This window comes from Passer domesticus, chromosome 11 (assembly GCF_036417665.1).
Source record: "Passer domesticus isolate bPasDom1 chromosome 11, bPasDom1.hap1, whole genome shotgun sequence".
In the NCBI taxonomy this organism is placed as follows: Eukaryota; Metazoa; Chordata; class Aves; order Passeriformes; family Passeridae; genus Passer; species Passer domesticus.
The window spans coordinates 33239210-33365162 of record NC_087484.1 but is presented as its reverse complement, the minus strand read 5'-3'; the positions used below and the strand labels follow the sequence as shown (position 1 = coordinate 33365162).

Genomic DNA, 125953 nt, shown 5'->3' with positions numbered 1-125953 from the left:
ACTGGACCAGCACATCAAATATTCCCTGCTCACAACTGCCCAGCTTGGCAGGAATTCCACAGCTCCACCAGGCTTGCTGCTGCCTCAGGAGCCATCAGCATCCATCCCCAGCCCTGCTGCTCACCTCACAGACATGGGGGGTGTTGACAAAAATGTCCCCAAGCTCCAGAGTGTCACAGCTGAGCTCCACCAAGGGTCCTTGGCCTTCCCCTCTGAGCTGCAGGGGCAGCCTGCTCTCACAGCCTGGGGAGAGATGTCCATTTCAGAACAAGCATTCCCTCTGTCACACTGTCTTTTCCAGGCTGCCTCAGTGCTAGTCCCTGACTCTGAGCTGGATGCAACCAGCTCCTGATGCTGCAGGAGAAGATATGGACCCTTCTCTTCCCTCAGCAGATATCCCTTGGGGCTCACTTCTAATTTCTAACCCATTTCTCAGGCTGGTTTCCAATTTCAGCCACCAGTCTGCTGAGTTTAAAACACCTCTGCTGTCCTGTAGTGACAGGCCAAAGAGTAACAGGTATAAATTGAAAGGAAATTTAGGTTAGATATTAGGAAGACATTTTTTCCTGTGAGGGTGGTGAGACACTGGAGCAGGTTCCCCAGGGGCATTGTGGAGGTTCTAGTCCTGAAAGAGTTCAAAGCCAGGCTGGATGGGGCTTGCAGCTACCTGATCTAGTGGGAGGTGTCCCTGCCCAGAGGCCTTTAAGGTCCATTCCATCCTTAACATACTGTGATTCTGTGCTTTCCTTCCCATGCACCTAGAGGAGCTTGGAAATCCATTCAGTGAAGGCACAAAGCTCATCCAGAGCTGGGCAATTACCAAACTACCTGGCCCAGCAGCACAGGACTTTGTTGCCCAAGGCCTCACCTTCTGACCCTCAGCACTGGGCTCTGTTTCCACAGACTGAGAGCTGCAAGGTGACAGCTCCCACACAGGGAGAGAAGCAGCTGCTGGCCAAGGCTGCTCCTTCTACCAACAGCCTGGGCTCAGTGGGGCTCAGCCCCCTCTGCTCTGGTGCTGTCTGGCCAGTGGGAGCTGATCCAGGCTCAGGGAGCACATTTCTAACCCAGCTCCTGCCACCTGATGATGGATCCATGTCCAGTGGAGCCATCCTGGAGGCCAGGGGCCTGCAGGGGCTTAGTGCTTGTTCACTAAAGCTGCTCTGCTCTGCAGCTCTCTGGCCTTTGAGGAAATGCTGGCAAAGGCATGGCATGAAAACCTCTCCCTGCACTGCCTGGGCTGTGCTGGGATCAGGAACCCAGACACAGCACTCTGAGCCCTGGCCTTGCACGGGACATTCCCTGGGAGCTGCAGGGCCACTGGGGATGTGCCAGCACTGCCCTGCTGGCCAGGGACTCTTCCCAGCACTGCCAGGGCAGCCCAGTGGGCTCAGGCTTGCACCATGGCTGCACTGAGGGGGAGAGAAGCAGGGCAAAGGAGCTGCACCTGAGATGCTGCAGTAAGCCACACTTTGATACTCCACTGCTTCCAGGGGTTTGAAAGTCATCTTAATTTTGGCCAAACCATCCGGCTCGATTTCTCCCTCCTACAACAGAAACAGCAAAACATTTCTCTTCAAACTTCACATTTCTTGTTTTCAACCATAGTCCTGTCAGCCTTTGTTTAGAGCATCAGTGATGAGTGAACAACACAAGGAGCCCAAGGAAACCCTCCAAAGGCAGCTCAACACAGTGCTGGAAGCTCTCAATGCTGGGCAGGTCCCACTCTCCACAATTTCCTACTGCTCTGACACAAACTCTTGCTCACATCATGCTGCTGTCAGCTGCAGTGGGATGTAACTGCCAATGTGCACTGGTGGCTCTTCACAAGGAGAGATCATGATCCCCTCCCCCAGAAATAAAAATATTAGTTTAACCTGTTTTGAAAGAAAGCAGAGGTTGGGATTATTCTGGGCTTTACTCCAAGGGGAGAAGGGATTTTGCACTGTGCACACACCAGGCATTCATCATCTCTCACAATGCCAGTGCTCAGAATCAGGGCTCTGGCTGATGGCAGCACGTGGCAGTTGGCTTGCACAAACAGAAAAGGAAAAGGTTTTCTGTCCCTGTGTGCAGGAGAACTCAAAAGGCCCAGTGAAACCTTCCAGCCTTGTGTCCAGGCTCACAGATGACACTGGAAGGCAGACTCAGAAATAGTGCAAGGCGTGGTTACAGGAGGCCATTGGCATTTCTGGGATTAACCTTGGGCTGAGTTTGGCCTCCTTTTCCCAGCCAGCCATTGCCAGCTTCAGGTCAGTGTGTGAGCTGGCAGTGCTGCAACAGCCTCTGCTGAGCCCCACGTGTTGGGGCAGCCCCTCCCTACAAGAACTGCTCCCTGTGACACTGCAAGGACACGCACGGAGTGCCCTGAGCTCCAGCCCTGGCAGCAGAGCTCGGCTTTGTCAGGCTCCCAGCCCTGCCTTGACCCTCCAGGGCAGAAATGCTTTGAGCATTTTAGCATTTTTAGGTGAGCTCTGCAGCTGCACCAGAAACTCAATGCCCTCCCTCCCAGCATGTGGGACCAGCTGAGGATCTGCCCAGTGACCACAGCCAGGGTTGCAGTGGGTGGGAGGAAGAAGAGGGAGAGGAGGAAGAGGAGGAAAATGAGGTTCTCAGCTATCACTTACCATTGGCTCAATGACAGAAACGTCATCAGAGAACATGGGGTCCTGGCGCACCTTTGCCATCTCCCCTGGGGCTCTCAGGAGGGCAGCACGATCTTCACAAGAGCCCTTCTCCTTCCCTGTTTCTTTCTCCTCCATTAATTTTTCCAGCCACAGCTCTCTCTGTGACTGCCCAAAAAGACTCTGCCTGCAGCCAGAGGAGAGACAAAGCCAGCAGGTCGTTTAATAAGCCACAGATTTGCAGAGAGAAGTGCGAGTGCAGGAGAGCAAAGCACCTGGGGAGGAGCAGCAGTGTGACAGATGAGCAATGCCATGACTGACTCTCACCATTAACAGACAAATACCATGTCTATAGGTTAAGAAAAGGGTTTTTTACCCCCTGAGTTGTTATCAAGGGACAGCTGGGGTTGGGATATTTGGGAGGGTCAGCTTGTCACCATGGTGACATCTGATCTCCAATCAAGACTGGAGGAAGTGAACTCCACCACAGGACAGCGAAGAAGGGGTCGATGGTCAGAATTTTGGGAGAGGCTAAAGGGTTAAAAGGCAAAACCTCCATTGTGTGGGTGAGCACACCTGGGGAAAATCCTTCCGTAACATCTTCTCTATCCAGTCTTCTGTTGTATTTTTGATAAGGTTTAATCAACCTTTCTAAACTTAGGAAAAGTGAGTGGCTATTTCTCACAAGCAGCCGCTCCCCAGCAAGGGCTGACCCCAAGCCCTGGGGGTCTCAGAGGGATCACAGGATAACTTGCTGTTCACTGGCATAGCAGGTAGTTTTACTCCACACCTGCAGGCTCAGGAGAGCTTTCCAAAGCCAGAACCCCTCAAGGGAACCTCCTGGCTCAAAGCCTCTGCCAAAACTGAGGGACAATCCACCAGCCACTTCAAGTGGCTTTTCCTCCCACTGAGCTGCTGGGGGAGGCAGATAAAGATTATGGAGCAGGACTTCCCTGGGAAGGGGAGACAGAGCTGGGTTGCAGCTCTGTGTTACCAGCACTGTGAAAAATGCCTATTATATTATTGGCTTTTTGCAAATAGTAAAATGAATACTATATGTGTGATGTTGGAAAGTGATGTTGTATTAATCCTTTTTTACAGACCAAGGAATAATAACTGTTGAATTTGCAGTGTGGTTCTTTGGTGTGTTTTACCTTGAAAACATCCAGATTGAGCCTAAAAAGGGCACATTTTAGCAGTACTTCAATGAAAGGTACGCTAAGAAAGGGAGCAGTCAAAACTCTGAAAGAGTGCAAATGCACATTAGAGCAATACAGTGACATGGAAACCCAAAAGGAGGATGCCATTTACACTCTGAAGGATCCGATCCCAGCTCAATGAAGCACCATGAGCAGGAACACATCAAGGAAGCAGAACAGGAGGTTTCTCTGTATTTACCAGCAATGCAGTCTGGGACTGTGGGTTGTCACCCACGCTGGTAACTGTTTGCTTGGCCCAGCAGAGAAACTCTGTGCAATGTGTTGGAAATAATTATGCAGATGTGTTGGTGCACTTTGGATTTAACAGCAGCAATCAGGATTGGTGATCAGGTGAACAGCTCTTGCCTGACAAACACAAGACTCTCTGCTTTGATGCTCAGGGAGAGCTCAGGGGAAATGTGCTTCTGCCCAGCAGCTGCTGGCCTTTGTGCTTTTGTACAGCCCCACTGAGGAAACAAAAGTTCCTGGCCTTGGTGCTTTGCTGCTGCTCAATCTGTCACTTCCAAGTGTCTTCTGGGGACTTTGGTGATGAATGCATCACACACAAAAATAAAGAGAACATCTGCCAAGCTGAACTTTGTTCATGTCAGCAGTGATGAACTTGCTTCAGGTTCAGCTCATGAAGGACCTATTGCTGCAATGATGGGCCTGACCAGTTCCCATTACCACTGGTGAGAACATCCCTGCTGGCTGAGGGAGAAGCCTTAGGACAGCAGTGCTTATGTGCTGGATGTGAGGCTTTGGAGAGAGGGGAGGAAAGACAAGGCCCCAGCAGCCCCAGAGCTCCTGCATGTGCTCCAGGGCTGATGCCAGGGCTGCTGCAGCTCTCTGCTGGGGCTCGGGGATCAGTGCCTGCTCTGGGCAAGGCACAGCATTTTGTTCTTATTCTTCTGCCAAAAATTTCACTGGAACAGAGAAGCTGCCAGTTAAGGGAATCCCTGGCCACACTTCAGCACTACATTCCATCCCATTCCATCCCATTCCATTCCATTCCATTCCATTCCATTCCATTCCATTCCATTCCATTCCATTCCATTCCATTCCCACTGCTGCCCCATGTTACATGCTCCTGCCCTCAGATGGCAGGATGGCAATAACACTCCTGGGGGAGACTTCAGGGCTTGCCTGAGAAAGAAGGGATCTTCTTCTTTTCAAATTATCAGGAGAAGAGGATCCAGCCAAGTTCAGGACTCAGTTTTCAGGACTGAAAAACCAAGTGCAAATCAGCCCCTGCATCTCCTACATCCCAGCCCGGGCTGTACCCACCAGACTCCTCTGTTCCTGCTGGAGCAGTCATCTCTCACACAGACCTGGCTCCCCAAGACCCAAGGACACAAGCTCTACAGCTGAACTTAACTCCTCTGAATTTCAGCCAACATCCCTAAGCTGTTCCCTGAGCCCACAGATAGAAGAGCTGTGAAGGAGACATCCCTGACATTGGAATAACCAAATGAAAACACCAGTGCCAATAGATGGGGCTGGCAAGCTAAATTTTTGGCCTTTTATCTGTGAATTGTGAGCTGTTCCTTAAGATAGTTCTCATCCTGTTAGATCTACCCTTTCAATGAATCACTACTGCACCCTGACAGGCACTACCACACTACTGACAGGCAGAAAAGATAAGGTATGGAGAGGGTTTCAATAGGTTGTTTTCTTCTGCTTTTTAACTAGGGCCCTTTGTATGTTTGTTTCCTTGCATGGCATCTAAAGGCAGGTCCAGATCTCCCAATGGCACCTGGCAATCCCCAGACACTGCTCTTGCTTTGAGCAGTGTGTCTGCTCAGATGATTGCCAGAGCTCCCGTCCAAAAGTTATTCAATACTTTTCTCTTCTAAATCAGCCCAATTGCTTTTCAAATATTCACTAAATGTCTCATATTTCCTACACACCTGTGCAAGTACCCATGGGCATGTGGTATATTGATAGGCATTAGAGGAGCTCGACCTTCATGAAAGTTCCCAAGGAAGAATTCATGATCTTTTGGCAAACACTTAAACCAAAATGAAAAAAAACAGCAGAAACACAGGAACTTCAGAGCATTCAAAAAGAAATCTCAATGAAAAGAGGGCACAACCTTATTCAGAGATTTAAATCATCTGTTTGAAATTTTAAACTGGCTTTCAAAGGTTCATCATGGAACACAAGAGGTGACTGATGCCCTCAGCTGACAAGGGAAAGCAGATCAGCCTCAGGAACAGGACTGCACTGGCTGCCTGCAGCACAGCTCATGTTGGGCATCTGATGCTGGGACCCCTGCAAAGCCACGTGCCTGTGGCCTCCCAGAGAATGGCTCTGTTTAGCTGACAGTGCTGAGAAAGCATTTCAGGAGCTGCTTGTGCTCAGCAGGGTGCAAGCCAGCTGCCAACATGTTGCAGCAGCCTCCAGGAAAGCTGGGACAGAGAAAGCTCAAAGGCTGCATCCTGCTCAGAAGACCGAAAGCAAGAGCAGCTGCCATCCATCCTGCTCCCTTCCAGCCAGGGCTGCAGGGATGCTCAGGCTCCTTTTGTTGCTCTTTCCCAGCCCTGTTATCACCCAAAGGTGTTTTGCACAAGGACAGATCCTCACCTCTGGGTGCTCAGCTGGAAACGAGCTTCCAGGTTCCCGGTGTTGCAGAGCAGCAGAGTCTTCTGGGTGCTGCACTTCACTGGACACCTGGAGAAGTCCAGCTGGTCAGGGAAGTCCAGGATAGCTCGGGCAGCAATGGCCCGAATTGGCACCACTATCCTTTCCCTTTCAGTGACACAGAGCAGCTGGTGGGAATAATCCTGCAGGAAAAGAAACTGCCTCAGCACAGGGCATTTAGTGCCGTCCCCATGGCAGAAGAAAAACCATTTCCTATAACCCTTCAAGGGCATCAAGTTACCTATCCCACCCTAAATGAACACTAAGCTCTACTGATATGTCACATTTTAGAGGCACTAGCGCACTTTGCAAAACCTGTCTCAGTGGCATTAAGCTCTTCTGTCACTTGGTCATCCAGAGAACTGCCCTAGGCCACCATCATTTTTACTCTACATTTTAATGATGTTAAAGAATTCCTAAGTCCCTTCTAAGGAACATGGAGCTAGGGAACACAGGACATTCCTCTTTAGCTTTCTATATTCCCACTGTTTGAGAATAGGACAAAGTGTTCAACTTACTCGAAGCAGCAAAAAAAAGATGAGAAAACAGCTTCACCCAAAGAGCTCCTGCACCTCTGGCTTGGTGTAGAAACATAGTTGGCTCAGAACTCCCCTCCAACTTTGCCTCTCCAACCAAGTCAGGAGGAGAACAGTGGTAACAGTGCTAACATTGCTTTCTAGCATGCTGTTGGAAAGAGCCTCTCTTTGTTTCCCTGCAAGGCTTCCTCCCTTCCATGCCATGTCCTCAACCCTTCTGTATGAACAAGCCCCCAGATCACAACACTGACCCCCCAGATCCCAGCACTGAGATCAGACTTGCCAGGGCCTCAGCACTGCTGTTCAAACCTGCACACAAAAGCACCTTTGGCACGCAATGGGTGCCAGCTGACAGAGCAAGCACAGGGACAGGCATGAAGACAGAGGCACAGCAGCGTCACTGCCATGGGCTCTGGGCTCACAGCTCTGCCTGCAGCTTGCACCTGCCCTACACCAGCTCCTGCAGGCAGGTGTCCAAGTCCCCTGCAGCTCAGCAACCTCCTGCTGACCAAGGGCACCCAGCAAAAAAAAAACCTGGCAAAAACCTACTAAAAACTTGGCAAAATATTCAGAAAACCTGCCAAAAACCTTCTAAAAACCAACCAAAAACCTTCTAAAAACCCGCCAAAAACCTTCTACAAACCTGCCAAAAACCTTCTAAAAACCTGGCAACAGTGTGCCTGTGCCTGTGCCAGGCCGGGCTCACGGGCACAGCACATCCTCTGCCCTGGCCCTGCAGCTGCACCATGCTCACTTGCGCTCTGGCACAGCACAGCTGCAAGGCTGCAGAGCAGAGGCTGGGAAAAAGCACCGTCCTTGCTCCAGCCCAGGGGGAGGCAGGGAAGCTCTTGCCAGCCGGGAAGGAGGAAAGCTCTCTGACCTCTTTGTTCCTCATCATCATGAACCCCCTTCCGCTGTACCTAGAGATGGCCCAACATCTATCAACAGCCCTCTGTCATTTTCATCCTGTTCCCTGTGCATCTTCCCTTGGCAATGCTCAGGGATGTGCAGGGAGGGGAAGCAGAGCCTGTCAGGCCTGGCTGCAGTGCCTGGCAGCCCGTGCCAAGCTGGGACTGGCTGCAGGCTGCCTGCCCACGGCCTGGAGCCAAGCTCCCAGCATGGAATGGGCTGCACCCAGAGTGCAGGGAAAACAATGGCTTTGCAGAGAATTCTATGCTCGGGCTCCTCCAGGCTCACCTTGTTCTCCTAGGGGCTGAAGTGGATGCGCACGGGGCAGAGGCGCCTGCTGGCACCGTGTGGTACACACCCCTGGGGCACGCCAGCTGGAAATAAGGGCAGCTCTCCATGCACACCTTCACCAGCCGAGGAATCTGCAGCAAAGACATCAAATGATGATTTTGACACTTGTGCAAACAGGACGACAGGAGACCTGTCCCTGCCCTGCTGACATCCCTCCTTGACCCCTTTTCCAAAGCCCTTGCAGCTGAGCAGGTGCAGGCACATCATTCACAAGGGTCAGCTGGAGTCCCTTCTCTCTGGCTCCAGCATTTTGGCCAGGGCCAGCGGGGCAGGGCCTGGTGGCAAGGAAGGGCCAAGCAGGTCAGCACCAGCAGGATGGAGACAGAGCACCTGAACCAAGTCATCTGTACATTCAACAAGGCCAAAAAACCTGCTGGCTCCTGCCTGCACTCAGCCATGCAGTCATGTTCCAGAGGGGGAATGTGCTCCCTGAAAGCAAACCAGCACATTCTCCTGGGGGAAGGAAGAAATTCCCTTCTAGCAGATCACGTTTGGGTAGGCACATTCTGGGGATACAGTCATGCAGGCACACCAGCAAGAGAGGAGACCAAACACTGTGGCCTTACTGGGAATAAAAGCAAACCTGAAAAGCCAAAGGAACAACAAGACAATCCCTAAAACAAGGAGATGGCAAAGAGAATTTAAATGGGCAGTAAAGCAGCAAGGAAGAGTCATAAAACCATGAGAGCAATCATCTTGTCAAAAGTGACAGAAACACAGACAGGCTGTGCCTATGGACTGTGGGCTTCAAAGGCATTTTCTGCCTGGAGAAACATGACCAGCACTGACTGACACTGTGCTTCCAGTATGAAAAGCCAATCTTGGCTCTCCAGGGCTTCTTGCTGCCTGTGCAGGCAAGCTGGGCTGCTGGGCATTGCTGCCTGCAGCCACAGGCCAGGGTCTGCCCTCTGGCATTCACAGACACAGCAAACATGCATTTTCTAGCACACTGAGCACCAAAATAATCTCAACAAGTCTAAACCAGATGATTTGGACTCCCTCCTTTCTGTTCCCACCAGCCTACCCTTGGCACAAGGCTTATCTAAGAAAAAGTTGCCCTGACTGAAATTCCAATGGTCTCTGTTTTCCTCGTTACACTGGAACACAACTGCTGACATTTTTCAACTTTTCCCCTCTCAACTCTCTTGGGAAATTGCAAAACCATCACAATTTCTTCAAGTGAAGGTGGAAACCTCCAGGAGCACATGGCTTTGCATGTGCTGTGGCTCTCCAAAGGGAAAGCAGAGCACCGTGTTGCTCTTGGAAAAGCTGAGCAGAGCGGGATGAAGCTTAGCAGGAGCTTCAAGTGGCACCTAAAGGGCTCCCACTGCTTCTGCTACATCACTCTGATTCCAGGGCTGTTCCAGAACACGTTTCCTGCAGTGCCAATGCCCTTAATGAGAAGTGATTCCAGCATCAAGTGGAGCAGACTCAGCCCCTGAGCTCTGACTGTGAGCTGCACAAAGGGAGCCCAACAGGCTGAGAGCAGCAGAGATTCCTACCAGGAGCCAAGATTAACCAAGGAGACACAGGAGGTGCTATAGACTCAAGGCAAAGCTTGAGAGCAGGTCAGAACTGTACAGGCCTCAACATTCCTATCAATCCACAGCTTTCAAAAGAAGGAAACTCCTTTGGGATAGACACCATCAATGCATGGACAAAATCAGGGCACAATTCCCAGCACTCGAAGATTTCCATCATCTTGCAGAACAAGGGGCTGAGACATTTTCTCCTGCATGTGCTACAGCAGATAACTTGCTTTGCTGCCCACTCGGGCAATGACAGCACTCTCCTCTTCTAGCACAGGATTCAAGCTCCAGGTGCCAGCACTTACCTTGTCCTTATTCGTCACAGACAGCACCATTTCAGAGACCTCCCGAGCCACGAAGTTCTGAAACACCATCTCTGGTGGGGAAACCTGAAACAAGCTCTGTTTCGGGGCAGCTGACGGCAGCTGGAGAGGCGAGAGAGAGCAGGGACAGCTTCAGCTGCTGGGAGGAAGGCTCATGAAGGACAATCTTACACTGACCCCCAGTGAAGTGCAGACTCTGGGGGAGCACATCTGCCCAGGACACACTGGGCAAACAGTGGCTCACCCACCTCTGCTCGGAGCTGATCAAGAACTGCTTGGTCAGCTTCCAGCAGGTTCAAGCCAAGCTACTCTTTTGATTTCTCCAGCTTTCCTTCTCCACAATGCCAGGCAGCACTTTCCTTAAGCACAGCCCTGTGCCCCCTGAGGCACGGCCTGAGCACTCATGCAGTAAGTAAAACCCACAAATTTACATCAGACTCTAGGAGAAACAATTCTGGGATGTCCTTTACTCTGAGACAGGGAAACTGAGGCCCACACAACTGAAAATTTCTGTTTGGATCTAGAACTTAGGCCTCAGGATGACGAGAACAGTACCAGAGGAGGTGTCAGAGATGAGGTGACATTTGGATGAAGCCAAAAGGTTATGAAGTGAAAGGATGGAATTTGTTGGTTCTGTGTGTTGTTTGTGGGTTGGATTTGTTCAGGTTGGTTTGTTGGGTGTTGCTGTGAGCTGGCAGAGGGACGGGGTTGAAGACCTGACCAAAAGGAAGGAGGATGAGAGGGGAGGGGACACAAAAGTTGGTGGTCAGAGAGAAGGGAAGTTCCTGAGTGCCTCTCCAAGGGGAAAGGGGACAGGGACTGTCCCGGCCGGGTACAAAGGGGATACAAAGATTGCCATTTTGTTGGAGGCTGTGTTTGCTCCTCTCCAGGGGCAAGGAGACACACACGGCTCAAGTGAATTGTTACTAATAAACAGTTTTCTTTTGCTTTGATGATTTTTTCCTCTTTCTGTGCATTTAAAAGTTACTGCCTTTCTAACAGAGGTAAAGGCAAAAACAAAGTACAACAGAAGTCAGGAAAAGGACAAATTAGGTGAATGCTGAATGTGGATAAGGTTCAGTTATTTCCTCAGCAACTTGGGTAAAAGTGGAGTTGGTATCTCCTTTTCCCATGAGCTTTAACTGGGTGCTTTCTTGTCATTCTTGCTATCTTATTTAATGCCATTGTAGAGGCACGTCTGGAATGACACAACAGCAGCAAATGCTTCTGGAGCAGAGACACTGCTTGGAGAAGACTCTGCCCTGCTTTGTCTGCCTTCTGCAGCCACACTGCTGTCACTGCAGAGACACCAGCAGCTCTCCTGTGACTCCAGGGCAGACACAGCCTGCTGAAGGGAGTGCCTGCAGCACACTGTCCCTTACTTGTGCCCTTCCCTGGGGTGTTCCCAAGGCCCCTCTCCAGGCCAGTCCTGAACCAGTGTGTTCCATGTCTCTTGCTGCCAATTTCCTGCTCAACAGCCCACCTGGCTCACCTGCCCCTTTGGACTGTGCTTTCTACTGAGCCAGTCCTGCCACAAAAGCAGCTTGAAACACACCTCTAAGTAGGCACTGAGCACAGAAAGCACATCCACTCCCCTCTGCCCAGGGCTACTCCCCTGCACATCTGGCAGCCTGCAAAATCTAACACCCTGTCAGGGTCCAGCACATTGTTCCAACCCAAAGCAGGAATGCAATTGGTTCTGCTAAATCTGAAGGAATTCCTGCAGGTGCTTGGCCTTCCAAGGCCAACGCTGCCACTGTGCAGGGAATCCTGTGACCCCGAGCGTTTGATGGTGACCACACCAAAGCAAGAGGTGGCTCCTTCAGCAGGAGAATGGCACATGCCAATGTTGTGCCTTTGTGTCCCCAGCCTTCCCCCATTGTTTTAGCAATGGCAGCCACACTCCAGCACAGCCCAGCAGCTGCAGCAGAGGTTATCTGTGTTGGCTCAGTGCACATCAGGACTCCCAGTCCACCACTGCCAGCAGCTTGCAATGACAACAGCACCTGGACACTGAGGTGTTTTGCTGGAGGCAAGCCTGTCACAAGCACACACCCTCTTCAAACTTGCTATCAAACAGAAAGGAAAAGAGCAGGAAAAGGCTACCTTTGGACCATTCTTGCTCAGGTCTATCCATGGGCCAATTCTGGGCAGAATACTCCCCCCAGTGCTGGCCTCCTTCTTTGTGCTGAGAAACTTCTCCTGCTGGAACTTAGAGGGAAGCAGCTGAAAGGAAACAAACAAAAAAAAACCAAACAAAAAACCAAACCAAAAACAATAACAAAAACAAAAAACAGCAAGAAGTGTTGCCAGGATTTTTAGTGAAAAAGCATCTGCTAGGATTTTTCCTGTCCTGAGGAGCTGAGGGCCTCAGGAAAGAAATGTAAACAATGGCTATCTGCTGCTGTGGAATGCCGCGGGTGCATCTTCCATTGGTTCATGTAGATTGTTTTCAATCAGTGACCGATCACAGCCACCTGTGCCGGGGCTGTGAGAGTCACAGGATTTTTGTTATTCATTCCTATTCTATTCTTGTCTTTGTAGCCTTCTGATCTTCTTCTCTCTGTTCTTTTAGTATAGTTGTAATGTAGTATTTTAGTATAATATACAACATAATAAATCAGCCTTCTGATGAAAATGGAGTCAAGCCTCGTGTCCTCGTCCAAGGGGTTGCAGTTTAAGCAAGAAAGAAGCTCAGAAATGTGCTTGTTCAGAGGGGTTTATCTTGAGCAAGTGGTTCTGGTGAATTAATTTGCGATCACAGCCACTTGGGCAGTTCTGGAAGCCCTGGAAGTTACTTGCTGAAATACTTAGTACCAATCAATTAATAATACAGGGTGCAATACACACACTCCAACCACATGGCTGTGTCCCATTAGACTCTTTGTGATCTGATGTGACATGTTTGGGGATTTCTGCTCTTTGGCCATTTGTTTCCTCTTACGTTTCTCTGCATTGAGGCAATGCCCTTTTCAGAGAGTGGGAAGGAGCTCTCAGAACTGCCCCAAGTCCATCCCTGCACAACACTCATAACTCACAGCCAGGAGACAGCACTGCTGGCTGAGTCCAAGAGAAGCAAGAAAGAAAAGCTGTACCAAGAGGGAGGTGCACAGGAATGTGTCCAAGTTTTTCCTCTCTCTGTTAATGAGCATTTGTTTTCTCTGTCTGGGCTGACAGAGCCCTCCAGAGAAGAAAACACAGGGATCTCCTTGCCAGAGCCTCAGCACTGGGGCATCTTCAGCCCAGTGAGCTCCAGACATCAAGGGACCTTTGTGGCCCTGACTGCAGTGCTGCCTGCAGGGCTGGAGCTGTACCCACCCAGGAGCTCAGAGAGAACTGCTGCTTTGGGAGCTCTTCTGGCTGGGAGCAGCCGTGGCTCTCAAGGCTTTGGGCAGAGTTTGAGCTCTCCCCCCACATGCCCAGGTGCCCAAGGGCAGGTTGGTCACAGCAGCACAGGGCAGTGCCCAGCCTGACAGAAGGAATTCCAGTGGCAAAGGGCAGGCACAGAAGCACATGCTGAGGGCTTCAGCTGCACATTGGTTTCACTTGGCTCCCGTGGCACAGCCAGGCAAGGCGCTGGGCTGTCCCTGAAACATCACACAGTGTTCCCTACTGCACCAGGACAGCCCCCACCAACAGCAGCACGGCACAAAGAGCTGGGCAGGGGCTCTGCAGCTTCCCAGCGCTGCTGGACAACAGGGCACTTGCCAGCCTGAGCACAGCCCCACTGGCTACTCACAGTGCTAGGCTGCAGTCTTTCCCTCAGCAAAAGACGAGGTGTCGGTGTCTTTTTCGGGAATCCAGAAGCCATTCTGAAGGGAGGGTGTCACAGAGGAGCAACAAGGCCTCAGCAAAACTGGAAGGAGCAACAATGGAACTCTGAAAATCCAGAACCCAATTCGTGGCAGACTCAAGGCATACACTGCTGCTAAACATTTTATATCATTTGAAAGTAGCTAAGTGCTTGCTTGGCATAAGTAGCTAGTATTGTTAGGCCTCTAGTTGGACTTTATTTGGACTAGATGGCTCCCTTGTGCAATTCAAAAATGGATCTTGCTGAAATCTGGAGCTAAAAAGCTGAACATTAATAATACTTAGAACAGACAAAGCTGTAGCTTAAATATTACTTAAAACCAGCTTGAGTGGACCTCCTCTTCTTTAGGCTAAACAACCCCTGCTCTCTCAGCTGCTCCTCACTGGACTTGGGAGAGACTGCAATGTTATGGCTCATGGCTTAAATATTGCTACAAAGGACTTTTTTCCAATTGTGACAAAACTGTACAAAGAAGCTGAGAGCACCCAAGCCCACCCTTCCCTGAAAATGCCTCCTGACTGGAACTTGGGACTGGGAGTTAAGGCCCACATGGGAACTTGAGGCAAGATAAAGGTGACACTATTGCCCCATTAGCTCAGGTCTCGGGAGAAGTGAACAAGGCCAAGGGAGAAAAATAGATCCACACCATAGCCACAGCCAGCAGCTGTCCTGAAAATCAGCTCTGTCTGCCTTCAGGCTGGGCAAGTCACAGCCACAGACTCCTCTGCTGAGGCCAGGTTTGCACACACACCTCCCATCAACAGAGGGGCAGGAGGAAATTTTGGGTCTGTGGCACAACCTCTGGTAAGGGGCAGTGGACACCCATCCTCCCTCACACAAACTGGCTCAGCTCTACAACCCCCACCCCCAGAAGGCCACATCCAGGGGACATTCCCATCAGGGGCAGCTCAGGGGGTGTCATAGCCCATCAAAGACCCCCAAAGTGCCCCCAGAGCCATTTCTGAGGCCTTGCACCAGATGACTGCATGGCATGCAAAGTAACACAACAGATCCGAAAATCCACTGCCCAATTCGTGGCAGACTCAAAGGATATACTGGTGCTAACAATGTATATTATTTGAAAGTAGCAAAAGACAGAGCCCAACTTGCCCTTCCCCAGGGAGGTACCTGGGCTGTCCCACCTTGCCCAAATCCGCATTCATCCATTGGAGTCTTACATTTTGCGAAACCTCACCACAGAGAAGACCAGAAGAGGATTGAATGGGATGGGATGGGATCCATGGAATGGTGATCTTTTCTACTAAATCTGTCTCTGTCACTCTCTTTCATGCCCCCTTCCCATCAACCTCCGTCCCCCCCTCCTTTTTCTATTTCTTTCTCCCTCTCTCTTCCTCACATTTACTGTTACATAAAATCCAGACTATCCACTTTGGCAGATGGTCTCATTTTGCACCTTAATTCAGGGGCACCTCCTTAAACATTTTAATAACCAGATCATAACAACCCACTGAAATTTGAACAGAACTCACTCACCTATAAGTAGTTTAAATAAATACTACAGGAAAAACTCTATAAACTAGTGTACTTAGGAAATGTTGCATTTGTTCAGTGAGCAAAAAGCACCATCAGTAGACCATCTATTGTTCATCCCCTCAGCTGTACATTCCACCATCCTGTATCTCCCTGTGGCATTCTCTTTCAGAGCACAGATGGGACAAAACCAGAAAGTACAATTTGAGTCAATCTTTACCTTCAAAGGAAATTCAGGACTCCCTCGCAAAGACCAATGCTTTGCGAGTTCCGGAGTCCCTGGCACAAACCAATGTTCTGAGAGTTCCGGAGTCCCTCGCAAAAAGACCAATGCTTTGCGAGTTCAGGAGTCGCTCACAGAGACCAATTCTCTGCCAATTGACAGCAGTGGCTGACAGAAACCAATGCTGTGCCAACAACTGCCGTGGCAATGGCCGAGTGCAGCCGCCTAAAGGCGCCGAGGCTGCAAACGAGCAGCCAGGGCCGAGCTCTGGCGCTGAGGCCGCGGCGCCGGCACAGACGCTGAGGGCCCGGGCGCGGTTACCAGGCAACCGCGGCACCGAGCGCGGGGCCGGGCCGGGCCGCACGCATTGCCAAAGGACATTGGCACTGTCCCTGCTGACTTGACTCGTGTGTTTGCTGCAGAGCCTTTCTGTAGCCAGGAAAGTTTAAAATGTGCTGACAAAGGCACCTATGGCAGGTCTGTACACTAATCTTTGTACAGCACCAGGATTCTATCCTGGCTGGAGCCCCAGGAGGGGCTGAGGCAGCTGCAAAGGGGCTCAGCCTGGAGAAAAGGAGGCTCAGGGGGCCCTTCTGCCTCTGCACAACTCCCTGACAGGAGGGACAGCTGGGTTTCGGGCTGTGCTCCCAGGAAAAGGCACAGGAGCAGAGGGAACGGCCACAGGCTGGGCCAGGGCAGGCTCAGCGTGGATGCTCCCCATGCCCTGCCCACAGACACAGTGGCTGCCCTGACGCCAGGCTGGGGCTGGGCTGGATGGCCCCGCTCAGGGACACGCTGCCCGCAGGGGGCCTGGATTGTGCTGCCACAAGCACCAGCCCTGGCCTGCCCTGCACTTGCCTGGGGCCACACCAGCCCTGCCAGCCCTGTCCCAGCCCCTGAGGCCCTGCTGTTAGCACAGCTGGGTTTAGTGCCAGCAGCAGAGTCCAGCTTGCTGCTTCCTTTCTTCCAGGACTGATGCCGATGATGGTCACCGATGTGACGCCTCTGTAAATATGTTTGAAACAGTAGAAGAATTCTGTAAATATGTTCTGCGGTTAGAAGTTCTCTGTAATTATGTTTCAAAGATTGTTAGTCCATAGGATCCCATGTAAATATGTTCTGTAGATTGTTATTGTTGTTGTTATAAGGATTGTTGTAATGAAAGATGTTCTGTAAATACTCGTGTTTGCCGATCTTTGGCAAATAAATACTGCTTCTTTTTAAAACCTCACTTCTCTTTGTCATTCCTTTGGGTACAGGCAGCATTTGCAGAGTTGGGATTTCCACTTGTTCCGGGATCCCGGGGCTGGAGCTCCCTGGGGCTGCTGCCACGGCCACCCCGCGCCTGGGGGTCCCTGTGCACAGGGGGTCCCACTGACACCACTGCTGCCGCTGGCCACTGCTGCTGCTCCTGGGCTGGGGCACAGCCGCGTCCCCAAGAGCTGAGCTCTCACCAGCACAGAGGGGGCTCTCGCTGCACTGGCCCCTGCAGCCATGCCACCAAAGCAAGGCAGGAAACTTTCAGCCACCCTTCCTGCTGCAGCCACAGCCACTCCTGGCTCCAGAGCCGCCATCAGCCCACAGGGATGCAAAATCCACCTGCCCGCTCTCAAGGCCTTGACAGCCTTGGCAACTGTGGCACCTGCATCTGGGCTGCTGCAGGGGCTGATGTTTAAGCCTTGCAGCCTCCAAAGGCTCCGGGCTCTGCTTCCCACCCTGCTCTGCACTGCCCTGGCTCCGCATTGCTCAAGAGACAAAAGCCAAGCCAGGGCATCCTCACCCTGCCCAAATTCCTGAATTGACTGCAGTCCTTAGGACCTTCTCCACTTTCAAAGAACCTATTCCTTTGATCACTGATTCGGCAGATGTCTATGACCTAGTGCAGCGGGCCGAAAATTCCATTTTCAAAGACATTTCTAACCCCAACTAGAGCATTTGCTTTCAGCATTCATTTCTCTTTTGTCCCACAGACAACACCCACGCTATATCATGCACACAAGGCCTCATACCACCCTTCCTGGGTTCATAGTAGGCAATGTTAGAGCAGATGCCCCAGCAAGGGTTGTCCAAACCTCCCCACAGAATGTTTTTGAACAGGCTAGGATCCGCCACCACTTCCACCATCAAAACATTCCTGCACCGCTCAGCATCTTTAAAATTACCCAAGATCAGGCAAGATCCATGGCAAACACCTGCCCAAATTGTCAAGAACGTGCCTTTGCTTCTGTCAGAGCTGTACTCAATCCAAGAGGACTAAAGACTCTCCAGATCGGGCAATCACACATCACACACCAAGCCCCTTTCGGGAGACTAAAATACATCCCCGTCTCAATCCACACCGACAACGCTGCGCTTTCTGCCCCTGCCCATGCTGCTGAAAAATCAAAAGATGCTATAAAACGTTCCTTTTTAGCCTTTTCCACCTTCCCTGTTCCACAGGAAATTAAAACTGATCATGGTCCTGCTAATACCTCCCACTGATTCCAACCATTTTCTGACCAGTGGGCTACAAAACATGTCACAGCCATACCACACTCTGCCACAGGACAGTCCATAGTCCAGAGGGCCCACTCTTCCATCCAAAGGATCCTTGATCAACAGAGACAGGGAGTCCACATAGTATCTCCCATTGGAGGCCAAGGCCCTTGATGTGCTCAACTTTTTGAACAACTCCCCCAGTCATCAGGCATTTTATATTTAATTGGCAGCCCAATAAAAAGAAAAGCCACCTGTGCTGATCAAAGACCCTGAATCCAAACAAATTATGGACCCTTCCCCATTCATTACTTGGGAGGGAGGATATGCTTGTGTCTCTACAGCAGCAGGCCCAAGACGCATCCCAGCAAAAAACATAAAACCCTTCTGCCAATGGCCAGGCAAACACCAGAGCCACCATCAGAAAAACAGAACAAAAGAGCCTAAGAGAGACAGCAGCAGCCTGGAAAAGAAGAAGAAGGACAGAAGAAGATCTCCTAAGCAGTGTGGACCACACAGACCAACACCAAGAGAGCTCAGACACCACTAACTGCGATATACCGCTTAACAATTGGAAAACCTGTATTCTAGCCTTGATATTTGATTCTTCTAATAAGAAGACTTCAAACCCTTGCCTTACAGAAGAGAAAGTTTAGTGGGACCAGAATTTAAGGTTCACATTGCAATCTCCCTATCTCTTTACTTTCAGGCCACCCAAGCCTCCTCCCACTACGAAATTAGCTGAAGTCAAAGGATGCTGTCCTTTCTTGCCACTGCAGCAGGAAGCTGGATGCTCCTCACTATGCCGCATGCCTTCGCATGGGTGGTTCCACAGCCAAGCCACAATTTCTTGCCCATGGCCACGCATGTCAACCTCTTCTCACATAGGGACTCAGTATACCAGAGCGGCCAGCTGCTCACAGATCAAATCAATAAGATCCAGACAAAAGGCAACAACGACTGGCTCACTGGACTGTTGAAAGACTGGGGCATGAAAGGCTGGCTTTCATCTTTACGTCCAACAATATGAAGTCTAATAAGTCTAAGTGCCGTGTTCTGCATTTTGGCCACAAAAATCCCCTACAGCGTTACAGGCTGGGGACAGTGTGGCTGGATAGTGTTCAGGCAGAAAGGGACCTGGGGGTGCTGGTTGACAGCCGATTGGATATGAGCCAGCAATGTGCCTTGGTGGCCAAGAAGGCCAACGGCATCCTGGCCTGCATTAGGACTTGTGTGAGCAGCAGGAGCAGGGAGGTCGTTCTCCCCCTGTACTCGGCACTGGTGAGGCCACATCTTGAGTACTGTGTCCAGTTCTGGGCCCCTCAATTTAGGAAGGATATTGAGATACTTGAGCGTGTCCAGAGGAGAGCAACGAGGCTGGTGAGGGGCTTGGAAAACAAGCCCTACGAGGAACATTTGAGGGAGCTGGGGTTGTTTAGCCTGGAGAAGAGGAGGCTTAGAGGTGACCTTATTGCTCTCTACAACTTCCTGAAGGGAGGTTGTAGACAGGTGGGGGTCGGTCTCTTCCACCGGGCAGCAACTGACAGAACAAGGGGACACAGTCTCAAGCTACGTCAGGGAAGGTATAGGTTAGATATTAGGAAAAAAATTTTCACTGAAAGAATAATAAAGCACTGGAACTGTCTTCCCAGGGAGGTGGTGGAATCACCATCACTGGATGTGTTTAAAAAAAGACTGGACATGCCACTTGGTGCTATAGTCTAGTTGAGATGTTAGGGCATAGGTTGGACTTGATGATCTTAGGGGTCTCTTCCAAACTCATGATTCTGTGATTCTGTGATTTAGTCAAGACTGTTTTGTGGGCTTTGTTTCTTGTATTCATTGTCTTGGTTATTCTATCCAGTTTTGCTCAACGCTTGCAAAAGTCCATGGCAGAAGCCTTCATTCTTGAAAACAAAAAGGGGGCACTTGTGGAGGCCCAGGGGCCTCTCATTGCAACTGTGATACCTTAGGGCAAAGGGGACCAAGGTGAAACAGAGAAACCCCTCTGAATGCAAGGCTCTCACCCATGGCCACTTGCAGCCTCTTGCAATCCGCAGGTTTTGTTGCTATCACCCACTTCAACTGCCATTTTTTCCTTAGATCTACTCTCCAGAGAATGTTCTCCTCTCTCTTCTCCCCTGCTGGTCCTGGCTTCACCCCTTCTCCCCCCCGAATGAAACCCTCAGACCCCAGCCTCATTTTCTCTCTGGCCCTGGACCCTCTTCATGGCAATGCACAGCGTTTGGAGTTCCACACAAAGACCCATCTCTGGCCTCATTCATCAGCACTTGAAGCAAGTGTGCTCCGGCCTCTGGGAGTGCAGCTCGCTCACACGGGCTCACTGTGGACACGCCGCAATCACACAGTCATTGAGTGCACCAGAGAACCTGGCCTCTAATAAAAGGCATGAATGCCACAAATCACCCAACCCAATGCCTTGCATGTCTCTACTTTTTCCTTCTCCTCTCATCTCTCATGTCACTTTCCCCATTTCCTCTCTCTGCCAGCTTGGCTTCTCTCTCTCCTGGCTGCAGCTTCAGCCACATGTGTGACACTGCAGGAACAGCCTGACCCACAGGGAAGTGGGAGAGGACTCTTTGTCAGCAACTGAAGTGACAGAACAAGGGGGAATGGGATGAAACTGCAAGAGCTGGAATCCATTCCATGATGGCAAGAAGTTCTTTCCTGTCAGGGTGCTTGTCCCTGACACAGGGACCAGCGCAGAGAGCCTGTGCATACCCCATGCCCGCCAACATCCAAGGCCAGCTTGGACAGGGGCCGCAGCAACCTGCTGTGCTGCGAGGCTGCTCAGCTTGGAACCAGATGATCCTTAGGGTCCCTTCCAGGCCAAACCATTCAAGGATTTCATCATTCCACCATGCCCATCTCCCAGTGTGGAGCGGCCCTGAAACTTCTGTGACATCACAGCTCCCACAGCGTTCCAGGTGGAACGTCCAGCACCTGGAAACCACCACAGCAGACACTCTGCCTGCTGCCAGCACTCAGTTGGCGCTCGCTCTGCGCTCTGCCCGTCAGCACTCAGCTGTTGCTGCTGCTGCCTGGGCTTTTCCTGCTGCCTGCTCTGGAGCACCAACCCCAGCAGGATGAGCACTGCTGCGCCAGTGGAGGTACTGTGCCATTCCAGGGAGGAGGCAGCCTGCTTGAGCAGGCTGCAGCCATGTGGGAATGGATGGTGTGGGACAGGAACCCCACTGTGACATTGTGCTGTCTCTTGCAGACTAACAGAGACACTGTGGTGGCGATGGAAGTGGACATGGTGCTGAATGAGGAAGAGATGATGGAGGTGGACGTGGAAGACCAGGTTGAGGAGATGGAAGTTGATGAGGAGGATGACATCGAGGCGATGGAAGTGGATGAGAAGGATGAGGAGGAGCCCATGGTCCTAGGATGAAGATGGAGCCCCACAAGTAAGACAGGCAGATGCTCCCCATGCCCTGCCCACAGACACAGTGGCTGCCCTGACGCCAGGCTGGGGCTGGGCTGGATGGCCCCGCTCAGGGACATGCTGCCCGCAGGGGGCCTGGATTGTGCTGCCACAAGCACCAGCCCTGGCCTGCCCTGCACTTGCCTGGGGCCACACCAGCCCTGCCAGCCCTGTCCCAGCTCTTGGGGCCCAGCTGGGCCCAGTGCTGGCAGCTGACTCCAGCTTTGCTTCTTTCTTCCTTCCAGGACTGATGCAGATGATGGCTGTAGATATTTCGGCGGTGTATATATGTTTGAAAAGTTAGGATATTTTTGTAAATATGTTCTTAGGTTAGTAGTTCTTTGTAAATATGTTTTGAAGATTGTTACTCCATAGGATCCCATGGAAATATGTGCAGTAGATTGTTGTTGTTGTTCTTATGAGGACTGTTGTAATGAAATGTGTTCTGTAAATCCTCGTGTTTGCCGATGTTCAGCAAATAAATAATGATTCTTTATAAAACTTCACTTCTCTTTCTCATTCCTTTGGGCACTGTCAGAAGCCCGGACCTCCCCCTGACCATCCTAAATGATTCCAGCCCCAGCCAGGGGGCTTTAAATCCCTGGCAGGGGGTTCAGAGACCCTGGCATGTAGCCAAAGACCCCTGGGCCTTTGAATTTAACCCATAAAGCATGTTACCACCTTTATGTCAAGAATTAAAAGTCACAACAATTTAGATAGTCTAGTAATAGTAATCACAAAGTGAACGGAAAACATTTAGAGCACTGTAGACAGAGGTTTTGAACCTTGTACGAAAGAGTTTGGTATTATCTACATAGATAGAAAAATTTGGGTGTACCCAGTCCTTCCTCTTTCTTCTCGCTAGCATCCATATGAAAGACGATATTACCATTCACATATTGGTTTCAAGTAGAAAGTCACTATCTAACTTAAGTAATAGGTATTAAAACATTCTTGTAAACATAGTATAGGCAGGTTTTAATATAAAAGATAACACCAACCCAAGAGGCAAAAAGAGTACCTTAAGCTGACCTGCTGAACAAACCTCAGCAGGCCAGCAAAAAAATGTTTTAGACAAAATATAAAAATCAACCTTAAGAGAGTGAAGCACATACTTCTCAACTCTTCCTTCGACAGCTAAGTTAGAGAAAAAGAGACTTCTAACGTACCTCGAAATCCCCTCAACCAAAGAAAACCCAAGAGGCACAGGCAGCGTTTGCACAGTTGGGATTTCCACTTGTTCCGGGATCCCGGGGCTGGAGCTCCCTGGGGCTGCTGCCACGGCCACCCCGCGCCTGGGGGTCCCTGTGCACAGGGGGTCCCACTGACACCACTGCTGCCGCTGGCCACTGCTGCTGCTCCTGGGCTGGGGCACAGCCGCGTCCCCAAGAGCTGAGCTCTCACCAGCACAGAGGGGGCTCTCACTGCACTGGCCCCTGCAGCCATGCCACCAAAGCAAGGCAGGAAACTTTCAGCCACCCTTCCTGCTGCAGCCACAGCCACTCCTGGCTCCAGAGCCGCCATCAGCCCACAGGGATGCAAAATCCACCTGCCCGCTCTCAAGGCCTTGACAGCCTTGGCAACTGTGGCACCTGCATCTGGGCTGCTGCAGGGGCTGATGTTTAAGCCTTGCAGCCTCCAAAGGCTCCGGGCTCTGCTTCCCACCCTGCTCTGCACTGCCCTGGCTCCGCATTGCTCAAGAGACAAAAGCCAAGACAGGGCATCCTCACCCTGCCCAAATTGCTGAATTGACTGCAGTCCTTAGGACCTTCTCCACTTTCAAAGAACCTCTTCATTTGATCACTGATTCGGCAGATGTCTATGACCTAGTGCAGCGGGCCGAAAATTCCATTTTCAAAGACATTTCTAACCCCTACTAGAGCATTTGCTTTCCCCTTTCATTTCTCTTTTGTCCCACAGACAACACCCACGCTATATCATGCACACAAGGTCTTATACCACCCTTCCTGCATTTATAGTAGGCAATGCTAGAGCAGATGCCTCAGCAATGCTTCTCCAAACCTCCCCACGGAATGTTTCTGACCAGGCTAGGATCCGCCACCACTTCTACCATCAAAACATTCCTGCACCGCTCAGCATCTTTAAAATTACCCAAGATCAGGCAAGATTCATGGCAAACACCTGCCCAAATTGTCAGCAACATGCCTTTGCTTCTGTCAGAGCTGTACTCAATCCAAGAGGACTAAAGACTCTCCAGATCGGGCAATCACACATCACACACCAAGCCCCTTTCGGGAGACTAAAATACATCCCCGTCTCAATCCACACCGACAACGCTGCGCTTTCTGCCCCTGCCCATGCTGCTGAAAAATCAAAAGATGCTATAAAACGTTCCTTTTTAGCCTTTTCCACCTCCCCTGTTCCACAGGAAATTAAAACTGATCATGGTCCTGCTTATACCTCCCACTGATTCCAACCATTTTCTGACCAGTGGGCTACAAAACATGTCACAGCCATACCACACTCTGCCACAGGACAGTCCATCGTCCAGAGGGCCCACTCTTCCATCCAAAGGATCCTTGATCAACAGAGACAGGGAGTCCACATAGTATCTCCCATTGAGAGCCTGGCCAAGGCCCTTGATGTGCTCAACTTTTTGAACAACTCCCCCAGTCATCAGGCATTTTATATTTAATTGGCAGCCCAATAAAAAGAAAAGCCACCTGTGTTGATCAAAGACCCTGAATCCAAAGAAATTATGGGCCCTTTCCCATTCATTACTTGGGAGGGAGGATATGCTTGTGTCTCTACAGCAGCAGGCCCAAGACGGATCCCAGCAAAAAACATAAAACTCTTCTGCCAATGGCCAGGCAAACACCAGAGCCACCATCAGAAAAACAGAACAAAAGCCTAAGAGAGACAGCAGCAGCCTGCAAAAGAAGAAGAAGGACAGAAGAAGATCTCCTAAGCAGTGTGGACCACACACACCAACACCAAGAGATATCCCACTAACTGCGATATCCCGCTTAACAATTGGAAAAACTGTATTCTAGCCTTGATATTTGATTCTTCTAATAAGCTGACTTCAAACCCTTGCCTTACAGAAGAGAAAGTTTAGTGGGACCAGAATTTAAGGTTCACATTGCAATCTCCCTATCTCTATACTTTCAGGCCACCCAAGCCTCCTCCCACTACTAAATTAGCTAAAGTCAAAGGATGCTGTCCTTTCTTGCCACTGCAGCAGGAAGCTGGATGCTCCTAACTATGCCGCATGCCTTCGCATGGGTGGTTCCACAGCCAAGCCACAATTTCTTGCCCATGGCCACGCATGTCAACCTCTTCTCACATAGGGACTCAGTATACCAGAGCGGCCAGCTGCTCACAGATCAAATCAATAAGATCCAGACAAAAGGCAACAACGACTGGCTCACTGGACTGTTGAAAGACTGGGGCATGAAAGGCTGGCTTTCATCTTTACGTCCAACAATATGAAGTCTAATAAGTCTAAGTGCCGTGTTCTGCATTTTGGCCACAAAAATCCCCTACAGCGTTACAGGCTGGGGACGGTGTGGCTGGATAGTGTTCAGGCAGAAAGGGACCTGGGGGTGCTGGTTGACAGCCGATTGGATATGAGCCAGCAATGTGCCTTGGTGGCCAAGAAGGCCAACGGCATCCTGGCCTGCATTAGGACTTGTGTGAGCAGCAGGAGCAGGGAGGTCGTTCTCCCCCTGTACTCGGCACTGGTGAGGCCACATCTTGAGTACTGTGTCCAGTTCTGGGCCCCTCAATTTAGGAAGGATATTGAGATACTTGAGCGTGTCCAGAGGAGAGCAACGAGGCTGGTGAGGGGCTTGGAAAACAAGCCCTACGAGGAACATTTGAGGGAGCTGGGGTTGTTTAGCCTGGAGAAGAGGAGGCTTAGAGGTGACCTTATTGCTCTCTACAACTTCCTGAAGGGAGGTTGTAGACAGGTGGGGGTCGGTCTCTTCCACCGGGCAGCAACTGACAGAACAAGGGGACACAGTCTCAAGCTACGTCAGGGAAGGTATAGGTTAGATATTAGGAAAAAAATTTTCACTGAAAGAATAATAAAGCACTGGAACTGTCTTCCCAGGGAGGTGGTGGAATCACCATCACTGGATGTGTTTAAAAAAAGACTGGACATGCCACTTGGTGCTATAGTCTAGTTGAGATGTTAGGGCATAGGTTGGACTTGATGATCTTAGGGGTCTCTTCCAAACTCATGATTCTGTGATTCTGTGATTTAGTCAAGACTGTTTTGTGGGCTTTGTTTCTTGTATTCATTGTCTTGGTTATTCTATCCAGTTTTGCTCAACGCTTGCAAAAGTCCATGGCAGAAGCCTTCATTCTTGAAAACAAAAAGGGGGCACTTGTGGAGGCCCAGGGGCCTCTCATTGCAACTGTGATACCTTAGGGCAAAGGGGACCAAGGTGAAACAGAGAAACCCCTCTGAATGCAAGGCTCTCACCCATGGCCACTTGCAGCCTCTTGCAATCCGCAGGTTTTGTTGCTATCACCCACTTCAACTGCCATTTTTTCCTTAGATCTACTCTCCAGAGAATGTTCTCCTCTCTCTTCTCCCCTGCTGGTCCTGGCTTCACCCCTTCTCCCCCCCGAATGAAACCCTCAGACCCCAGCCTCATTTTCTCTCTGGCCCTGGACCCTCTTCATGGCAATGCACAGCGTTTGGAGTTCCACACAAAGACCCATCTCTGGCCTCATTCATCAGCACTTGAAGCAAGTGTGCTCCGGCCTCTGGGAGTGCAGCTCGCTCACACGGGCTCACTGTGGACACGCCGCAATCACACAGTCATTGAGTGCACCAGAGAACCTGGCCTCTAATAAAAGGCATGAATGCCACAAATCACCCAACCCAATGCCTTGCATGTCTCTACTTTTTCCTTCTCCTCTCATCTCTCATGTCACTTTCCCCATTTCCTCTCTCTGCCAGCTTGGCTTCTCTCTCTCCTGGCTGCAGCTTCAGCCACATGTGTGACACTGCAGGAACAGCCTGACCCACCGGGAAGTGGGAGAGGACTCTTTGTCAGCAACTGAAGTGACAGAACAAGGGGGAATGGGATGAAACTGCAAGAGCTGGAATCCATTCCATGATGGCAAGAAGTTCTTTCCTGTCAGGGTGCTTGTCCCTGACACAGGGACCAGCGCAGAGAGCCTGTGCATACCCCATGCCCGCCAACATCCAAGGCCAGCTTGGACAGGGGCCGCAGCAACCTGCTGTGCTGCGAGGCTGCTCAGCTTGGAACCAGATGATCCTTAGGGTCCCTTCCAGGCCAAACCATTCAAGGATTTCATCATTCCACCATGCCCATCTCCCAGTGTGGAGCGGCCCTGAAACTTCTGTGACATCACAGCTCCCACAGCGTTCCAGGTGGAACGTCCAGCACCTGGAAACCACCACAGCAGACACTCTGCCTGCTGCCAGCGCTCAGTTGGCGCTCGCTCTGCGCTCTGCCCGTCAGCACTCAGCTGTTGCTGCTGCTGCCTGGGCTTTTCCTGCTGCCTGCTCTGGAGCACCAACCCCAGCAGGATGAGCACTGCTGCGCCAGTGGAGGTACTGTGCCATTCCAGGGAGGAGGCAGCCTGCTTGAGCAGGCTGCAGCCATGTGGGAATGGATGGTGTGGGACAGGAACCCCACTGTGAGATTGTGCTGTCTCTTGCAGACTAACAGAGACACTGTGGTGGCGATGGAAGTGGACATGGTGCTGAATGAGGAAGAGATGATGGAGGTGGACGTGGAAGACCAGGTTGAGGAGATGGAAGTTGATGAGGAGGATGACATCGAGGCGATGGAAGTGGATGAGAAGGATGAGGAGGAGCCCATGGTCCTCGGATGAAGATGGAGCCCCACAAGTAAGACAGGCAGATGCTCCCCATGCCCTGCCCACAGACACAGTGGCTGCCCTGGCGCCAGGCTGGGGCTGGGCTGGATGGCCCCGCTCAGGGACACGCTGCCCGCAGGGGGCCTGGATTGTGCTGCCACAAGCACCAGCCCTGGCCTGCCCTGCACTTGCCTGGGGCCACACCAGCCCTGCCAGCCCTGTCCCAGCTCTTGGGGCCCAGCTGGGCCCAGTGCTGGCAGCTGACTCCAGCTTTGCTTCTTTCTTCCTTCCAGGACTGATGCAGATGATGGCTGTAGATATTACGGCGGTGTATATATGTTTGAAAAGTTAGGATATTTTTGTAAATATGTTCTTAGGTTAGTAGTTCTTTGTAAATATGTTTTGAAGATTGTTACTCCATAGGATCCCATGGAAATATGTGCAGTAGATTGTTGTTGTTGTTGTTATGAGGATTGTTGTAATGAAATGTGTTCTGTAAATCCTCGTGTTTGCCGATGTTCAGCAAATAAATAATGATTCTTTATAAAACTTCACTTCTCTTTCTCATTCCTTTGGGCACTGTCAGAACCCCGGACCTCCCCCTGACCATCCTAAATGATTCCAGCCCCAGCCAGGGGGCTTTAAATCCCTGGCAGGGGGTTCAGAGACCCTGGCATGTAGCCAAAGACCCCTGGGCCTTTGAATTTAACCCATAAAGCATGTTACCACCTTTATGTCAAGAATTAAAAGTCACAACAATTTAGATAGTCTAGTAATAGTAATCACAAAGTGAACGGAAAACATTTAGAGCACTGTACACAGAGGTTTTGAACCTTGTACGAAAGAGTTTGGTATTATCTACATAGATAGAAAAATTTGGGTGTACCCAGTCCTTCCTCTTTCTTCTCGCTAGCATCCATATGAAAGACGATATTACCATTCACATATTGGTTTCAAGTAGAAAGTCACTATCTAACTTAAGTAATAGCTATTAAAACATTCTTGTAAACATAGTATAGGCAGGTTTTAATATAAAAGATAACACCAACCCAAGAGGCAAAAAGAGTACCTTAAGCTGACCTGCTGAACAAACCTCAGCAGGCCAGCAAAAAAATGTTTTAGACAAAATATAAAAATCAACCTTAAGAGAGTGAAGCACATACTTCTCAACTCTTCCTTCGACAGCTAAGTTAGAGAAAAAGAGACTTCTAACGTACCTCGAAATCCCCTCAACCAAAGAAAACCCAAGAGGCACAGGCAGCGTTTGCACAGTTGGGATTTCCACTTGTTCCGGGATCCCGGGGCTGGAGCTCCCTGGGGCTGCTGCCACGGCCACCCCGCGCCTGGGGGTCCCTGTGCACAGGGGGTCCCACTGACACCACTGCTGCCGCTGGCCACTGCTGCTGCTCCTGGGCTGGGGCACAGCCGCGTCCCCAAGAGCTGAGCTCTCACCAGCACAGAGGGGGCTCTCGCTGCACTGGCCCCTGCAGCCATGCCACCAAAGCAAGGCAGGAAACTTTCAGCCACCCTTCCTGCTGCAGCCACAGCCACTCCTGGCTCCAGAGCCGCCATCAGCCCACAGGGATGCAAAATCCACCTGCCCGCTCTCAAGGCCTTGACAGCCTTGGCAACTGTGGCACCTGCATCTGGGCTGCTGCAGGGGCTGATGTTTAAGCCTTGCAGCCTCCAAAGGCTCCGGGCTCTGCTTCCCACCCTGCTCTGCACTGCCCTGGCTCCGCATTGCTCAAGAGACAAAAGCCAAGCCAGGGCATCCTCACCCTGCCCAAATTGCTGAATTGACTGCAGTCCTTAGGACCTTCTCCACTTTCAAAGAACCTCTTCATTTGATCACTGATTCGGCAGATGTCTATGACCTAGTGCAGCGGGCCGAAAATTCCATTTTCAAAGACATTTCTAACCCCTACTAGAGCATTTGCTTTCCCCTTTCATTTCTCTTTTGTCCCACAGACAACACCCACGCTATATCATGCACACAAGGTCTTATACCACCCTTCCTGCATTTATAGTAGGCAATGCTAGAGCAGATGCCTCAGCAATGCTTCTCCAAACCTCCCCACGGAATGTTTCTGACCAGGCTAGGATCCGCCACCACTTCTACCATCAAAACATTCCTGCACCGCTCAGCATCTTTAAAATTACCCAAGATCAGGCAAGATTCATGGCAAACACCTGCCCAAATTGTCAGCAACATGCCTTTGCTTCTGTCAGAGCTGTACTCAATCCAAGAGGACTAAAGACTCTCCAGATCGGGCAATCACACATCACACACCAAGCCCCTTTCGGGAGACTAAAATACATCCCCGTCTCAATCCACACCGACAACGCTGCGCTTTCTGCCCCTGCCCATGCTGCTGAAAAATCAAAAGATGCTATAAAACGTTCCTTTTTAGCCTTTTCCACCTCCCCTGTTCCACAGGAAATTAAAACTGATCATGGTCCTGCTTATACCTCCCACTGATTCCAACCATTTTCTGACCAGTGGGCTACAAAACATGTCACAGCCATACCACACTCTGCCACAGGACAGTCCATCGTCCAGAGGGCCCACTCTTCCATCCAAAGGATCCTTGATCAACAGAGACAGGGAGTCCACATAGTATCTCCCATTGAGAGCCTGGCCAAGGCCCTTGATGTGCTCAACTTTTTGAACAACTCCCCCAGTCATCAGGCATTTTATATTTAATTGGCAGCCCAATAAAAAGAAAAGCCACCTGTGTTGATCAAAGACCCTGAATCCAAAGAAATTATGGGCCCTTTCCCATTCATTACTTGGGAGGGAGGATATGCTTGTGTCTCTACAGCAGCAGGCCCAAGACGGATCCCAGCAAAAAACATAAAACTCTTCTGCCAATGGCCAGGCAAACACCACAGCCACCATCAGAAAAACAGAACAAAAGCCTAAGAGAGACAGCAGCAGCCTGCAAAAGAAGAAGAAGGACAGAAGAAGATCTCCTAAGCAGTGTGGACCACACACACCAACACCAAGAGAGCTCAGACACCACTAACTGCGATATCCCGCTTAACAATTGGAAAAACTGTATTCTAGCCTTGATATTTGATTCTTCTAATAAGCTGACTTCAAACCCTTGCCTTACAGAAGAGAAAGTTTAGTGGGACCAGAATTTAAGGTTCACATTGCAATCTCCCTATCTCTTTACTTTCAGGCCACCCAAGCCTCCACCCACTACTAAATTAGCTAAAGTCAAAGGATGCTGTCCTTTGTTGCCACTGCAGCAGGAAGCTGGATGCTCCTAACTATGCCGCATGCCTTCGCATGGGTGGTTCCACAGCCAAGCCACAATTTCTTGCCCATGGCCACGCATGTCAACCTCTTCTCACATAGGGACTCAGTATACCAGAGCGGCCAGCTGCTCACAGATCAAATCAATAAGATCCAGACAAAAGGCAACAACGACTGGCTCACTGGACTGTTGAAAGACTGGGGCATGAAAGGCTGGCTTTCATCTTTACGTCCAACAATATGAAGTCTAATAAGTCTAAGTGCCGTGTTCTGCATTTTGGCCACAAAAATCCCCTACAGCGTTACAGGCTGGGGACGGTGTGGCTGGATAGTGTTCAGGCAGAAAGGGACCTGGGGGTGCTGGTTGACAGCCGATTGGATATGAGCCAGCAATGTGCCTTGGTGGCCAAGAAGGCCAACGGCATCCTGGCCTGCATTAGGACTTGTGTGAGCAGCAGGAGCAGGGAGGTCGTTCTCCCCCTGTACTCGGCACTGGTGAGGCCACATCTTGAGTACTGTGTCCAGTTCTGGGCCCCTCAATTTAGGAAGGATATTGAGATACTTGAGCGTGTCCAGAGGAGAGCAACGAGGCTGGTGAGGGGCTTGGAAAACAAGCCCTACGAGGAACATTTGAGGGAGCTGGGGTTGTTTAGCCTGGAGAAGAGGAGGCTTAGAGGTGACCTTATTGCTCTCTACAACTTCCTGAAGGGAGGTTGTAGACAGGTGGGGGTCGGTCTCTTCCACCGGGCAGCAACTGACAGAACAAGGGGACACAGTCTCAAGCTACGTCAGGGAAGGTATAGGTTAGATATTAGGAAAAAAATTTTCACTGAAAGAATAATAAAGCACTGGAACTGTCTTCCCAGGGAGGTGGTGGAATCACCATCACTGGATGTGTTTAAAAAAAGACTGGACATGCCACTTGGTGCTATAGTCTAGTTGAGATGTTAGGGCATAGGTTGGACTTGATGATCTTAGGGGTCTCTTCCAAACTCATGATTCTGTGATTCTGTGATTTAGTCAAGACTGTTTTGTGGGCTTTGTTTCTTGTATTCATTGTCTTGGTTATTCTATCCAGTTTTGCTCAACGCTTGCAAAAGTCCATGGCAGAAGCCTTCATTCTTGAAAACAAAAAGGGGGCACTTGTGGAGGCCCAGGGGCCTCTCATTGCAACTGTGATACCTTAGGGCAAAGGGGACCAAGGTGAAACAGAGAAACCCCTCTGAATGCAAGGCTCTCACCCATGGCCACTTGCAGCCTCTTGCAATCCGCAGGTTTTGTTGCTATCACCCACTTCAACTGCCATTTTTTCCTTAGATCTACTCTCCAGAGAATGTTCTCCTCTCTCTTCTCCCCTGCTGGTCCTGGCTTCACCCCTTCTCCCCCCCGAATGAAACCCTCAGACCCCAGCCTCATTTTCTCTCTGGCCCTGGACCCTCTTCATGGCAATGCACAGCGTTTGGAGTTCCACACAAAGACCCATCTCTGGCCTCATTCATCAGCACTTGAAGCAAGTGTGCTCCGGCCTCTGGGAGTGCAGCTCGCTCACACGGGCTCACTGTGGACACGCCGCAATCACACAGTCATTGAGTGCACCAGAGAACCTGGCCTCTAATAAAAGGCATGAATGCCACAAATCACCCAACCCAATGCCTTGCATGTCTCTACTTTTTCCTTCTCCTCTCATCTCTCATGTCACTTTCCCCATTTCCTCTCTCTGCCAGCTTGGCTTCTCTCTCTCCTGGCTGCAGCTTCAGCCACATGTGTGACACTGCAGGAACAGCCTGACCCACCGGGAAGTGGGAGAGGACTCTTTGTCAGCAACTGAAGTGACAGAACAAGGGGGAATGGGATGAAACTGCAAGAGCTGGAATCCATTCCATGATGGCAAGAAGTTCTTTCCTGTCAGGGTGCTTGTCCCTGACACAGGGACCAGCGCAGAGAGCCTGTGCATACCCCATGCCCACCAACATCCAAGGCCAGCTTGGACAGGGGCCGCAGCAACCTGCTGTGCTGCGAGGCTGCTCAGCTTGGAACCAGATGATCCTTAGGGTCCCTTCCAGGCCAAACCATTCAAGGATTTCATCATTCCACCATGCCCATCTCCCAGTGTGGAGCGGCCCTGAAACTTCTGTGACATCACAGCTCCCACAGCGTTCCAGGTGGAACGTCCAGCACCTGGAAACCACCACAGCAGACACTCTGCCTGCTGCCAGCGCTCAGTTGGCGCTCGCTCTGCGCTCTGCCCGTCAGCACTCAGCTGTTGCTGCTGCTGCCTGGGCTTTTCCTGCTGCCTGCTCTGGAGCACCAACCCCAGCAGGATGAGCACTGCTGCGCCAGTGGAGGTACTGTGCCATTCCAGGGAGGAGGCAGCCTGCTTGAGCAGGCTGCAGCCATGTGGGAATGGATGGTGTGGGACAGGAACCCCACTGTGAGATTGTGCTGTCTCTTGCAGACTAACAGAGACACTGTGGTGGCGATGGAAGTGGACATGGTGCTGAATGAGGAAGAGATGATGGAGGTGGACGTGGAAGACCAGGTTGAGGAGATGGAAGTTGATGAGGAGGATGACATCGAGGCGATGGAAGTGGATGAGAAGGATGAGGAGGAGCCCATGGTCCTCGGATGAAGATGGAGCCCCACAAGTAAGACAGGCAGATGCTCCCCATGCCCTGCCCACAGACACAGTGGCTGCCCTGGCGCCAGGCTGTGGCTGGGCTGGATGGCCCCGCTCAGGGACACGCTGCCCGCAGGGGGCCTGGATTGTGCTGCCACAAGCACCAGCCCTGGCCTGCCCTGCACTTGCCTGGGGCCACACCAGCCCTGCCAGCCCTGTACCAGCTCCTGGGGCCCAGCTGGGCCCAGTGCTGGCAGCTGACTCCAGCTTTGCTTCTTTCTTCCTTCCAGGACTGATGCAGATGATGGCTGTAGATATTACGGCGGTGTATATATGTTTGAAAAGTTAGGATATTTTTGTAAATATGTTCTTAGGTTAGTAGTTCTTTGTAAATATGTTTTGAAGATTGTTACTCCATAGGATCCCATGGAAATATGTGCAGTAGATTGTTGTTGTTGTTGTTGTTATGAGGATTTTTGTAATGGAAGGTGTTCTGTAAATCCTCGTGTTTGCCGATGTTCAGCAAATAAATAATGATTCTTTATAAAACTTCACTTCTCTTTCTCATTCCTTTGGGCACTGTCAGAACCCCGGACCTCCCCCTGACCATCCTAAATGATTCCAGCCCCAGCCAGGGGGCTTTAAATCCCTGGCAGGGGGTTCAGAGACCCTGGCATGTAGCCAAAGACCCCTGGGCCTTTGAATTTAACCCATAAAGCATGTTACCACCTTTATGTCAAGAATTAAAAGTCACAACAATTTAGATAGTCTAGTAATAGTAATCACAAAGTGAACGGAAAACATTTAGAGCACTGTACACAGAGGTTTTGAACCTTGTACGAAAGAGTTTGGTATTATCTACATAGATAGAAAAATTTGGGTGTACCCAGTCCTTCCTCTTTCTTCTCGCTAGCATCCATATGAAAGACGATATTACCATTCACATATTGGTTTCAAGTAGAAAGTCACTATCTAACTTAAGTAATAGCTATTAAAACATTCTTGTAAACATAGTATAGGCAGGTTTTAATATAAAAGATAACACCAACCCAAGAGGCAAAAAGAGTACCTTAAGCTGACCTGCTGAACAAACCTCAGCAGGCCAGCAAAAAAATGTTTTAGACAAAATATAAAAATCAACCTTAAGAGAGTGAAGCACATACTTCTCAACTCTTCCTTCGACAGCTAAGTTAGAGAAAAAGAGACTTCTAACGTACCTCGAAATCCCCTCAACCAAAGAAAACCCAAGAGGCACAGGCAGCGTTTGCACAGTTGGGATTTCCACTTGTTCCGGGATCCCGGGGCTGGAGCTCCCTGGGGCTGCTGCCACGGCCACCCCGCGCCTGGGGGTCCCTGTGCACAGGGGGTCCCACTGACACCACTGCTGCCGCTGGCCACTGCTGCTGCTCCTGGGCTGGGGCACAGCCGCGTCCCCAAGAGCTGAGCTCTCACCAGCACAGAGGGGGCTCTCGCTGCACTGGCCCCTGCAGCCATGCCACCAAAGCAAGGCAGGAAACTTTCAGCCACCCTTCCTGCTGCAGCCACAGCCACTCCTGGCTCCAGAGCCGCCATCAGCCCACAGGGATGCAAAATCCACCTGCCCGCTCTCAAGGCCTTGACAGCCTTGGCAACTGTGGCACCTGCATCTGGGCTGCTGCAGGGGCTGATGTTTAAGGCTTGCAGCCTCCAAAGGCTCCGGGCTCTGCTTCCCACCCTGCTCTGCACTGCCCTGGCTCCGCATTGCTCAAGAGACAAAAGCCAAGACAGGGCATCCTCACCCTGCCCAAATTGCTGAATTGACTGCAGTCCTTAGGACCTTCTCCACTTTCAAAGAACCTCTTCATTTGATCACTGATTCGGCAGATGTCTATGACCTAGTGCAGCGGGCCGAAAATTCCATTTTCAAAGACATTTCTAACCCCTACTAGAGCATTTGCTTTCCCCTTTCATTTCTCTTTTGTCCCACAGACAACACCCACGCTATATCATGCACACAAGGTCTTATACCACCCTTCCTGCATTTATAGTAGGCAATGCTAGAGCAGATGCCTCAGCAATGCTTCTCCAAACCTCCCCACGGAATGTTTCTGACCAGGCTAGGATCCGCCACCACTTCTACCATCAAAACATTCCTGCACCGCTCAGCATCTTTAAAATTACCCAAGATCAGGCAAGATTCATGGCAAACACCTGCCCAAATTGTCAGCAACATGCCTTTGCTTCTGTCAGAGCTGTACTCAATCCAAGAGGACTAAAGACTCTCCAGATCGGGCAATCACACATCACACACCAAGCCCCTTTCGGGAGACTAAAATACATCCCCGTCTCAATCCACACCGACAACGCTGCGCTTTCTGCCCCTGCCCATGCTGCTGAAAAATCAAAAGATGCTATAAAACGTTCCTTTTTAGCCTTTTCCACCTCCCCTGTTCCACAGGAAATTAAAACTGATCATGGTCCTGCTTATACCTCCCACTGATTCCAACCATTTTCTGACCAGTGGGCTACAAAACATGTCACAGCCATACCACACTCTGCCACAGGACAGTCCATCGTCCAGAGGGCCCACTCTTCCATCCAAAGGATCCTTGATCAACAGAGACAGGGAGTCCACATAGTATCTCCCATTGAGAGCCTGGCCAAGGCCCTTGATGTGCTCAACTTTTTGAACAACTCCCCCAGTCATCAGGCATTTTATATTTAATTGGCAGCCCAATAAAAAGAAAAGCCACCTGTGTTGATCAAAGACCCTGAATCCAAAGAAATTATGGGCCCTTTCCCATTCATTACTTGGGAGGGAGGATATGCTTGTGTCTCTACAGCAGCAGGCCCAAGACGGATCCCAGCAAAAAACATAAAACTCTTCTGCCAATGGCCAGGCAAACACCACAGCCACCATCAGAAAAACAGAACAAAAGCCTAAGAGAGACAGCAGCAGCCTGCAAAAGAAGAAGAAGGACAGAAGAAGATCTCCTAAGCAGTGTGGACCACACACACCAACACCAAGAGAGCTCAGACACCACTAACTGCGATATCCCGCTTAACAATTGGAAAAACTGTATTCTAGCCTTGATATTTGATTCTTCTAATAAGCTGACTTCAAACCCTTGCCTTACAGAAGAGAAAGTTTAGTGGGACCAGAATTTAAGGTTCACATTGCAATCTCCCTATCTCTTTACTTTCAGGCCACCCAAGCCTCCACCCACTACTAAATTAGCTAAAGTCAAAGGATGCTGTCCTTTGTTGCCACTGCAGCAGGAAGCTGGATGCTCCTAACTATGCCGCATGCCTTCGCATGGGTGGTTCCACAGCCAAGCCACAATTTCTTGCCCATGGCCACGCATGTCAACCTCTTCTCACATAGGGACTCAGTATACCAGAGCGGCCAGCTGCTCACAGATCAAATCAATAAGATCCAGACAAAAGGCAACAACGACTGGCTCACTGGACTGTTGAAAGACTGGGGCATGAAAGGCTGGCTTTCATCTTTACGTCCAACAATATGAAGTCTAATAAGTCTAAGTGCCGTGTTCTGCATTTTGGCCACAAAAATCCCCTACAGCGTTACAGGCTGGGGACGGTGTGGCTGGATAGTGTTCAGGCAGAAAGGGACCTGGGGGTGCTGGTTGACAGCCGATTGGATATGAGCCAGCAATGTGCCTTGGTGGCCAAGAAGGCCAACGGCATCCTGGCCTGCATTAGGACTTGTGTGAGCAGCAGGAGCAGGGAGGTCGTTCTCCCCCTGTACTCGGCACTGGTGAGGCCACATCTTGAGTACTGTGTCCAGTTCTGGGCCCCTCAATTTAGGAAGGATATTGAGATACTTGAGCGTGTCCAGAGGAGAGCAACGAGGCTGGTGAGGGGCTTGGAAAACAAGCCCTACGAGGAACATTTGAGGGAGCTGGGGTTGTTTAGCCTGGAGAAGAGGAGGCTTAGAGGTGACCTTATTGCTCTCTACAACTTCCTGAAGGGAGGTTGTAGACAGGTGGGGGTCGGTCTCTTCCACCGGGCAGCAACTGACAGAACAAGGGGACACAGTCTCAAGCTACGTCAGGGAAGGTATAGGTTAGATATTAGGAAAAAAATTTTCACTGAAAGAATAATAAAGCACTGGAACTGTCTTCCCAGGGAGGTGGTGGAATCACCATCACTGGATGTGTTTAAAAAAAGACTGGACATGCCACTTGGTGCTATAGTCTAGTTGAGATGTTAGGGCATAGGTTGGACTTGATGATCTTAGGGGTCTCTTCCAAACTCATGATTCTGTGATTCTGTGATTTAGTCAAGACTGTTTTGTGGGCTTTGTTTCTTGTATTCATTGTCTTGGTTATTCTATCCAGTTTTGCTCAACGCTTGCAAAAGTCCATGGCAGAAGCCTTCATTCTTGAAAACAAAAAGGGGGCACTTGTGGAGGCCCAGGGGCCTCTCATTGCAACTGTGATACCTTAGGGCAAAGGGGACCAAGGTGAAACAGAGAAACCCCTCTGAATGCAAGGCTCTCACCCATGGCCACTTGCAGCCTCTTGCAATCCGCAGGTTTTGTTGCTATCACCCACTTCAACTGCCATTTTTTCCTTAGATCTACTCTCCAGAGAATGTTCTCCTCTCTCTTCTCCCCTGCTGGTCCTGGCTTCACCCCTTCTCCCCCCCGAATGAAACCCTCAGACCCCAGCCTCATTTTCTCTCTGGCCCTGGACCCTCTTCATGGCAATGCACAGCGTTTGGAGTTCCACACAAAGACCCATCTCTGGCCTCATTCATCAGCACTTGAAGCAAGTGTGCTCCGGCCTCTGGGAGTGCAGCTCGCTCACACGGGCTCACTGTGGACACGCCGCAATCACACAGTCATTGAGTGCACCAGAGAACCTGGCCTCTAATAAAAGGCATGAATGCCACAAATCACCCAACCCAATGCCTTGCATGTCTCTACTTTTTCCTTCTCCTCTCATCTCTCATGTCACTTTCCCCATTTCCTCTCTCTGCCAGCTTGGCTTCTCTCTCTCCTGGCTGCAGCTTCAGCCACATGTGTGACACTGCAGGAACAGCCTGACCCACCGGGAAGTGGGAGAGGACTCTTTGTCAGCAACTGAAGTGACAGAACAAGGGGGAATGGGATGAAACTGCAAGAGCTGGAATCCATTCCATGATGGCAAGAAGTTCTTTCCTGTCAGGGTGCTTGTCCCTGACACAGGGACCAGCGCAGAGAGCCTGTGCATACCCCATGCCCACCAACATCCAAGGCCAGCTTGGACAGGGGCCGCAGCAACCTGCTGTGCTGCGAGGCTGCTCAGCTTGGAACCAGATGATCCTTAGGGTCCCTTCCAGGCCAAACCATTCAAGGATTTCATCATTCCACCATGCCCATCTCCCAGTGTGGAGCGGCCCTGAAACTTCTGTGACATCACAGCTCCCACAGCGTTCCAGGTGGAACGTCCAGCACCTGGAAACCACCACAGCAGACACTCTGCCTGCTGCCAGCGCTCAGTTGGCGCTCGCTCTGCGCTCTGCCCGTCAGCACTCAGCTGTTGCTGCTGCTGCCTGGGCTTTTCCTGCTGCCTGCTCTGGAGCACCAACCCCAGCAGGATGAGCACTGCTGCGCCAGTGGAGGTACTGTGCCATTCCAGGGAGGAGGCAGCCTGCTTGAGCAGGCTGCAGCCATGTGGGAATGGATGGTGTGGGACAGGAACCCCACTGTGAGATTGTGCTGTCTCTTGCAGACTAACAGAGACACTGTGGTGGCGATGGAAGTGGACATGGTGCTGAATGAGGAAGAGATGATGGAGGTGGACGTGGAAGACCAGGTTGAGGAGATGGAAGTTGATGAGGAGGATGACATCGAGGCGATGGAAGTGGATGAGAAGGATGAGGAGGAGCCCATGGTCCTCGGATGAAGATGGAGCCCCACAAGTAAGACAGGCAGATGCTCCCCATGCCCTGCCCACAGACACAGTGGCTGCCCTGGCGCCAGGCTGTGGCTGGGCTGGATGGCCCCGCTCAGGGACACGCTGCCCGCAGGGGGCCTGGATTGTGCTGCCACAAGCACCAGCCCTGGCCTGCCCTGCACTTGCCTGGGGCCACACCAGCCCTGCCAGCCCTGTACCAGCTCCTGGGGCCCAGCTGGGCCCAGTGCTGGCAGCTGACTCCAGCTTTGCTTCTTTCTTCCTTCCAGGACTGATGCAGATGATGGCTGTAGATATTACGGCGGTGTATATATGTTTGAAAAGTTAGGATATTTTTGTAAATATGTTCTTAGGTTAGTAGTTCTTTGTAAATATGTTTTGAAGATTGTTACTCCATAGGATCCCATGGAAATATGTGCAGTAGATTGTTGTTGTTGTTGTTGTTATGAGGATTTTTGTAATGGAAGGTGTTCTGTAAATCCTCGTGTTTGCCGATGTTCAGCAAATAAATAATGATTCTTTATAAAACTTCACTTCTCTTTCTCATTCCTTTGGGCACTGTCAGAACCCCGGACCTCCCCCTGACCATCCTAAATGATTCCAGCCCCAGCCAGGGGGCTTTAAATCCCTGGCAGGGGGTTCAGAGACCCTGGCATGTAGCCAAAGACCCCTGGGCCTTTGAATTTAACCCATAAAGCATGTTACCACCTTTATGTCAAGAATTAAAAGTCACAACAATTTAGATAGTCTAGTAATAGTAATCACAAAGTGAACGGAAAACATTTAGAGCACTGTACACAGAGGTTTTGAACCTTGTACGAAAGAGTTTGGTATTATCTACATAGATAGAAAAATTTGGGTGTACCCAGTCCTTCCTCTTTCTTCTCGCTAGCATCCATATGAAAGACGATATTACCATTCACATATTGGTTTCAAGTAGAAAGTCACTATCTAACTTAAGTAATAGCTATTAAAACATTCTTGTAAACATAGTATAGGCAGGTTTTAATATAAAAGATAACACCAACCCAAGAGGCAAAAAGAGTACCTTAAGCTGACCTGCTGAACAAACCTCAGCAGGCCAGCAAAAAAATGTTTTAGACAAAATATAAAAATCAACCTTAAGAGAGTGAAGCACATACTTCTCAACTCTTCCTTCGACAGCTAAGTTAGAGAAAAAGAGACTTCTAACGTACCTCGAAATCCCCTCAACCAAAGAAAACCCAAGAGGCACAGGCAGCGTTTGCACAGTTGGGATTTCCACTTGTTCCGGGATCCCGGGGCTGGAGCTCCCTGGGGCTGCTGCCACGGCCACCCCGCGCCTGGGGGTCCCTGTGCACAGGGGGTCCCACTGACACCACTGCTGCCGCTGGCCACTGCTGCTGCTCCTGGGCTGGGGCACAGCCGCGTCCCCAAGAGCTGAGCTCTCACCAGCACAGAGGGGGCTCTCGCTGCACTGGCCCCTGCAGCCATGCCACCAAAGCAAGGCAGGAAACTTTCAGCCACCCTTCCTGCTGCAGCCACAGCCACTCCTGGCTCCAGAGCCGCCATCAGCCCACAGGGATGCAAAATCCACCTGCCCGCTCTCAAGGCCTTGACAGCCTTGGCAACTGTGGCACCTGCATCTGGGCTGCTGCAGGGGCTGATGTTTAAGCCTTGCAGCCTCCAAAGGCTCCGGGCTCTGCTTCCCACCCTGCTCTGCACTGCCCTGGCTCCGCATTGCTCAAGAGACAAAAGCCAAGACAGGGCATCCTCACCCTGCCCAAATTGCTGAATTGACTGCAGTCCTTAGGACCTTCTCCACTTTCAAAGAACCTCTTCATTTGATCACTGATTCGGCAGATGTCTATGACCTAGTGCAGCGGGCCGAAAATTCCATTTTCAAAGACATTTCTAACCCCTACTAGAGCATTTGCTTTCCCCTTTCATTTCTCTTTTGTCCCACAGACAACACCCACGCTATATCATGCACACAAGGTCTTATACCACCCTTCCTGCATTTATAGTAGGCAATGCTAGAGCAGATGCCTCAGCAATGCTTCTCCAAACCTCCCCACGGAATGTTTCTGACCAGGCTAGGATCCGCCACCACTTCTACCATCAAAACATTCCTGCACCGCTCAGCATCTTTAAAATTACCCAAGATCAGGCAAGATTCATGGCAAACACCTGCCCAAATTGTCAGCAACATGCCTTTGCTTCTGTCAGAGCTGTACTCAATCCAAGAGGACTAAAGACTCTCCAGATCGGGCAATCACACATCACACACCAAGCCCCTTTCGGGAGACTAAAATACATCCCCGTCTCAATCCACACCGACAACGCTGCGCTTTCTGCCCCTGCCCATGCTGCTGAAAAATCAAAAGATGCTATAAAACGTTCCTTTTTAGCCTTTTCCACCTCCCCTGTTCCACAGGAAATTAAAACTGATCATGGTCCTGCTTATACCTCCCACTGATTCCAACCATTTTCTGACCAGTGGGCTACAAAACATGTCACAGCCATACCACACTCTGCCACAGGACAGTCCATCGTCCAGAGGGCCCACTCTTCCATCCAAAGGATCCTTGATCAACAGAGACAGGGAGTCCACATAGTATCTCCCATTGAGAGCCTGGCCAAGGCCCTTGATGTGCTCAACTTTTTGAACAACTCCCCCAGTCATCAGGCATTTTATATTTAATTGGCAGCCCAATAAAAAGAAAAGCCACCTGTGTTGATCAAAGACCCTGAATCCAAAGAAATTATGGGCCCTTTCCCATTCATTACTTGGGAGGGAGGATATGCTTGTGTCTCTACAGCAGCAGGCCCAAGACGGATCCCAGCAAAAAACATAAAACTCTTCTGCCAATGGCCAGGCAAACACCACAGCCACCATCAGAAAAACAGAACAAAAGCCTAAGAGAGACAGCAGCAGCCTGCAAAAGAAGAAGAAGGACAGAAGAAGATCTCCTAAGCAGTGTGGACCACACACACCAACACCAAGAGAGCTCAGACACCACTAACTGCGATATCCCGCTTAACAATTGGAAAAACTGTATTCTAGCCTTGATATTTGATTCTTCTAATAAGCTGACTTCAAACCCTTGCCTTACAGAAGAGAAAGTTTAGTGGGACCAGAATTTAAGGTTCACATTGCAATCTCCCTATCTCTTTACTTTCAGGCCACCCAAGCCTCCACCCACTACTAAATTAGCTAAAGTCAAAGGATGCTGTCCTTTGTTGCCACTGCAGCAGGAAGCTGGATGCTCCTAACTATGCCGCATGCCTTCGCATGGGTGGTTCCACAGCCAAGCCACAATTTCTTGCCCATGGCCACGCATGTCAACCTCTTCTCACATAGGGACTCAGTATACCAGAGCGGCCAGCTGCTCACAGATCAAATCAATAAGATCCAGACAAAAGGCAACAACGACTGGCTCACTGGACTGTTGAAAGACTGGGGCATGAAAGGCTGGCTTTCATCTTTACGTCCAACAATATGAAGTCTAATAAGTCTAAGTGCCGTGTTCTGCATTTTGGCCACAAAAATCCCCTACAGCGTTACAGGCTGGGGACGGTGTGGCTGGATAGTGTTCAGGCAGAAAGGGACCTGGGGGTGCTGGTTGACAGCCGATTGGATATGAGCCAGCAATGTGCCTTGGTGGCCAAGAAGGCCAACGGCATCCTGGCCTGCATTAGGACTTGTGTGAGCAGCAGGAGCAGGGAGGTCGTTCTCCCCCTGTACTCGGCACTGGTGAGGCCACATCTTGAGTACTGTGTCCAGTTCTGGGCCCCTCAATTTAGGAAGGATATTGAGATACTTGAGCGTGTCCAGAGGAGAGCAACGAGGCTGGTGAGGGGCTTGGAAAACAAGCCCTACGAGGAACATTTGAGGGAGCTGGGGTTGTTTAGCCTGGAGAAGAGGAGGCTTAGAGGTGACCTTATTGCTCTCTACAACTTCCTGAAGGGAGGTTGTAGACAGGTGGGGGTCGGTCTCTTCCACCGGGCAGCAACTGACAGAACAAGGGGACACAGTCTCAAGCTACGTCAGGGAAGGTATAGGTTAGATATTAGGAAAAAAATTTTCACTGAAAGAATAATAAAGCACTGGAACTGTCTTCCCAGGGAGGTGGTGGAATCACCATCACTGGATGTGTTTAAAAAAAGACTGGACATGCCACTTGGTGCTATAGTCTAGTTGAGATGTTAGGGCATAGGTTGGACTTGATGATCTTAGGGGTCTCTTCCAAACTCATGATTCTGTGATTCTGTGATTTAGTCAAGACTGTTTTGTGGGCTTTGTTTCTTGTATTCATTGTCTTGGTTATTCTATCCAGTTTTGCTCAACGCTTGCAAAAGTCCATGGCAGAAGCCTTCATTCTTGAAAACAAAAAGGGGGCACTTGTGGAGGCCCAGGGGCCTCTCATTGCAACTGTGATACCTTAGGGCAAAGGGGACCAAGGTGAAACAGAGAAACCCCTCTGAATGCAAGGCTCTCACCCATGGCCACTTGCAGCCTCTTGCAATCCGCAGGTTTTGTTGCTATCACCCACTTCAACTGCCATTTTTTCCTTAGATCTACTCTCCAGAGAATGTTCTCCTCTCTCTTCTCCCCTGCTGGTCCTGGCTTCACCCCTTCTCCCCCCCGAATGAAACCCTCAGACCCCAGCCTCATTTTCTCTCTGGCCCTGGACCCTCTTCATGGCAATGCACAGCGTTTGGAGTTCCACACAAAGACCCATCTCTGGCCTCATTCATCAGCACTTGAAGCAAGTGTGCTCCGGCCTCTGGGAGTGCAGCTCGCTCACACGGGCTCACTGTGGACACGCCGCAATCACACAGTCATTGAGTGCACCAGAGAACCTGGCCTCTAATAAAAGGCATGAATGCCACAAATCACCCAACCCAATGCCTTGCATGTCTCTACTTTTTCCTTCTCCTCTCATCTCGCATGTCACTTTCCCCATTTCCTCTCTCTGCCAGCTTGGCTTCTCTCTCTCCTGGCTGCAGCTTCAGCCACATGTGTGACACTGCAGGAACAGCCTGACCCACCGGGAAGTGGGAGAGGACTCTTTGTCAGCAACTGAAGTGACAGAACAAGGGGGAATGGGATGAAACTGCAAGAGCTGGAATCCATTCCATGATGGCAAGAAGTTCTTTCCTGTCAGGGTGCTTGTCCCTGACACAGGGACCAGCGCAGAGAGCCTGTGCATACCCCATGCCCACCAACATCCAAGGCCAGCTTGGACAGGGGCCGCAGCAACCTGCTGTGCTGCGAGGCTGCTCAGCTTGGAACCAGATGATCCTTAGGGTCCCTTCCAGGCCAAACCATTCAAGGATTTCATCATTCCACCATGCCCATCTCCCAGTGTGGAGCGGCCCTGAAACTTCTGTGACATCACAGCTCCCACAGCGTTCCAGGTGGAACGTCCAGCACCTGGAAACCACCACAGCAGACACTCTGCCTGCTGCCAGCGCTCAGTTGGCGCTCGCTCTGCGCTCTGCCCGTCAGCACTCAGCTGTTGCTGCTGCTGCCTGGGCTTTTCCTGCTGCCTGCTCTGGAGCACCAACCCCAGCAGGATGAGCACTGCTGCGCCAGTGGAGGTACTGTGCCATTCCAGGGAGGAGGCAGCCTGCTTGAGCAGGCTGCAGCCATGTGGGAATGGATGGTGTGGGACAGGAACCCCACTGTGAGATTGTGCTGTCTCTTGCAGACTAACAGAGACACTGTGGTGGCGATGGAAGTGGACATGGTGCTGAATGAGGAAGAGATGATGGAGGTGGACGTGGAAGACCAGGTTGAGGAGATGGAAGTTGATGAGGAGGATGACATCGAGGCGATGGAAGTGGATGAGAAGGATGAGGAGGAGCCCATGGTCCTCGGATGAAGATGGAGCCCCACAAGTAAGACAGGCAGATGCTCCCCATGCCCTGCCCACAGACACAGTGGCTGCCCTGGCGCCAGGCTGTGGCTGGGCTGGATGGCCCCGCTCAGGGACACGCTGCCCGCAGGGGGCCTGGATTGTGCTGCCACAAGCACCAGCCCTGGCCTGCCCTGCACTTGCCTGGGGCCACACCAGCCCTGCCAGCCCTGTACCAGCTCCTGGGGCCCAGCTGGGCCCAGTGCTGGCAGCTGACTCCAGCTTTGCTTCTTTCTTCCTTCCAGGACTGATGCAGATGATGGCTGTAGATATTACGGCGGTGTATATATGTTTGAAAAGTTAGGATATTTTTGTAAATATGTTCTTAGGTTAGTAGTTCTTTGTAAATATGTTTTGAAGATTGTTACTCCATAGGATCCCATGGAAATATGTGCAGTAGATTGTTGTTGTTGTTGTTGTTATGAGGATTTTTGTAATGGAAGGTGTTCTGTAAATCCTCGTGTTTGCCGATGTTCAGCAAATAAATAATGATTCTTTATAAAACTTCACTTCTCTTTCTCATTCCTTTGGGCACTGTCAGAACCCCGGACCTCCCCCTGACCATCCTAAATGATTCCAGCCCCAGCCAGGGGGCTTTAAATCCCTGGCAGGGGGTTCAGAGACCCTGGCATGTAGCCAAAGACCCCTGGGCCTTTGAATTTAACCCATAAAGCATGTTACCACCTTTATGTCAAGAATTAAAAGTCACAACAATTTAGATAGTCTAGTAATAGTAATCACAAAGTGAACGGAAAACATTTAGAGCACTGTAGACAGAGGTTTTGAACCTTGTACGAAAGAGTTTGGTATTATCTACATAGATAGAAAAATTTGGGTGTACCCAGTCCTTCCTCTTTCTTCTCGCTAGCATCCATATGAAAGACGATATTACCATTCACATATTGGTTTCAAGTAGAAAGTCACTATCTAACTTAAGTAATAGCTATTAAAACATTCTTGCAAACATAGTATAGGCAGGTTTTAATATAAAAGATAACACCAACCCAAGAGGCAAAAAGAGTACCTTAAGCTGACCTGCTGAACAAACCTCAGCAGGCCAGCAAAAAAATGTTTTAGACAAAATATAAAAATCAACCTTAAGAGAGTGAAGCACATACTTCTCAACTCTTCCTTCGACAGCTAAGTTAGAGAAAAAGAGACTTCTAACGTACCTCGAAATCCCCTCAACCAAAGAAAACCCAAGAGGCACAGGCAGCGTTTGCACAGTTGGGATTTCCACTTGTTCCGGGATCCCGGGGCTGGAGCTCCCTGGGGCTGCTGCCACGGCCACCCCGCGCCTGGGGGTCCCTGTGCACAGGGGGTCCCACTGACACCACTGCTGCCGCTGGCCACTGCTGCTGCTCCTGGGCTGGGGCACAGCCGCGTCCCCAAGAGCTGAGCTCTCACCAGCACAGAGGGGGCTCTCGCTGCACTGGCCCCTGCAGCCATGCCACCAAAGCAAGGCAGGAAACTTTCAGCCACCCTTCCTGCTGCAGCCACAGCCACTCCTGGCTCCAGAGCCGCCATCAGCCCACAGGGATGCAAAATCCACCTGCCCGCTCTCAAGGCCTTGACAGCCTTGGCAACTGTGGCACCTGCATCTGGGCTGCTGCAGGGGCTGATGTTTAAGCCTTGCAGCCTCCAAAGGCTCCGGGCTCTGCTTCCCACCCTGCTCTGCACTGCCCTGGCTCCGCATTGCTCAAGAGACAAAAGCCAAGACAGGGCATCCTCACCCTGCCCAAATTGCTGAATTGACTGCAGTCCTTAGGACCTTCTCCACTTTCAAAGAACCTCTTCATTTGATCACTGATTCGGCAGATGTCTATGACCTAGTGCAGCGGGCCGAAAATTCCATTTTCAAAGACATTTCTAACCCCTACTAGAGCATTTGCTTTCCCCTTTCATTTCTCTTTTGTCCCACAGACAACACCCACGCTATATCATGCACACAAGGTCTTATACCACCCTTCCTGCATTTATAGTAGGCAATGCTAGAGCAGATGCCTCAGCAATGCTTCACCAAACCTCCCCACGGAATGTTTCTGACCAGGCTAGGATCCGCCACCACTTCTACCATCAAAACATTCCTGCACCGCTCAGCATCTTTAAAATTACCCAAGATCAGGCAAGATCCATGGCAAACACCTGCCCAAATTGTCAGCAACATGCCTTTGCTTCTGTCAGAGCTGTACTCAATCCAAGAGGACTAAAGACTCTCCAGATCGGGCAATCACACATCACACACCAAGCCCCTTTCGGGAGACTAAAATACATCCCCGTCTCAATCCACACCGACAACGCTGCGATTTCTGCCCCTGCCCATGCTGCTGAAAAATCAAAAGATGCTATAAAACGTTCCTTTTTAGCCTTTTCCACCTTCCCTGTTCCACAGGAAATTAAAACTGATCATGGTCCTGCTAATACCTCCCACTGATTCCAACCATTTTCTGACCAGTGGGCTACAAAACATGTCACAGCCATACCACACTCTGCCACAGGACAGTCCATCGTCCAGAGGGCCCACTCTTCCATCCAAAGGATCCTTGATCAACAGAGACAGGGAGTCCACATAGTATCTCCCATTGAGAGCCTGGCCAAGGCCCTTGATGTGCTCAACTTTTTGAACAACTCCCCCAGTCATCAGGCATTTTATATTTAATTGGCAGCCCAATAAAAAGAAAAGCCACCTGTGTTGATCAAAGACCCTGAATCCAAAGAAATTATGGGCCCTTTCCCATTCATTACTTGGGAGGGAGGATATGCTTGTGTCTCTACAGCAGCAGGCCCAAGACGCATCCCAGCAAAAAACATAAAACTCTTCTGCCAATGGCCAGGCAAACACCACAGCCACCATCAGAAAAACAGAACAAAAGCCTAAGAGAGACAGCAGCAGCCTGCAAAAGAAGAAGAAGGACAGAAGAAGATCTCCTAAGCAGTGTGGACCACACACACCAACACCAAGAGAGCTCAGACACCACTAACTGCGATATCCCGCTTAACAATTGGAAAAACTGTATTCTAGCCTTGATATTTGATTCTTCTAATAAGCTGACTTCAAACCCTTGCCTTACAGAAGAGAAAGTTTAGTGGGACCAGAATTTAAGGTTCACATTGCAATCTCCCTATCTCTTTACTTTCAGGCCACCCAAGCCTCCACCCACTACTAAATTAGCTAAAGTCAAAGGATGCTGTCCTTTGTTGCCACTGCAGCAGGAAGCTGGATGCTCCTCACTATGCCGCATGCCTTCGCATGGGTGGTTCCACAGCCAAGCCACAATTTCTTGCCCATGGCCACGCATGTCAACCTCTTCTCACATAGGGACTCGGTATACCAGAGCGGCCAGCTGCTCACAGATCAAATCAATAAGATCCAGACAAAAGGCAACAACGACTGGCTCACTGGACTGTTGAAAGACTGGGGCATGAAAGGCTGGCTTTCATCTTTACGTCCAACAATATGAAGTCTAATAAGTCTAAGTGCCGTGTTCTGCATTTTGGCCACAAAAATCCCCTACAGCGTTACAGGCTGGGGACGGTGTGGCTGGATAGTGTTCAGGCAGAAAGGGACCTGGGGGTGCTGGTTGACAGCCGATTGGATATGAGCCAGCAATGTGCCTTGGTGGCCAAGAAGGCCAACGGCATCCTGGCCTGCATTAGGACTTGTGTGAGCAGCAGGAGCAGGGAGGTCATTCTCCCCCTGTACTCGGCACTGGTGAGGCCACATCTTGAGTACTGTGTCCAGTTCTGGGCCCCTCAATTTAGGAAGGATATTGAGATACTTGAGCGTGTCCAGAGGAGAGCAACGAGGCTGGTGAGGGGCTTGGAAAACAAGCCCTACGAGGAACATTTGAGGGAGCTGGGGTTGTTTAGCCTGGAGAAGAGGAGGCTTAGAGGTGACCTTATTGCTCTCTACAACTTCCTGAAGGGAGGTTGTAGACAGGTGGGGGTCGGTCTCTTCCACCGGGCAGCAACTGACAGAACAAGGGGACACAGTCTCAAGCTACGTCAGGGAAGGTATAGGTTAGATATTAGGAAAAAAATTTTCACTGAAAGAATAATAAAGCACTGGAACTGTCTTCCCAGGGAGGTGGTGGAATCACCATCACTGGATGTGTTTAAAAAAAGACTGGACATGCCACTTGGTGCTATAGTCTAGTTGAGATGTTAGGGCATAGGTTGGACTTGATGATCTTAGGGGTCTCTTCCAAACTCATGATTCTGTGATTCTGTGATTTAGTCAAGACTGTTTTGTGGGCTTTGTTTCTTGTATTCATTGTCTTGGTTATTCTATCCAGTTTTGCTCAACGCTTGCAAAAGTCCATGGCAGAAGCCTTCATTCTTGAAAACAAAAAGGGGGCACTTGTGGAGGCCCAGGGGCCTCTCATTGCAACTGTGATACCTTAGGGCAAAGGGGACCAAGGTGAAACAGAGAAACCCCTCTGAATGCAAGGCTCTCACCCATGGCCACTTGCAGCCTCTTGCAATCCGCAGGTTTTGTTGCTATCACCCACTTCAACTGCCATTTTTTCCTTAGATCTACTCTCCAGAGAATGTTCTCCTCTCTCTTCTCCCCTGCTGGTCCTGGCTTCACCCCTTCTCCCCCCCGAATGAAACCCTCAGACCCCAGCCTCATTTTCTCTCTGGCCCTGGACCCTCTTCATGGCAATGCACAGCGTTTGGAGTTCCACACAAAGACCCATCTCTGGCCTCATTCATCAGCACTTGAAGCAAGTGTGCTCCGGCCTCTGGGAGTGCAGCTCGCTCACACGGGCTCACTGTGGACACGCCGCAATCACACAGTCATTGAGTGCACCAGAGAACCTGGCCTCTAATAAAAGGCATGAATGCCACAAATCACCCAACCCAATGCCTTGCATGTCTCTACTTTTTCCTTCTCCTCTCATCTCGCATGTCACTTTCCCCATTTCCTCTCTCTGCCAGCTTGGCTTCTCTCTCTCCTGGCTGCAGCTTCAGCCACATGTGTGACACTGCAGGAACAGCCTGACCCACCGGGAAGTGGGAGAGGACTCTTTGTCAGCAACTGAAGTGACAGAACAAGGGGGAATGGGATGAAACTGCAAGAGCTGGAATCCATTCCATGATGGCAAGAAGTTCTTTCCTGTCAGGGTGCTTGTCCCTGACACAGGGACCAGCGCAGAGAGCCTGTGCATACCCCATGCCCACCAACATCCAAGGCCAGCTTGGACAGGGGCCGCAGCAACCTGCTGTGCTGCGAGGCTGCTCAGCTTGGAACCAGATGATCCTTAGGGTCCCTTCCAGGCCAAACCATTCAAGGATTTCATCATTCCACCATGCCCATCTCCCAGTGTGGAGCGGCCCTGAAACTTCTGTGACATCACAGCTCCCACAGCGTTCCAGGTGGAACGTCCAGCACCTGGAAACCACCACAGCAGACACTCTGCCTGCTGCCAGCGCTCAGTTGGCGCTTGCTCTGCGCTCTGCCCGTCAGCACTCAGCTGTTGCTGCTGCTGCCTGGGCTTTTCCTGCTGCCTGCTCTGGAGCACCAACCCCAGCAGGATGAGCACTGCTGCGCCAGTGGAGGTACTGTGCCATTCCAGGGAGGAGGCAGCCTGTTTGAGCAGGCTGCAGCCATGTGGGAATGGATGGTGTGGGACAGGAACCCCACTGTGAGATTGTGCTGTCTCTTGCAGACTAACAGAGACACTGTGGTGGCGATGGAAGTGGACATGGTGCTGAATGAGGAAGAGATGATGGAGGTGGACGTGGAAGACCAGGTTGAGGAGATGGAAGTTGATGAGGAGGATGACATCGAGGCGATGGAAGTGGATGAGAAGGATGAGGAGGAGCCCATGGTCCTCGGATGAAGATGGAGCCCCACAAGTAAGACAGGCAGATGCTCCCCATGCCCTGCCCACAGACACAGTGGCTGCCCTGGCGCCAGGCTGGGGCTGGGCTGGATGGCCCCGCTCAGGGACACGCTGCCCGCAGGGGGCCTGGATTGTGCTGCCACAAGCACCAGCCCTGGCCTGCCCTGCACTTGCCTGGGGCCACAGCAGCCCTGCCAGCCCTGTCCCAGCTCCTGGGGCCCAGCTGGGCCCAGTGCTGGCAGCTGACTCCAGCTTTGCTTCTTTCTTCCTTCCAGGACAGATGCAGATGATGGCTGCAGATATTATGGCGGTGTATATATGTTTGAAAAGTTAGGATCTTTTTGTAAATATGTTCTTAGGTTAGTAGTTCTTTGTAAATATGTTTTGAAGATTGTTACTCCATAGGATCCCATGGAAATATGTGCAGTAGATTGTTGTTGTTGTTGTTATGAGGATTGTTGTAATGAAATGTGTTCTGTAAATCCTCGTGTTTGCCGATGTTCAGCAAATAAATAATGATTCTTTATAAAACTTCACTTCTCTTTCTCATTCCTTTGGGCACTGTCAGAACCCCGGACCTCCCCCTGACCATCCTAAATGATTCCAGCCCCAGCCAGGGGGCTTTAAATCCCTGGCAGGGGGTTCAGAGACCCTGGCATGTAGCCAAAGACCCCTGGGCCTTTGAATTTAACCCATAAAGCATGTTACCACCTTTATGTCAAGAATTAAAAGTCACAACAATTTAGATAGTCTAGTAATAGTAATCACAAAGTGAACGGAAAACATTTAGAGCACTGTACACAGAGGTTTTGAACCTTGTACGAAAGAGTTTGGTATTATCTACATAGATAGAAAAATTTGGGTGTACCCAGTCCTTCCTCTTTCTTCTCGCTAGCATCCATATGAAAGACGATATTACCATTCACATATTGGTTTCAAGTAGAAAGTCACTATCTAACTTAAGTAATAGCTATTAAAACATTCTTGTAAACATAGTATAGTCAGGTTTTAATATAAAAGATAACACCAACCCAAGAGGCAAAAAGAGTACCTTAAGCTGACCTGCTGAACAAACCTCAGCAGGCCAGCAAAAAAATGTTTTAGACAAAATATAAAAATCAACCTTAAGAGAGTGAAGCACATACTTCTCAACTCTTCCTTCGACAGCTAAGTTAGAGAAAAAGAGACTTCTAACGTACCTCGAAATCCCCTCAACCAAAGAAAACCCAAGAGGCACAGGCAGCGTTTGCACAGTTGGGATTTCCACTTGTTCCGGGATCCCGGGGCTGGAGCTCCCTGGGGCTGCTGCCACGGCCACCCCGCGGCTGGGGCTCCCTGTGCACAGGGGGTCCCACTGACACCACTGCTGCCGCTGGCCACTGCTGCTGCTCCTGGGCTGGGGCACAGCCGCGTCCCCAAGAGCTGAGCTCTCACCAGCACAGAGGGGGCTCTCGCTGCACTGGCCCCTGCAGCCATGCCACCAAAGCAAGGCAGGAAACTTTCAGCCACCCTTCCTGCTGCAGCCACAGCCACTCCTGGCTCCAGAGCCGCCATCAGCCCACAGGGATGCAAAATCCACCTGCCCGCTCTCAAGGCCTTGACAGCCTTGGCAACTGTGGCACCTGCATCTGGGCTGCTGCAGGGGCTGATGTTTAAGCCTTGCAGCCTCCAAAGGCTCCGGGCTCTGCTTCCCACCCTGCTCTGCACTGCCCTGGCTCCGCATTACTCAAGAGACAAAAGCCAAGACAGGGCATCCTCACCCTGCCCAAATTGCTGAATTGACTGCAGTCCTTAGGACCTTCTCCACTTTCAAAGAACCTCTTCATTTGATCACTGATTCGGCAGATGTCTATGACCTAGTGCAGCGGGCCGAAAATTCCATTTTCAAAGACATTTCTAACCCCTACTAGAGCATTTGCTTTCCCCTTTCATTTCTCTTTTGTCCCACAGACAACACCCACGCTATATCATGCACACAAGGTCTTATACCACCCTTCCTGCATTTATAGTAGGCAATGCTAGAGCAGATGCCTCAGCAATGCTTCACCAAACCTCCCCACGGAATGTTTCTGACCAGGCTAGGATCCGCCACCACTTCTACCATCAAAACATTCCTGCACCGCTCAGCATCTTTAAAATTACCCAAGATCAGGCAAGATCCATGGCAAACACCTGCCCAAATTGTCAGCAACATGCCTTTGCTTCTGTCAGAGCTGTACTCAATCCAAGAGGACTAAAGACTCTCCAGATCGGGCAATCACACATCACACACCAAGCCCCTTTCGGGAGACTAAAATACATCCCCGTCTCAATCCACACCGACAACGCTGCGCTTTCTGCCCCTGCCCATGCTGCTGAAAAATCAAAAGATGCTATAAAACGTTCCTTTTTAGCCTTTTCCACCTTCCCTGTTCCACAGGAAATTAAAACTGATCATGGTCCTGCTAATACCTCCCACTGATTCCAACCATTTTCTGACCAGTGGGCTACAAAACATGTCACAGCCATACCACACTCTGCCACAGGACAGTCCATCGTCCAGAGGGCCCACTCTTCCATCCAAAGGATCCTTGATCAACAGAGACAGGGAGTCCACATAGTATCTCCCATTGAGAGCCTGGCCAAGGCCCTTGATGTGCTCAACTTTTTGAACAACTCCCCCAGTCATCAGGCATTTTATATTTAATTGGCAGCCCAATAAAAAGAAAAGCCACCTGTGTTGATCAAAGACCCTGAATCCAAAGAAATTATGGGCCCTTTCCCATTCATTACTTGGGAGGGAGGATATGCTTGTGTCTCTACAGCAGCAGGCCCAAGACGGATCCCAGCAAAAAACATAAAACTCTTCTGCCAATGGCCAGGCAAACACCACAGCCACCATCAGAAAAACAGAACAAAAGCCTAAGAGAGACAGCAGCAGCCTGCAAAAGAAGAAGAAGGACAGAAGAAGATCTCCTAAGCAGTGTGGACCACACACACCAACACCAAGAGAGCTCAGACACCACTAACTGCGATATCCCGCTTAACAATTGGAAAAACTGTATTCTAGCCTTGATATTTGATTCTTCTAATAAGCTGACTTCAAACCCTTGCCTTACAGAAGAGAAAGTTTAGTGGGACCAGAATTTAAGGTTCACATTGCAATCTCCCTATCTCTTTACTTTCAGGCCACCCAAGCCTCCACCCACTACTAAATTAGCTAAAGTCAAAGGATGCTGTCCTTTGTTGCCACTGCAGCAGGAAGCTGGATGCTCCTAACTATGCCGCATGCCTTCGCATGGGTGGTTCCACAGCCAAGCCACAATTTCTTGCCCATGGCCACGCATGTCAACCTCTTCTCACATAGGGACTCAGTATACCAGAGCGGCCAGCTGCTCACAGATCAAATCAATAAGATCCAGACAAAAGGCAACAACGACTGGCTCACTGGACTGTTGAAAGACTGGGGCATGAAAGGCTGGCTTTCATCTTTACGTCCAACAATATGAAGTCTAATAAGTCTAAGTGCCGTGTTCTGCATTTTGGCCACAAAAATCCCCTACAGCGTTACAGGCTGGGGACGGTGTGGCTGGATAGTGTTCAGGCAGAAAGGGACCTGGGGGTGCTGGTTGACAGCCGATTGGATATGAGCCAGCAATGTGCCTTGGTGGCCAAGAAGGCCAACGGCATCCTGGCCTGCATTAGGACTTGTGTGAGCAGCAGGAGCAGGGAGGTCGTTCTCCCCCTGTACTCGGCACTGGTGAGGCCACATCTTGAGTACTGTGTCCAGTTCTGGGCCCCTCAATTTAGGAAGGATATTGAGATACTTGAGCGTGTCCAGAGGAGAGCAACGAGGCTGGTGAGGGGCTTGGAAAACAAGCCCTACGAGGAACATTTGAGGGAGCTGGGGTTGTTTAGCCTGGAGAAGAGGAGGCTTAGAGGTGACCTTATTGCTCTCTACAACTTCCTGAAGGGAGGTTGTAGACAGGTGGGGGTCGGTCTCTTCCACCGGGCAGCAACTGACAGAACAAGGGGACACAGTCTCAAGCTACGTCAGGGAAGGTATAGGTTAGATATTAGGAAAAAAATTTTCACTGAAAGAATAATAAAGCACTGGAACTGTCTTCCCAGGGAGGTGGTGGAATCACCATCACTGGATGTGTTTAAAAAAAGACTGGACATGCCACTTGGTGCTATAGTCTAGTTGAGATGTTAGGGCATAGGTTGGACTTGATGATCTTAGGGGTCTCTTCCAAACTCATGATTCTGTGATTCTGTGATTTAGTCAAGACTGTTTTGTGGGCTTTGTTTCTTGTATTCATTGTCTTGGTTATTCTATCCAGTTTTGCTCAACGCTTGCAAAAGTCCATGGCAGAAGCCTTCATTCTTGAAAACAAAAAGGGGGCACTTGTGGAGGCCCAGGGGCCTCTCATTGCAACTGTGATACCTTAGGGCAAAGGGGACCAAGGTGAAACAGAGAAACCCCTCTGAATGCAAGGCTCTCACCCATGGCCACTTGCAGCCTCTTGCAATCCGCAGGTTTTGTTGCTATCACCCACTTCAACTGCCATTTTTTCCTTAGATCTACTCTCCAGAGAATGTTCTCCTCTCTCTTCTCCCCTGCTGGTCCTGGCTTCACCCCTTCTCCCCCCCGAATGAAACCCTCAGACCCCAGCCTCATTTTCTCTCTGGCCCTGGACCCTCTTCATGGCAATGCACAGCGTTTGGAGTTCCACACAAAGACCCATCTCTGGCCTCATTCATCAGCACTTGAAGCAAGTGTGCTCCGGCCTCTGGGAGTGCAGCTCGCTCACACGGGCTCACTGTGGACACGCCGCAATCACACAGTCATTGAGTGCACCAGAGAACCTGGCCTCTAATAAAAGGCATGAATGCCACAAATCACCCAACCCAATGCCTTGCATGTCTCTACTTTTTCCTTCTCCTCTCATCTCGCATGTCACTTTCCCCATTTCCTCTCTCTGCCAGCTTGGCTTCTCTCTCTCCTGGCTGCAGCTTCAGCCACATGTGTGACACTGCAGGAACAGCCTGACCCACCGGGAAGTGGGAGAGGACTCTTTGTCAGCAACTGAAGTGACAGAACAAGGGGGAATGGGATGAAACTGCAAGAGCTGGAATCCATTCCATGATGGCAAGAAGTTCTTTCCTGTCAGGGTGCTTGTCCCTGACACAGGGACCAGCGCAGAGAGCCTGTGCATACCCCATGCCCACCAACATCCAAGGCCAGCTTGGACAGGGGCCGCAGCAACCTGCTGTGCTGCGAGGCTGCTCAGCTTGGAACCAGATGATCCTTAGGGTCCCTTCCAGGCCAAACCATTCAAGGATTTCATCATTCCACCATGCCCATCTCCCAGTGTGGAGCGGCCCTGAAACTTCTGTGACATCACAGCTCCCACAGCGTTCCAGGTGGAACGTCCAGCACCTGGAAACCACCACAGCAGACACTCTGCCTGCTGCCAGCGCTCAGTTGGCGCTTGCTCTGCGCTCTGCCCGTCAGCACTCAGCTGTTGCTGCTGCTGCCTGGGCTTTTCCTGCTGCCTGCTCTGGAGCACCAACCCCAGCAGGATGAGCACTGCTGCGCCAGTGGAGGTACTGTGCCATTCCAGGGAGGAGGCAGCCTGTTTGAGCAGGCTGCAGCCATGTGGGAATGGATGGTGTGGGACAGGAACCCCACTGTGAGATTGTGCTGTCTCTTGCAGACTAACAGAGACACTGTGGTGGCGATGGAAGTGGACATGGTGCTGAATGAGGAAGAGATGATGGAGGTGGACGTGGAAGACCAGGTTGAGGAGATGGAAGTTGATGAGGAGGATGACATCGAGGCGATGGAAGTGGATGAGAAGGATGAGGAGGAGCCCATGGTCCTCGGATGAAGATGGAGCCCCACAAGTAAGACAGGCAGATGCTCCCCATGCCCTGCCCACAGACACAGTGGCTGCCCTGGCGCCAGGCTGGGGCTGGGCTGGATGGCCCCGCTCAGGGACACGCTGCCCACAGGGGGCCTGGATTGTGCTGCCACAAGCACCAGCCCTGGCCTGCCCTGCACTTGCCTGGGGCCACAGCAGCCCTGCCAGCCCTGTCCCAGCTCCTGGGGCCCAGCTGGGCCCAGTGCTGGCAGCTGACTCCAGCTTTGCTTCTTTCTTCCTTCCAGGACAGATGCAGATGATGGCTGCAGATATTACGGCGGTGTATATATGTTTGAAAAGTTAGGATCTTTTTGTAAATATGTTCTTAGGTTAGTAGTTCTTTGTAAATATGTTTTGAAGATTGTTACTCCATAGGATCCCATGGAAATATGTGCAGTAGATTGTTGTTGTTGTTGTTATGAGGATTGTTGTAATGAAATGTGTTCTGTAAATCCTCGTGTTTGCCGATGTTCAGCAAATAAATAATGATTCTTTATAAAACTTCACTTCTCTTTCTCATTCCTTTGGGCACTGTCAGAACCCCGGACCTCCCCCTGACCATCCTAAATGATTCCAGCCCCAGCCAGGGGGCTTTAAATCCCTGGCAGGGGGTTCAGAGACCCTGGCATGTAGCCAAAGACCCCTGGGCCTTTGAATTTAACCCATAAAGCATGTTACCACCTTTATGTCAAGAATTAAAAGTCACAACAATTTAGATAGTCTAGTAATAGTAATCACAAAGTGAACGGAAAACATTTAGAGCACTGTACACAGAGGTTTTGAACCTTGTACGAAAGAGTTTGGTATTATCTACATAGATAGAAAAATTTGGGTGTACCCAGTCCTTCCTCTTTCTTCTCGCTAGCATCCATATGAAAGACGATATTACCATTCACATATTGGTTTCAAGTAGAAAGTCACTATCTAACTTAAGTAATAGCTATTAAAACATTCTTGTAAACATAGTATAGTCAGGTTTTAATATAAAAGATAACACCAACCCAAGAGGCAAAAAGAGTACCTTAAGCTGACCTGCTGAACAAACCTCAGCAGGCCAGCAAAAAAATGTTTTAGACAAAATATAAAAATCAACCTTAAGAGAGTGAAGCACATACTTCTCAACTCTTCCTTCGACAGCTAAGTTAGAGAAAAAGAGACTTCTAACGTACCTCGAAATCCCCTCAACCAAAGAAAACCCAAGAGGCACAGGCAGCGTTTGCACAGTTGGGATTTCCACTTGTTCCGGGATCCCGAGGCTGGAGCTCCCTGGGGCTGCTGCCACGGCCACCCCGCGCCTGGGGGTCCCTGTGCACAGGGGGTCCCACTGACACCACTGCTGCCGCTGGCCACTGCTGCTGCTCCTGGGCTGGGGCACAGCCGCGTCCCCAAGAGCTGAGCTCTCACCAGCACAGAGGGGGCTCTCGCTGCACTGGCCCCTGCAGCCATGCCACCAAAGCAAGGCAGGAAACTTTCAGCCACCCTTCCTGCTGCAGCCACAGCCACTCCTGGCTCCAGAGCCGCCATCAGCCCACAGGGATGCAAAATCCACCTGCCCGCTCTCAAGGCCTTGACAGCCTTGGCAACTGTGGCACCTGCATCTGGGCTGCTGCAGGGGCTGATGTTTAAGGCTTGCAGCCTCCAAAGGCTCCGGGCTCTGCTTCCCACCCTGCTCTGCACTGCCCTGGGCCCGCATTGCTCAAGAGACAAAAGCCAAGCCAGGGCATCCTCACCCTGCCCAAATTGCTGAATTGACTGCAGTCCTTAGGACCTTCTCCACTTTCAAAGAACCTCTTCCTTTGATCACTGATTCGGCACATGTCTATGACCTAGTGCAGCGGGCCGAAAATTCCATTTTCAAAGACATTTCTAACCCCTACTAGAGCATTTGCTTTCCCCTTTCATTTCTCTTCTGTCCCACAGACAACACCCACACTATATCATGCACACAAGGTCTCATACCACCCTTCCTGCATTTATAGTAGGCAATGCTAGAGCAGATGCCTCAGCAATGCTTCTCCAAACCTCCCTACGGAATCTTTCTGACCAGGCTAGGATCCGCCACCACTTCTACCATCAAAACATTCCTGCACCGCTCAGCATCTTTAAAATTACCCAAGATCAGGCAAGATTCATGGCAGCCACCTGCCCAAATTGTCAGCAACGTGCCTTTGCTTCTGTCAGAGCTGCACTCAATCCAAGAGGACTAAAGACTCTCCAGATCGGGCAATCACACATCACACACCAAGCCCCTTTTGGGAGACTAAAATACATCCCCGTCTCAATCCACACCGACAACGCTGCGATTTCTGCCCCTGCCCATGCTGCTGAAAAATCAAAAGATGCTATAAAACGTTCCTTTTTAGCCTTTTCCACCTCCCCTGTTCCACAGGAAATTAAAACTGATCATGGTCCTGCTTATACTTCCCACTGATTCCAACCGTTTTCTGACCAGTGGGCTACAAAACATGTCACAGCCATACCACACTCTGCCACAGGACAGTCCATCGTCCAGAGGGCCCACTCTTCCATCCAAAGGATCCTTGATCAACAGAGACAGGGAGTCCACATATTATCTCCCATTGAGAGCCTGGCCAAGGCCCTTGATGTGCTCAACTTTTTGAACAACTCCCCCAGTCATCAGGCATTTTATATTTAATTGGCAGCCCAATAAAAAGAAAAGCCACCTGTTTTGATCAAAGACCCTGAATCCAAACAAATTATGGGCCCTTTCCCATTCATTACTTGGGAGGGAGGATATGCTTGTGTCTCTACAGCAGCAGGCCCAAGACGCATCCCAGCAAAAAACATAAAACTCTTCTGCCAATGGCCAGGCAAACACCACAGCCACCATCAGAAAAACAGAACAAAAGCCTAAGAGAGACAGCAGCAGCCTGCAAAAGAAGAAGAAGGACAGAAGAAGATCTCCTAAGCAGTGTGGACCACACACACCAACACCAAGAGAGCTCAGACACCACTAACTGCGATATCCCGCTTAACAATTGGAAAAACTGTATTCTAGCCTTGATATTTGATTCTTCTAATAAGAAGACTTCAAACCCTTGCCTTACAGAAGAGAAAGTTTAGTGGGACCAGAATTTCAGTTTCACATTGCAATCTCCCTATCTCTTTACTTTCAGGCCACCCAAGCCTCCACCCACTAGTAAATTAGCTGAAGTCAAAGGATGCTGTCCTTTCTTGCCACTGCAGCAGGAAGCTGGATGCTCCTAACTATGCCGCATGCCTTCGCATGGGTGGTTCCACAGCCAAGCCACAATTTCTTGCCCATGGCCACACATGTCAACCTCTTCTCACATAGGGACTCAGTATACCAGAGCGGCCAGCTGCTCACAGATCAAATCAATAAGATCCAGACAAAAGGCAACAACGACTGGCTCACTGGACTGTTGAAAGACTGGGGCATGAAAGGCTGGCTTTCATCTTTACGTCCAACAATATGAAGTCTAATAAGTCTAAGTGCCGTGTTCTGCATTTTGGCCACAAAAATCCCCTACAGCGTTACAGGCTGGGGACGGTGTGGCTGGATAGTGTTCAGGCAGAAAGGGACCTGGGGGTGCTGGTTGACAGCCGATTGGATATGAGCCAGCAATGTGCCTTGGTGGCCAAGAAGGCCAACGGCATCCTGGCCTGCATTAGGACTTGTGTGAGCAGCAGGAGCAGGGAGGTCATTCTCCCCCTGTACTCGGCACTGGTGAGGCCACATCTTGAGTACTGTGTCCAGTTCTGGGCCCCTCAATTTAGGAAGGATATTGAGATACTTGAGCGTGTCCAGAGGAGAGCAACGAGGCTGGTGAGGGGCTTGGAAAACAAGCCCTACGAGGAACATTTGAGGGAGCTGGGGTTGTTTAGCCTGGAGAAGAGGAGGCTTAGAGGTGACCTTATTGCTCTCTACAACTTCCTGAAGGGAGGTTGTAGACAGGTGGGGGTCGGTCTCTTCCACCGGGCAGCAACTGACAGAACAAGGGGACACAGTCTCAAGCTACGTCAGGGAAGGTATAGGTTAGATATTAGGAAAAAAATTTTCACTGAAAGAATAATAAAGCACTGGAATTGTCTTCCCAGGGAGGTGGTGGAATCACCATCACTGGATGTGTTTAAAAAAAGACTGGACATGCCACTTGGTGCTATAGTCTAGTTGAGATGTTAGGGCATAGGTTGGACTTGATGATCTTAGGGGTCTCTTCCAAACTCATGTTTCTGTGATTCTGTGATTTAGTCAAGACTGTTTTGTGGGCTTTGTTTCTTGTATTCATTGTCTTGGTTATTCTATCCAGTTTTGCTCAACGCTTGCAAAAGTCCATGGCAGAAGCCTTCATTCTTGAAAACAAAAAGGGGGCACTTGTGGAGGCCCAGGGACCTCTCATTGCAACTGTAATACCTTAGGGCAAAGGGGACCAAGGTGAAACAGAGAAACCCCTCTGAATGCAAGGCTCTCACCCATGGCCACTTGCAGCCTCTTGCAATCCGCAGGTTTTGTTGCTATCACCCACTTCAACTGCCATTTTTTCCTTATATCTACTCTCCAGAGAATGTTCTCCTCTCTCTTCTCCCCTGCTGGTCCTGGCTTCACCCCTTCTCCCCCCCGAATGAAACCCTCAGACCCCAGCCTCATTTTCTCTCTGGCCCTGGACCCTCTTCATGGCAATGCACAGCGTTTGGAGTTCCACACAAAGACCCATCTCTGGCCTCATTCATCAGCACTTGAAGCAAGTGTGCTCCGGCCTCTGGGAGTGCAGCTCGCTCACACGGGCTCACTGTGGACACGCCGCAATCACACAGTCATTGAGTGCACCAGAGAACCTGGCCTCTAATAAAAGGCAGGAATGCCACAGCCCACCCAACCCAATGCCTTGCATGTCTCTACTTTTTCCTTCTCCTCTCATCTCTCATGTCACTTTCCCCATTTCCTCTCTCTGCCAGCTTGGCTTCTCTCTCTCCTGGCTGCAGCTTCAGCCACATGTGTGACACTGCAGGAACAGCCTGACCCACAGGGAAGTGGGAGAGGACTCTTTGTCAGCAACTGAAGTCACAGAACAAGGGGGAATGGGATGAAACTGCAAGAGCTGGAATCCATTCCATGATGGCAAGAAGTTCTTTCCTGTCAGGGTGCTTGTCCCTGACACAGGGACCAGCGCAGAGAGCCTGTGCATACCCCATGCCCACCAACATCCAAGGCCAGCTTGGACAGGGGCCGCAGCAACCTGCTGTGCTGGGAGGCTGCTCAGCTTGGAACCAGATGATCCTTAGGGTCCCTTCCAAGCCAAACCATTCAAGATTTTCATCATTCCACCACGCCCACCTCCCAGTGTGGAGCGGCCCTGAAACTTCTGTGACATCACAGCTCCCACAGTGTTCCAGGTGGAACGTCCAGCACCTGGAAACCACCACAGCAGACACTCTGCCTGCTGCCAGCACTCAGTTGGCGCTCGCTCTGCGCTCTGCCCGTCAGCACTCAGCTGTTGCTGCTGCTGCCTGGCCTTTTCCTGCTGCCTGCTCTGGAGCACCAATCCCAGCAGGATGAGCACTGCTGCGCCAGTGGAGGTACTGTGCCATTCCAGGGAGGGGGCAGCCTGCTTGAGCAGGCTGCAGCCACGTGGCAATGGATGGTGTGGGACAGGAACCCCACTGTGACATTGTGCTGTCTCTTGCAGACTAACAGAGACACTGTGGAGGAGATGGAAGTGGACATGGTGCTGAATGAGGAAGAAATTATGGAGGTGGACGTGGAAGAGCAGGTTGAGGATATGGAAGTAGATGTGGAGGATGACATCAAGGAGATGGAAGTGACACCAGGAGGAATTTCCCCAGGGAAATGCTGCTCTGGCCTTGGCAGGGGCTGCCCAGGGAGCTTTGCAGTGCCCATCCCTGCAGCTGTCCCAGGAAGGCCTGCAGGTGGCACTCAGGGCTCTGGGCTGGGGACAAGCTGGGCATCGAGCACTGCTGGGACTCCATGGTCTCACAGACCTTTCCCAACCTTAGTGATTCCATGAGTCTATGATTCTATGAAGACATGATTCAGAACAGAGTTAACTCAAATCTATCGTACACAAATATTACAGAGGTCAAAATTCACGTGAATGAAATTTAAGATTATTCTTTAAGACTGAAAGAATCGTATGTCAATGTTGCATATAGGTAAAGCCCTATAAAAGAAGAGCCTTGTTACCCTTGTAAGATGATGCCTCGGGCCTCCTGCTTCGGCTAAGTACAGCTAACAGGCAGGGGTGAGGGGCTCCCAGCAGGGCAGGGAGAGCCGAGCTCAGGATCCCAGGCATCCGAGCAGAAGGGGATTGGTGTCTCCTTTATTGAGGTGGGTGTTAATAAGGTCCCAGTTCAGTGGCTGTTGTCACCAGCAGAGACTCACCCCACGGCAGAGGAAGCAGCTCTGGGCTGGGCTCCTGCAGCAGCAGTGGAATTCCTTTCCCCAAGAGCAGTGGCTCCCACAGTGCTCCTCCAAAGCCAAGACAGGGCTAGGAGCTGCACCCAGCCCCTTCCCCCAGCCCAAATCCCACAGTAGCTCTGGCCCTCCTCCTGCTTCCCCAGGGAAAACTCCCAAAGAAACAGAGCTCTCCCTTTGTCTGAAGCACCCAGCAATCACCTGCCATTAGCAACTCACTGGCAAGAAATTCTACAGGTGAAAAGGAAGAACAGAAAAGAAAACCCTTCCCCAAACAAAGAGGTGGCCAGATGCTGAAGGAGCACACACACATCCCCAGCTGGTGAGAAACCCTCCCCCTGCCTCAAAGAGGAAGAGTCTGACGGTGCAGGAGTGAAACCCACAGACATTACAACCAGCCAGGTTCCAGCTGAACTGCAAGGGCAGCCACAGCCAGCAGCAGTCGCCCCTGTAGAACCAAGGAGATCGAAGATGAAATCAGAGCACCCAAATGCTGTGGAGTCTGGCAAATCTGGGGCCATCTCAATACACCACCTTCACTGCAACCATTAATGCCCATACCAACCCAGAGACAGTGGGCTCTGCCACCAACAAGCTTAGAAATAATGAGAGTGTGATCAATGGCCCCATGCAGGCCTGATGCAGTCTGTGCTGTGGTTAAGGACCTCAGAAAAGAATTTAAAGAGGAAATGAGGGAGATGAGGCAGGAGGTAAGATAAATGCAGCACTAGTGCAAGTCACAGGCCCCAAAGTCAGAGCCCAACGTCCCCCAGCTACTGTGAGAGTACATCCCACAAGCTGACCTGTGCTTCTTCCTGAGTGACCATGGGGAAGGCATGGGAACGTGGGATGGGAAACCCACTTCTGTCTTAGCAGCACAAGGAGGGAAAACTCAACTCAAGGAAGGAAACACTAATCGAGGGAGTTCCAGTAAGGTGAAGGGAGCCTCCTGCCATGACCAAGCTGCTGGGTATGATCTGTCAGATCCCCTTAAAAGGTACCTCTAGTATGAATGCCCAGGAAAGAAAGAATAACCACGGCTAAAGGGGCCCTGCCTCTAGCCAGGGAGAGGCACGGGAAAACCAGGTCTTTTGGATGGTGTGGCTCCAATGGCCTTTCCACATCTTCTGTGGAAAGGAAGGTGCCCACAGCACAGCTCGTACAGCAGGATGCCCAGGGACCAGATGGTGGCTGGCTGGCCATGGGAGCAGCCAAAGAGGATCCACTCCGCTGGGCTGTACTCCGGCATTCCTATGGGACACGGGCGCAGCTCATCAGGCCCATGCTGCTCCCTCCCTCCCTCCCAGCCAGCTCCCGTTCCACAACAGCCAGCCCCTGCCCTGCCAAAAAGCAACTGGGCTGCAGCTGGCTGAAGAAGGATTCTCCCTCCCTCCCTCCCTGTTTCCCCTCTGCCAGCAAAGGGGGGAACCTCCGCTGCCCGGCTGGGCCCGGCTTTGGGCTCACCTGACATCCGGGTGTAGAACATGTCCTGGAGGATCGTGCCGCACCCGAAGTCGATGAGCTTCACCTGGCCCGTGCCCAGGTCCACGAGGATGTTCTCGGCCTTGATGTCGCGGTGCAGACACCGCGGCTGCTGCGGTGCCGCACGGCCTCCAGCACCGGGCGGAGCAGCCCCCGCACCACGGGCTCCGTCAGGAAGCCCCGCTCCTCCAGCAAGTGCCAGAGCTCCTGACTGCGCTCCGCACACTCCATGACCAGCGCCAAGCCGTCGGGCACCTCGAACCAGCCCAGGAGCCGCACCACGCCATGGAAGCCGGGCCGCCACACCTTCCACAGCAGCGCCAGCTCCAGGGCCACAAGGGCGCCCTTGTGCTGCGGGGGGACCGCGATGCCGACAGCGGGGCCGATGCTGCGCCGCGCCTTGGGCCCCCTGCCCGGCCCCGCCGCGGCTCGCCACTGCCCGGCCCGGCACGCTGCGCGGGCCCCGCTCTCTCCACGCTCGCTCCTCTCCGCCTGCCGCCCTGCCGGGCCTCGCCTCAGCCCCGCCCGGCTCGCCCCGCCGGCTCCTCCGCGGGCCCCGCTCCCTCACCGGCCGCGCCCACTCCCAGACGCGCTCCCGGCACGCTCGCTTGATGGCCGCCTGCGAGCCAAGGCCAGCGGCGGGCTCAGCTCGCCGCCCGCCGCCCCGCTCCGACCCGGCCCCGTCTCTTACCGGGTCCCGGAGTAAACGCTGCCGCAGCCGCCGCTGCCCAGCAGCGGCCCTCCCGGCAGAGCTGCTCTGGGCGAGGCTTCTCCGCCCGTGCGGGCGGCACCGCGCTCTCGCTCTTGTGCCCGGGGCAGCCGAGCGCCCGGCGCGCTGCTGCTTGCCGAGCCGCCCCGGGCTGCGGCGGCTCGGGGCCGGCGGCCGAGCTGGCGAGCGGCGGAGCTCGGAGCGGGGAAGCTGCCGGCAGCGCTGTCGGCGGCGGGCCGGGAGCCGGGCGGCAGCGGGGCGGCTGCGGGCGGAACCGCGGCAGGGGCTTCCTTCGGGGCCGGGGCCTCGGCCGGGGCCGGGCCAGAGCCCGCGCCGGGCGGAGCCGAAAGACCGTGCTGCTCCGCCGGCAGCAGAGCGAGCGGCACCTCCAGCGGCGCCACGGGCGGGACGGAGAGAGCCCGGCGGAGGCGGAAGCACGGCGGGCCGGGCAGCGGCGGGCACGGGGCGGCCCCGCCGAGGGGCGCCGTGCGGGACGCAGCGTGAGCCGGGCGGGAGAGGCGGGACACGGACGGGACGGGACGGGAGTAGAGCGAGTGTGAGAGCGAGAAGGAGATGGGGAGCCAGTGGAAAGTCGAACGGAAGACCCATGGAGAGAAGCGCTGCTGCTGCTGCTGTGCCCCGCGGAACGAAAGAGAGAAAGAAACAAATCACACCCCAAAGTCATTCCTATTAGAGAAATAACCAAAGAAAACAATGGAGCAATAAAGAAGAGTGCTGGCTTGTGGCTTCTTTCTTCTTTGGGTGAGACGAAGTATTTCATGGGGAAGAATTGCCTCTTCTGACAGTTTTGCCAGAGTGGACAGGAGTGCAGCATTGAATTTTCAAGTTGAAAAGGGAAATCGTGTCAGTAATGTCATCTCTTTTCATCCTCTCTTGAGACAGTTGCAGGCTGCCAAAAGACATGGGCTGCAGTGTGGAACTTGGGGCCAAGTTTCTCTTTCTGCCAGAGGATGAGGAGGGGAAGCATCCCAGAATCATGGAGTCGTGCCATGGTTGGGCTTGGAAGGGATCTGAAAAATCCCGTGGCTGCAACCCCGCTGCTGTGGCTGGGGAGCCCTTGCACTAGACCGGCTTGTCTGGAGCTCCGTGCAGCCCGGCCTTGACCACTGTCAGGGACGGGACATGCACGCCTTCTCTGGGCAACCTGTTCCAGCAGAGTCTTTTTTTCTGAATCCCTTAGCTAAACCTAATCTGTCTCCATTTGGATCCATTCTCCCTTGTCCTGTCCTTGCCTGCCCTTGTACAAAGTGGCGGGGGGGGGGGGATTGGTTGTGGAAGAGATTAAGAAAAGTGCCCAATGAACAGACAATCAGTGCCCCACCTCTAACAGATAGGAATAGAATTCCCCTATTTGCAACCTAAGATAACTGGGATCCTGGATCCATTTTTCCTGTGGCTGCAGGTCCCAGCCCTGAGGGAGCAGAACTGGGAGCTGGGACTGCGATCCCTGGTTGCCGATCCCCTTGTCTCTCTCTCTCCTGTTCCCTCCCTTTCCTCTGGGGGATCACAAATCCCAGAGCAGCTGCAGAGCCCCGTGCCCAGCCCGGGTTTCCCAGCAAAGGGAGGCCTGGGGGTGAGGTGCCCCAGGCTAGCCAGGAATGGGGGTCCAGGGGTCCCTGGGCTCATGGAAACAGGGAATCCAGGGGCTGGCAGAGGGGGATACCCGGGAAAGGGGGTGCAGGGGGTGTTGGTGCAGGACAAGGGAGTGCAGGGGGTCCTGGAACTGGGGAAGGAGATGCAGGGGGGTCCCAGTGCCCCGGAATGGGGATTCAAGGGGGTCCCTGGGGGAGTCCCCAAAGCCCCTCCCAGGGGGGAGCAGGAGCTGGGTCGGGAGCTCTGGGCAGAGAAAAGGGGGTGACCCCGGCATGGGGGGACGTGGGGGAGTCAGACGCACTCTGAGGGGGGACACGACCCCCGGGGACCCCCCTCACCTTCTCCCGCAGGGGAGGCCGAGCCCCAGCCCAGCAGATGAAGCCCAACACGAAGCCCCCGAGCCCCGGCAGCACCTTGGGGGGCGTCCGGCGGCAGCTCCGGGGGCGGGAGGGGCAGGATCCGGGAAACGGCGGCTGGGAAGGGACCGGCACGGACTGGGACAGGCTGGGATGGACTGGAACAGGCTGGGATGGACTGGGACAGGCACGGACTGGAACAGGCTGGAATGGATGGGGACAGGCACGGACTGGGACAGGCATGGACTGGGACAGGCTGGGATGGACTGGAACAGGCTGGGATGGACTGGGACAGGCACGGACTGGGACAGGGATGGACTGGGACAGGGATGGACTGGGACAGGCTGGGATAGACTGGGACAGGCACGGACTGGGACAGGGATGGACTGGGACAGGGATGGACTGGGACAGGCACGGACTGAGACAGGGATGGACTGGGACAGGCATGGACTGGGACAGGCTGGGATGGACTGGGACACTGGGACACAGCAGGGTACACCGAGATACCCCAGGACACACCAGAATACACTGGGACACACCACACCCAGGACTGGGACCCACTGGGAGCAGGATCAGAGCACACTGGGACCTAGCAGGACCAGAAGTGGGGCAGCAGGGATCATAGTGGCAGCAACTGGGATATACTGGGAGTGACTGGGATCATACTGGTGGAAACTGGAACTGTATTGGTTTAGCTGGATGTGACTGGGAAGGACCATGAGTATGCTGAGGGCAACTGGGATATACTGGGAGTGTCTGTAACCATACTGGGTGTGACTGGTTTGACTGGGACCATGCTGAGGGAGAATGGGATCACACTTGGAATGACTGGGCCAGTACTAGGGGCAACTGAGAGCAACTGGGATCATACTGGAGCAACTGGGACCACACTGAGGGTGACTGGGGTCATACTGGGATCATATTGGAAGTCACTAGGAGCAAGCTGAGAACAGCTGGGACTATGTTGGGGCAACTGGGATATACAGGGAGTAACTGGAATCATGCTGGAGGTGACTGGGAGTCGCTATGAGCAACTGGAATTGTGGAAGCTACTGGGAGCAACTGGGAGTGCGTGGAAGCACGCTGCGGGCAATTGGGATATACTGGGAGAGGCCAGGAGTGACTGGAATCACAGAGCAATCACAAAGGAAGCTACTGGAATAATATACTGGGACTATATGGGAGAGACTGGGATGGTACTGGGAGTAACTGGAACCATACTGGGTGACTGGGACCATACTGGGACAATAGTGGGGGCAAAGGGCATTGTACTGAGAGTACTGGGAGTGACTGAGATGATACTGGGGGTGACTGGAACCATACTGGGAGAGGCTGGAACCATCCTAGGGGTGAATGGTAACACCTGGGACCATTCTGGGATCATTCTGGGAGTGACTGGGATCATACTGGGATTGTAATGAATTCAACTGAAAGTTACTGGGATCATACTGGGTGTGACTGGGAGCCGCAGAGCCCATGCTGGGAGTGACCTGGGCACCCCTGGGGGAACTGGGGCAACTGGCCCAGCTGGGGCTCAGGGTTGTTCTCCCCCAGGGCTGCCCCGGGTCCTGCTGCCACCTCCGACCCCACAGAGCCAAGGGACAGGGGACAGGGACAGGGGAGAGCTGAGGGACAAGGACAGGAGACAGGGACAGGGACAGGAGAGGGACAGGGGACAGGGCAGAGCCAGGGAACACGGCCTGGCCGAGGGACACTGAGCTCCAGCACTTGGGGCTGTTGCCCTTGGGCTCCCAGCACAGCCCAGGGGCAGAATCCCCTCCAGAAACTGTTGTTTGCTTTCAGCTTTGCTCTGGAACATTCCCCAGGAGCCCCTGCAGCGGCTGCAGCCCGGCCGGGTGCCCGGGGCCACCAAAGCCGCTCCGGCAGTGCCCTCCTGCCCCGGGCAGGGCACACAACAGCCAAGGAAAGGCTCGTGCTGGGCTCAGGGCAGGCACAGGGCACTCCCCTGGCGCTGCCACGGGCACAGCAGAGCCGGCCTGGGCACAGCATTGGCACCCATGTCCCATGCCATCCCAGCAGGGATTATGGCTCATTGTGTTATAAATGAGAAGCTTGACTAGGCCAATATTCAAGCAGCAATCAATTTATTAATTAATATGGTAAAGTATGAGCAATACAGCACTTGGTACAGTGGGGGAAATTTTCCCTCCAACTGCACACTGATAGTTGAGGCTTACAGGCATTGATAGGGGTACTCATAAGTTTTCTCAGCAGTTTCCATTCCCAATTTTTATGTCACAATTCTATACACTATTATGATTTAGTTTTTCTCAGGATGTATCCCAGAAAGGAGTATCCCCAGATGGTGGTGTCTGTCTTCTGAAAGAAGGAAGAAGTCTCTCAGCTGGTAAGGTCCAGATTCCAGATGTGGGTTCACCTTTTAATTGCAAATCTCATAACAGTGATATCCAGCTTCCCTTGGTGGAAACTATCAATCCTTGAGTAGATGTTCATCTTCCTTTGTTAAGCTGCTTTTCACTGTTTTGTTAATGCGTTGAGATAAGCATGTTTCCTTTTGATATATTCTAAAGCTATAGTTTCAAAGATCCTTACTATAAGCAATGTTCTATAATTATACTTCAAAAGGTTATTATTGCAAAACTCTTTTTAGCTAGAAGCAGAAAGTTCCTGTCAACCAGCAACATCCCTAAAGCTTTACTTCGAATGCTCCTAAATCAAGATTTATAAAGATTAATTGTGAACAAAGGAGAGGTTCAAAGGCCTTCTTCCATGCTTTACTTCCTCAGTTATTTATTAGAATTGTCTTTATAACTGTCCCACAGTCAGTTTCCACACATATCACAATCACAGATATACACGTTGCCTGTATGTACCTGACATGAAACACAGCTTTGTATTTCACATTACTACCTATTTTCTTTTTGTTACTTTTAATAACATTTTCTTTATAACCTTTTAAAATTTTAAGCCTGCTTTACTTTTCTCCTAATCCTATCTCACAACAAAATAAATACATAAATATTCAAGTGACAATAAAACCCACCACACTCATGAATAAATTAATTAAGAAATCTCAAAATTAGAAAAATCTTAAATTAACAAACTATAACCACTACAATGTAATAATAAACCTTTTGCCAAAGTTTCTCTAATTTTCTAAAGTTCCCAGTAAAGGCTGTTTTGAGCCTCTGAGAATCTCTTGTTGGTATTTCTCGAGGGAGGTCAACTCAAAGGGCAAAATAATAGTAAGTCCTTTTAAAGGTCTTCTTGAGAGATTTGTTTGGAGGAAACAGCTGCAAGAGGAAATCTGGGAGAAGGGGAAGGGCATAGATCCAGCTGCTCCAATTGAAGAGATGTCCTTAGACATGGCCATTTAACCAGGAGAGCTGGAAACACCTGAAGGAGGGGGTCATGAAATATTAGACTGAATGTTGGTGGCTCAAATAGAGGGGAAGATCAGTATTTCTTCTCCTGACACCAGTAGAAGAATCTAGTAGATCCAGAAAATTCCTGTTCCTGGTGGGAAAACTTTGCCATTTTTTCAAAGTACTCAAGTGACCCAGATGACAAAGGTTTGCGTGTATATTATGAAAGTAACAGGTATTAAAAGCTGTGCCCCTTTCCAGGCAGCCATCAGCTGTGTGCCCATGAACAGGCAGTGCCACTTGTGCCCTGAGGTGCCCAGCTGGGATTGGATCTCTCCGAGAGCACCTGAGGGAGAGCAGAGCACCTTGCAAGCTGCAGGTCCCTGACAGCCCCGCAGGGCTCCTGTCCCATCAACATCTGCTCTGCTCCAGTCTGAAACAGGGCCCAGCATGGTGCCGGGATCATCAGAGAGCTGAGGTGTGTGCTGGAATTCAATGCCCTCCCCATCCCGCAGCAGCCCTGCATTTCCCTGCTCCAGCCTTGGTCTCAGCACAGCCATGGAGGCTCTTTGAGCTCCTGACTGTTCCTGCAGCCCCCAAGGGCAGCTGAACTCTGCCTGTGGCAGTGGGGTTTTTTGAGGTTGTTTGGTCTCCTGTTGCACTGGGTTTGAGTATGTTTGGTCTTTCCCTGTCTGGCTGGAATGGCAGTTTGAAGATGTTTAGTCTATGTTTGCCTCCTGTCTAGCCAGGGCACTTGCAGTGGTTTTTTCCCCTAGCCTGGTAAGTTCCCTGTCAGTTCCGGGTTTCTCTCTTTGCTATGGGTTTATGCCTTTCCCATCTTAGCTTCTGACCTAACCCCCACCCCGATTTCCCGCTCTCTCTTACGCAAAAGCCGCTGTTTTCTCTGCCTCCCGGCTCTGTGCCACTGTCTGCCCTTCCAGCTGCACGGCTCCCGCGCTCTGCCGGATCCCGTGCCCCACCGGCTCCCCCTCCGCAGCCGGCACCCCTCTCCGCCCGGGAAAGGAGGTCACCCCGCGGGGCATCGGCCGCCTGGCTCCTGCCCGCGCCGCCGGCACCGCTGAGCCTCCCGTGAGCCACGGCTCCTGGCGAGAGGGGATCGCCCACACGAGCACCGCTGCTGCCAGCGCCGTGAGGAGAGAGACTGTCCTCGCCGTGAGGAGAGAGACTGTCCCTGCCGTGAGGAGAGAGACTGTCCCCGCCGTGAGGAGAGAGACTGTCCCTGCCGTGAGGAGAGAGACTGTCCCCGCCGCCAGGAGAGAGACTGTCCCCGCCGTGAGGAGAGAGACTGTCCCCGCCGCCAGGAGAGAGACTGTCCCCGCCGCCAGGAGAGAGACTGTCCCCGCCGCCAGGACAGAGACTGTCCCCGCCGCCAGGACAGAGACTGTCCCCGCCGCCAGGACAGAGACTGTCCCCGCCGCCAGGACAGAGACTGTCACCACCGCCAGGACAGAGACTGTCCCCGCCGCGCTGCCGCTGCCTGCGAGTGCTGCGCCATCTTCTCACGCCGGCGCTGCTGCCACCGCGGCAAAGAACAGCTCCTGTGCCACGCTGCCGATTCCAAGCAGCGCCATCCTGGCGCGGGACAGAAATAAAGCGGCTCGGAGAAGCCAGCACGGGGTCGTTCCTTATTTCCTTTATAATGAATCTCAGAGGCTGAGCCCGCGTTTCAGCAGCCGAAGCGTGACCCTGCCGGCCGGCGGCAGAGGTCGGGCACGGCCGCTCCTGGGCCTGCCCCGATCGCCTGCAGGGATTGGGGCACGCTGGTGCACACCTCAGCTGTCTGCAGGGTGCACGGACGCTGCTGCCAAGTGAAGTTCGTGCTCCGTCAAGCGCTGCCGGTGGATTCGCACACTTTCTGCTTGCTGCAGCTCCCGGGAAAACCAACCCCCTCCATTCCAGACGTGAGAGGAGTTTTCCCCTGGATCAAGGACTACCTCCGAGATTTTAGTTTCCAAGAATCTTGGGTTTCGTGAGTATTCCGGTGGCTGGGACGGACCGGACTGGGGCACCTCAAAATTGGGTGGGGGTGACTCCCGGGGATTAGGGGAGGCACAGTGCACAACATTAAAAACTCCTCCGGCTGGTGATTCCTGGGTGTTTTTGTTTTACCTGGGAGATGGATGGAAAAGAACCTAGCAAATAGTCTCAGTCTGAGTTTTCTCGTGGCCAGGACGGACCCGACCGGGGTGCAATGGGGTACAGCGAGACTGTCTGCTTAGGAGAAGGAAGTTTATAACCAAATTGTGGATTCCTTGGTGGGGGAGGGTTTTGTTTATCACAGGTGTTATAAATGATAAGCTTGACTAAGCCAATATTGAAGCAGTAATCAATTTATTAATTAATATGGTAAAGTATGAGCAATACAGCGCTGGCTACAGTGGGGGAAATTTTCCCTGCAACTGCACACTGATAGCTGGGGCTTACAGGTATTTAGAGGGGTACTCATAAGCTTTCTCAGCAGTTTCTATTCTCAATTTTTACGTCACAATTCTATACACTATTATGATTTAGTTTTTCTCAGGATGTATCCCAGAAAGGAGTATCCCCAGATAGTGGGGGTGCAGCTTCCGAAAGAAGTCTCCCAGCTGGTGAGGTCCAGATTCCAGATGTGGGTTCACCTTTTAATTGCAAGGACTATAAATCTCATACCAGCGATGTCCAGCTTCCCTTGGTTGAAATGATCAGTCCTTGAGTTGATCCTCCTTTCTCAAGCTGCTTTTCACTGTTTTGTTAAGGCGTTGAGATAGGCATGTTTCCTTTTGATATATTCTAAAGCTATAGTTTCAAAGATCCTTACTACAAGCAATATTCTAAAATGATACTTCAAAAGGTTATTATTGCAAACTCTTTTTAGCTCAAAGCAGAAAGTTCCTGTCAAACAGCAACATCCCTAAAGCTTTAATTCAAATGCTCCTAAATCAAGATTTATAAAGGTTAATTGTGAACAAAGGAGAGGTTCAAAGGCCTTCTTCCATGCTTTCCTTCCTCAGTTATTTATTAGAATTGTCTTTATAACTGTCCCACAGTCAGTTTCCACACATATCTCAATCACAGATATACACGTTGCTTGTATGTACCTGACACGAAACACAGCTTTGTATTTCTCACTATTATGTAGATAAGTCTTTATTAGACAACTGAGTCTTCTGACCTAAGGAAGGCTGAGATAATTCTGGAAAGATTGTAATATATACCAGTTAAAGTTATAACAGGGAACTTCAAGTGACTTTCAGATTAATTAGTGACAAAGGAAGTTCATATTTTTTCCTTCTGCTGTTGGGATAAGAAGAGGTTTTGTTCTTGACTGAAACAGTTATGACAGAAGAAAGCCCCGATAATGTCCCTTCCACTGTGACTTGAGCAGCTCAGTTTGCTCCTGGGGAGTGATTATAATATAGTCACTGTTCGTGTGGCTACTTCCAAACAAATATCCTTCTCACCAAGGCATAGGGAAAAATGGAAGGACCAACAGGAAAACCAGAGTGCAAAATCAAAACTACTTTGTGTTACCATACCACATTTTAATTAATCCTTATTCCACCTGGCACTAGAAATGTATATAGTGTATGAAACTGGTTCCATCTCAATTGAAAAATAAATCATTTTGTCTTTAAATTAATGTTCATTTCAACTCCTTTTTAGGAAAAAAAATTACACGTTTTGATGGATTTAAACTGATTTTGAAGTTTGGATTTTCTTTCATTTTTATTGTAATTTTAATATAAAATTCTTTTGTTGAATTAAAGCAAAGCTAAGAGCTTCTATTTAGACCACAAGGTCCTGGTCTAAAGAATCACACAAACCTTAAAAACTTAGATTTCTTCTGTCAACTTCAGAGTTTTGTGCAAGCCTACAGACAAGAAAGGAAATTCTGGGCGTGTGATTCATTCTGTTTTCGTGTAATTTCCCTGGTGCCATAATTTAAAAGGAAAAAAATAAGTTTTTTTTTTCCGCAGGGAAAAATAGTTTATTCACAGAAAGGTAGCAAAAGCAGTATTAGGTGAGTTTTGTGCTTTTTACACAGGAAAATTCCATCTGAAATGAAATTTGGTCCTTGATTTCAATGAGACCTTTAGCTTCAATGAACCCAGATTTCATTTCAAGCTCCTAAAGCAGTATGTGTTCATTTCAGTATGCTGGATTTGATCATCTATTGGCCCAGTAGCCCATGAATTGGATCTCCAGCTATGGAATGTGGTCTCAATGGTTTTAATCAGCCAAAGAGGCAATCAGGGTTGATGCATAAGAGACCCATTCTGGAGATGGACAGCCACCATTTATCTCTAGTCAGGGAACCTCCAGGAAGGCCTAGTTTAAATTCCCTGCTCCTTGAGTCCTAATCTTCCTAAATTAGTGCTCCCTGCTGTTAGAGGAGAGGAAGTGGTCCCATTGCTGCTCCTTTGGTCTGAGGTAACCTTGAAAGATCTGTCCAAAAAGGGGGTTACTAATATTGTACTTTATTTTGAGATGATATTTTGCTTGTTAATGTTTGGTGTGAGGTATCCCACAGCTACTGGCCCCAGGATAAGCAACTTGCTCCAGGAATTCCTCTGAAATGTGGATTTACAGGTGATGGACTAATATGGACCTCAATCTGTGCAAAAGGTTAACAGCCCATCACAAAGTCTGATCAGGACCAGAGGTGGCTCTTAGCTTTGTGAAATCAAAGCATGCTGAGATTGCAGTGACTAATAGTTGTGGACATTTATAGCCAGTAAACAGAAGCTCTGAAAAAAACCTGGAGCTGAGCATCAGGCAGCGTCAGCTGTTACAAACACAAATTTCTGTTGCTCATTCTGAAACACAAATTTCTATTGCTCATTCTGAAATAGTAGGTTTCTGCTTCCTCTTTCCATAAGACTTTGACAAAGCAGTTGCCTGTCTATGCAACATAAATCGAGATGGATCTGTAAGGGATCCCAGTTCAATAATGCCAAGGTTCAGCAGTTAAAAGACAGCATAAATCTGATGAAAATTAATGCAAGAGAGATTGCAGCCTTCACCCACTGTAAAACTCAATTTGATGTGGGTCAGATTGCAGCTGAGTCTTTTCTTCTTCAGTAAACTGGGCATGGTGGGGTGTCTTTTCAGAGCCTTTGAACCCTCTGTGCAAAAGCTATTTCCAGCTGTCTTTCATATTTAAAAAGTATCACTTAGCAAATTGGTCATGGATTATTTAATAATCCTTCTTAGTCAAGGCTTTGGTTGAATAACTTATTCAAAAGTTGGATTAATATAAGCATGCTTTAGTTTTGTCTTTGATATTTTATGAATTGGAGTTCCATTCCTGGAGTTCTATTCACCAGGGAGTCTTTGAGAGGATAACTCCTGAGAAGTAGTAGTTTCACTTACTTTCCTTCCATTATTTTATTGATTCCTTATTTGTACATAGGCTTCAAAATGTTACTTCATTACCATACTTCTGGCTTTTCTAGACTATCTCGTGCATTGAGATACACATTCTGGAATGAAAGCATTTTATCACGTTTTTGAACAGGAAACTACCTTTCAGTTATACAAATTGCCCAAATCAAGTAGATAAATGCAAGTGTTAGCAAGAAGGAAGAATTATTTGGAACTCATTTGTATTCAGGTTATCACATTCATCATCCTCAGTCTTAGTCTGTGATCCATTGGAGCTCCTCATAATGTTTAACTATTTCCTTCATTTTCTGTTTCCTGTTCTTTATCTCATCTTTGTTACTTTCACTCACCCTGACGATAATGTATATAAAATCATTAAACAAACAGATAGTTGTAAGGCCATCTCTTGGCTGATAACTAGCAAAAAGAGGTTGTCTCGTTTTAAAATGTATGGTTTTGCTGAGAGTAAAATTCACTGTAACTGCACAGTTTCCAGCTAGGAGAAAAATTGAGAAAGAATGGCTGAGGCAGGAGAGGGGTTTGTTTATGTCAGACTGGTGGAAGGTTTTTCCTGACTCTTATCAGGGCCATGGCATGCCAGTTTATGCCAGGATTCAGGTATTCCCAGCAGAGCTGTGGGACTGTGGTGTCACGTGTAACTTCAGTAGGGGCCTGGGGCAGCACAATTCTTCATTCTGAAAGTCAAAAATGAGTCTAGAAATATCACAATAGAAGCTGAAATTAGTTCATCACGACCAGCTTCTGTTTGTGTACTCATGTTTTTAAGCAACTGAGAAAAAAATCTATTGGATAATCCTACAGCTGCCACAGTGAAGATGCATATTCCCAGTCAGACACATGCAGCCACTTCAAGGCCCACATGTCCTTAAAACTGACAGGATTCTTTGGAAAAAGCCACCTGGGCACTGTCACCTTTTTAACAATGTGCAGTGATTCTATAAACTGAGACGTGTTAGCAAACAGAGAGTTCATGCAATGTCTGTAGAAATTACTGCTTTGGATCATTACATCTGTCAAAGATTTTAAGAAACCCCAAATTGCTTTGAAACACAAAATGCAATAAGCTTGCCCAAGGTAACCTCTTAGTGCACTGTCATTCACAGAGTTGCATGGGCCAGGTTTGAAAAACAGCAAATGGCTGAAGAATGTGCAATTTGTGCTGAACAGACACAGAAAGAAGCTGAATAATCACAGCCAGAACGACCCTCAGACTGTGAGCCCTAAAGCACTGTGGCTGCCCGTGCCCACACTTCAAGCTGTGAATGTGTGGGGCTTGAAGGATGTGCATGCATTCACCTGCTGCTGCTGAATTTACCACTGAATTCACGGGAGGATTAGGACAGTGTAACTAAAAAACCTCCTCCACCCTCAGAAGTCACCCACATATACCAGGAGAGGAGGCTTTAAGAGACAGTACACCCAAGTTTTAGGTGACAAAGCTCTCTTTTAGCAGCAGCAGCAAAGGCACCCCTCAGTCAGAGAGGAAATCCCAATTGTGTGGTATTTCCTGCAAGTGTGAGTTACCATGTCCCCAGCCCCTGGGTTCAAGAGCCTCCAGTGTGGAAATGAGGGCACAGGGGAAGGGAGCTGAGGTACAAAGGGGTGTGGGCAGGAATGAGCCTCAGCTTGAGAGCTTAGGAGTCATCTTGGGTCACTTGAGCCTTTTGTAACTGGGGATCCTCTGAGTAAAAACTGACCAAGAGTGTCAGCTGATGTACCAAACCTTCTGTGGAAACCATTCTCTTCACTTCAAGTTCTCATCTTTTCCCTTTATACTGTGTAAATAAAAAAGGCCAAATTTAATCTCCTATTTTAGTAATTCTGCAAGACTTAAGACTTGAACAGACATTCATGCCTGTGAATATGCCATAAAAATTCTTCTTAGGTCTCAAAAACGTCTTTTTAGAGGCCAGCATTGGAAAAAGGCTTGAAACTGTTGTGTCTCCAGCTGCCTCCAGATCAGATCCATGACGTCTGATTTCTCTCTGCTTACAGAGGGAGAAAACTTATGTTCAGTTTTAGCAAATTAATTGCTCCATGTTTTGGGTTGTTTTTTTTTAAGGTTGAATGAAATAAATAATGTATCAAATGTAGGGGGGACATAATTTTTAAAGGGAATTGAGTGGCATAGCTGCACAGCAGTGAGCCAGGGATTGTTGCTGTTGTTTTCACCAGGAAACAACTGCATTCAGTGTGTAAGAGTCTAAGCAGATACTGGCTGAAGTGGACTGTAGTTACTGAGGGATAAACCTTGTGGTTACCATAGAGAGCCCTTGGCTGTAGTGAATTAACATTGCCTAAGTCAGGAGTGCATCACAGAGTGTGTTAAGACCAGTGCTGCTCTGCTTCCTTTCCTGTGTTATAATTTCTTAGATGAATCAGTGGGCAGGCAAAGTTCAAGGCTCACAGGAGAGCTGAGCAGTTGCACCAAGTCACCACATTAATTCCCAGTATTCTGCTCAGCAGCACTCTCCATGTGTGCTTCAGCCTTTAACTGGTACCTCAGGTGATGCTGGGGCTGGGGTTTTGTTACTCTGGGGTGAGCAGGCAACACAATAAAACCTGCTGGAAGAAACCTGTAAACTGAATTTATGAAATAACAATCCAGCTGCTTCCATGGAATCAGTAAATCAGTCTGACAGAAATCACTATGCACAATGCACTCAGAACTAGGGACACCTTCCCACAAAAGTATTTGAGTCTGATTCATGACATTGGTCTTATGAGGGATGGCTTTGGTCTGTAAATTCACCCTATTTGTGCTTGATGCTGTACATGGAGTGAAAAAACCCAGTAGAGATTTTAGGAACACACAACTGAGCTTCAGCATTAAAACAATATTAATAAAGCCATGTGCACTTTAAATAATAAATTTTCTGAAAAGGAGAAATTAATTTACAATTAAGGTTGTCAGAAGATCCTCTCCTCCTGAAAAGAAAAACACCAAAAGTGAAAAAACCACACAAAAGACCCAGAAGAAAATTTTACTTTTTTTGGAATAACACATGTGAGCAACTGGTGCAGTTATTATGTCAGGCCACATTAAAAAAATATTTCAGAGAGTGTAAACATAGGCTGATATGCACTACAGCTCGGGGTTTGTTACTGCATTGTGTAACGTGAAAAGGTGAAACACACACTCAGGAGACAAATGTGATAAGTGTTATGGTTTTCCCAGCATGCAGAGCTGAGAAAATAAGTCAAGTTTGCTAAATTCTGCACTTTCTGCCTGGCTTCTGTTTTACAATGCCACCTTACACTGGCTGGGATGGGATAATGAATGTAGTATATTTAGACTACTTTAAAAATTTGGATTTATTTTTTTCTGTTCAGTTTCTTGCACAAGTACAGGTATATGTCTGTTCCTCTTCTGCTGTGAATGCACAATGAACCCCCTGGGAACAGACATGGAGCAGAGTTAGTGTTGAATGTACAAAGTCACCTCCTGTACCAGGAGATCTTTCCTTCAGCATTGTTTGCACCTACCTCACACAGGTGTAAATAGCTACAAAATGCATGGGAACGTTGCAGAAGAGCAGAGATCAGAAGGAGGAATAAGTCTGGGGAGGAAAATACTTGGAGAAAAAAAGGAGATGCAGGCAAACCATGGTATTGGAAGGTGGTGAGGAGATTGAGCTGTGACACTGCACTGTTCTCTACTTTGCTGGCAAGGAACCATTTTTTCTGAGGATGAGGAGTATTTTTTTTGAACCAGGTTTGTTCCCAAGCTGTGGTGACACATTGTCACTTGGTTACTCTGCTGCACTTTCTGTCCAGGAGATACTGGATGTGCACAGCTGCCAGCTTTAGGTAGCAGTAGTGGTTTGTAACCAAAAATACAACAAACACTTGGAAAATTTGAAATAAGAAATAAGAAGGCACTCTGAAAAGTCTGCCCAGGACCTGTGCCTGTCTCCTTGGTCACCAGGCAAGCACGGAGGCTGGGTGTACTATGGGATCCTCAAGAGTACGTGCAAGTAGGGCCATAATTTTATAATCCATGTTTTGAAACTGGGTCCTTTAAAGCAGTGCCTGTGTTGCAATTTTTTTTTCTACCATGTACTAAAATTTAAATACTTCAACACTCTTTAATAAAAAAAAATTCATATAAAAATAAATATCAATAATATTAATATAAATGTTTGAATGTTGCAGTGTAGGTCAGAAGAACAAATTGATTCCAGTTCTGAAATAATCTTTGATTTCTTTCCCTCCTTTCAGAAAAAGAGAAATATTTATGTTTACACTGAATGTGTTCAGTAAACAGTTAGATGATAACCATGTAAATCCATTGTGTACTTTAGGAAGGGGGGAATTAATTATTTTGTTGCCTTTGCAACCAGAAGCAGCATTTTTCTGCAATATCTGCCTAAGAGAGCAGTGAATTTGAGTCTGAATTGACACATGTACGTCTTGAAAAAGTTATGGTGGTCTTGAAGTTAAATGATTGCAATGCTTTTGTCCTCTGAAGAAATTCCATGCCATTGAACTACTGCAAATTTTGTAGTGGCTCCAGAGTTTTTGGTGACTATTTGCTGCTGACAATTTCTGTCTGATTTTACCCTAAGAATGGCTCTTAGTGGCACATACCTGGTCAGCTGCTCTTTCTGTCTGTGTGTAATGCTGGCGCTTGGAAATTCAGGTGCTGCTTTGGAAACACAGCACTTTCAGCATCTGCTGCTCAGGGACTCAGAAAGAGCACTGACAACAGCTGGCCTTGGAGATTTTGCCTTTTTGCTTCAAAGAAAACTGCTGCAGAAGATGCAGCACAAGGAGAAGGAAGAGTTCAGTCTGCCCCTGAGCTTTGCAGCTTTATTTAATCAGGGTATGCCACGCTCTTCAGTTCCTTCCACTGAGAGGGTTGGGTGGGGAGACACAGATTAACATGGCTGCTTATTTTAATGTCTGTTTACTTGTAGATTTTCCTACAGAGAGGGTAGGGATGGTAGCCTACAGCAAACTCTGTTCTCATGAAACAGATATTATTCTACCTGAGCAGCAGGCCGGCAAATTCCAGCTATCAGTAGCAAGGGATTTTTATTTTAGTTTTTTCAGGGAGAATGGGAAATTAAAAATACTTTTTCTTCCTTAGATGCTAATGTATTTTTTAGTAGTTTTTCTAGGCTGTAGGATAATGATAAGTGCAGAACAATGTTCTTTTATGGAGCCTTATCTCCTTGTAACATTTCAGTTAAATGCAAGTTGATGTTTGGCTTCTCCTTCTTCAACTTTTTGGCTAAATGTTTCCTAAACCTCCAGTGGCTGTCTCAGCACCACACTGCCTGTATATCTGTAAAACCAGCTCATAAAGAGGAGAAGCATCCCAAAAGAGATTGTTTGGTTCATTTTAGTTTGTTTCTGTTTTGAATACGGAAAGTTCAGTTGTGTAATTCACAGTGATTCAAAAATGAATGAGGGAAATATCATTTGCACTTTCCCCATGTGTATGTCCAGTAGAAAGCAGCCTCTGCAAAAAACACAATACTGCTTTTATTCATCCACAATGTATCAAAACAAAATTGGTTAAAAGGGGAGATGTGAACAATTTAATGTTGGCAATGTGCTATTGGTACCTAGTTTGGGTTTTACTTTTTGGTAATTTAAATCCTGATCCTTCACATTCCTACTGGAGACCTTTAAGTTCTAGGCATGGATTAAGTGCTTCTGAAAACCAAAATTTTGATGAAATGTTCACAGCCAGTGAATTGGGTTTTGTAATTGTATTTTCAAAACATGAATATAGAAATAAGCCTGCAAACACCAGCAAAATTAAAAACTACTTGGTTTGGCCAATGAAGCACAAGCAACCAAATGTGTTCAAACTTGTAGAGAATTCTTTGTTTTCATTTTCACAAGTTTCACTTGATTTCATGGAGGATCAAAGTGAACTAACAAAAAATAACTGCTCCCACAATAACCAGGAACAAAAGAAGAACAAATCCTTCCTCAACATAAAACACAGCTCCCCCTCCTCTGTCTATTGACTCTGACACACCTCAATATTTTGTTCCAACCAGTGCACAAAACGCTTCTTAGTATGTTTGTTGTACTTATATAGAGTGTCTGTGTGTGAAATTATATTTATACAAACACGTATTATTAGTTGTAAGTGTAGGCATGAGAATGTAGATAAATCTAATAATTTAGCATTACTAGCAATCTGACTGGGTGTTAGTTTCAGTAGTAGGCAGCTTAATAGCTGAGAGTGTTGAGAGGTAACATTTTTCACTTTTTTCCCCTGTTATTATTTTGCCCTGATTTACTGGGCAGGTTGCAAGAGTGGTGAAGTAGGTCATGGGGATTTATTGTTTGAAAATAGAAGTTCAATGGGTCAGAGATTGGATTCAGGCATGGATTGAACCCAAAACATCCTGAAAGGTGATGATTCAGAATTCTGTCCCAGTCTTGATTCCTTCTGTCTGAAACTCAGGAGACAAGTCTGCCTGACCTCTGGCAGCTTCAGTCTCACACATATTTCTCATAACTGTGTTTGCAATGGACCAAAAACTCCTGCGTGGCAAGGGAAAGCTTCCAAAATCCCAGAAGAGACAAAACTGTTACTGCAGTGTATCCCATAGGATTTTCCACAGGGTCCTCCTGTATTCACAAGCAACCATATGATGATGTTTTGGAAGAAACCAGACTGGAAAGTCTCCTTTGTGAAGAGAGGAAGGTGTGAATATCAGCAGGGGAATGGGGTGAGAGGAGACTGGAACAGCTGCACTGGCCTTTCCTTTTCCTCTCAGCACTTTGCTGGAGGAGGATCACAGTGCCTCCAAAATTCAGATAATAATGAGGACACTGTGGAAAAACCCAGACTTGTAGAAGGTTGAGAAGCAGGTGAACAGCAGCTTTGGAGAATAGCTGTGTGACAGTGAAAACTTAATGCAGGTCTAAGAAATAGTATCTGGCATGCACTGTTTGGGACTTGAAAATTGGGAGAAAATTTGAGATTTTTGTATAAAAATTGGTTGGGTGGGGTTTTTTTGGTTGTTTGTTTTTTGGTTTTTTTTTTTTATTTTTTTGGGGTTTTTTTGTTTTGTTTTGTTTTTTTTGTTTGTTTGTTTGTTTTGTTTTGTTTTGGGTTTTTTTGCATAAGGAAGCTTAAAAAGGAAAAACAAAAACGTCATTGAGAAAATTTTCCTGGGCCCATCTGGCGAATAAGTGAAAGAAGGAGCAGTGAGGTGGGTAAGATGGAGATTAGTATGGTGGATTTGGCATTTTTCTGAAGCAAAACAGATTCTTAAATGTCAAGAGTCAGGATTATTAAGTGTTTAGGAAGCTGTTGAAGAAGAGAGTGGTGAGAACTATATGAAGAGTGTGTGGTGAATTGCATGAAAAGATGAGTTTTAAAGAGTAAATCTTCTGGGAGGCTGTTACAATTAAAATGGAGAACGAGGTGTCGGCTGAGATGTGTACTCTCCTTTTTTTCTTTGTGTAACACATTATTGCTGATTCCTGTGGAACAGTACAAGGTGTGAGAAAATAATTCTTTTTTTTTTTCAGTCTATATGTGATCACAATTCAATTCCTGAGGACATTTGCATAGTATGATCCACCTTAGGAAGTTACAATGGAGAAGAATTCAGATTTATACTGGCTTCAAGATACAGCATCTGGTATGAGTGAGGATGTAGATTTCAAATGTTGTCCCTCCCTTGATGTCTCCAGTCACATTGGTCACATTCTTGCTGAATTTTGTATCACTTTTCTAAACTTCAGTGCTATACAACATTGGCACTGCTTTTCTGTCTGGCTCCATCTGTCCTTTCACTCCATCTGAGATATTTAACTTCAGTGTTCAGAGGATTTGGCTTCTCAGCCCCTGCCAGCTTTTCCCCAGGAGCCATAGGTGCTTTGCTCTTCCCTGCTGCTTTTCATGCTCCACAGAAAGGCACAGTTTTTGAGCCAGCCTTTGGCTTAATAGCCAAAACATCCCTCTGTGAAGCATGAAAGACAAGAGAGAGCAGCGGGGCAGCCCCAAGAGACAGATGGAAAAGAAGCTGACTTGGTGAAATCAGCAGCCAGGCTGTGCCCCACCTCACAGAAACAAACCTGGCCACAAAGAGCAGCTCAGGACAGCTCTCAGGCTTGAAATCCTGCTGCTGAGCTTGGAGGGAAGAGCAGCTGGAGCTCCCTGGGAAGCCACTTTGGGCCAATGTCCCTCCCAGCTGTGCCCCACAAGGGCATTCACAGGGGCTGACTCACGCCCCTTGTCTGTGGAGGTGCCACCCTGCTCCACACCAAACCATCTGACTCACACGGGACAAGTCTAGCAGAATGGCAAAACCTCTCATGTCTTTACTGTTCTTAGTACCAGACAGTAGTTACAAGATTTTCCAAGTCTGTGTAGATGATATAACTATACTTAACTGGGGCCTCTTTGTGATCACATGTCAATTGGATAAGCTAAAAACCCACCAAAGTACAAAGCAAAAGGTCATCTTACTGTGGCTTGTTCTGTTTGCTTTGGTTAGCAGTCAGATCAGAACTTTGGCTAGTGGAATGGCCATTTTGAAACACAAATCTCTATTCAAATCAATAAATTATAACAAGAGTACACTCCAGTTTCTCATATTCAAGTATTTTTACAACTCTTAAGTTGCCTTTGTCCACAGTAATGGGTTTTTATTGCTTATACAATTCAAAGTGTGTGTCACCTTGGTCCAGAAAATGCTATGGACTCCTCAGTAAAAAAAATTGAATTATTAAGAAGCAGAAGCTCCTTCTTCCTTCTCTTCCTTCTCTTCCTGCTCTTCCTTCTCTTCCTTCTCTTCCTTCTCTTCTTTCTCTTCCTTTCTTTTTCTGTTTCTTTTTATCCTAACCAAACTGAAACCACTGGCCAGAGGAAAACAAATTTTAAAAAAGGAACAGTAACAGAAATGGTTGATGTAGAAGGCCTTTATTTCCCTTTCATGCATGAAAACATGATAAATACCACAAGCATTTGTTTTGCAGCACACTCATTTGTTGTCTTCATGGACTCTCATTCTATTCCTTTGGTTGTATCTTTCAGAACACCTTGAGACTAATTATTATAAGTAAATATTACAATATGTGAATTTCTTCTGTAATAGAGGGTTTCTCTAAGTTTTCACATTGCAGCACAATAAATGCATTTTAAAAATGCCATGGAGGAATGAGGTCAGCTGTCAATATATTGTGAAGTGAGTGAGAGTGGAGAAAAAAACCCCCTATTCTTGGCTACCACAACAACAGAGTTGTTTTGACAGGCTCAGCAGGCTCAGAGTGTGGCTCTGCAGAACGCCTGGGTGCACAGGGTGCTTTGCCCACAAAAGCTGAGGGAGAGGCTGGGGAAACATGAGGCAGAGTGCTGAATGGGTATGTCAGAGCCAGACTCTACAGGTGTGGATGTTTATGGGTGTTCATGCAAAAGAAAAGGGATTCCTGGAATGGCAAACATGCTGGAAGCACTGTGTGTTAACTCCTGGCTGGCTCAGTGCTGGGCCCTGAAGGGTGCTGGAAAGGATTCCAGACTTGGAGACCTTTGATCTGTCTCAGTCCAAGGTGACTGACTTGTACCAGCTCCCTACAGAGAGCAAAAGGCTGAAAGCCTGGCTTGTGTGTTCAGCAGCAGATGGAGGCTATAAATGTCTTCTCTGTCACTAGGAAGGAGTGTTCCTCTGCTTTGTCCAAATGCAACTGATATAAGAGTTCTCATGGTTCTCTGTCACTGGACAGAACTGCAAACTTTTGTTTCAGCATGTACATGCAGACTGATTTTTATTTTATTTTATTTTATTTTATTTTATTTTATTTTATTTTATTTTATTTTATTTTATTTTATTTTATTTTATTTTATTTTATTTTATTTTATTTTATTTTATTTTATTTTCAATAGCAGCATTCAGGACTGGCTTTATGATTTCTGACTGAGGACCCTAAGTAAGTTTCCAGAATTGGAAGTGTTCAAACCACATCTCCTCTAGCCCATGCACAGAGGGAGGGGAATCGAGTGTGTCCTGCCCACAGTGCAATTTTAACTAGAAATCCTTTTCTCCATGGGTAGTATGGACTCCCAGAGCAGGTATTCAAAGCTCATGCTTGCTGGGATTAACCTGAACATTTGCACAGGAAGGAATAAAGCTACTGCCAAGTGGTTTGTGGAAAGCCCACCAGAACATGGTGAGATTGTTCTGCTGTCCTTGTGCTGAAGACCTTTGTGTTCCAGGCACAGGAATTGTAATTTCAGCTGACTGGAAACACAAGACAGTGGCTCGTGGCATGTGAGTGGCTGTTTAGCAATGCAGCCTGCTGTAAGCACTTCAGGTCTCTCTTCCAGACTCTGCACTCTTGTGGTACCAAATCCTGCCCAAGGAAAGTGCAGCAGCACTCAAACTGCAGTGTGGGGGTGTCTGGGGCTGCCTGTGCTCCAGAATTTCAGCTGTGCTCTCAGTGCTTGATAGGAGACAGAAACCCTGGGGGCTCAGAGACACTCAGCTTGTCCCTCAGGTGATGTGGAACAGAATATTCCTAGGGATAATGTCAAGCTGGAGAGGAAACATTTCTGTCAGCTCTTTCCATGCCCCAAAGAAGCCACATATCCCCATTCTTCCACACTGCAAGCAAGGAGAAAAGAGCCAAAACATGTAAGATCATCAAACTGGTTTAGCTGCAGAATGAGAAGGAGATAGATAAGACACATTATCATTTCTATTTTAAAAAGTTTGAAGAGTTTGCAAAGTTAGGGTGTGGGGTGACACCTGGAAAAAGAAATCCTGATCCCTTCTGTTTTTCCCACACCACTTAGGTGACTGGAAGTGGTCAGCACCACTGAGTTTGTCATATTCCATAGAGCAATAGTTGGAAATTTTGTTTAAATCTGAAGCTAGCTCAGAATGTTTAATTTGAGAAAGTGTGTTTTGTGGTCAGTTATAGTATTTTAGTGCTTTTTACATAAACAGCTTCCTCAGTTTTAAAATGAACTTGCCCAGATACCAAAAACGTTGTCTTCTCCTGTGATATGTGAGGATGCAGTTCTTGTTCTAAACTTCAGTTCCTGGCAGCAATGCTTTTACAGCCAGCTGACATGGCACACATCTGCCCTTCTATAGCATTTATCCTTAAAAAAACCCTCCAAGAAATCTCTGGAGGAATTTATTACTGAATAATAATGGTTTCTGAAGAGAGGGAGTGGAGGTATAATTAGAAGTGGAAACACTTGAAACAAGATCTCTAGAATCTACTGTTTCCTACTGTAATCTCACTTAGGAAAGCATCTGAAGTGTGTGCTTGAATCTTAGTAACTACACAAGCAATAAACACATTTCCTAAGAAAGAAGGAATGGCTCATGTACTGAAAATGTGGTGAATATTTTGAAGAAACATGTTCTGTATTAGATCAGTGACAGAAATTATGGTGATATGACAACTTTGCTTTACAGACTCTTTCTTTCCCTGTCAGTCTATGACTTTCATTATATTATCTTTTTGTCTTTCACCTGTTTCTTCAAATTGCATGGGTTACTCCTAGGACATAGAAGAATCTTATTAGGCACGGAGAAAAGCCTTGTCACAAAGAAAAAGGTGCTGCTCTTTTAAAACATTAGTCTGGAAAAAGATGATATAGACTGATGGAATTATTTTCTAAGCTCTCCATTGTCTTATTTTGCACACATCATTTTTATATCTATTGTTTGTTGGCTCTTTAAGTTACAGTAATTTCTTTAAGACATTCCTTAAGATGGATGTACTGTGAAATGTATATAAAATAGTTTTCCAAAGTGGATAACAAAATGTCCAAATATTGTTTCAAGTAAACAGTAAAATATCTAAAAGCCATGCCATAAATGCTGCATTAAAAGTGAGTTTTCTTCAAACCTTTTGGCATAAAACCATCACAACATCCTGCCAGGAAAAAAAAAAAAAAAAGGAATAATTAAACCTGATTTGAAGCATCATAGGAGAGAGAGCTGGGAGCTGGGTAGAAATTCTCTGTCCAACCAATTTCCTGTAACTCCACAATACAATTATGTGTGACAAAAAGGATTATTCCCTGGACCAGGTGTATTTGGTAGCGTATGGTGAGGTCTGAATACCTGCCATAAAATTGCTGCTTTTGGCCAGTTTCTGTTGCAGTAGATATTCCCAAATCTGGAATATCCAGAAGATTGAAGGTGCCTTCCAATTTCCCCAGTGGCTGGTGATGCTGTCTAGCACACTAGCCTTGCTGAAAGGTGTTTGCTTGGTTTTAACAAGGAGATTCTCCAGGAGCTTTGGTGAGAAAGATACTGGTTGTTTTCTTCTCTTCTGGTTTATTCTTTCTCCTGTAGATAAGAAACGAACAGTGTTTTTGTGTGTCTTCAGATAAGTTGATGGGCAGAGTGGGCATTTTAGGGCCACACACACACCCTAGAGATTTGTAAACAAGAACATGTGTGACAACTGTATGATAGAATGACATCTTTCTTTTCACATGGTCTGCTTTCCCTTCCTGTGTGAACTGCAGTCTTCACTGTATTTGCTTTTTTGCTTTGTTCTGAATGTCACCACCTACCACGAGCACTCCTTGGGTGTCACCCTACGGGGTCATGCAATTAAGCTGTAACTGAGCAGCTGCACATCCATGGGAGGCTGTAGGGATACTCTGAAAATGTATCAGAGCAAACCAATGGACAGTTGTTTCCCTTGACTGGAAATTGCTGCGCATTGATTTGAGCAATAATCCATGCCATGACACATATCAAGGATATTGGAGCTGTTGCCAGTCATTAAAAAGCTCCAGATTCCTGTAGGATTATTTTATATACCATATGAGAATACAGAGAAGTAATATTACATCACTTTTTGTTAAAATTTCCCATGAAAATCAGACCATTGTTCTTCTTGGCTGGGCTTTTTTAAAGGATGACTAGTTTTGTAAAAAAAAAAAAAAAAGTATTTCCCCCACATATAAAACTAATTTCAGTGGAACGTTTTTTCAATTATTGATACACTTGAATGGCGTTACACTGGATTTGCATGGATTTAAATTAAATCAGAAACCTTCCAAAACACAACTCATTGACTTTGCCTTCAGAGCTTGCTTTAAAGGTGTTGACATTGGCCTATAGGAAGGTAAAGAATTATGGTTAAATTAATGATGTAGTGATAAATTTTTATTTCCCCTTCAGTATTTTTAATAATCTGAAAACTTTTAATGGCTATTTTGTGAGCTACCCATTAGTGATGTGAAATAAACTAGTCCTAGTCCAAATTTACAGAAATAAGCACAGTTATTTCAACAAATAAACAGGAAATAAGTTTGTACTGTTAGCAGCAAATCCAGCCTTGTGAAGCAAAATGTTTCTCCAGGACATTTCCAGGTGGCCATAATCAGTGGCAAATTTGTTTTGGTGTTTGAGAAACCAACATCTCAGTAATTCAAGTATTTGTCAAGTACAGCTCAATAGAGAAACTCAACATAGAGATAAAAAGTACAGCACTTGCATTAGTTTTTTTTTTTTTTGTCTGAGAATAGTTTATTCATTGCTGAAGGTTTCCATTTCTAAATTTAGCAAGTTAGGTAAAAAACCCAACAATAATAGTATAGTACAAATGGAGAATTTTTAATTTTTATTCAGGGGAAATTGCATTTGCATGTAACGAAAAACAACACCTCACCAAAAAAATCTGGATGGTTTAGGATGAATTGGGTAAAATCAACTAGCAATGGAAACATGAATTTTCTGCAGGAGGAAAAAAAAGTAGTTTTATTTTGATAAATATTTCGATAAAATGAAGGCAATCTGAATTTCACTTCTTCCAGCTACCCCAGGCTTTCATTGCAGGGCCTGTCAGCTGAAGGGAATGGTGTTTTCCTAGGACCAGAATATTTTCTCTGCAAGTGTGTCTGCAGAGATGCAGGAGCAATCTGAGGCTCCACTTCCATGGCTGTGTCATTTACCCATGAGAACAGACTCTTACCAGGGAGAATTGCCAAGGCTTGCTCCTTCATTGCTGCAGGCACCTGCAGAAATGGTAGTGCAGTGCAAGGAATGCTCTGATCGCTGCAATACAGAGCCACTCTCACAAGAAAATAGCTCCAGTGAACAAGGACAAGTGGAAGGAAGGGCTTGACAATCCTGACCTACCAATCTCAGAAAGAATCAATCTGATTGTGAACTCCAGCATGCAAAATTGGCACAAATATCAGCTCACATCTTTAAAAAGTCTTCATAACATGCAAATCCCAATTAGTCCTCACTGAGGAAAAGGCAGAGCTAAAATAGATTTGCCTACATTTTTAATTATTATTATTAAATTTACAGAACTTATGCTGACCAGCATATATTTCCTGTGAAATGTGCAGATGATCTACATGCACACACTGAGGGAGGATTTTCCCCAAGGAATTATATCAAGTTTTATTGTCTGAAAACAGATGTAGTTATCTCTTACACTACTGAGTCGTTTCAAAGGAGCAAGCAACACAGATTGGGTGACTTTCTAGCCCCTTAGCACAGGCACAGGAAAGGGACACCTCTCTGAAGTCATGGGTCATACCAGCACATAATTTCACTTGCTTGAAAGCCCGAAGCCAAGGTCAAGATACACCAGTGTTATTCAAACCTTACTAACAACAACATTGAAAACACTTTGCCAGGACTCTGCTTCAAAATATTTCCGGCATATTTCTGCCTAGAACATCTTCCTCTGTCCCATTTATCTGTTTAACACACTCTGCTGATTTCTTTCCCATCAGACCCTGAGAAGCCTTTCCCATTCCTGTTGTATCAGTACCTGGACATCACCTTCTATGCAACTTAAAGATTTTAATAATAATAATATGTAATATAATATAATTATTATATTGTAATATTATGCATTTTTAAATAATAATAGTATGTACTTTTCTACCTTCTCCTACCTTTGGTGACTAGCTAGCAAAATATTATCTGTTATCAGCCCACCTTCTTCTTGTAATTAAGCTTGCAAGGAGGTTTTATTCCTCTGCCTGTGATGAACTTTGGTGCCCTAAATTTAATTTCTTTTCATAATCCCTACAGTAGCAAGCAGCACAGAGAAGTTTAACTAATAAAATGTTGGAACTTTGGAAGCAACAAGAACTTGGCAGAAACACCCATGGGATAAGATAAATTATCGTGTTTAAAAACAAACAAGCAGGCACTATAAGCCTCAGTAGGGCTGTGAGCAGTGCTGGCTTTCCATTGCAGAGCCTTGCTGGCTTTTAGAAGAGGGATGAGGGGTGCAAAGGCAGCAGTAAAAGCCATGTGGTGGCTTCTGTCTGTTCTCTTCCTTCCTTCTCAGCAATCCAAGTCACCAGGTGCTGCAGAGCACCCTGCAGCAGCCCCTCCTGCAGGGACAGGCACAGGCAGCAGAAAGCTGCTTTTCCTTGGATTCAGGCTCAGAATTCTTTGTGCGGGAGCCCTGAACTAGCCTGTAGAACCAAGTGGTCAGGGAAGAGACACTAGAAATCCATCCCAGTTTCTGATGTCAAGCTTGATTCTTTCATCTGCAAAGCAGGATGGAATATCATTTCAAAATATGCAAAGCTGTTGCTTTGGAATGATGTCTTCACATCTGCCTTTGGATGGGGAACTTAGTAAATAAATCTGAAGGCAGCACTGAAAAAATGGGAGTCCCTAACCACTCTCAGCTTTGCCACTGTACTTCAGCAGTGCAAAACACTTAGAAAATATCACTTATAGATATGGTTTATTGCACTTAGAAATATGGCTTATACAATGTGAATTTTGTCCTGGTGTTCAGGGTCACAACACTGAATTTTACTTAAATATTTCAGTTACTCTTGTATCCCTCTTCTTTTACCCAAAGGCATTCACTGAACCAAGGTGGTGTCACATTTTTAGCATTGCCCTTTAGAAGCTGAATGAACTTTAAAAGCAGCTTTTTATTTTCTCACTGAAACTAAATAGGCTACATCCTGAAATTTTAAACCACTTAAAATTGGCTCATAGATAAACCTTTTATTTATTACTTATATATTAGTTATTTATATTGTATAGTACAACGGTGTGAGTATGACTTTAGTAAAAAACTGCACTCCTATCATAGAATTATTTCTCAAGCTCAGGAACAGACTCACAGCAGAAGAAAGCCTTAGGGTCTATCAGGTAACAACCAAATGTAAAAGCAAACATCAGCTTCTCTAGAAGTGAGGTGCACGACTGCCTTTGAGAGAAAGATCATCCTACACTCACAGCGAGATGTTCTCTTTCTTTTTGGTAATTGACAGTAAAAAGGAGTGCTGGAGTACCTGGTGGATGAAATAAGGGGCTGACAGTGGGAGGAGGGAACAGTGGTTGTTTACTGGGGCTAGAAACACTCGTACAAGGTGCAAACCTCATCTAGCAGCAGGAATACTTGCTACATGAACAAGATTTACTGACAGACTCCATCTGTGCCTTCCCACCAAACAAGGTCACTCAGTCAGATCCTAGGAAGCCTAATGAGCAAAGTTGCCAAGTCTCTGCAGTGATAATGGAGGCTTGCTCTGACTTACACCTCAGGCACTTGCAATATTTTTAGTACTGGAAAATAAAATAGGGTAGAGGAAAAAAGGTCATAATTTTTATCAAACCAGTCCACCTTGAGAAATATCAGTGTGCGTGCCTGTGCATGAACATACCTGGGTATTTTTTCTTTCTTTTCCTGGTTATTTGCAGTTTACTTTACTCTTGAGGCACTCCTTCATCTTTGGATTCATCTTGGCCATTCATCTCACATCTGCACCTTGGTTGTGGAAACATCACTGTGGTGGTACCATGCCCCTTCCGCACAAAAGGCTGTATCAACAGCATGTGTGGTGGCTCCAGAGCTGAGGGAGAGGCTTTAGCCATGGATTTTTGATGTTCATCAATTTTCTGCCTGGAGTTTCTGTGATACAGTCTGGTCAACTTACAGGAAATATTGTGGTAAGGGACAAAAATAAATTTAGAGCATTGCACAGGCCCAGAAAAAAAAATCTCTGCTAAGAACTTTTAGTATTCACAGCTGATTTGTTCCTGTAGACAAGGTGATAGTTAAACCAAAACAACTGAACCGCAAGTACCCTGAATCCCTTGTTTGATCTAGGATTTATTCATGTTTATCTGCTTTTGATAGGAATATCTGGTCCAGTGTATGTTTCCAGTGTATGTTTATGCACTGCCTGCAAAAAATTAGCCCCTTATTTGACTTCTTAGTGAGTAAAAGAATTCTTGTCTAAATCTGTGAGATGGCATTAAGGAGACCAAAACCATCATGTAAAACAGTGGAATAAGAAGAGAAATTTAGATGGACAGTCAGTGAAGTTTCTCAGTGCCATCCTTTAGTGCAGGATGGAATGTTTCTGGAATGAAATAGTGCTTCTTGTGGTGAGAGATGTGTTGCAATGTACAGCTATCAAAGTCTTAGTATGGAGAAGATGTGGAGCAGATCTTTTGGAAATGGCTTTACCCTGCAGAATCCATTTTGTGTCACCTTCTGACAGGATTCTGTTCTGCCCCTGAGTCAGTGTAAACTAACTCAGGTCCTAAGATCTCACATACAGAAAACTTCTTCACAGGATGGGGAATCACATTTTCTCTTGTGTGCCTTCACACTCAATGTATACAACAGGACATTGCCAAATTGCACTCCTGGTGATCAGAATAGAGCACTAATTTAAAAGTTCTAGGGGATAAGCGTCCAGGAAAATGCACATGCACAAGTGAATATTTCCATATTCTGGAGGAGATGTCTCTACAATTGCCAAGGGACTCTGCATAGTGACACTGGCACTCAGTTGCCTTGTAAAATACAATTGTAAGAGATGTCTTTCTGCAGTGATATAACATCACTGACTGTGGTAGAAGTAGATCTACAAGTGGAAAAGACATGAAAATTTTAATTCTGAGTTGAAGAATATGCCAGGATTATGAATTAAATTTTTATTTATTGCTTAACTTACAAAGACACTGTAGCTCAGGCTCTGCAAATATCCATTCTCCAGCAGTGAGTGCAGACTGAAAATGCAGAACTTGATGTTAAGCCCAAGGCTTTTTGGGATATCTGTCCAAATTTCCAGTGTAGGATGTTCTGGATTGCCCACAGCTTTCAAATGGCCCCTGAAGTTTGCTGTAAGCAGTGCCAAGGCTTTTTTTAGCAATACTCACACTTCTAAATCCCAGTTACAAGTGGGGGGTAACTAGTTTAGCAATATGAGCTAAATGGATGTAGGAATTGATGTTTTTCCCCTTATTCTCTGTTGTTTTCTGCCATCTGACAGACTTATAAAATGACAGCTCTGCCCATATATTCAAAAACATATCTAATAATATAATGACTTACCTAATAATCAAAAAGTCCTTTCTGTTGCCTGAGAGATGTAATGAAATGTTCTGACGGGTGGGGGTGGAACAGTATGAAATCTCCAAACCAACAGCAAACATGGTATTAGTTCCCATAAGACAGAACAGCACAGATGTGCACAGAACAGCACATCACCCTGCACACACACTAAGGAGAAATGAAGGTTTAAGGTGCAGTCTCTCAGCTCTTCTCCCTAAAGAGCAGGTACTTGTTCCCTGAAATCCCTGTCCCTCCATTCCCCAGTTCACTCTGGCACACCACACAGTATTTCACAGCTGAAACTCAAAGCAGCTCTGTCCTGGCTGTGCACAGATCTTGAGGTGCACTGACAGCTTCACCCTCAGGCACCAGAATTGCCAAAAACCTGAAGATTTTTTCTCTCCTGTCCCATCACATTTCTGCTGGTAATTATTTTTATTTCTTTTCCCTTCTGACCTTGCCCACAGCCATGCTTGGCTCCATGCTGTGTGTACCAGTGTTCTTTTCCAGTCAGGCCACCTCTCATCTCCCCCTGCCCTCACACCTCACCCAGGTCAGCCTAAGCCCAAGTTTTAGGTCAGATCTAAGTCATTTTTCTATAATATGTATTTCATGAAGCTCCTCTCCTGACCCATATTATTCAGTTATTCATTAAAGCTAAAGGATTGTGTATGCTTTTTCTTTGTTGTTGTTTGGGTGTTTTTTTAAGAAAAAACCCAAATATTTTATACATTATAATCAAAATTTAATTTAATTTTATTTATAATTAACTTGTCTTAAACTGAAAGGAAAGTTGGTGCCTGAAAAAAACAGTTCAAAATATGTTTTGCTATAGAACCTCTTTACAACAGCAGTGTTGACTTGTAAGAAATTGTATGTGTAATCAACAACAAACCTTTTGTGTACATCTTACAATGCAAAAAAAACCCACTTACAGAGATCCACAGATGAAGCTATTAGGAAGCATGGATGCAGATGTTGTATTGAACAGCCTTGCACAAATAAAAGGAAGTAAGGGATACAAGAAGCTTCAAGTACTCACTGTGAATAAATTGCATCTAGAAAGACTTGCAACTGGGTAACACAAACCCATATGACATGACTATAAAGAGAGATGAACCTTTTCTTTGGGATCTTCCCATGTCTCTCGTTTAACCTTTCAGTTAAAGATGTTTTAAGCTTGAGCAGCTGTCAATGCAACATTAATATGTGAAAGAAATGGAATGGAACATTTCAGACTTCCTGCAGAGGCAGTAATTTGCTGGCTGTTCCCTCTCAGACTTTCATGGTCTGGTGCCCAGGTGTCCTGTCCTGGAGCTCCCTGCCACGCTCACTGAGGGCTGCATTTCCACTGAGCTTTATAAAATTGTAATAAATAAAATTGTAATTCTTGATGAGTTTCAGCTAGGCATGCCCTAGGAACTGCAGAAAAGAATGGGGAAGAGTCAGGGAAAGGCAAAGACAGGCAACACTTCTGTATATTAGTCATAGGACAACTCTTTCATTTCAAGGGAGTTGTTCTGATACAGCCCTGCTTAGCACTGAACAGAGGGTGATTAATGTTTAATTAGTTACAATGCACCTTTTCTAGCAATTAGTGAACACCTCCCCCAGTGATTGAGACCATCTCAGGGTCTGAGACTGGGTTTCCATCACCACCCCAGCACCTGTCTGCTTGTTGCAGCTTGGTTTGGAAAATCACCCATATGAAGAAATGTCCTTCTCTTTGCCAGCTGGGCTCCAGAGGGTTTAACCAACCACTAATAGGACCCCTCATCTGCTGAGTTTTTACTCATTCATGGTCCTGCCTCCCACCACAAACAAAGCACATATGGAAACCTCTACTGAGATTACTCCATTTGTGTCACTCAAAAAGGCACTGGCAATTCCAGCGCCTCAAACAGTGTCCCATACCGTGTTTCCACGCAGGGAAAAGCTAATAATTATAGCAGTGACTCTTTCTGTGACTGGGTAATATGTACAGGGTGTATGATCCATTTCTCTAAAAGAGAAAAAAAAGTACTTTTATATGGCAGCATTGGCAGTGAAACTGATTTTTAACAAGTACTTCAGGGATTCCAGATGTCACTTGGCAAGTTGAGCAAAAGTGCTAGCTTTTCCATCAGTCTGTAACAAGTAATCATGTAACAGGTGCAAGATTACTGAAATGGCTCTAAGATTATTTTTGCAGCCAATTTCAGTCCATGGAATTGTAGAAATAGTCCCTGTCATGGTTTGACCCTGGCACAATGCCAGGGCCTTTATGAAAGATGTATTTTCAAAATGGTTATTGTGAGATGTGACTCGGAAACGGAACTATAAGCAGGTTTTAACTTGGGGATGGAGGGAAAAACACAACACTTTAATAATCTACAACACAGAAACATGAGGGAAAAAAAAAAAAAAGAAAAAAACCACACACAACAATCCACAATGGAACACTCCCAAAACACTCCTCCTCCCCCCAGTCCTCTAACATTCAAATCTTAGTCCAATACCATCCTTCACACAACCTCCCCTCAGTTCATCAGGAGAGAGGAGTCTCCCTCTTGCACCATGGGCCTCCCCAGGAAACACACTTGTGCTTCCATGTCACACGTGGCAGCCGCCCAGAGATAATCTGCCCTGGTGATCATCTTCCTTCCATGTCCAGTGCTCTCACCACTGGCCAGGGATCTAAACTGCTTCTTAGGTCCTTTTAAGAATGCTTTGCTCAGTTTCAAGAAGTGGCAGCCTCTCACCATTTGGGACACCTGTCCCCCCCATATTTCACCCCTTGGAGCCGAAGGGCCTCGTGAACAGAGATCTTTCTCCTCTGAAGGCAGAGGGCTCCACCACACCCTCCTCATCAGTCTCTGTTCCATCTATTTCTTCTTACAACAGCTTTGTCACTTTTGGTTTTTGGCCAACCGCCTCCCCCAAGGTACAGTCTCTACATTACAGGAAGAAATTGGTTCTGTCCTGTGGCCATGTAAGAGAAAAGTCCAGCCCAACAGTCCACTCCATCATCTCCTCCATCTATGGCACTTCTCATCTGCTGGCATTTCTTTATTCACTCAAACCTTCTTCTCATTTGCCCATCCTCCGTCCCCTCTCAATTCTCAGCTAAGGAGGATCAGTGTTTTTACAGCTTCCATTGTTTCAGTACCAAAGGGGTTAAAACCTCAGCCATGGTCTGCCAGCAGCTGGGCACCTCGCCCCCCCACTTCTTCTCCTGGCCATGGTGCCAGCACAAGATATCAAATTTCAAGCCAGCACAGTCTCTATCACTCTCTCCCGGGGAGGGCTGCCCGAAACATCCCAGATCTCCTCCACCCTGCACCTTGCAGGGCTCCGGCCTCCCTCCCCACAGGCCGCATGGCCTCCCCTGCCCCACCCAGACACAGCTGGGCAGGGGAGAGCTCAGATCAACTCACTACTGGACTCAAAAGAGAGAGTCCCTCTGGGTATCTTCTGCTTTTAACCCCTGTGTGTTCTCAGAGGTGTATCCAGGTCCCCAGTGGCCACACCTGGTGGCAATTTTCAAATCTGGCCACTGATTGGTTTGACCACAACTTTCCCAGAAACTCACTTCCTGGTCAAACCACAACAAAATGTTAATTCCACCTCATTAATTCTCTACACACAAATACTTGAAAACTCCAGGGCTGGGATTGGAACCAGCTGCTCCATGGCTGTTCTCACAAAAAGAGCTTAGAAAGCCTGGAGATTCTTGGGGGTGTTTGAGTGTGGATATGACAGTCCGGTCAGAGACAGAGAATAAGATAAGATTTCCCATGAACTGGGCTGGGAACTTTTAGGGAGCAGGAGAGAAAGAATTGTAACTATCCACAGGTGGTGTTTGGAATAGGTTGTTTTTTTCCATAAAGTTGTTTAATGGAAGGTGTTTTCTTCATTAGCCAATCATGTGAAATGTGTTGATTAAATGACCAATGAGGTCCACTAGAGGCAAACCTAAAAGAATATATAATATAAATATATAAATATAAATATAATATAAATATATAAATAAAATATAATATAAATATATAAATAATAAATAATATAAAAGAAGAGGATTGAATAAATGGGGGGCTTTTAGCTCTCAGCCTTCTGACCTGAGTCTGTGTCATCTCTGACTCCACAGTCACATTTGGGGATCTGTGGGGGATATTTGGGATCCTTTCTGCACCTCGTGACCTAACAGGAGCTTCTCCAACAAACTTTGCCTGAAGCTCCTGCTGTGCCTATGACAGGAAACCCTGGGAGTGTCTGTCACATCCCAGCTCTTTGGCAGCCTGGGGACTCCTGGGATGTCACCGTGGAGTCCCTGTGAGTGCCTGTGACAGATCGGTGCCTTTGCAGCCCAAGGTGCCCTGGGATGTCACCATGGAATGGCTGTGACTGCCTCTGAGCACAGGGCTCTTTACCATTCCGAGAAACCCCTGGGAGGTGTCCATGGAGCTCCTGTCTCTGCCTGTGACATTCCAGCTCTTGAACAGCCTGGAGACTCTTGGAATGTCCTCATGGAGCCCCTCTGAGGGTCTGTGACAAATCTGATTATTAGCAGGCAACGATCACCAGGACCCTGTTGCTATGGGTCATGGGATCCCAGATCCACAGAATTGGCTGAGCTGGGAGGGACCCATCAGGATCCTGGAGTCCAACTGCTGGCCCTGCACAGGACACCCCAACAATGCCAGCCTGGGCCTGGCAGCGCTGTCCAAATGCTGCTGGAGCTCAGAGAGCCCTGGAGCTGGGAGCCTTCCCTGGGAAGCCTGGGCAGTGCCCCAGCAGCCTCTGGGGAAAAACCTTTTCCTGAGATCGAGCCTGAGCCTGCCCCGACTCAGCTGCAGCCGTTCCCTCCTGTCCTGTCCCTGGGCACCAGTGGGAAGAGGTTCCCACAGCCCCAGGCAGGGACCCGCTCCCAAGGCTGTTGCCATGGCCAGCAGGTCTGGGACCAGCTGGGATGCTCGGTTTCCACAGGCTGGCCTTTAGGAATGGGATTCCCCAATTTCCTGCTCCCACTAGAACTGCGCTGCCACTTGCTGCCCTCCCGCCTCCCATGGAAAGCACAAAAGGCAAAGATCCCAGGCTGGGAAAAGAATAATTTACTGGGAACAGCACCAAGATAAAAACAAACAGGAACAGAAAAATATTGACAACAGAAGGGTTATAAAAAAGGGAAAACTACAACACAACTTCCCAGCCATAATTTCCACCTGCCTGGAAAGGACACCCTTCTCCTCAGGGAGAGAGACAGAGAGAGTCCCTTTCCTGCCCATGGCAATGATCTGAGGTCGGAGTGAATGTATAACACCGCCCTGGCCAGACCCTCATGTTCTTCAGGCTCACATCATATCATTGGCAGGGGCAGGAAAACAAACAGGTGTCTTCCCAGCATGAATCACAGACAACACCCAGCATGGATCACAGACAACTGGCCAGACCCTCATGTTCTTCAGGCTCACATCATATCATTGGCAGGGGCAGGAAAACAAACAGGTGTCTTCCCAGCATGGATCACAGACAACACACCAGGGCTCTTCCCAACATGGTTCTCCCATGGGGGATGAAGTTGGAGCAGTGCACAAAGCTCTTCCTGCAATTGCAGCATTTGCATGTCTTCCCTTACTGGTGACTGTGTTGGTGTCTGCTCAAATGAGAGCTCTGTCTGAAGCTCTTCCCACACTGGGGACACTCATAGGGCCTCTCCCCAGTGTGGATGCTCCGGTGGGTGACAAGGTGGGAGTTGCGGTTGAAGCCCTTCCCGCAGTCATGGCAGCGGAAGGGCCTCTCCTCTGTGTGAATCCGCTGGTGCTGGAGGAGATTGGAGCTGGTGTGAGACCTCTTCTGGCACTCGGAACACTCGTAGGGCCTCTCCCCAGTGTGGATGCGTTGGTGGGTGACAAGTTCTGAGCTGCAGCTGAAGCCCTTCCCACACTCCCAACACTCACATGCCCATTTCCCAGTGTGGATCATCTGGTGGCGGATCAGGGTGCTGCTCTGCCTGAAGCTCTTCCCACACTCCAAGCACTTGTAGGGCTTATCCCCATCATGAAGCTCCTCATGGACCATCAGCTCCGATGGTCCATGAGGAGCTTCATGATGGGGATAAGCCGAGCTCTGGCTGAAGCTCTGTCCACCTTCCTGGCACAGGGTGGGTCTTTCCTCCTCAGAGCACCCTGGGCTGGGTTTGAAGCCCTTCCTCCTGCGGAATCTCAGGGAATTTTCCTCCTTGTTAGATTCCTGTGCCATGGAGCCACTCAAATCTGAGGAAGGCAGGGCAAGGAGAGGATTGGATTTGCCTCCGTGCCACAGGGAAAGGGAAGGAGATCCCCCCAGTGCATTCCCAGCAGGACGGCGTTAGCAGTGGGGCTGTCCTGCAGCCTTGGGCTGTGCTGGGCTGGAAGATGAAGCAGGAGAGATAAGGAAAGGGGCACTGACTTCCTCCTCAGCTGCCTGAATGTCTCAGGGCATCTTCCTCTTCCTCGCAGCCTTCTCCTCCATCTGGCAGTGGGTTTGGGATGTGAAATTCTGTTTTGGGAGGAAAACAAGAGATTAGTGTATTCAGTTTTGTACTGGTTTGAGGTCAAACCAGGGGGAGATTTTAAGCCAGAATTACAATTTAACAAGAAAATTAAGGTCAAGGCAATGATACAGAAACACTGCCTTAAACTGACACAGTCAGGATATAACCTGACACCCTGTTGGTCAGGGTGGTGGGAGCAGTACCATTAAATGGTGGCTGCAGTGATGATCGTGATTCTGTCAAAGCAGTGATCCTGTAGAAGGGTCTGGTCTTCCTCTGAAGGTCCAGTGGTGCTTATGGAGCTCTTGTCCTCTGGGAATCCAGTAGGCAAGGTGCTCCTGGGGCTGTAAGCTTCAGCTTATATCCAGGCAGGAATGCTTGGCTCCTCCCCCTGGGCGGGGCATCCCACAATGGGATGATGTCATTTTATCAGTCCTTCAGGGACACTCAATGGCCCATTCACAGAAGAGAGCCCCTGGAGGGTGTTATCAGGGCTGAGTCATGGAAGAGATAAAGAACAGTGCCCTGTCTGTTTATAACAGTTTGTCAAGATGGGGATTGAAAACATGCGTGTGGTCCATCTTGCACTGTAACCTGAAACAGTGGGGTAATCCCTGCTCGGGATTACTGGCTCAAACTGGCTCAGGTGTAAAACCCCCACCCCGGGAAGGCCACATACACAGGGGACAATGTCACACTTGCCGCACCCCAGTGAGGCTCTCTGTCCCTGTCTCTTGCTCTCCCCCCTTTTCTCTTTCTTTCCATCTCTCTCTCTTTACCTCACATTTACTATTCAATAAAATCTACTTTAAATTTGGTCTCATTAGCACCTTAATTGGGGAAGAGACATCTCTAAAAATTGTATTAATCGGATTGTGACATTATTTTGGCACAGGGAGTTTAGTCACTGTTCTCTGAATCCAAGTGCCTTTGACAACAGCATGGTTCCCTCCTCTGAGGAGCTTGTGGCTCTTTCTTTCCAGAGGAACATTTGGTAACTTGGATGCAGCTTCCTCTGAGCAACTTATGGGAAAACTGATGCAGAAAATGGCTGTTGCGGGGGGCCAGTGTAAAGAAAATATTTTCTTGTCCTTCCTTGAAAAGTTTGTTCAAATCACTGGAGAAAAGGGAACAAATATTACCAGTGTGACTGACAAGGTTCATTCACCCCAAGGTGAGGAACACAAGGCTGCTAAAAGTGCCACAGGAAGCCCAGCTAAGGTAGCTAAGTTCCTGAATAACTCCCAAATTCACAGGCTTAGGGACTTTGCCAAATGTGAGAATCATTATTCTATTGATCCCTGTCACCTTTGTGATAGTTACACAAAGCTTTCTCTTGCTTTTAATAATCTGTACTGCACCAAATTTCCACTTTTCTTTTATGGGAACCTGCCAGCTGCTGAGCTGGAGCTGTGCAGGAACCGATGGAACTTGGAATTTTCACAAAATTGCTTCTATTGTCAGTTTATTAATGCTTGGGATTGGTTTGCGTTTCATCACATGTGACTAGTGGGAAAATCAAATATTCGTCAAAGTGGTTTATGCAGAGTTAAGTTTGATTTCTGCCAAGTTTATTTTGTCCAGTGCCCAGGGGATGCTCGAGGGGTCGCTGTTCGTGCCTCTCACCTTGGGGGATGTATGGGAAGGGCTTGTGGGGGCTGTCCCTGTCCCTGTCACCCCAGACCATTCCCCAGGGGCTGTCCCTGTCCCTGTCACCCCAGGCCATTCCCCAGGGGGTCTCCATCATTCTCACCCCAGGGAATGCCTGGGGGGTTTTCCTCCCTCTCACCCCCATGCCAGGGGGATGCTCAGGGCAGTCTCTGTCCCTCTCAGCCCAGGGGATGCTCAGGGGTCTCTGTCCCCTCACCCTGGGCTTGTTTGGGGGGTCTCCATCCCTCTGGCCTCAGGGAATGCTTGTGCAGGGCTGGGGACCAGGGGCTCTGTGTCCCTCTCACTGCTGAGGGTGCTCAGGCCTGGGGGGGCTCTCTGACCTTCTCATCCCTGGGGAGGCCAGGGGCGTCTCTGTCCCTCTCAGCCCTGGTGTGACCCTGCCCAAACATCATCGGGGTCAGAGGGACAGAGACCCCCCAAACCCCCAGAAGGGCTGAACCTGGGATCATGCTCATACCTTCTTCATCTCTTTAGCCCAGAAATGAGTTCTGCACCTTTAAGGCTGGTTCTGAGAGCGAAGGGAGGCAGCAAGTGAGCAGGTTTTTTAAGAAACTGCACATATTCTGGCTCCTGGACAGACAAATAGCAGGACAGGGCTCTCCTTTGGTTTTAGTTAGTTTTTACCTCACTAAGACAGATAAGTGCCCTGGACTGTGGGTTTTCTTTTACTTTAGAGCTGTTTAAACCTCCTCTCAACATCCAGAAAAGCACTGGCAGCTCCACCTGTGGTCCATTGGCCCGAGCCTGGTCCACAGCATTTCCAGTGCTAGAGAAACTGAGAAGAGACTGAGTGAGCAGAGCTACAGCTCACAGAGGGACTTTCTGAGTTTGTCATCTCTTTAGGAGTGGCAAGAGGTTTTATTGTTTAATATTGGTCATTTGCTGTGCTTGTGAATGCTTTGTCTGTTAAATAAACAGGTTTTTCCACTTTTCTCCAAGGAAATCTTTTCCCAAACTAATTGGGGAAGAGGCTGCTTGAATTTGCTTTCCAGAGGAAACCCCTTTTGGAGGTTTTCTCCCAAATTTGCCCTAAACTAGGACAGGGCGGTGGGGAGAGGAGAGAGCCCCAAGTGCCTGGACCGGGGGGAGGCTGGAGAGAGGGACCCTGGGACCCCAAAATCCCCCAGCATCCCTAAGCAGGACCCTGGAGAGGGGGGATCCCCAGGTGCTCTGGGATCCTTGGCAGCCATGAGAGAGGGGACCACCAGAACCCCAGAGGGATGAGACTGGAAATGGGACACTCCTGGTGGCTTTTTTAAATTCACTTTTGCTTTTTGAAGGTTTTTCTGGACAGCAGGTGACTTCTAGAGATGGACTTGGACAGAGGACCTTCAGACTCTCTGTGCTCATCCCTTGTTTTTCCCCAAACCAGGATTTCCCATTCCCAAATCTTGGCCCAGTGGAGGAGAAGGCTACAAGGAAGAGGAAGATGCCCGGAGACACACAGACAGGTGAGGAGGAAGTCACTGCCCCCTTTCTCCTCTCTCCTGCTCCATCTCCCAGCCCAGCATGGCCCCCGGCTGCAGGACAACGCTGTCCTGCTGGGGATGCACTGGGGGATCTCCTGCCCCTTCCCTCTGGCATGGAGGCACATTCACGGCCTCTGGGGCAGGAGGGGGAACCACGGGCGGTTTGGGGTGTGTGGCTCGGCTGCTCCCGGCGCAGTTCCCCCGAGCCCCTGGCACGGCTCCGCCAGCCCCCCCCACCACGGCACTGGCCAGAGGTTCTTTAACAGAAATGCTGGTAAATTGACCATCTGGAATTACACTAAATACGATTTCAAGAAGCTGCTGGTTTGCTGGGCAGTTTGCCAAATTCCACATTGTTGTTTCTTTCAATAAATCTGCAGTTTAAATGGTCTTAGTAAACTTATGCTGGCATAAAATTTGTGGCTACCATGGGCTTCTCTCAAAACTAAATTACATAAAAACATGACGTACTCATTACATCCTTTTAATACCTCCAGTAAATCCATGATACTGTTACTTCATTCGCAGATTGTTCAAGTTAATAGTGCTGTTTTTTTCACGAATAGCATCAAAATAAGTTAAATTTTGGTGTATGTATAACTTTTAAGGATATTAATTTTTATTTCTGTGATGTTTAATTTAATTCAAATTCAGGGTTGATAAGATTAAACAAAGTTAAGCTTCATTATTGTTAGATTTGAGCAATGTTAAGTTACATTCTATTAATTTGAATTCCTCTTATTTTGGATTGAAAGATAATGCGTGTATTGTATTTGCTATCTGTCAGAGGTAGGGCAGTTATGTTCTGTTAAATGGGCAGTTTTCTTTATCTCTTCAACAAATCAATCCTCCCTCCAGGGAGATATCTTTTGTTAATGGGCCATTGAGTGTAACTGCAGGACTGATAAAAATTATATCATCCCACTGTGAGGTGCTCTGCCCAGAGGGAGGAGCCACTCCTTCCAGACATGGTGAGGCTGGGGGTAAGGAGCAGCTTGTCCAAACAGGGTCAGCCCTCAAAGGGCTCATTCTTCTCCATGCCCAGACCTCCTGAGGAGACATTCAGCATCAAGATCACCTGGGGAATGCTTCTATCAGCTCTTCTCTGAACTGGAACATAAAAAAATACTTGATTAAATAAAAAAACCATAATGAGGCATACTTTGAAATCTTTCATCCTTAAAGGAACTCTAGACTGACTCCAATCAGCTGCACAAGCCATGGACACATGAAGAGCACCTAAGAAAGGTCCATCAAGAGCTTTCTGTGTTTTGACGATCCCCACGGTGGATATGGGGCTGAGTCTGGGACCCTGACACACTGAGTGAAGGCTGAAGAAGCTGCTCAAGGAGTCAGCTGCAAAACTCCAAGTCCCCTGGAGCATGGCTGGGTCCCAGTGAGGGCAGGGAGTGCCAAAGGCTCCCCAGGGACTGGTGAGAGCAGATCCTTGAGGCCAGGAGTGCAGGGAGCCCAAGGCTCTGGGCAGGGAACTGCAATGCTGAGAAAGGCCTGGGCTGGCTGGGGGAAGCAGAAAGGCCAAGCCCTGAGCCCAGCCTGGGCCAGCAGGGCCTGTCCCTCACGGGTGGCTCGGGGCACTCTCGGTGGGGCAGGGGGATGTGAGGGGCAGCAAGGACAAATGCCATAAACCTGTGTGACCTTCCAGATCCTCATGGAACCAAGGGGCCAGTAGGACACTGTGGGAAGTTGTGGAACCAAGGTAATCATTGTGGCACTGTTGGGGCCCATGGAATCAAGGAGCCAGTGTGACACTGAGGGGCCTCATGGAAACAAGAGGCCATTGTGAGCCTGCAGGGCCAGAACACTGAAATGCTGGGGGGAACCAAAGGCTCCTTTCTTTGGGTTTGGTGCACAGGAGAAACACCAGATATTCTCAACATGGCCAGATGCAAAGAATATTCTTGGTAGGAAGGGACCCACAAGGATCATCAAATCCAGCTCTTGAGTGAATGGCCCACACAGGGATTGAACCCACAGCCTTGGTGATACCAGCACCATGCTCTAACAAACTGAGCTAAGAGGTCAAAATGGCACAAATTTTACTGGCAAAATATAGACAAACAAGGAACTTTGGCAAAGAGTTTAATACAACATCCACTTCAACATAAAACTCTTACCATAGCATTAACTTCACTTAGCCCATTTACCTAAAAACTCTTAACACTTAAGGTGTTAAGATACTCAAAAACATTCCAGGTAAGTAGGATTAGATGGAGAAGAAATAGAGAACAACAGAACGACAGAAAATCTATAAGAAGACAGACACATAGGTACCAACTGATCAGGTTCCAGCACCATTGACAGAGGAAACCCAGGATCCAGAGCATGGGCTGGCCTTGCACTCCGGCTTTTAACCCCCTGGGCCTTCATGGGTCCGCCCCTGGGGTGGGACTGCCAGTGGCTTGCCCAATCAGAGTCAGGGATGGCACCAGCTTTTAGTGTGTGATTGATTGACAGCTGGACCAATTAGAGCTGGAATAGCACGGCCCCTGCTGTGTGATTGACAGCTCTGCCAGGGCAGGGGGCAGGGCTCTGTCCCCCCACAAACCAAGGCCTGACCCGGGCCTGGCCCTACACGGGCATTCCGAGCATCCCAAGGTGTCTTGGGACATTGATCTCATCCAGCCTCTGACAGAGACCGCAGGGACACTACAGAACTTCATGGAACCAAGGGGCCATGGTGACCTTGTAGAGCCCGCAATGTCACAGAAGAGCCATTGTGACACAGCGAGGGCACAGGGAGCCAGGGGCCATGGTGACACATCAGGGCTTTGTGGAACCACAAAGACATTGTGACATTGCAAGGCCTCATGGAAGCGCGGGGCCATTGTGACACTGCAGAAGCAGGGGGAACATTGTGACACTCCAGGGCCTCATGGAACCAAGGAGACCATTGGGACACTGTGGGGTCCCGCGAAACCAAGGGAACAGGGAACAGGTCTGGCTGGCTGGGCCTCCTGGGGACCACCTGATGGGTCCAGGTGACCTTGGCATGTTGAGGGCTGCTTCTCATCTGCCCCTGAAGCACTGGGGCTCTGGGCTTTCCTTCCTAGGGGAGAGAAATGTCCTTCTCCTCCAGGGCCCATTGCCAAAATTGGGATTCCACCTCCAAATTTCCTGATATGCAAACATTGTTTCCAGAAGAAATCTGCCAGGAGAGACAGATCTGTCAGCCTTGGCCCCCCCAGGGGCCATCTCTCATCTGCCTTTGAAACACTGGGACCATGTGCTTTTCTTTCTTAGCAGAAAAAAACATCCATCTTGACCAGGCACTCACAGCCAAAATTAGGAATCTACCTCCAGAATTCCCTATATCCAAGGATAACTCCCAGACAAAAGCTGCCAGGACTGACAAGTCTGGCTGGCCTTGGCTTCCAGAGGGCTGGCATTCATGTGCCTCTGAAACACTGGGGCTCTGTGCTTTCCTTCCTAATGAAAAGAACTCTTCTTCCTGTCCAGGCGCCCACAGCCAAAATGGAGATTCCACCTCCAAAATTCCCTATGGCCAAGGATAGCCCCTAGATGAAAGTTGCCAGGAGACATGGGTGTGGCTTGGCTTGGCCTGAGGGTGGCCACCTCTCATCTTCTTCCAAAACACTTGGACTTCACATCCTCTTTCCTATAGGAAAAAAAACCATCCATCTTGAGCAGGTGCCCATGGCCAAAACTGGGATTGCACCTCCAAAACTCCATACATCCAAGGATTTCTCCCCAGTGAAAGCTGCCAGGACAGACAGGTCTGGCTGCCCTTGGCCTCTTGGGGGCTGCCTCTCACCTGCTTTCCAAACACTGGGGCTCTGGGCTTTCCTTCATATGGAAAAGAATTATATTTCTTCTCATGGTGTGTGTGGTCAAAATAGAGATTCCTCTTCCCAAATTCCATATATCCAAGGATTCCTCCTGACAAAAGCTGCGAGGACAAACAGGTCTGGCTGGCTTGGCCTCCCAAGAGCCACCGCTCTCCTTTTCTGCCTTTGGAACATTGGGCTCTATGCTTTCCTTCCTATGGAAAAGAACTGTCCTTCTTGTTTACACAGAAATGGCCGAAACTGGGATTCCACCTCCCAAATTCCCTATATCCAAGAGTTGCTTTTAGGCAAAAGCTTCTAGGACAGAGAGGTCTTGCTGGCCTAGACCTCTGATGGCCACCTTCCATCTGCCCCTGATACACCAATGTTCCATGCTTTCCATCCTGTGGAAAAGAACCGTCATTGTCATCCAGGTGCCCATGTCTGAAATTAGGATTCCACCTGGAAAAAGCTGTATATCCAAGGGTTGCTCACAGGCAAAATCTGCCAGTACCATCAAGTCTGGCTGGCCATGGCCTCCGGTGACTGCCCCTGCTACACTGGGGCTGGGTTCTTTCCTTCCCATGGAGATCACTGGGACACTGTGGGGACCTCATGAAACCAAGGGGCCATGGTGACATAGTGGGGCTTCATGGAACCCAGAGACCATTATGGCTCTGTGGTGCCTGACAGAACCATGCAGAGCATCACGACCCTTCAGGGCTCTGTGTTACCAAGGGGGTGACATTAAGGCACCTCAGGGCCTCATGTAAGCAAGAGACCATGTGGACACTGTCAGGCCCCATGGAACCGAGAGAACATGGAATAGGTCTGGCTGGCTTGGCCTCCCAGGGGCCACCTGACAGGTGTGGCTGACCTTGGCATGTCAAGGGCTTCACATCTGCCCCTGCAACACTGGGTTTCCGTGCTTTCCTTGCTATGGAAAAGAACCATCCCTCCTTTCAGATGCCCATTGCCAAAATTAGTACTCTCCCTAAAAATTTTCCTATAGGCAAGGATATCTCCCAGAAAAAACCTGCCATCTCTGGCTGGCCTTGGCCTCTGATGGTCACCTCTCATATGCCCAGGAAACAGAGGGGCTCTGTTCCTTCATTCCTATGAAAAAGAACCGGCCTTCATGTCTAGGAGCTGTGGCCAAAATTAGAATTTGGCCTCCCAAATTCCTTATGTACAAGGATTTCTCCCAGACAAAAGTAGCCAGGACAGACAGGTCAGGCTGGCCCTGTCCTCTGGTGATTTTCTTAGACTATGAGCTGCATGTTTTCATTTGAAAAAACCTTGGAGAGGGCCCAGAGATCTCCCAAGGAGGGGTTTTGAGGCCTCGGGCACATGACCACTACATATGAACAAAGGAGCTCTGTGTTCTGTGATGTTGTGGTGCTTTTGCATCATGGAAGTGATGTTCTAAAAGAAGCTGCTAGCAGTTTCCTCTGTCTCTGGAAAAAAAAACCCAAACAAACAGTAATTAGCTCTGAGAATTGACAGTCTGTTTAACCACTAAGGAAAGTGTACATGCCTCTGTGAAGACACATGTTAAAGATGAGAAAGCCTGAGAGGGTCTCTTTCCCTTCTGGCCAGCAAAGAGGTAACAAGGCTGGCCCAGCCCCCGTCTCAGCCAGGCCGGGCGGCTCCTGCCGTGGGGCCGGGCCCCTTCCCAGGGAGCCCCCCAGGCCCCATCGGCTGCCGGGCAGGGCAGGGGAGGCCGCGGGGCCGAGGCCGGGCCGGGCCATGGCTGCGGTTGCCAACACCTGGGTGCTACCGAGCCCTGCCCCGCCGCCAGCCCGGGCCGAGCCAGGATCCGCCGGGCCTCAGGAGCAGCCCTGGGCCGGGCCGGCTCCACCAATATTCTGCCACCCTTGGGGTTCACCCACAAGACCCCACCCGGCCGGGGTCACGGAACCATCTGCAGGCCCCGGCAGAGATATTAACTCTTTCAGTGCCTCCATCCTCCGTCGAATGAGAGGAAAGGACAAAGTGCAGGCACACAGAGCAGGAACATGAAGACACTGAGGTCAATGAGGAGAAGTTGAGTCCCAGATGGGAGGGATGAGGAGATGCCTTGAACTTGGGGCTGAAATCCTCTTGTAAAGCTATGGAGAAGGATGTAATTGATACATCAGTCTCTCTTTTTCCATATAATGCTTTAAAAACTATGGGGAGATGACTTGTTCAGCAAAGGCCTCCATGATGAAGGAAGCAAACGTTGAAGTAGCTGTGATCCCATGAGAATTTTGTACAGAGAAAGAGAGTAGAGTGATGAGACCCTGTGCCCTCGGGGAGAGAAGAAGATCTCTGTTCTCAGAGATGAAGATGATTTCAGAAATGGATGAAGAGAACCTCTGCTCCTAAACAGCTCATCTTTAAACTAATACCCCATAAGCTGACATGGCCCATAAACACAGCTGTGGGAAAAGTTGTGAAAAAATGGGAGGCACTTCACGATTACAGATTTTTCTGGGCAGCTTTTACTCATTGTAATTGAAGGCACGAGAGTACTCTTTTCTTATGAAGAGATCTCCATAGCATGAAAGAGAGACTCCTCTCCTTAAGTGAACTGAAGAAAAACTGTTATAGAGATGGTAAACTGACTGAAAATTTTAGGTTTTCTCTCTACATTGTCAATAAGAAGGAAAAGGTTGTAGGAAGAAGTGTTCTGAAAGTTTTGTTCTGATTCTTATTACTCTATTTTTTATTTACTATTAATAAACTTCATACCCTTTTAAAGTTTTGTGCCTACTTTGCCTTTCTCCTAATCCTATCACACAGCATGAAATAAGTAAGAATATTCTAGTGAGTGCACTGGTAATTAGCCAACACTGAATCTCGCTGAGGGCAGGACAAGGGGCTGACAGTGCCCAGCCTGGCTGGGGCTGTGCCAGATGGCCCCAGTGCCTCAGGACAAGGTGTCTCCTCACAGCCCTTGGTGGCACAGACCCTGCTGTGCCCCAGGCCACCAAGACTTGGCTTCTCTTTTTCCCCACCTGTCATCACTGCCTCCAGTTCTCTGCTCTGCCTGGGGCCTGGGGACATTTTCTCAGTCGAGTCCCTCAGTGGGACGCATTAAAAGTCCAAGAAACTTTGGAGTTGGATTCTGACTTGGAGTTCTGGAGAGGTTTCTTCAGCTGCCTCTCAGGAACTGATGTTCAGGGCCTGAGCACAAAGCCCCAGAGGGTCATTCAAGTCCTTGTTCTGTGTCTGTGCTGCTGAGATGGGCTGGCCTCCTGGGTGCAAATCTGTGCCAGAGCCCCTGGCAGTTCCCTGAATGTCCCACGGGGAAGGGCAGAACTGCCACACCTGAGGAAATGCTGCTGGGTTTGCCAAGGGAGCTGTGAGTGTCCTTGGCACAAGGGGGTGCTGAGACCTTGCCCAGAGACCTTGAGAGAGGGTGAGACATTCAGGGATCCCTCTGCTCTGGGTAGGGTCTGGTTTATCCCAGGCTAACCCGAGAATGTGACTGTGCTCTGATTGCAGCCAAAGGTGCAAAGCCAGGGCAGTTGGGAACAAGCCCATCCAGCCCCTCACCTTCCCTCAGCCACAGGGAATCCTTTGCTTCTCTCATCTCTCAGTAGCAAACTCTGAGTGCAGCAGGAATGCTGCGGTTTTCTGACCTCAGCAATCCAGCAATTATGTTTTAAAACAACTCCTAAAACCAACTCCTGACATTCTTTAGAAGTGTGAGTGCAGATGGTACCAATTCATTCTCCATTAGGAGTGATTTCCCTGACAAATCCTGAATATCCAGCCTTGTCCCTCTTCCACATGGCCAAAAACTCAGGGCAGCAGGGCAGGGATGGCTCCTCAATGGCCCCCCTGCATAGGCCTGGCTGCTCCTAGCACACTCAGCCAGCACAACTGGAGCTCAGGCAGGGACCTGGGTGAAGGTTTTCCCAAAGCAGGAACAAGGCTGGGTGAGTCCCAGCAGGACACTCTGCAGGGAATGGTCCAGGTTTGGCTCAAAGCAGCCTCTCCTGACTTGTCACTGTCATTTCTCCATGAACAGGTCCCCCTGTGCAGCCCCAGCAAATGTCCAACAGCAGCTCCATCAGCCACTTCCTCCTGCTGGCATTGGCAGACACGTGGCAGCTGCAGCTCCTGCACTTCTGCCTCTTGCTGGGCATCTCCCTGGCTGCCCTCCTGGGCAACGGCCTCATCATCAGCGCCGTAGCCTGCGGCCACCACCTGCACACGCCCATGTTCTTCTTCCTGCTCAACCTGGCCCTCAGTGACCTGGGCTCCATCTGCACCACTGTCCCCAAAGCCATGCACAATTCCCTCTGGGACACCACGACCATCTCCTACACAGGATGTGCTGTTCAGCTCTTCTTTTTGTATTTCTTCATCTCAGCAGAGCTTTCACTCCTGACCATCATGTGCTACGACCGCTACGTGTCCATCTGCAAACCCCTGCACTATGGGACCCTCCTGGGCAGCAGAGCTTGTGCCCACATGGCAGCAGCTGCCTGGGCCAGTGCTTTTCTCTGTTCACTGCTGCACAGAGCCAATACATTTTCCCCGCCCCTGTGCCATGGCAATGCCCAGGGCCAGTTCTTCTGTGAAATCCCAGCAATCCTCAAGCTCTCTTGCTCACACTCCAAACTCAAGAAACTTGGTCTTCTTGCTGCTAGTGCCTGTTTAGGACTCGGATGTTTTGTGTTCATTGTTTTCTCCTATGTGCAGATCTTCAGGACTGTGCTGAGGATCCCCTCTGAGCAAGGACGGCACAAAGCCTTTTCCATCTGCCTTCCTCACTTGGCTATGGTCTCCCTGTTTTTCAGCACTGTCATTTTTGCTCATCTGAAGCTTCCCTCCATCTCCTCCACATCTCAGGAACTGATGGTGTCATTTCTGTACTTGGTGGTGCTTCCAGCCCTGAACCCCCTCATCTACAGCCTGAGGAACAAGGAGCTCAAGGCTGAAATGTGGACACTGATGACTGGATGCTTTCAGGAACATTAAACTGCTGGCCAATTTCTGCAAATCACTTGTAATAAAAATCACCTTTGATACTTGTTGTTTGTTTCATTTTGTATGTTCTTTTCCTGTTTTAATTTTTTCACATTGTCCACAAAGAAATGTCATTGTTTGTGCCATATCTCATTTTGTTTCTCTTCAACTTGCCTGTGGCCACAGACTGTGTCAATGAGGGGCTGTGCTCTTGGGAGCTTTAAAGGAACTAAGGGATCTCGCAGCAAAGTTTTCTGCAGAGATGCCCTTTTGTTGCCTTCTCTGGAGCTGCAGCAGCAATGTCTGTGTGCAGAGCTGGGGGCAGATCAGTGCTGGCACAACTGCCCTGCTCCTGCTGGCCACACCATTCTTGATCCATGACAGGAACCATTGGCCTTCTTGGCCACCTGGGCACACTGCTGCCTCATGTCCAGCCTGCTGTCCATCTGTGCCCCCAGGTCCCTTTCTGCCTGGCTGCTGTCCAGCCACTCTGTCCCCAGTCTGTAGCGCTGCAGGGGTTGTTGTGGCCCAAGTGCAGGACCCAGTGCTTGGACTTGTTCAACCTCACCTTGCTGGATTTGGCCCCTGGATCCAGCCTGTCCAGGGCCCTGTGCAGAGCCCTCCTACCCTCCAGCACATCAACACTCACACCCAGCATGGTGTCATCTGCAAAGATGTCCTTGGCTCCATGTGGCCTCTCAGTGTCACCATGGCCCTTAGGTTACACCAGACCCTGCACTGTCACAGTGGTCGCCTTGTTTCAATGAGACCATGCAGAGCAACAATGCTCTCCTTGGTTCCATGGGGCCCCAAAATATGACAAAGGACTCCTTGTTTCCATGGGACTTCACAGCGTCACAATGTTCTAATTTGTGCTGCAGTTTCACAGTGGCCCCTTGGTTCCATGGGGCCCCAGGGTGTCACAATGGCCCCATGGTTGCACGAGGTCCCACACTGTCACCATGGTGTCTGTGGTTCCACAAGTCCCCTCAGTGTCACAATGGACTCCTTGTTTCCACAAGGCCACACAGTGTCACAGCTGTCTTCCAGATCCCTTGAGGCCCAATTGTGTCACAGTGGCTCCTTGGTTACACAGTGTCACAATGTCCCCTTGGTTCCATGAGGCCCCGCAGTGTCAGAACGACCCCTTGGTTCCACTGGGCCCTGGAGTCTCCCAATGGTCTCCTTGGTTTCTCACTGTCAAAATGGTGAAACACCTTGGTTCCACAAGGTGCTGCAGTGTCACAATGGCCTCTGTGGTTCCATGAGGACCCAGAGTGTCACAGTGCACTCCCTGGTTCCATTTGGCCCCACAGCACCACAATGGGCCCCTGGTTCTATCAGGCTGCACAGTGTCACCATGGTCCTCTTAGTTCCACAAGGTCATGTAGTGTCACAATTGCCCCTTGCTTCCCCAGAGTGTCCCAATCATCAGAAAATGACAGAATCAAAGAGGCTGGAAAAGACCTTTGGGATCATCAAGTCCAACCAATGCCCTAATACTGCCTTGTCACCCAGACTATGCCACTAAGTGCTACTGGAGAGGGACAGTGACTCTGCCACCTCCCCCTGGCCTGCCCATTCCAATGCCCAATCACTCTTTCTGTGAAGAACTTCTTCCTACTGTCCAGCCTAAACCTCCCCTGGTGCAGCTTAAGGCTGTGTCTTCTTGTCCAGCCCTCCAGCAGATCCACACTTTCACACAGCTTGGTGTCATCTGCAAATTTGTGAATGGTGGACTCGATCCCCTCACCCAGATCATCAGTGAAGATATTAAACAGGACTGGGTCCAACACAGATCCCTGGGGGACAGCACCAGTGCCTGGACACCAGCTGGGTGCAGCACCATCCCCACCACTCTCTGGGCCCAGCCTCCAGCCAGCTCTTAAATCTCTCAGGGAGGAGGGAACCTGCCCAAGCCGTGGGCTGCAGCTTTTCCAGGGAATGCTGTCAGAGACAGTGTCAAAGGCCTTGCTGAATTCCAGGCACACAACATCCACAGCCTTTCCTGCATCCACAGGCTGGTCACCTGGTCATAAAAGGAGAGACCAGGTTGGTAAGGCAGGACTTGCCACCCCTAATTCCACACTGACTGGCTCTGATCCCTCAGCCATCCTGTGGGTGCCCTGTGATGGCTCTCAAGGTGATCTGTTCCATAACCTTGCCAGGCACCCAGGTCAGGCTGACAGACCTGGAGTTCCCCAGATCCTCCTTCCAGCCCCTCTTGGGGATGGGCTGACATTGGCACCTCCACTCCTCTGGGACCTCCCTGCTGAGCCAGGACTGATGGTAAATGATGGAGAGCAGCTTGGGGAGCTCATCCACCAGCCCCCTCATCCCCCTAGGATGGATCCCATCTGCTCCCATACTCCTGTGAGCATCTGAGTGGCTCAGCAGGTCAGCAGCGGCTTCCTCCTGGATTTCAGGGGGCTGTTCTGCTCCCTATGCCCATCCAGCAGCTCAGGGGAACACTTGCCCTGAGGGCAACCTGTCCTAATATTGAAAATTGAGACAAACAAGGTGTTAAGCAGCTCAGCCTTTTTTTTATCTTTTGTTGCTATATTCCCCACTGTATCCAATAAGGAATCGAGGTTCTCCTTATACCACATGTTGCTATTTAGTTTATTTATAGAAACATTTTCTATTATTATTTACAGAAATGACCAGGTTAAGCTCTAATTGAGCTTTCACCTCTCGACTTTTCATTCTGCATGACCTAACAACATCCTTAAATATTTTCTAAGATGCCTGACCTTCTGTCCAAAGCTGATGCACCTTCTTTTTTCCACTGACTTCCCACAAAAGCTCCATGTGCAGCCAGGACAGTCATTTTCCTCTCTAGCTCATCTCTTGCCACACTGGGACAGGCTGCTCCTCCTCCCTTAAGATTACTTTCTTGAAATGTGTCTGTCCTTCCTTGGGCCCTTTGTTTTTAAGGGCAGTTTCCCTTAAAAAAATCAGGACCTGATTTGGTACTCTGCAAATCTACATTCTAAATAGGCCAAAGTCTGCCTTAGCTAATTCCAGTGTAGAAGTTTTGTTGCTGCCCCTCCTTCTTTCACAGAACATTGAAAACTTGATTATTTCATGGTCACTGTTCTCCAGGCAGCCCCTGACCCCCACATCTGCCACCAGCCCTTCTCTGTTTTTGAACAGCAGGAGACAGAGCTTTCCTTGAGAATGTTACCAAAAATTTGGTATATTTGGTAAAATAGAAAATTCATTAACTCCAATGTAGCATGAAGAAGCAGCATTATTTATTCAGCCGGATGCACGGGGGAGAGCTCCTCCCAAAGCCCTGCATGCTGAGTACAGGAAAGTTTCTGTTTATTTTCTGTATTTTGCACACATATTCATTGATTGCCCTGGACTAAACACACATATGATAATCATTTCCCCAAAATCATTGACATATTTCCCCTCCTCTTTACCCATGAGTTCTGTCCTGTGGGTCTCTCTGGTGGTCCCTGGTGGTCGTGGACCCCAGTGTTCCAGTGGGCCTGGCTGAGCTGGCAGGACACTGAGGCTGGTGAACTTCCAGTTCCCCTTCTGACACAATGGGCATTGTGTGCTTTCCATAGGCCTGGGTTTTAGGAGAACAAGCTCCAGGTGTCAGCTCACCTGGTGTAGACAATTGATCATCTGGTAACATGAGGACATAGAGTGGGCTATGACATCACAGAGTGGGTTATGTCAGGTCATTGAGAAGCTATGACATCACAGGCCATCTCTGTGACATCACAAGGCAGAGGCCTGACATCACAGAGAAGACTATGACATCACAGAGTTGGCTGTGACATCAGCGACCCGCTGTGTGACATTATAGAATGGGCTGTGACCTCACAGAGCAGGTTGTGACATCCCAGAGGGGCTCTGTGACATCCCAGGAGGGCTGTGTGAGGTCACTGGGTTGCTCACTCAGCCCCAGCTCCCCCTCACAGTTTCTCCCAACAAGTCCAACGATGTTCATGCCCAGCAGGGTCCCTGACCCCTGGTATCCACCTGGTCCACCTGGAGCCACAGCCTCCAGCAAAGGATGTTCCACAGGATCCAGCCCAGAGCTTGACATGGGGACGAGGGGCCAGGGCTGTGTGACCAGGACATCAAGGCCGTGGATGATCCAGGTCACTGTGTCCTGGTTTGGGTACTCCAGGGCAGGAAAGATGTCTGGCAGATGGAACAGGGTTAGGGAAGGGCCTCCAAGGTGGGGCTGGAGCCCTTGGGCTGTGAGCAGAGGCTGAGGGAGCTGGGCTTGTCCAGCCCGGAGCAGGGAAGGCTGAAGGGCTCCTCATCCTAGCCTGGCAGTGCCAGCCAGGAGGTGATGGAGAACACAGAGCCAGGCTCTTCACCAGGGGGCCTGGTGGGAGACAAAAGCCAATGGGTGGAAGGGGAAAGAGGGGAGATCAGCCAGGACAGGAAGAGATTAAATTAGTCAGGCTGGTTTCCGCATTTTCTCAACAGAAAAAGCTGCCCGAGCCCCTTCTCTATCTACCACTGACAGCTTTGCAAATCAGGAATTGTTTGAGCTGTTTTGATCCCACTCCAGGATGAGCATCCTGATACAAGAATTTAATTGTGTTTATATCTGTCTCAGAACCACTTTTATCTAAAATTAATTTTAGTATGGAAATCACTTGTGGATGGAGGACTCATCAGACAATGCTGGGACCTTGCATATCGCTCAGGGAGAAGCATGATTGTTATTAAATTTTATCCTGTTCAACTATGGTATGTTGGCCATGAAGAGAAACCTTTCTGTGCCTCTGAGTCTCACCAGTTCCTGACCCCCAAAGGACACAAACCTGATGAGTTGTGGTTCCCACTCCAGTGGTGGCACTTGCACCTCCCTCAATAGCCAGAGCAGAGCTCCCTTGTCCCAGAAATTCCCTGGCAATGCAGGGATGAAGGAAACAGCACAGGCTGTGGGGATCGGGGGCAGGGCACAACCAGGGATTTGGGATGGTTGTGAGCCAGGGCAGGACTTGGCCCTTGGCCTTGTTGAACCTCATCCCATTGTCCTGGGCCCATGGCTCCAGCCTGTCCAGATCCCTCTGCAGAGTTTCCTGCCCTCTAGCACAGCCACACTCCCACCCAACTTGGGCTCACCTGGGAACTGATTGAGGGTGCCCTCAATGGCCTCGTCCAGATCAGCAATAAATAGATTTCACTGACCTGGCCCCAATCCTGAACTCTGGGGACACCCGTGGATGTGACTCCATTCCTCAGTTGCTCTGAGCACCAGGGGTTGGATGAGGGAAACGACTGGGTGGGGGTAAGAACAAAGTGTGATTGATGGTCAGCCATGAAGGGTCTTGATTTTTGTATATGTTCAAACTGTATTAGGATGTTCAGGGGGTCAGTATAAGCTGGGGAATGCTGATATCAACAGGAAAAGAAAACTAAACAGGACAAAACAATATGCTCTGCATTGGTTTCAATATAGTAGATTCACTTTGAATACACTTCTGAAATCTGTCTAATTAACCACAGAAGAATTGAAGACTTGAATTATTCTCAGGGCTTGTCTTGTTTGGGTGTATTGAACAAATGTTTATAAGCCCTTGTCACTGAATTCCTGAACTGAAATGCTCAAGAAAGAAGAGGCTTCTGGAGGAGTAAAATTCATCAGCAACCTCCAAGTGGCTGAGGATCCATCCCCATCACAGCAGCAATGAGCAGAAATGGGCACAGCTTTGTGGCTGGCCCAGTTTAGGGATGGGCCTTGGGCCTGGAGCAGGAGCAGCTCTTGAGGCCCCAAGGCCGGGGCTCTTGTGCTGCCCTGGGCACATGGGATGGCAGCAGGGGCTGCAGAGCTCTCAGCACCTGAGCCAGAGCGGAGCAGGGCAGCCAGGGAGCCTCCTTTGGCCTCGGCCCAGCACCTTCCCCCATGGCTGGGGCTGAGTCCTGTGTGAGCTGCAGCTGCTGCTGTGCCCTTAGCAAGGGCTGAGGCCGTGGGGCCAGTGGCCAGAGCAGCCTGGCCTGAGCAGAGCTGTGGGGCCAGAGCCGGCTGGGCTGGGCTGGAGAGAGGCCCTTGGTGCTGCCCAGAGCTCAGGGCAGCTGGCAGAGCTTGCAGGGAGCTGGGCTGGGCTCAGAGAGCCTGCCACAGAAACCATCAGTGTCCATCTCAGCCTGGCTGAGCGTGCAGGGGCCAAGGAGAGCACCCCAGGGTCTGCAAGTTCTCTGTGTGGCAGCTGAGCTTGTGACCCTTTGAGCCCTGCCAAGTGCTGGGGCTTCACCTCCAGCTCCAGAGGAGATGCAACGGATGGGAGCAAAGACAAATTATTCCTGCTGGATTCATTCTTGTGTTTGCTTATACAGGTGACCTGGATCCATATGTAGATGAGGTGTCTTGTGTCAGATAACACTGCTAGAGTGATAATATTTTTTTAGCTGAAAATAATATTTCATGCATAATATATAATGAGAAAAAAAGACACATATGATCAGAAGAGCATTTGAGTTTTTCAGAGGGTGAGAGACTCATTGATGTTCCACTAGTCAAACCTGCTCAAATACTTTCCTCAGGGCTTCCTTGAGATGAGGGGTGACCACCCGAGGCCAAGGCCAGACAGAGCTCTCTGTCCTGGCAGCTATGTCAAGGGGAGGCCTTGCATGTAGGGAGTTTTTCAGGGGGAGTATCCATTTTTGCTGTGGGTACCTGGAAAAGTGTATGGTTCTTCCCCATAGGAAGGAAAGCAGAGAGCCCCAGAGTTTCCAGGGCACATTAGAGGCGACCACCAGAGGCCAAAGCGAGCTAGGCCTGTGTGTCCTGGCAGCTTTTGTCTGGGAGAAACCCTGGCATATAAGGAATTTTGGAGAAGTACCAATTTTGCCCATCAGTGCCTGGGCAGGAGAGATGGTTCTTCCCACAGAAAGGAAAGCACTGAGCCCTACTGTTTCAGGAGCACATGACAACAGACCCCCAACAAGCCGAGGTAATTTGAAGCAGTCAGGCCAAGCCAAGCAGACCTGTTCCCTGTTCCCTTGGATCCATGAGGCCCAGCACTGTCACACTGGGGGTGTCATACTGGATCCTTGGTACCACGAGGCCCCCCTGTGTCACACTGGCCCCTTGTTTCCATGGGGCCCCATAGTGTCACAATGGCCCCTTGCTTCCATGAGGCCTTGCAGTGCCAAAATGGTTTCCTTGGTTCCATGGAGCTACACAATGACACAATGGCCCCCTTGGCTCCATGAGGCTGCAGAGTGCCACAATGGCCCCTTTGGTTCTTTTGGGGTCCTCAGGATCCCAGTGGCCCCTTGGCTGCATGAGGCTCAACTGTGGCACACTAGCCCCTTACTTCCATTGGGCCAGGTAGACTCACAATTGTCCCCTCTTGCTTCCATGAGGCCTTGCCATGTCACAGTGCTCTCCTTGCTACCACACTATCACAATTGACCCTTGGTTCAGGGAGGCTTTGAAGTGGCACAATGGTCTCCAGTATTCCATGAGGCCCTGCAATGTCACAATGAACCTTTGATTCCATGAGTCCCACATTGTTCCATTAATCCTTAGTTCCATGGGGCTTTGTACTGTCACAATGGTCTCCTTGGTTCAGTGGTACCACACAGTGCCACAATTGCCTTTTGGCCCAACAGGGCCTCATAGTGTCACAATGGACTCCTTGCTTCCATGAGGCCTTGTAGTATCACAATGGCCTCCTTGGTACCATGATGGCCCATAGCATAGCAATGGTCTCCTTGCTTCCACGGTGTCAGAATGGCCCCTTTGTCCCATGGAGCCCCACAGTGTCACTATGGGCCCCTTGATTCCATGAGGCCCTGCCATGCTGCAATGGCCTCTTGGTTACAATGGGTTCTGAAGGGTCATAATGGTCTCCATGCTTCCATGAGGCCCCACAATATCCCAATGGACCCTTGCTTCCAATGGGGCCCACAGTGTCACAAGGCTGCCTTAGTTTGACTTAGAGGCCCTCAAGTGTCATGGTGGCCCCTTGATTCTATGAGGCAAAACAGAATCAGAATGACTCCTTGGTTCCGTGTAGAACCACTGTGTCACCATGGTCCCATTGGATCCACAGGGGCCCACAGTGTAACAATGGACCTTTGGTTCCATGACGTTCCTCAGTGTCTCAGCGGCCCCTTGGCTCTATGTGGCCCTGCTGTGTCACAGTTGCAGGTGGTTCCATGAGGCCCCACTGTGTCAAAATGGTCTCCTTTGTTCTGTGAAGCCCTACAGAGCCACAATGGACCCTTGGTTCCAGGAGGCCATGCTGTGTCACAATGGACTTTTGGTTCCATGAGCTTTTGCAATGTCAACAATGGTCTGAGTTCCACACTATCACCACGGATCCTTTGTTCCATGAGGTTCCAGAGCATAACATGACCACCTTGGTTCCAAAAGGTTCTGCAGGGAGCCAATGGACCATTGGTTCCATGCAGCCCCAAACACTCACAATGACCCCACGGCTCCATGAACTTCTATTCTGTCAACAATGGTCTCCTGGGTTCCATGAGGCCTTGCACTGATACAATGGAATTTTGGTTCCATGAGGTTCCACTGCACCACAATGGACCCTTTGTTCCATAGGTTCCAAGTGTCACAGCTGGCTCCTTGGTTCTGGGACCTTCTGCTGTCACCAAATGTCCAAAATATCAGAATACAACTCCTTGACACTAATTTGGTGTTTAAGAGAGCATAATTTATTCAGGCCTGAGGTCCAGCAGGGGATAATTCTTAACCTTACAGGGACATGTGATTCCACAAGTATATCACTTATGTACAGTCACTATGTGCATATTAAAATTTACGCGTTTCCATAAAATCCACCCCAAGTGCCCAGTTTCAGTCCTTGCTTTTTCTGTCACTGAATTCTTGAGCCAGATGTCTTCTTCTTGTCTTCTAACCACCCTTGCCGGAAAAGCAGCCCCTGCATGCTTTGTTCCTGTGCTAAAAGTTCACAGGAATGCTAAAAATGGAATTAAACTTTTTGATGTCAAGGCCAAGGCTTTGTGTAGGCAGGCAGCGGCAGGCAGGAGGCAGAGCTGTCAGCAAAGGAAGGGGCCAGCCAGGTGGGGCAGCCAGGGGATGACAACAGCCTGCAGGGACAGAGGCACAGGGCAGGGACACCATAGGACAGCCTGGGCTGCACAGGGCACAGGGAAGGGCAGCAGCTGCAAGGCCCTGACAGAGCCACCTTGGGCAGCACTTTGGCCACGGCTGCTGGCCCTGGGCCTGAGCCAGGAGCAGGGGACAAGTGACCCTTGCAGGCCTGGGGCCTCATTGCCTCCTTGTCCCTGCTCAGCAGCCTGGCAGGGGCTGCCCCATGGTGCTGCCCTTGGCATTGCACATCCCCACATGCCAGTGCCCATCCCGGGAAGAGCCCTGAGCAAGGAGGGAGGGACAGGATGTGCCTTGCCAGGGGCTGGGGCTCAGGCCTTGGTCTTTTGCATTCCTGAAGCACATCCAGGTTTGCTCAGCACCAGAGACATCTTTCTCTCACTTGTCCCCAGCTGTCATCACTGCCTCCAGTATTCTGCTCTAACTGGAACGTGGGGACACTTTCCAGTGAGTTGTGTCCCTCCTTGGGACCCATTAGAAGTTAAAGAAAATTTGGAGTTTGAATCTAATTTGGAGTTCTTAAGAAGTTCTTTGAGCACACTCTGAGGGACTGAGTCTGATGCAAAGAGCACCAAAAGGGTGCTTGTGTGCATTTTTTGCCCCAGAGGGTCATTCAAGTCCTTGTGCTGTGTCTGTGCTGCTGAGCTGGGCTGGGCTCCTGGCCCAGAGGCAGCTCCTGCCAAGGGCAGCGCTGCAGAGAGACAGCTCTGGCCAGGAGCAGCTCCTGGGCGCAGCCCAGCAGGGCTGGGGCACTGCCAGGGCAGCTCAGGGACACCAGCAGGGCACAGCCAGAGCTGACAGGGGCTCAGCACTGGCAGGGGCTGGGGGATGTCCCAGAGGGGGCTGTGTCACAGCAGCACCTCTGTGGCTGTGTCCTAGAGGCACAGAGCAGCTGTGATGTCAGAAAGGGGCTGTGTGACAGCACAGAGTGAGTTATGTGAGGTCACAGGTTGGGCTATGACATCACAGAGTTTGTTGTGTGAGGTCATTGAGCAGCTATGACATCATAGAGGGGACTGTGTGACATCACTGAGCAGGCTGTGACATCATGGCATGGTTGTATGACACCATAGAGCAGACTGTGAGGTCAAAGTGTGTGCTGTGACATTACGGAGTGTCATTATGACATCACAGAGAGGGGTTTGTGACATCACTGAGAGGGTTGCGACATCACAGAGGTGGCTGTGACCGCACAGAGTAGGGTGTGAGGCCATAGAGCAGATCCTGCCATCATAGAGGCTGTCTCTGTGACATCAGCGAGTGGGTTGTGACATCACTTGGTGGCTGTGTAACATCATAGAGCAGGCTGTGACATCACAGAACAGACAGTGACATCACATGGTGACTTTGTGATATCACAGATTCTTCTGTGATATCACGGTGCAGCTGCATGACATTTCAGGGTGACATCCCAGAGCTGGCTCTGTAACATTGCAAGGGTGCTGTGTGACATCACAAAGGGGCTGTGTGTCATCACAGGGGCTTTGTGACCTCACAGGGGCTGTGTGAGGTCACTGGGGAGGTCACTCTGCCCCAGCCCCCCCTCACAGTTTCCCCCAGAGCAGTCCAATGCTGCTCGTGCACAGTGGGGTCCCCTGTCCCCCCGGGTCCCCCCGCCCCCGGCGCCGCAGCCTCCCCCAGAGGATGTTCCACGAGATCGACCCCAGAGCCAGACACGGGGAAGGGGGACCGGGGCCCTGGGGGGTGGGACAGGGGGACAGGGACCCCCCAGCAGTGTCCCCATGTCCCCCAGGGCCAGAGCCTGGGCCAGGGCTCCTTCAACCTGCAACGAATGAGGGCTTGAGAGCACTGAAAAAATCCCCAGCAAGAGATCAGCAAAAACCAGATTTAATACTCAGCGACAGCTGTGGGAGTGTAGGAGAGTGCCCCCTAATGACAGAGTGGCAAAGCTAGCCTTTGTTCACCTAAAAAGGAAAGAAGACCAGAAGCTTTTCTCAACAATTAGGTGAAAAGCCACCTCATAGGACCCGAGAGACTTCACCAAAAACTCGTGGACATCTAATTGGATAGAAGTCAAAAAGTCCCGCCTGGGCCATCAAATAGAAAAGAAGAGAACAAAAGAACTAAGAGGCTTTTGTGAGGTGTTTATACCAGGGACAGACCTCTGTACCTGGCTCAAAATTTTCTGTTTGTTATTTTGCCTTTTATTAAACCTTTTTGTTTCAAACACTGCAGCAGAAGCCATCCTGCTCATTATTTGCCTCCAAAGGTAATAGCTAAGCTATCCTTGGGCATGTTAGGTTCCTTTTGGAGGGTTCATAAGACCTGGCCCAAGAAAAAGAACCTAGCGTGTCGCGCCCAGACGGTATTTCTCATATTGAGGAATATGGTCTAGGGATTTTTTGATTACCTCAATCAAAATAGGACATTTTTTCCTTGGTATTTGCGTTTTTGGGAAAGCAGGCCTGCACCTGAGTTTTTTGTCGCTTTAAAAAAGAAAACTCAGAAGAAGGGATTTGAGATTGAGAGGGAGTCTCGAATCAAAGCCTCATACTGGTGAAAAAGAGGCTGTAATCTGATACGGGACTGGAGCACACATCGCAGCCTCAGAGGATTCCGCCGTTCAGCTAAGCTGAAATATTGTTGCAACCAGGACCGGTTGTAGTTTCATACCAAGGAGGACAACTTTCACAACTTTGGTGAGTGCCACCATGGGAAATTTGTTGTCTTTAGCTGAGCAGGAATTTTATTCTTATTTCAATTACAAGTTGGAAATTCAAGATATTCAGTTTGAGAGGAAACAGCTTAAAAAGCTTGTAAAATGGGTTTTAACAGAGTTCCCAAAGTCAGATATGTCTCAGAAACTCAATCCAGAATTCTGGGATTTGGTTGGACTGAAATTATATAATATGGAAAAGAATAAGAAGTCCAACTTAAAGCTGCGTCCAATATGCAGGACGGTGTTAAAATTTGTAACAATGGAAAGTGAAAAGCAAACAAAAAATGCACACAAGCCGGCAAAGATCAGAGACAGGGCAGAATGCAGGCAGCAGCAGGACTGGGAGGACAGGAGAAAGAGGAGCTCTGAGGGGACCCAAAAGTCTTCCCTTATCCCAGTTGAGAACCAGAAACCCCAGAGGAGTGGCCGGGAGGTGGCCAGGCCAGCCGCCCCCCAGCCCACCCAGCCTTCCCCACCCCCATCTTGGGAGAGCGGGAAGCAGACGAGCCCTGGCCAGGCTTCTCTGCAAACCGCGTCTCTCGGAATCCCTACCATACCTTAGTCCTCTAGGTTTCCTCTGAAAAGCTCCCTTCGGCACACAAAATCAGTGAATTTTGGCAGTAAAATTGAAAAAAGCTGAGCCGATTGTATCCAGTCCAAGAACAAAAGACCACATGGCAGACGCCATGATGGCCCCTAGCCCAGCTGCGCCCTTTGTGGGCGTGGCTCGCCATCCTCCTTGGGCTCCCAGAAGTCCCTGGGTGGCTCCTCCCTGAGCTCCTGCCCATCAGAGCAGGGACGCGTCCCTTTGTGGGCAGAGCCCGGTCGGTGTCCCCGCCCTTGCTCCCCGCCCACAGCCTGGGACCGCACGGCCCCTCCCTGCCGAGCGTGGGAGCCGGATGTGATGCCCCGGAACTGACCCTGTCCAAAATGGCGGCGCCCAGCTCCGAGGGCTTGCCGGAACAAAAACCAAATTATTCCTATGCTCCACAATGTAATTTCAAACAATCTAAGGAAGAGTTTAACACACAAGGAGTCACAGATACCTGGCAGAAAATAAGAAAGGATGCAGTTCAGGAAGGAGAGTGGGAAATTGCATCGAAATTGAAGGTTTTTCCTGTGAGGTACACAGCAGATCCTGCCCCGAGAGGGACCTGGCAGCAGAACAATTTTGCTGAGTTAAAAGAGATTTGCAAAGCCTCTCGTTTGTATGGTAGAGATTCTGCATATTTCAGAAATCTTTTACAGGCTACCTTTACAGCAAATGTATTCACCCCACATGATTTAAAGCAGCTTTGTACATCCCTGCTGTCCCCAACAG

General features: G+C 49.2%; 1 protein-coding gene and 8 long non-coding RNA genes across 10 annotated transcripts; 8 read left to right on the top strand and 1 right to left on the bottom strand.

Moving 5' to 3' along the window:
- Positions 1–6414: 6414 nt before the first annotated feature.
- On the bottom strand, positions 6415–15888 carry LOC135278347 (hydrocephalus-inducing protein-like). 2 transcript variants are annotated; one of them, XM_064384905.1, is made up of 6 exons: positions 15640–15888; positions 13854–13970; positions 12221–12340; positions 10097–10216; positions 8200–8333; positions 6415–6609 (listed from the first exon to the last, which is right to left on the bottom strand). In XM_064384905.1, the coding sequence occupies exons 2-6, from the start codon at positions 13923–13925 to the stop codon at positions 6564–6566; spliced, it is 492 nt and encodes a 163-aa protein (XP_064240975.1). In that variant the 5' UTR covers positions 13926–13970; positions 15640–15888; the 3' UTR covers positions 6415–6563. The 2 variants fall into 2 exon arrangements, with proteins under 2 accessions (XP_064240975.1, XP_064240976.1); XM_064384906.1 differs by having other exon boundaries at positions 13854–15888.
- Positions 15889–21153: 5265 nt separating this feature from the next.
- LOC135278583 (uncharacterized) lies at positions 21154–22026 on the top strand. The gene is made up of 3 exons (XR_010346032.1): positions 21154–21248; positions 21359–21548; positions 21811–22026. It is a non-coding gene; the product is annotated as an uncharacterized LOC135278583 (long non-coding RNA).
- A 4946-nt stretch (positions 22027–26972) lies between these two features.
- Positions 26973–27887, top strand: LOC135278582 (uncharacterized). The gene is made up of 3 exons (XR_010346031.1): positions 26973–27119; positions 27230–27419; positions 27682–27887. It is a non-coding gene; the product is annotated as an uncharacterized LOC135278582 (long non-coding RNA).
- Positions 27888–32848: 4961 nt separating this feature from the next.
- Positions 32849–33776, top strand: LOC135278834 (uncharacterized). The gene is made up of 3 exons (XR_010346237.1): positions 32849–32995; positions 33106–33295; positions 33558–33776. It is a non-coding gene; the product is annotated as an uncharacterized LOC135278834 (long non-coding RNA).
- A 4951-nt stretch (positions 33777–38727) lies between these two features.
- LOC135278832 (uncharacterized) lies at positions 38728–39655 on the top strand. Its single transcript, XR_010346236.1, has 3 exons — positions 38728–38874; positions 38985–39174; positions 39437–39655. It is a non-coding gene; the product is annotated as an uncharacterized LOC135278832 (long non-coding RNA).
- Positions 39656–44606: 4951 nt separating this feature from the next.
- Positions 44607–45534, top strand: LOC135278575 (uncharacterized). The gene is made up of 3 exons (XR_010346026.1): positions 44607–44753; positions 44864–45053; positions 45316–45534. It is a non-coding gene; the product is annotated as an uncharacterized LOC135278575 (long non-coding RNA).
- A 4990-nt stretch (positions 45535–50524) lies between these two features.
- Positions 50525–51419, top strand: LOC135278576 (uncharacterized). Its single transcript, XR_010346027.1, has 3 exons — positions 50525–50632; positions 50743–50932; positions 51195–51419. It is a non-coding gene; the product is annotated as an uncharacterized LOC135278576 (long non-coding RNA).
- Positions 51420–56400: 4981 nt separating this feature from the next.
- On the top strand, positions 56401–57295 carry LOC135278887 (uncharacterized). Its single transcript, XR_010346265.1, has 3 exons — positions 56401–56508; positions 56619–56808; positions 57071–57295. It is a non-coding gene; the product is annotated as an uncharacterized LOC135278887 (long non-coding RNA).
- A 14945-nt stretch (positions 57296–72240) lies between these two features.
- Positions 72241–109545, top strand: LOC135278346 (uncharacterized). The gene is made up of 3 exons (XR_010345863.1): positions 72241–72738; positions 104003–104081; positions 105285–109545. It is a non-coding gene; the product is annotated as an uncharacterized LOC135278346 (long non-coding RNA).
- Positions 109546–125953: the final 16408 nt, after the last annotated feature.

Excerpts from the sequence above, each read along its gene's own strand:
- LOC135278347 (XM_064384906.1), bottom strand. The coding sequence starts at position 13,925 with ATGGCTTCTGGATTCCCGAAAAAGACACCGACACCTCGTCTTTTGCTG. Across the intron at positions 12,341-13,853 it reads AAAGACTGCAGCCTAGCACT|CTGCTTCCCTCTAAGTTCCA; the intron begins GTGAGTAGCCAG and ends GTTTCCTTTCAG. Across the intron at positions 6,610-8,199 it reads TCAGCCCCTAGGAGAACAAG|GATTATTCCCACCAGCTGCT; the intron begins GTGAGCCTGGAG and ends CTTTTCCTGCAG.